The 144,179-nt window shown below is 36.2% G+C and overlaps 2 protein-coding genes and 2 pseudogenes across 2 annotated transcripts; all 4 read right to left on the reverse strand.

Moving 5' to 3' along the window:
* Nucleotides 1–11,536: 11,536 nt before the first annotated feature.
* Slc30a9 (solute carrier family 30 member 9) lies at nucleotides 11,537–97,902 on the reverse strand. Its single transcript, XM_074042349.1, is given in 19 exon segments — nucleotides 11,537–14,831; nucleotides 17,900–18,013; nucleotides 20,399–20,528; nucleotides 31,268–31,433; nucleotides 33,068–33,175; nucleotides 33,582–33,653; nucleotides 34,801–34,840; nucleotides 37,549–37,684; nucleotides 39,954–40,009; nucleotides 46,464–46,566; nucleotides 48,358–48,425; nucleotides 51,771–51,829; nucleotides 64,359–64,441; nucleotides 65,014–65,106; nucleotides 68,932–69,031; nucleotides 71,118–71,177; nucleotides 88,172–88,339; nucleotides 97,647–97,740; nucleotides 97,743–97,902. Coding segments are annotated over 19 exon segments (1,788 nt in total). The 5' UTR covers nucleotides 97,836–97,902; the 3' UTR covers nucleotides 11,537–14,786.
* Nucleotides 52,692–52,843, reverse strand: LOC141411274 (U11 spliceosomal RNA; annotated as a pseudogene).
* A 5,375-nt stretch (nucleotides 97,903–103,277) lies between the features above and the next one.
* On the reverse strand, nucleotides 103,278–103,887 carry LOC141410982 (ubiquitin-conjugating enzyme E2 C pseudogene; annotated as a pseudogene).
* Nucleotides 103,888–112,102: 8,215 nt separating this feature from the next.
* Nucleotides 112,103–140,170, reverse strand: Tmem33 (transmembrane protein 33). Its single transcript, XM_020166752.2, has 8 exons — nucleotides 140,035–140,170; nucleotides 139,809–139,878; nucleotides 137,397–137,491; nucleotides 136,735–136,922; nucleotides 133,087–133,154; nucleotides 131,799–131,932; nucleotides 125,111–125,194; nucleotides 112,103–120,313 (listed from the first exon to the last, which is right to left on the reverse strand). Exons 2-8 carry the CDS (start codon nucleotides 139,851–139,853, stop codon nucleotides 120,184–120,186), a joined length of 744 nt encoding a protein of 247 aa, XP_020022341.1. The 5' UTR covers nucleotides 139,854–139,878; nucleotides 140,035–140,170; the 3' UTR covers nucleotides 112,103–120,183.
* Nucleotides 140,171–144,179: the final 4,009 nt, after the last annotated feature.

The following is a 144,179-nucleotide window of genomic DNA, read 5'->3' on the forward strand; positions in this document are numbered from 1 at the left end:
CTGGTAAATGGATGGAATTGGAGAACATCATTCTGAGTGAGGTTAGCCTGGCCCAAAAGACCAAAAATCGTATGTTCTCCCTCATATGCAGACATTATATCAAGGGCAAACACAACAAGGGGATTGGACTTTGAGCACATGATAAAAGCGAAAGCACACAAGGGAGGGGTGAGGATAGGTAAGACACCTAAATCTAGATAGCATTTGTTGCCCTCAAAGCAGAGAAACTAAAGCAGATACCTTAAAAGCAACTGAGGTTGCTTTTGCTTTAGGAAAAGGGGACCAGGAACTAGAGAAAAGGGTAGATCAAAAAGAATTAACCTAGAAGGTAACACCCATGCACAGGAAATCAATGTGAGTCAATGCCCTGTATAGCTATCCTTATCTCAACCAGCAAAAACCCTTGTTCCTTCCTATTATTGCTTATACTCTCTCTTCAACAAAATTAGAGATAAGGGCAAAAGAGTTTCTGCCAGGTAGCGAGGGGGTGGGGGGGTAGAGGGAGGGGGAGGGGGTGGTAAGGGAGGGGGTGGAGGAAGGGGGGAGGAATGAGCCAAACATTGTATGCACATATGAATAAAATAAAAATAAAAATAAAAAAGAATGGAAGAGGTGACTGGGTGCCAGGAGCTCATACCTATAGTCCTAGGTACTTGGGAGGCTGAGATTGGGAGGATTTTTGGCTCAAGGACAATCCAGGGAAACAGTCCATGAGACTCCATCTCCAAAGTTACCAGAGCAAAATGAACTGGAGGTGTGGCTCAAGTGATAAATCACCTGCTTTGCAAGTGCAAATTATGAGTTCAAATCCCAGTCCCACCAAAACAAATTAAAAAAGAGTGGAAGAGGGAAGTTTGGAAGATGGAGAAAGTAGGTCACAGGTCAAGGAATGAAGGCATTTTTCTGGAGGCTGGAAAAGGCAAGAAAAGGAACTCTTAACTATCACTTCAAAAAATAAGTGCCATTCTATTGACACCTGTGAAACCCAGTTAGACTTCTCACCTATAGAACTACAGGAGAATAATTGTTGATTTAAGCCACTAATTTTTGTAACTTTTCTTTTAAAGTGATGAGGTCTCACCGTATTGCCCAGGCTGGTCTTGAAATTCTGAGCTCAAGCTATCCTCTTGCCTCAGCCTCTTGAGTAGCTGGGACTACCAATATGTGCCACCATGCTTTGCTTTGATTCTAACTCTTTAAGTAGCCATAACAAACTAGCATGCAGGTGTTAGACTGATTGGCATTTTCCGCACAGTTCACATGGATTCCGCTTGTTTTTCTTGTCTGAATGTGCTTTTTTGGGGATCGTGTATATTGGTTCAAGTTCATTGCTCTTGTCTTTTGCAGTGCTAATCTGCCATTTGTTCCAGCCAGTGTAATTTTTTTGTTGTTTTAGATATGGTATCTTTTCTTTTTGCAGTATTGGGGCTTGAACGCTGGTCCTTGTGCGTGCTAGGCAGTTGATCCACATGAGCCACACCCCCAGCCCTTTTGGCTTTAGTAATTTTTTAGATAGGATCTCACTTTTTTGCCTTAGAGTATAATCCACCTACTTATACCTCCTGCATAGCTGGGTTTACAGGCATGGATTACCATGCCTGGCTTATTGTTTGAAATGTGGGGGTGGGGGGGAGTCTTACTTTTTTGCCTGGGCTGGCCTCAAACTGCAATCCTCCCAATCTCTACCTTGGTAATAGCTGGGATTATAGACATGTACCACCATGCCCAGCCTGGTATGTTTTATTTCTTGAAGTTCCATATGCACATTTATATATGTGTGTATATGTTTGTATTCACATCTGTCCTCATTATGTATACATTTTATGTTTAAGTTTTTAAAATGTATTAGCATATTATAGTAGTACAGAGATACACTGTGACATTTACAAAAGTCCTTACAGTGTATCTTAGATTTACCCATTTCCTCTTTCTGATTTATATTCTTGAGGAAATTTATACTTTAAAACACTTTAAAGTGTTTTAAGGTCAGCCGGTCTCTCTCTTATGCACTTGCCTCTATTGATTATTATTTCTCTTAGCTTATCTTTTCCTGCCAAGATTGATCATCAGATCTTTTGAATTTTGTTGTTGACTACTAGATTTGGTTGCATTCCTTTATACAGTGTTAGATTTTGTTCTGGTATGCAGTTACTTGCAATCAGTTTAATTCTTTTGAGACTTATGTTACATTAAGTAAAATCCAAAGAAGGTTTTACTCTCAGGCTAACTTAACCTATTAGTAGAGACCCTTCCAAGGACTCAACTAAAACATCCTGTGTGTTGTCATGTCTCTCCCTTCTTATTGGTAGGAAAATAAAAACTATTCCCAGCTTTGTGTGAACTCTGGAATTAGTTAGGTCTACTTATACCCACTTATCGTTGCCCCAGTTTTGAGGAGTTTCACCCCAGGCACTCACAGATCAGGACTCAAGCAATGATTTAAGGGAATCTCTTTATAAACATGTAGAGCTCCTTCTCTCTGTATCTCCTTTCTCTCTTATAACATTCCTGACAAATTCTGTCTTTCCTGAAATCCAGTGTCATCCCAGATCAGCATGGTCTGTAGTCTCTATTTGGGTTAGTTGCTTTTATCTGTGTGCAGCCTGGAAAAGGCTTCCAACAGTCAGCTGAGGCAGTAGTCAAGGCCACTTTTTTCTATGTCTTCTCTTCACGATCTTGCACTGTTTTCTGTATAAAGTCTGTAAACAGTTTTTCACATATTTTGTTTGGTTCTCTAGTTGTTTATCACAGAAGATAATTCCCATAGAAGTTCATCTTTCATGGACAGAAATGGAAGTATAAGGATTAAGACAGGGCTCTATGTTCAAATTCCAGTGCCACCACCAAAAAAAAAAAAAAAAAAGAATTAAGACAAGGCTGGCAGAGTGGCTCAAGTGGTAGCACACATTCCTAGCAAGTGTGAGGTCCTGAGTTCAAACCCCACACTCACACAGACACAAGAATTGAGACAATATATTTAAAATTTCCTACAAGAGAAGGCACGTAATAAGTGATTATATGGCTCAATGGATAATGTGGAATACCTTCAATATTGGTAACAACCACAAGCTAAGACTGTTCATACTAGGTACGCAACAGTACACTATTTTATGTGTTAACTTGTTTAACTCACACAAGATAACTGATGACATTATTTCCATTTACAAGATAAAAAAAAGCTACAGCACACCAATGTAAAACAAGTTGCCAAGCCCACACATATTGTAAGTAGTAGAGCAGAATTTGCAACCACGTATGCCTGCAAAACACTAGCTGTAGCAGCTCTAGGATGCTGCTTCTTCATATCGTTTACGGATTCTTACAAGCCAAGATGATAAAATGTTGAGACTGATTTCTTTAACACACTAAAATTTATCTTTTTTATTTATAAACTTTCTGGATTCAAATTTTTTTTGGGGGGTAGAACTGGAGTTTGAACTCAGGTCTTCACGCTTGCAAAGCAGGTGCTCTACTGCTTGAGCCATGCCTCCAGTCTATTTTGCTCTGGTTATTTTGGAGACGGGGTCTCGAGAACTATTTGCCTGAGCTGGCCTCGAACTGTGAATCTCCTGATCTCAGTCTCCCAAGTAGCTAGGATTACAGGTGTGAGCCACTGTTGCCCAGCTAGATTCAACTTTAATAAAATTGGACATGGACAATGGTTTCTGCTTTAGGATCTTAATGACCAGGTTGTATCACAAAGCAAGGTTGCCTGCTGGTTATAGTGAAAAGTCCCTTTCATCTACATGTCCATTGCAATGTGGACTCCTGGGGGCCAGGGCTACACCAGCTCCTGGAGAATTTATATCTTTAGGTGAGTATTAATCTTAAAAATAATACCTTGAAAGAACATCATGACTTTATTTTAGCAATGTTCATAGTTCAAAATGACCTTATTTTAGCAATGTTCATAGTTCAAAATGAACTGATGAGCCACACACATAAATCTTATTATAGCATTGCTAACATTTAACCCAGAATAATACCTGCTTACTCACCAGTCTTGGATCCAACTACTTTTGACTACTTTATGAAGCTATTCATCAACCTAGTTTAAAAAAAGATCCCAAGTACTGTAGGTAACTCTCCAGCAGGTATTCCAAACATCATAAAGTTGGCAGCATTGTTACAATAAGAATTTTTCAGCTGGGCACCACGGCACATGCTTATAATTCCAGCACTCAGGAGGTTGAGGAAGGACCATGAGTTTGAAGCGAGTCTGGACCACATACTGAGTTCCAGGTCATATGGGCTACATAATTTAAAAATGACATATTCCTAAGCTAGTTGATTAGATATTCAGACATCTGGAAATAATTTTAGTCCTTGGTATTCTAAGTGTGGTACAAGGGCCAGCAGCTTAGGAGTCACCAGAAAACTTGTTAGGAACATGGGATCCCTCTGTACCTACTGAGCCAGAAAATCTGCATTGAACAGGATTCCCAAGTGAGAAGCAAAGGTCTAGGTGATCTAGAAATGACAGCATGGATGACAGTGCCAATGAAATAACTAATAAAGGACATTCATTTCTGATAAAATAGTTATCATGGACCTCACTAAGGAAAAAGTCAATTTCAAAATTAAGTATTTCAGAACATAAATCAGAGGTTTATAGCAAAGTTTAGTTGGATCAGAGATAGGTCTCAAGAAATTAAGCAAATTGAAGATACTGCTAAGTCCTGAGGGATGGTCCTAATGCAACACTGGGCCTGTCTTCATGACAAAACAAGTCCCAGGGCTCAGAGAAGTGTTGGTAGTTGACACCCCAGGAGGAGCCTTGAAAGGCTGAGGCAGTGAGGGAGACCCATGGAACAAATTAAGCAGCTGCAATGTCTATTTCTTTTGGAGGGCCAAGCTTTTCCACTTTAGAATAAACCGAGAAATTCTCTATCTAAAACTATTCCATCACTGCCTGTGAAATTTTAAATTGCCTCAATCTGAGTTTAACAACCACCTTTCTTTTCACCTCTTACCAAATCATCTTAAAGTCACATCTAAAATTCAGTATGAGGAATTACAATAAAAATGGGTTTTAACGTTTCCTCAGATATATTTAATGTCTCTACGGAGAATGGATGAATCACAATTCAGAACTCCAGCAAGAAACAGTATGTTGAAACCACACTCAGGAGGAAACAAGTTAAATACACTGGCCCATCAGACACTGAATATACCACTTCCAAGGGGGCAGGAGACTCTTAGAGATGGCAATTCTTCAGATCCAGTAGAAGTATAGAAAAATGGATTTAAGCATATTACTCTTTTACATCTTGATTTCTGCTTTTAATGGCTTTTTTAGTGGAAACAATATAGGTGCTTTAACCATTATATCATCAATAACAAAAATATAATGAAGATATTAGTGCAAAAAAAAGTACAGCAAAGTGGAATTCACCTGATACTGAAGGCTAGAGACAATTTGTGCTACTGAACCCCAAGGGAAAGGGTGCTTGAGAATGGCAATGCATTGATACTCCATTAGAATGATTGTATTAGCCTGTCTTTGGGAGATAGGTTCTAAGACGTCCAGTGCATGCCTGAAATCTTACTAATATTTTGTGTTTCTCCCTATTCGGTCCTATGATAGGTTAATTTGTAAATTGAGGATAGAAAGAGGTAATAACAACTAATAATAAAATAACCATATGCTATGATAAATTTGCAAGCATCATCATTCTTGCACTTTCAGGCCATTACTAAGTAAAATCAAGTTGCTTGCACATAAGCATTACCATACTGCCACAGTTGATCTGATAACCAAGATGGCTACCAAGTAACAAATGGAAAGAGGGTACATATGTGGACAAAACAAAGATTCACATTGGGTGGGAAGGAGCAGAACAGGGATGTCATCATGAGATTTCATCATGCTACTCATAGTGACTCACTACTTAAAAACTACTAATTCTTTATTTCTGCAATTCTCCACTTTTTTTGGATCAAGAGTGATAGTAGGAAAACATGAAAAACAAAACCACAAATGAGTACTGCTATATGTTATCTTACAAGTATGCCATGGTTTATTAAACCATTCTCTTAAATGTCCTACTGAAGAAATTCAATGTATCTTATTAGGCTATTGTGTTAGTTTCTGTCACTGTGACAAAATACTTGAAACAATTTAAAGAGGAGGAAGAGTGGACTGGGGGCATGGTTCAAGTGTTAAAGGGCCTGCCTAGCCAAAAAGGAAGAAAAGTTTATTTGGGCTCATTGTTTTAATCCATGGTTGGTTGGCTTTTTCAGGGCTGTGGTGACAGATCATCATGGCAAAAGGGCATGGTGTAGTGAAGTGGTTCACCTCATAGCAGAGAATGACGAAGAGGGGCCAGGGACAAGATACATCCTTCAAAGGCACACCCCCAGTGACTACCTATTTTCCCTAACTAAGCTCCATCTCCTAATAGCCCATTCAGCTATGAGGAGGTCAGTGCCCTTATGATCCATTCACCTCTGGATAGCGCCACCACCTGGGAACCAAGCCTTTTTTTGGGGGGGTGGACAGAGGGGACACTTCATATCCAAAGTATAACAGCTGTGTTCCTAGACATGGAATGACTAGATCAGAGAATATGACTATTTTGCAGACTTCATATCTACTGCAAAAATACTCTCCAGGCTCCAGTTCACACGCCATCAGCACACATTAGTGTTTCTCACAAATCTAGTTTTGCTATGTGAAGTATTAATCCACTTAAATGGTAAATGATAAATGTATTATATTAAATTATAATCACTGATATGGGCCCTTTCTTGTGAACAACCAGTTAGACTGAGTGCCTCAGTAGGCTGTCGTCTTTGTAACTCCTTGAGACTAGCATCATGCATGAAACATTCTCTTTTTCAGCAGCTATTAAATGCCTAGTATGTGTGTTATTTCTGAAATTCCATCTCTTAGGGAGCTTACATTCTGGTAGAGATAAACAAAAGTAAAATTATAGCACACCAGGTAATAACTGCTGTGGTCAAAATAAAGATGGGTAAAAAGATTAGGGACCCAGAGGAGGGGATGGAGAGTTTGCCGCTTGGAAAGCCTCATTGAGAAGGTGTCAATTGAAGTGATATCTGAAGAGTAATGAAGCATGCTGTACAGGTAAGCAAAGAGAACGGCAAAGAGAACGGTACTGCAGGAAGTACAAAGGCAGTGACTTGAGGGCCTGATTAGGATGTATGAAAAGGAGAGAGGCCAGTGTTACTGGAAGTGAGAGAACCCGATGGAAACAGAAAGACACTGGAAAGATTCTCTTGGAGGATTTTGTAAGCCTTGTTGGTACTTTGCTATTCTGCATGAGTTGAGAAGCCACAGGAGGCTTCTGATAAACGACCTGGTTGTACGTATTTTCAAAAGATCATGATCTGCTGTGCTGAAAATAGAATCTGTGGGCTAGGATTTTGGTAGAAATCAGTTGAGAAGTTAAATAATTCAGGCAAACATTGATGATGACTTGACCTTAAGATAATAGACACGATGAGAAGCAGACTGTGGACACATTTTGGAGAAGAGCCAGTGAATTTTGCTAAGGTGTTGAATGTCCACTGCCATGAGAAACAGGGGAGTCAAACATGAATCCTAGGTTTGGGGCCAATGCAAATACCACATACTAAGACAGAAAGAGTTGGTGAGGAAATGGGAATGCTGCTTTGGGATATGTTGAATTTGCTGAATTAGTCATCCTCCAACTCTCATCCACATTTAGACTGCATTGGATTGCTTGTCTGTCTTACGGGTCTTTTTTTATTTTTTTCAGGAAATGTAGACTAAAAGAACAGCCCATGCTAGAATATGCCATTGTCATAGAACTGGAAAAGCAGCTACAGTAGAATTACACAATAGCTCTTAAAAAGTCAACTCAGAGATATGTAACACTTATGTTCACATTCTATTGGCCAAAATCTGCTCTGTGACTAAACCTACTGTTGATAAGGAATTATATTTTGTCCTCGGGGAATTAACTGTAAACCACTTGGCAAAAGAATGATTATTCACAGGGATGTATTTTTTCTTACGTAAAGTAAAAACAAATAACTGGGAACAATCACATAATCTAGCACATCACCCAGGTAGAGATGTCAGGAAGGCAGGTGGAGCTATGACTCCAAGATTCAAGATAGAGAATTCACTCAGCAAATGAATACAGACAAAACGCTAGAGCCTGGGACACTGCAATATTTGGAGGTAAGGAAAGTAAGAAGGAACCTGCAAGAGACTGAGAAGGAATGATCAGAGAAGTAGGTAGAGAATCCAGAAAGTAGATTTCTGGAGGCTAAATATTCACTATGTCAAATGCTGCCTATAGGTCATATAAGATGAAAACTTAAGACTGACCATTGTACTTAGAATTATGGAAGTCAGGGATACTGACAAAACCCAGATTGACATGGGCTTTAGAGAAAATGAGAGGAAAGAGGTAGCAAATTTAGGTAACTCTTTTGAGTTTTGCTGGAAAGGGGAGGGGAGAAATGGGAAAGTGAAGGGTGCGTGTATTTTTAGATTTGCTTTGAAGGATATTTTGTTCTTAGTTTGCTTTTTGGGGGGATGGTTCATTGTTTTAGTCTTAGAATTTCTCAGATGGGAGAAATAACTGCATGTTTATTAAGATCCAGGAATTCTGTGAAGATCTTAATACATTATTAAACTTAGTTAAGAAGCTTAAGTTAACCTGGAAAAGCAAACACAAATTAATTCTTTATGGACTCAAATTAGGACCCCAACATCTATACTAGAAATAACCTGGCCATCACTGGCCTATGACGGGATTAACAACTGCACATTTCTGATCCAGGCAGGCCTTATTTATCCCAAGGCCAGAGGCCACAGCCATGTGCTACCTTGGTTCTTGGATGAGGGGATGATCAGGATGGGACATTCAACACCCTTGGCGATCAGGAATAATTCAGCTTATCTGACTGATAAAATTGCCAACACCTTCCTCCTTCTACAAGGGTCCATCTGGCATCTGCTATATCATTCCTAGTCTAAAGTATGTGCTCAATACATGTGGACATATGCTGGGCACACCTATAATCCCAGCACTCAGGAAGCAGAGAGGGAGGGATATCTGTCAGTTCTAGGCAAGTCTGGGCTACTTAGTGAGACCCTCCCCACATTGACAAACACTGTTAATAAACACAGAAAAATGTAAGAAAAATGTGATTCCTTGGAAGTTCAAGTAGTGTTGATGTTAGACCAGCTATCACCCAATCCTTTAATGCATTTACTGACCTCAACCTGATCTACAAGTGCTCCAGGAGTGACCTGGACAATTTTTTTTAAACAGGACTTATTAAAAGACAATAGCATTCAGTAAAAAAGTGTTTCTTTAAATTGTGAGCTCCTCTACTACACTTAAAAATACAGATTTAGAAATAGTTGCCACACATTCAGGAATTTGTTTCTTACAGTAAACCTAAAATTCCTCCCTTTTTTTACCACCGTGGTCCACCAACCAAGTTTTCATCTTTGAAGCCTTTTGGTGATGAGTGATTTCATACTTTAGCCCTTTTCCAGGCTACCTAGTAAACCAACATGAACCCTGAGACAAAATCACAGTTTATCAAATTGGTTAAGAATTTTAAATGGCTCACAAGTACTTGTATCTTAATGTTCAGAATGTTGATTATGGATTATGAGAATTGAAGTAAAAAAAATACTTCACTTTTAAGATGACAAATTCACTTGATCAAAGTAACACTAATTAGTTGATAACCTTAAATTATGGCCCAAAAGCTAGTTATTTTCATCAATATATTTCTTAAGAGCTAAGCTATACTCTCCTGTTTCCAACAACAAAATCTAGGTACTTTTCTGTTGCACACTATAAAGATACCCTCAAATATTAAATAGATTAGGATTAATCTACCACATCAAAGCATTCCAAAAGAACTGCTATGGAAATATAAACGTGGCTAATGCAACTGAGGAACTGAATTTAGTTTTATTTAATGTAACCAAATAGCCCCAGGTTGCTAGTAGCTACAGCATTAATAAGGCTTAACACTATAATATACATCCTCTTGAAACTTTAGTAATATTCGGTAAACATAAAACTCTAGAAATTGGCCATGTATTTTTTAAATGTCAGGAAGGTTCAGTAATGTATATATTTTACTATCTTTGCCGAACAGGGTAAATATGTAATATATATATTAGACATGTACACGTGAATATATATCACATATGTATCAAATACCTGTAGAGAATATATCAAAAGCTTTGTAACATCAGTTGCCTCTGAGTAAGGAAAATGGGTGGCTAGGGGCTAGGGTTGGGAGAATGTTCCCTATAAATGTTAGAACATTCTTAATTCTGAATTGTGTGAATATTTCTCTACTCAAACACAAGTTTAAAATAATTCTTTAAATTTGGGGGCTGTGGTTTATGTAGTTCAGGTGGTAGAGTCCCTGCCTAGTATGTGCTACAGATACACTTTTTGGGTTAATGCTAATTTCCACATCTCTCCCAAATTTCTTTCCTCATGGTTCAGGATCAATGATTTGAACTAAATATTATCTTCTGCCTATGTTCTCTAAGACGCCCTGTAAATAATGCCTAAAAATAAATCACAGAAGTTACACAAATGCCTCGGCTTCCCTAACACCTTAATGTTCTCCTCCCACCACTCTGTTACAAGATTCCCAGGAACAGCTAAATTTTGGTTCAAATGCCTCACTAAGTGAGAGCGCACTATTCTGAATTCAAATACTGACTCTGCCCCTTACCTGCTGAGTGGTCTCAGACCCAAAGTACTGTGCTTCTCTTTCCTCATCTGCAAAAATGTAACAGTCCTACTTCACTGGCTCTCTGTGAGGGTTAAATGTGCTCATACATGAAACAGTAGCTGGCATAAGGAGCTCAAATGATTCTACTAATAACTACTATAATACAGATATGTTTTTACTTTTATATCTACTTTTAAAGTTCTGTATGTCCCTAAAGATACAAATCCTGCTTTTTGCCATACAAATTATAAATTGTAGTACTTCTAGGTTTTAAAAGAGGAACCCCCCAAAATACCAAATTATTTTGAATAATTACTTTGCTTTAGTTTTTCATGAAAATACAGTTGGAATCCGTATGGGATTAGTACAGAATTAAACCTGAATTGCAGTGGAGGCTGGCTATAGGTTGTAGTTTTTGGTGTTATTTAAATATATAAGCACATCTCAAAAGAAATAGCTTTGTGGGCTGAGGAGTGAAGGCCCTGTGTTCAAGTCTCAGCACCACAACACACACACACACACACCATACAACACACACACACACCATACAACACACACACCATACAACACACACACCATACAACACACACACACACACACACACAATGACCTAATTAAAATGTTAAGTAATCTAATTTCATCCAATTGTACAAAAATACATTGCTAAGGGCTAGAGGTTTTAGGTTTGTGTTTTACTAAACACATGATATTCTAACAATACATTAATAATTATGGTTTGGTTTTATAAAATCAGGAAAACCTTACAAACAAGCAACTGTATGAAAACCAAATTCTGTTAAAAAAAAAAAAAACACAGGCATGATTTTTAGGGTAAAATGTACCCTAACACAGTTTAGTTCTTAGTACATGAGGTAGAGAAAAATATATGCTCAACAAAACACTAATTTATCAGGGGGAATTCCAAATTAATAAGTGATTTGCTCTTATCTACATATGACATTTATTAAGGAAAAAAGCATCTTGAGGGACCAGGACCATCTTAATCTGTCAGTGAAATCAGACAGATGAAACAGTACAAGAGGAATGAAAACTGTCTTCTTCCACAAAACCAAGTCTAGGGATGCAAGTAAAAATGCAAATAGAAAGGCTGTCACAGCAGTCTTCACTGTAGATGCATTCCAAAGCTCCATCCTGAGGCAGGGGTGAGGGGTTTAGGGGAGACAATCTTCCAATCAACGTTTTACCTTCAATTCTTTGCTTCACTGACTTTGGATGGTTTGGCAAATTGGGGGTCATCACACTTAAAGGAAATGCTGCCACAGCTTGACAAGTGCAATCTAAGAAGATAATATAAACTCCAAATGCCTGTGAAGCTTTCTGTAGTAGTTCCCGTATTCTATCCCCAAAAGTTATCACATTTTAAATTTAAGCCTTTCTTTAGGTGGTATATTTTTAGCAAAAGCGTTATCCAAATTATAAGATAATTAAGGTAGCACCAAAAACCATATACCTAAAACCTCGAGTCTTGTTATTCTGGCGATTTGGGGTGGGTATGTAAGTGTACTGTGTAAAAGGATTAACTTGGTTTTAGAACATTTTGAATCAGGTTTTTCAGTCAGTTCCCAACACACAGGATCAGTACATATTTAAGAACCTGTCTTTTTCAGATAGGATGCTGTTGGCTACCATGACATTTCAGTTAAAAACAGGCCTAAAATTGTGCCACTCTCCATACTTCACTGATAGGTGATTGTAGATCCATGCTCAGCCAAAGCTGAAAATAGCTATGCCACACCTTTGACAGTTCCCAGATTTCAGCTTAGGATAAACAGAGGATAAATGTTAGGATAAATGTTCTGTCCAACATTACTTTTGTAATTATTCTCCAACAAAGAATACTTTCCATGAAAATACTGTAATTGATGTTTTAATGTTATACACCAGAACAAGATTTAAAGAAAAAAAAAGGAATGTGGAAAAAACAGGCATTATCTTAGTTTTAAAGAAAGAGGCCCAAATTCTCTGGTTTGAAAATTAGAATTTGACTCTTTCAAAAGAATCAAAATGGGGCTGGGCATGGTGAGGCATGTCTTTAATACCAGCAACACAGGAGGCAGAGATAGGAAGATCATGGTTCAAGGCCAAACTGGGCAAAAAGTTATTAAGACACTATCTTAAAAACAAGCCAGGTGTGGTTGCAACACATCTGTAATCTCAGCTACTTAGAAGGTGGACGTAGGAGGATCCATGGTCCAAGCAAGAACACGAGACCCTATCTGAAAAACAAGTTAAAAAAAAAAAAAAAAGGGCTAATCCTTAATATTTCTTTGGATTTTCTAATCTGATTTTGACTAAGGTCACACCATTCTTAAGTAATTGAAAACTTAAGTTACTGTCTTTTTGTCTATTTCCACCCTGTACTGATATTTTTAAGGTTTACATTAACTCAACATAAAGGAGTGCAATTTATCTAGAAATTTGAGTATTGCTGTCAAATCAGGAAATGTATTTACGTACTTATCTTTCTTTTTTGGTGATACTGAGGGTTAAATTCAGAGCCTCATGCTCCCTAGGCAGGCACTCTACCACTGAGCTACACTCCCAGCTCAATACTTTTTCTATCTTAAAAATAAAACTGGACTGTCATCTCAAAAGCACAAACAACAAACAAAAGAGAACATGGCCTGCAAAATGCTCTCTGTGCTTTAAAAAAAAACATAAATACTCGTAATTTTTCAGCAAATACATTCCTGGATCAAAAATTATCATAGCAAACCTTTTAATTATTTATTTTGTTTCCAGCATTACAATCTGCTATCAATTCAATCTCAGTAGGTTTTACCACACTGACCTCCATAGATAGGCAGCTCACATGTCAAGCACTCACCCAGAAGAGAAAGCAGCAGCCACCACTCTTGCAGAAATAGTGCGCACTGCCACCTGGACTTCCTAAAGTGCATATGAGTTTTGATGGAGAAAGCTGTAGTTTTCCACTAAATTTTCAATTACTGAATTGAATGTTTTTTCACCTTGATGCCTTATAGTCATTAGAAAGCTATTTACTTTATATAATATATAATGGCTAACATTATGCTAAATGCCCATTTGTAACTACAAGAAACTACTATGATATACAAAATCACAACCCCAGTTTCAGTGTAAGAGATTTACTTTTCTCTCTCAAAGCAAGAAATATCCCACAATTCAAATTTACATAAGTAGTGCCTGCTCTTAAATAAATTAAAAATAAAATGCTGTTCTTTACATAAGATTAAATATTCCTAGTCTATTTCACAGAATATTAAAAATGTTTATAAATGCATTAGTTCCCAGTAAATAAACATTATGGCACTGAAGCCAGTTTACAAAAAAAAAAAAAGAAATGAAAGGAAAAAGTCATCACACTGGCCAATGCAAAGTCTAGGGATATTTTATGCCTCCACACTAGAAAAATCAAGCCAAATAAGGAGGAAAAAAATGAAAAACTAAGAAGTTTCAAAAAGTGGCAAATCCTCTGACCCAGAAGACAGTAGAAAGAGGTCCTCATTCAATTCAGTAACTAAGCCATTTCTGGAATGAACATTTGTGGATATGAGGTTAGGATAGTGCAACTCTGTGATCAGGACAAAATCAGTAAACAGGCATAAATAATTTCCACACTGGATAAGAAAAGACAGACTTCAAAGCACACTGACAAAAATCACATACCAAGAGTTAGCCTGAATATTTAAGATTGGCAGATTCCGATGGAGTGAAATCAGTAGACAAAAAAACTAAAAGTTATAATCCTATGGATGCCACGTATATTTACCCATATGAAGAAAGGAATCATGATTGCAAGGTACAGTATATACTTGCTAAAATGAGAAATTGTGAAAAATTTAAGTAACCAAAATGTTCCCTATTAAAGCATTAAAAACATGATTAGAAGAGTTTGGCTTCTGTGGCCTGTTCAATTGCTCTTTACATAAAATATTTCCTCCATCTTGAAAAAAAAATGGCTTCTAGATGGTGCTGACTCCTCTTCAGTGTGGGAAGAAATGAGCTTTAAGAAGTGGCTCAACAAACTTGTCTCCACGGCCCCACCAAGATGATTCATTCTATCACGTTTATAGTATCTCCAAATCTACATGCCGAACTTCTGGATTTCGTTTCTGGAAAGAAAAATGCACATATTATTCATAGCAAAACAAAATCTTTTGATCACTAGAGTCACTGAAAAGTTTGGTCAAACTACTTTACTGTTGCACAAGAGTAAGAAACATTTGCTTAAGAAAAAAGTCAATAAGTAAATAGACACACTATAATATAGACAGTACAGTTAGTAGTCCCACCTCTCTGAGTTTGCTCATGCGTTCATTAATACAAAAATGCTTTAAGGATCTAATACACACCAAGCATTGCAAAGTATTGGAAAAAAACTTCTTCATGATGAAAAGCAAATCACTGAAAAACAGTAATATTCAGAAATAATAAATTCCTAAACCTTATTTGATATATTTTAATAATTTTTATAGTATTGGGACAGGCACTATGCTAGAAAGTTATGATTGTTAAATAAGACTGTTCTCAACCCTAAGGGACTCAGTTAGACATAGAGATAAGTAGAACAATATTCACTTATGATTTTAAGTAGTATAGCTAATAATAGTAACAGTTAACATTTATTGGGTACATGTGTGTAGATTAAGTACTACACTAAAGAGCTTTATGTACATGTGTATGCATTTTAAACTCTTGCTCATACAATCAAGAAAGATGTCACTGAGGATGCGATATGTAAGCCAGGTCTGAACATAGTGAGTCTTCCAGATAAGGGAAGAAGAGTGCCTAGACAAAAAAAGCAGCATGAGCAAAGGCAGAAAGTCTAGAAAGTAGGCACTAGCACTATGAAACAGTTAAGCACAGAAGTAGCAATAAATGCAGGGTGAGAAATAAGGCTAGAAAAACAGACAGCAATCAGCTAAAAATCTCACATGCTAGTTTAAGGAACTTCGTGAACAACAAGCAGTATTTGCCCTCAACAGACTTATGCTTAATGAGAAGACACAGGTTAATAAATAAGCAATTACAATACTGCCACTACAGAGCAAATAAAGGTTTAGGGTTTCTTTTCTCTATGGGCATACAAAGGAAGGATACGGAACTCAATTTGAGGGCAATTAAAAATTCAACTTAACATGGGAGAGGGGAAATACAGGAGAATGATGGAGGGGGTGAATTCAACTATGATATTATAGGAACTTCTGTAAATGTCCTAATGTATCCCCAGTACAACAGTAATTTAAAAAACAAAAAATAAATAAATCTTATATATAATTACATTGTTATATATATAACATAACATTATGAGGATAGAGGATTAAAAGGACTGTGGAAAAGACCAAATCTACACCTAGTTTTCAATCAGGAGAAACAGTGTAAGATTACAGAAATATGGCATGTAAATAAAAAAGAAATACTGCAAGTATTAAAAATGGTTATCTCTGGGACACAGACTTAAGGAATGAGCAGAATGAAGCAAGTGATACTTATTTTTGTTACAAGCTTTTCAGTTGGTTGTACAAACTTTGAACATTTCCTATGATGACATAAAAGTAATGGTAGGTAATATGTTGGCACTTTTGCACAATTTAAGGTAAATGGAACAAAACAAAGTAGTAAAATGCATCTCAATCTTTGAGTATACTTTTAAAAATACTGTGACAAAATGGGAATGCTTCCTATCAAAGTATGGAATCACAAGGAAAGCACTTCTGTGACTGCTTGACTGTAAGCGGAATAAACTGCTTTTAAAAAAAAATCAGAAGGCCATTTAAAAGATCTGCATAACTCAGTGAACCATTATTTTCCAAAATGCCAATTTACGATGCTATAGAATTATACATGGATAAAGGATCCATGTAGAGTACAAAGATAGACTAATGGATTTTAATATAACAATGCACAGTAGAGACTTAAATCTTACCCAAAGAAAGGTCTGGCCTTTGCCCTCTGTTACTGGGAGGTGAGTTTCTAGGCCCTTAAAACATCCTGCTTAAGGGTATCCTTGTTTATCTGGAGGTGTTGGCCACCAAAAGGGCTAAAAGAAAGACTTATGATGTGGGCTTTTAGTCATATGGTATTTGCTCTATCCCTGGAGGGGCTAAAGATAAAAGGTCAGGCACTCAGGCAGTAAACCCCGGAGCTCCAGTGAAATCTGTGGACATCAAGTCTTAGATGAGTTTCCCTGGTTGGCAATATTCCATACTGTCGCATTTCATTGCCAGGAAAGAAATCCTGTCCACAAACACACAGGTAGGGGACAGCTGAAGCTCCGAGTTTGAAGCTTTCTTGGACTCTACCCTATGTGCTTCTTTCCTTGGTTGATTTTAATCTGTATCTTTTATCCTTCCCCTTCAATATACTGTAGCTATGGGAACGGAGCTGAGTGGTGGAGAACTTGTCTAGTGTGTTCAAGGCTCTAGGCTGACCGCACCAAGAGAAGAGAGAGGGGAGATGGGAGAGGGTAAAGGAAGGAAGGAGGGAGAGGAGAGTAGGAAGACATAACCATAAGAATGACATCATTCAATTAAGTCTGCAAGTCCTTCCCTTTTGTCTTTCTCTAGAAATTTTCAAAAGACTTCTTATTTAAAAGCAAAACACCATTGACTATTTTAGAAACTAAGCAGGCAGAATAGTGGTTAAAAACACAGAATCTGGCCTGGGCCTAGTGGCTCATGCCTATAATCTCAGGTAGTCTGCAGGCAGAGATCAGGAGGATCAAAGTTCAAGGTCATCACAGGCAAAAAGTCAGGGAGACCCCAACTCAACCAGTAAAGCTGGATATGGTGGTACATACCTGTCATCCCAGTTATGTAGGAAGCATAAATAGTAGGATTGTTGCCCAGGCCAGGGCTGGAGACACGACTTAAGAGATAGAGGGCTTGCTTAGCAAGCTTCAGACCCCAGTACCACCACCCCAACACCCCCACCGCCACCCCCACACACACCCATACACACACAGAGAACTGAACAGCAAGTTCAAATCACAACCCCCTAACTCATTGGGTAAATTGTCTAACTTCTTTAACCCAAAACATTTTTTGTCTTTAAATACCTACACATTATGGGTTTACTAAGACTACACAGTATGCATGTGATACACTTAGTACAGTCCTTGATGCAGAAGTACTCAAAAAATACTTGTTATCACTACATTAATTTTTACAAACATACTTACTTTCAGTTCCTTCTCAAGTCTATCCACTTCAGCTCCTAAAGTATCAATAATATTTTCTCCATGTTTAAGCATAAAGGTCTCTAGTTCTTCAGGAGTTTTCACTTCTTGAATTTCCTATAAAGAAAATAAAAGCAGGAAAACATTTAAAGAAAAAAAAAGCCATATTGGTACATCAACAATTCTCTCTATAACACTATAAGGTTTAATGAAAAAATTTCTCAAAAAAGAGAAAAACAAACATTTAAGCCACAGGCAATGGACTGCCTATTTCCAAAACAATTCAGTTCAAGAAAACTCAGTATAATGCTGTATAAAGGTAGCACCACAAAATTAGGGACAAAAGAATATTCATGAAATGGTGTTGGGACAATTAACTTCCTATAAGGAAATAAATATTAAATCTTTACTGTGGTCAATTAAATAAACAATTTCATGTAAAAAAAGACCTATGGGTTAAAAAAACACAACACATTTAAGAAGAAAAAAATGAAACATTTTGTGATAATGGGATAGGATTTTTTGAAACAAGACAAAAAGCAGAGGAAAAGAGTACACACTTGACATTAAGAACCATAATAAATCTTCATACAATAAACTAAGGAAAGGAAGCATACATGTATGGGAGTACCTTCATGGCATTATTTCTAATAGTTTAACATTAAAAGCAATATAAATGTTCATCAACTGGTGGCAGAATACATAAACTGAGCACACTCATAGGAAGGAATACTATATAACAAATAATAGTAAATTATCCAGAGCTATATAAACTAATAAAAATGAATCTCAAAACTACACTGTTATGCAAATTATACACAGATGAGCAAAGTATAAAATCATTTATGACGATTTTAAACATTCAAAATGTTACATATTATTCTAAAAATGCTGATAAGTATAAAAATCTAAATAAAGAGATAGGTATCAAATTCAGCCTAATAGCTAATTCTAAGGATGGAGGAAGAAGAATGGGATTTAGAAAGAAAATGGGAGGCTTGAACTATTGTTTTGTAATGATTTCTTTCTTTGGGGGAGGGGGCTGTGGGAATTGAACTCAGAGCCTTAAACTTGCAAGGCAAATGCTCTACTACTTGAGTCACAGCACACCCCAACCCTGACCTCTTTGCTTTCTTAGTTTGTTTTTCAGATAGGGTCTTGTGCTAACTTTGACCAAAAAAATCTCTGAAATCTGAAACATTTCTGACTCCTAGAATTTCATATAAAATATACTCAACCCATACAGCAAAATGTTAAGGTCTGACAAAGGCAAGGGTAGTATCTGTAGTTCATTATGTTGTTACCTTCTATAAATTCTCTTTACCTACAGTATTCCCCCCTTATCTGTGGGGAAGCCCTCTAAGAACTTAGTAAATTCCAGAAATCACAGACCATAGAGCCCTATATACATAAACGTACATAGCAATGATAAAGTTTAATTTATAAATTAGACACAGTAAGAGATTAATAGCAATAATTGGTAATAAAACAGAAAGATTATAAAATATACTGTCATAAAAGTTACATGTGGGCTGGTGGCATGGCTCAAGTGGCACAGTGCCTGCTTAGCAAGTGCAAAGCTCTGAGTTCAAAAATAAAAAGTTACATGAAATTAGGTGGTTCCCCCCACACCCTCAACCATCACAGGGTTGTAGGATATATAGCACAGATAAGCTGGACAAAGGGATGATTCCCATCCCTGGGGGACTCACAAGATTTCATTACACTGCTCAGAATGGCGATTGAAAGCGTATAAATAATTTATTTCTGGAATGTTCTTTTGTTGTTGTTGTTGTTGTAGTACTTGGGTTTTAACTCAGGGTCTCATACTAACTAGGCAAGCACTCTATAACTTGAGCCATTCCACCAGCCCTGTTTTGTGTTGGGTATTTTCAAGATAGGGTCTTGTGAACAATATATTTGCCTAGGACTCTTTTGAAAGTGATCCTCCTGATCTCTGCCTCCTGAGTAGCTAGAATTACAGGTGTGAGCCATCAGCACCCAGCTGGAATCTTCTTTACTAGTTTTGGACTGAGGCTGACCTTGGTAACTGACACCACTGAAAGTAAAGCAATAAGGGGAGAGGGGCAGAGGACACTGCTGTATTCTTAATGAAAAAAAGCACAGATTCTGGATTCAGAGAGATCTAAATTCATATCTAATGTTATATGTATGAGGAAGAAACTTTAGCCAACTTAATCAATCTCACTGTGCCTTAATTTGCCTGTATCTTAGAATGAAAATGTGATCTTTTTATCTTACAGGGTTGTTTAGATAAAATAAATACAATGCCTGACATATAAAAAGCATTAAAAACTTAGTAAATTTGTTTTTCTTTCTCCTCCAACACAATCTATGGTAAATAAAAGGTTCTCTGTCAAATTTTGGGATCTAGGAAGTTGATAGCTGAAGTGACTTTAAGACCTATAGAGAAAGATTTTACTTAAAAGTAATTTTCCTAACCACTGGCTACAGAAGGAAATGATAAATATAAAAACTTACTTGCAGCATTTGGTCAAAATCTTGTTTTTCCAAATATGATCTTGTAACAACTCGTCCATCAAAATCAACTTCTGCCTTAAATCTTACTTTGCCTAATCCCAGATCTGTGGCTTTAACATCATGAATTGCTCTGCAATCAATAACAATGCATACAAGTTATATGCACATACATACAAATACATTTCTAATGCACAGTGTCTAGAACCCCCACTAATGATAAATATGGACTACAATGGCTTTGGAATAGTCAACAGTAAGTGTCTAAGGTTCACCATCCATGTAGGTTTTTGTGCATAATGCCATACAAAGGTGCAAACTTAACTAATATTTGATGGTAGTTTACATACCTGAGTTATAAAGCCTGGGAAGTTTTTAAAAATCAACTCTACATTGTTTCTCTTCAAGTCATATAAAACTTTCGTCTTTTAAAAATCAACTCTAAACTGCTTTTCTAAAATGATATCATGCTATCTCAAACCTTTGTCCCCATATATCCACTTGCCAATTTCATAAATACCATTTACCAAAAGAAATTTGTTGATAATAATGCTTCAGAAGATACACAGCATTTTGTTTTTGTTTTTTTGCAGTACTTAGGATTGAACTCAGGATCTCCTGCATAGTAGAAAAGCACTGTGCCACTGAGTTACACCCAATAACCTGTATATTCACTAGCTTCTAAAATCTTCATCCAACTCTGTGAAATACTTAGAACAGAGTCACTAATAGCACATAAGATTGATCAGACAACTAATTAGCTAAGAAATCTATAAAATGCTTAGTGTAAAACCAACTTTAAGGCGGGCATTTAATGAACAGCTTTCATAAAATAAGTAAGATGGCATCTTTGTTTTACAGATGATAAAACAGTTCCAGAGGAGCCTTAAGTGACTTGCACAAGGTAATTCACCTGGTGAAGATCAGATCAGAACCCCCCCACACCCCAGCTCTTCAGACACAAAAGCCTGGGAGTCTGATTCAACACTCTGCCTCCCAGAGAGCAAAGTAGATACTCATGTTTTCATCCCTCCTATCCTAACCCTCAAGAATCAAATCTTCCCTAAAAAATGGCTAAGAAATTCTCCTTTCAATGATGATCACTAAAACCTCTTCTCCTCACAGGATATATAAGAAATAACACAAGAGATTCCAAGATGGCGGCTAGAGGGAGGAAGCAGAAAGCGAGCCTCCTATAGTGAAATCTTGGAGAGACGCTGGAGACACACTTTGCAGGCATAATCACTGAGAAAAGGCATAACTTTGACCCCTCCACATCTCCAGCCGGCGCAGAGAATCTCCACTTCACGTTAAACGGAGAACTGAGGAGGCCCCCGGGGCCGCCAGTGGCCAGCGCCCAGATGGCTTGGGAAGACGCGGACCAGGTGAGCTTCGCGGTACCGCGGTTCCCCACAGACAAGCCTGGGCCAGAGCAGCATAGCCCCCTGGACAGACTGACCTCCACCCGGGGAAAAAAGAAAAACTGGGTAATAAGCAATAAGAGCAATAAAGACACGTGGGAAAGAGGGTGGGGCGCCCTGAGCACTGAAGATTGGGGGAAGGGAATCCTTCCCGGGACTGTAAATAAACAAGCCAGGCAGGAGAGCCTCTGGCAGGAGCGGGGCCCGCCCCCAGCAACCAGGAGCAGGGAAGTTTGTGAGAGTGGCAGAGGGAGGAAAACTCCACAGGAGAGGAGGGAAGACGCACCTCCTGCAGGAACTGTAAATAAACACGCAGGCCTGAGAATGCGGGTGCAGTGTCACCTTTCCTAGTGCTTGGAAAGGGGAAAGCTTGTAGCAGAGGCTTCCGCACAGGAGAACAAGCAAATCCCAAAACAAATAGAAGGAGAGAAATAATAAAAATAAGAGCTGAAATCAACGAAATAGAAACCAAAAAAACCATACAAAGAGTTAATGAAACAAAAAGTTGGTTCTTTGAAAAAATAAACAAGATCGATAGACCACTGGCAAATCTGACTAAAATGAGGAGAGAAAAAACCCAAATTAGTAGAATTAGGAATGCAAAAGGGGAGATAACAACAAACACCATGGAAGTCCAGGAAATCATCAGAGACTACTTTGAGAACCTATATTCAAATGAATTTGAAAATCTTAAAGAAATGGACAGATTTCTAGATACATATGATCATCCAAAACTGAACCAAGAGGAAATTAATCACCTGAATAGATCTATAACACAAAATGAAATTGAAGCAGCAATCAAGAGTCTCCCCAAAAAGAAAAGTCCAGGACCTGATGGATTCTCTGCTGAATTCTATCAGACCTTTAAAGAAGAACTGATACCAACCCTCCTTAAACTGTTCCATGAAATAGAAAGGGAAGGAAAACTGCCAAACACATTTTATGAAGCCACTATTACACTTATCCCAAAACCAGGCAAAGACACCTCCAAAAAGGAGAACTATAGGCCAATCTCCTTAATGAACATTTATGCAAAAATCCTCAATAAAATAATGGCAAACTGAATTCAACAACACATCAAAAAGATCATTCACCATGACCAAGTAGGCTTCATCCCAGGGATGCAGGGGTGGTTCAACATACGAAAATCAATAAACGTAATAAACCACATTAACAGAAGCAAAGACAAAAACCACTTGATCATCTCAATAGATGCAGAAAAAGTCTTTGATAAGATCCAACACCATTTCATGATAAAAGCTCTAAGAAAACTAGGAATAGAAGGAAAGTACCTCAACATTATAAAAGCTATACATGACAAACCTACAGCCAGCATTATACTTAACGGAGAAAAACTGAAACCATTCCCTCTAAAATCAGGAACCAGACAAGGATGCCCACTATCCCCACTCCTATTCAACATAGTACTGGAATTCCTAGCCAGAGCAATTAGGCAAGAAGAAGGAATAAAAGGAATACAAATAGGTAAAGAAACTGTCAACATATCCCTATTTGCAGACGACATGATCCTATACCTTAAAGACCCAAAAAACTCTACTCAGAAGCTTCTAGACATCATCAATAGTTATAGCAAGGTAGCAGGATATAAAATCAACATAGAAAAATCATTAGCATTTCTATACACTAACAATGAGCAAACTGAAAAAGAATGTATGAAAACAATTCCATTTTCAATAGCCTCAAACAAAATCAAATACCTAGGTGTAAACCTAACAAAAGATGTGAAAGACCTCTACAAGGAGAACTATACACTTCTGAAGAAAGAGATTGAGGAAGACTATAGAAAGTGGAGAGATCTCCCATGCTCATGGATTGGTAGAATCAACATAGTAAAAATGCTGATACTCCCAAAATTAATCTACATGTTTAATGCAATTCCCATCAAAATTCCAATGACATTCATTAAAGAGAATGAAAAATCTACCGTGAACTTTATATGGAAACACAAGAGGCCACAAATAGCCAAGGCAATACTCAGTCAACAGAACAATGCTGGAGGTATCACAATACCTGACTTCAAACTATATTACAAAGCAATAACAATAAAAACAGCATGGTACTGGCACAAAAACAGACATGAAGACTAGTGGAACAGAATAGAGGACCCACATATGAAGCCACACAACTATAACCAACTTGTCTTTGACAAAGGAGCTAAAACTATACGATGGAGAAATAGCAGCCTCTTCAACAAAAACTGCTGGGAAAACTGGTTAGCAGTCTGCAAAAAACTTAAACTAGATCCATGTATATCACCCTATACCAAGATTAACTCAAAATGGATCAAGGATCTTAATATTAGACCACAAACTCTAAAGTTGATACAGGAAAGAGTAGGAAATACTCTGGAGTTAGTAGGTATAGGTAAGAACTTTCTCAACGAAACCCCAGCAGCACAGCAACTAAGAGATAGCATAGATAAATGGGACCTCATAAAGCTAAAAAGCTTCTGTACATCAAAAGAAATGGTCTCTAAACTGAAGAGAACACCCACAGAGTGGGAGAAAATATTTGCCAGCTATACATCAGACAAAGAACTGATAACCAGAATATATAGGGAACATAAAGAACTAAATTCTCCCAAAACTAATGAACCAATAAAGAAATGGGCAAGTGAACTAAACAGAACTTTCTCAATGAAAGAAATTCAAATGGCCAAAAAACACATGAAAAAATGCTCACCATCTCTAGCAATAAAGGAAATGCAAATTAAAACCACACTAAGATTCCACCTCACCCCTGTTAGAATAGCCATCATTAGCAACACCACCATCAACAGGTGTTGGCAAGGATGCAGGGAAAAAGGAACCCTCTTACACTGCTGGTGGGAATGTAAACTAGTACAACCACTCTGGAAAAAAATTTGGAGGCTACTTAAAAAGCTAGACATTGATCTACCATTTGATCCAGCAATACCACTCTTGGGGATATACCCAAAAGACTGTGGCACAGGTTATTCCAGAGGCACCTGCACACCCATGTTTATTTCAGCACTATTTACAATAGCCAAGTTATGGAAACAGCCAAGATGCCCCACCACCGACAAAGGGATTAAGAAAATGTGGTATCTATACACAATGGAATTTTATGCAGCCATGAAGAAGAACGAAATGTTATCATTCGCTGGTAAATGGATGGAATTGGAGAACATCATTCTGAGTGAGGTTAGCCTGGCCCAAAAGACCAAAAATCGTATGTTCTCCCTCATATGTGGACATCAGATCAAGGGCAAGCACAACAAGGGGATTGGACTTTGAGCACATGATAAAAGCGAGAGCACACAAGGGAGGGGTGAGGATAGGTAAGACACCTAAAAAATTAGCTAGCATTTGTTGCCCTTAACGCAGAGAAACTAAAGCAGATACCTTAAAAGCAACTGAGGCCAATAGGAAAAGGGGACCAGGAACTAGAGAAAAGGTGAGATCAAAAAGAATTAACCTAGAAGGTAACACACACGCACAAGAAATTAATGTGAGTCAACTCCCTGTATAGCTATCCTTATCTCAACCAGCAAAAACCCTTGTTCCTTCCTATTATTGCTTATACTCTCTGTACAACAAAATTAGAAATAAGGGCAAAATAGTTTCTGCTGGGTATTGGGGGGGGAGAGGGAGGGGGCGGAGTGGGTGGTAAGGGAGGGGGTGGGGGCAGGGGGGAGAAATGGGCGAAGCCTTGTATGCACATATGAATAATAAAATAAAATAAAAAAAAGAAATAACACAACAATCTGAATCCTAAGAACAGAGATCTGCTGGACAAACAAGTTTATAGTGAAACTCCAAGTGCTATTAAAACAACTGACCCTAATTTATGCAAGCTACTAAGTCCAAAATTCTTTATCTACATAGTAAGCTGTACTTATCAACTGATGAACTAAGAATGGTTGAATACAAAATTATAATGCTCAAGTTAAAAATAAAACTTCATTTGATTGGGAAGAAGTTATATAATTTATCCTTTTGCTGTTGTTGGTTTTTGTTTTTTTGAGACATGGTCTCACTATGTAGCCCAGACTGACCTTAACTTGTGATCTTCTTGCCCACACCTCCCGAGTGCTGGATTTATAGGCATGTGCATCATGCCTGGCTAATTTATTCATTTTTTAAAGTATATAACTTCTGTCCTCACAAAGTATTAACATATTTCATTATTTGGCTGATACTTAAGTAGCAGATGATTAACATATTCCCATATACTTTTTCTTTGTGTTTTTTTTTTTTTTGGTGGAACTGGGTTTGAACTCAGGTCTTCACACTTGTAAAGCAGATGCTCTACCACTTGAGCCATGCCTCCAGTACATTTTGCTCTGGTTATTTTGGAGATGGGGTTTCCCAAACTATTTGCCCAAGTTGGCCCCAAACTGCAATACTTGCAATCTCAATCTCCCAAATAGTTAAGATTACAAGCATGAGCTATTGGCACCCAGCCCTATTGCTCTTATAGATAGCTAACCTGCAGACAGGAACCTATTTGAGACATCTAAGATGCTCCCTATGATCAATCCTTGCTCTATCCTGTGTGATCCCCTCTCTTTGAATGTGAGCTATACCAAGTGACTTGCTTCTAATTCACAGCATATGACAAAGTGATGAGATGTCATTTCCAATATCAGATGACTAAGCTGTGACTTTTTTTTTCCTGTTCACATTGCCTAGTGTCTTGTCAGATTGCACACTTTGATGAAACAAGTTGCCATGCTGAACAGGCCCATGTGGCAAGGAACATACTCCTGCAAACAATCATATGAATAAACTTAGAAACAGCTCCTTTCCCAAAACACGACTCAGCCAACACCTGACTAGAGCCTGTGAGAAAGCCTGAAGCAGAGAACCCACGTAAGCAGTGCCTGGATTCCTAACTCAAAGAAACTGTTAGGTAACAAATGCTGTCTAACCCACTAAGTTTTGGGTTAAACTGCAACACAGCAACAGGTAACTAATAAAGTGTTTTAAAAACTGCATGAAATAAATGACTTAAAATTTATTTTCCTAGTAATTTAATCCACAGATACTCATTCTGGCAGAAAATTACAGATTTTCCAGTCTTTCAGCTTGTAGCACTTTCAAAGACTTTATTGTAAATAACATATGCAAAATTATACACATGTACATACCAAACAACAGGGCACCAAAAAACAAGAAACAAAACCTGACAGAAACGAAAGGAGAAACAAGTAATTTAATAGTAATAGCCAAAGGCTTCAATATCCTACATCTAATAAATGGCTAGACAAGGCAAAAAGACCAATAGGAATACCGAAGTCTTGGGATACTATAGACCAACTAAACCAATAAACATATGTAGACCAGTCCATACCAACAGCAAAATATATTTTCTCTTTCAGTATATGTGGACTATCATTCAAGGCAGACTATATGCTAAGCCATAAATTAAACCACAATAAATTTAAAGGGACAGAAATAATAGGTATATTTTCTGACCATGATGTCATGAAATAAGAAGTCAATAATACAAAGAGATTTTAGAAACTCACAAATACTTAGAAATTAAATAACATTCCTAAATAGCAAAAGAAAAGCAAATGTAAAAACCCCAAAGGGAAAGAAGTGTATTGGAAAGGTAGCTACATTCCCATGTTGATTGCAGCATTATGTATTCACAATAGTTGATACATGTAATAAACATAGGTATCCACCAACTGATGAATGGACAAAGAAAATGTGGTATATAAAAACAAGGGAGTATTATTTAGTCATGAGAAAGAATGAAATCTTCACTTGTGGCAACATGAGTGAGTCTGGAGGACATTATGTTAAGTAAGAGTGAAGTAATGAAAAACAAACACTATATTTTTTTCACTTATATATGGAGGCTTAAAAAACTGATCTCAGAAGTAGAATAGAGGGAGGATGGTAAATTGATACAGGTACAGTAGGATAGGAAAAGTAACTTCTAATATTTTACAGCACAGTAGGGCATCAAGTGTCAATAGACAATAACTAGCTGTATATTTCAAAATGTTCCCAATCAGAAGAAATAAATGTTTGAGATGATGGGCAAAAAGTTGAGAGACTCCATCTCAACCAATAAAAAGCTAAGTGTGGCGGTGCTCATCTGACATCTCAGCCATGCAGGAAGTGTAAATAGGAGGATCATGGTCTAGGCTGGCTTGGACATAAATGCAAGACCCTATCCAAAAAATAACTAAAAGCAAAAAAGACTGGGGAATGGCTCAAGTGATATAGTTCCTCTCTAGAAAGTACAAGGCCCTAAAATCAACCCCCCCAGAAACTCCCCCACCAAAAAAAAAGAAAAAAGAAAATGCCTTGAGATAAATGAAAATGATGCAACACACCAAAATTTCTGGGACACAGAGAAAACGGTGCTTAAAGGAAAAGATGATATCTATAAATGTCTGTATTAAAAAAAGAATGAACATATCAAATTGAAAACCTACCATTTTTTTTTCTTTTATTATTCATATGTGCATACAAGGCTTGGTTCATTTATCCCCCCTGCCCCCACCCCCTCCCTTACCACCCCCTCCGCCCCCTCCCTCTCCCCCCCCACCCCCTCAATACCCAGCAGAAACTATTTTTCCCTTATTTCTAATTTTGTTGTAGAGAGAGTATAAGCAATAATAGGAAGGAACAAGGGTTTTTGCTGGTTGAGATAAGGATAGCTACCATCTTAAGACAATGGAAAAAGAAAAGCAAACTAAGCCTAAAACAAACAGAAAGGAATAAAGATTAAAGCAAATAGATTACCAAAGAAAATCAATGACACCAAAAGCTGGTTCTTTGAAAACTAAACCAAGAAGTTTTTAGCATTTTTAAATGGCCAAGAAAAAAGAAACAGACTCAAATTAATATAATCAGAATTAAAAGGAGACATTACTACAACCCTAAGAAACAAAAGGATCTCAAACAAATATTAAGAATAGTTGTAACCAAAAAAATTGGTAATTTAGAAACAATGATCAAGTTTCTAGAAAGATAAAAACTACCACAATTGGCTCAATAAGAATAGTCTGGGGCTGTGTCTGCAGCTCAGTGGGAGGAGGCTTGCCTAGTGTGTGCAAGGTCCTGGCTGTGATCCTAACCCTCCCAACTCCCTTCTCCCCCCAAAAATACCCAATATGAACAGGTCCATAAGAAGTGATGGCAATAGTAATCAAAAAGCTATTCATATAGAAAAGCCTATGCTGAGATGGCTTCACCACTAAATTATGCCAAGCATTTACAGAAGAAATTAGTATCAATTCTTCACACTCATCCAAAAACTTCAGAAAAGGAAGTACAACTTCCCAATTCATTCTATCAGGCCAGTATTGGAAAGAATAGTCATGCGGCTTATCTCACATTAAATCACTAAGTATAACACTGACTTTAATAATGCCTGACTTCTGTACTTGGTAGGCTAAAGCAGGAGGATCGTGAGTTCAAGGTCAGCCTGGACTACACAGTAAGACCCTGTTTCAAAAAAAAAAAAAAATTAAGAATGCTTGACTTTTAATTTTGATCCAACTAATTACTTTGCAAGATCAAACATATTGAGTGTAGAATATAAATCCAGTAATCAAAATGTCTTACTGATTCCAGTATTCTTATCATTTAAGAGATTAATTTAAGGGTTTCAATTATAACACAGAAGAAAACTACTGCTATGATTTGACTCCCCAAAATTGGTGAGGCTAACTTCCTCACTGCAAAAGTGCTGAGAAGTGGGGCACAGTGGGAGGTGTTTGGCTCTTGGGGATGGAGCCTTCCTGGAAGTTAGTCAGTTCTTGCTCTTGTAGGACTTCAATGGTTTCTTGAAGAACTGATTTTTAGAAAGCAAGGTTATTCCTCTTATTTTGTCTCTTCTACATTTGACTGCTGGCCCTCCTACTTTCCACAATGAATTGAAACAACATGAATCCCCTCATCAGATGTGGCCACTTAATTGTGAACATCCCTTCCTTCAGAACTGTGAGCTAAATAAACTTTTTTAAAAATTAATTACCCAGTCTAGAGTATCCTGTTACAGCAACAGAAAAGAATAAGACTAAAACAGAAAAGAGTAAATACCTTCTTATTTCAAAGTCTGAAAAAGTAGTACATATATGCATTAGTTTTTCATTGCTGTGTCCAAGTATCTGAGATAACAACTTTAGAGACTTAAGGTTTATTTTGGCTCATGGTTTTAGGGTCCTATCCAAGATCAGCTGGATTCACTGCTTTGGGCCTGACAGGAGAAAGAATATCATGGAAGTGTGACCAAGTGAGGGGAAGCAGCCAGGAAGCCAAAATACCCTTTTAGGACATACACCCCCACTGACCTACTTCCTCCACCTAAGTCTCCCCTCATTCCTAACAGCCCACTTCGCTATGAACTCAACAGCGCATTAATCCATTGATGAAGTCAGTGCCCTCATGATCCAACCACCTCTGAATAACACCATCATCTGGGGACACAACCTTTAATACATGAACCTTTTGGGGGCACTTCATATCCAAGCCATCTAAATAAATATATAGTAGAAAAGTAAGGCTATTTTGTACAGTGCTGGGGACTGAACCCAAAAACCTCATGCATTCTAGACAAGAGCTTTGTCACTGAGCTATACTCCAATTCTGAAAATTAAGATATTTAAAAGTTTATTTTTCCAGTTCTTTATGAAACCACATTCATGCTAAATTTCACTAAAAAACACTATTAGAGCTCTTCTTCTGATTATCTTCTTAGTCTTCAATTCTTTAGTTTTACACAATTTAAAAGAAAGGGATGATAGTATAGCTATACTCCAATTCTGAAAATTAAGATATTTAAGGTTTATTTTTCCAGTTCATTATGAAACCACACTGCTGCTAAATTTCACTAAAAAACACTATTAGAACTCTTCTTCTGATTATCTTCTTAGTTTTCAATTCTTTAGTTTTACACAATTTAAAAGAAAGGGATGATAGTATAGCTCGGTGGTAAAACATTTCCTTAATGTGTTAGGCCCTGGGTTTGACAATCAGAACTTAAAAAAAAAAAAAAAAAAAAAAAGATGAAAAGTATATGGGAAAAAATAAGCCAAGTCTATTTTCAAAAGATACATAAATTACGTTCACTTCGTGATCATTTCCCCATGAAATGTGTTTCACATTTAACATATTCAATTTGCAAATGTAGTACAAGTAAAAGACAAATATAAGGGTTCGATAAAAATAATGGTTCTATGTTAAGAAGCCAACTATACTGCAAACTTCTGTTCTCATTAGATCATCTGACTATGCCTTATTCTATAAGTTACACAAAACTTAAAAGGTAATCCATAAGGAGTTTCCTAAATGTACTTGCTTTCTTATAAGGTAGTAAGTCTGAAAAGTAATAGATTAAGAATTTCCAATGGCTAGGAATCCAAAACTTCCTCTGCAAGTATTTACAAACCAAGCATGTCTGCTTTCACAAGCCTGAAGAGCATCAGTGGAATAAAGCTGACCTTACTGATGGGTCATTCTCCAGGAGCTCAGTAAGCCGTTGTACTTGTTCTGGTTGGATGGATCGTCCCAAGAGTGCTTCTGTGTTAGTGTAGATGAGGAATGCTGAGACCACACCTAATAAGGTGCCCACACCCAAAGAACCCAGGCTATCATACAATGGATTTCCTAAATAAAGCAAATAAGCCATCAGTAAATTAACATTTTTAAATATTTCAATGATTTAGAGAACAATCAGGACTAATAAATCAAGAGACTTGAAATTCATTCTTAATTCCTTTAATTACCTCCTTTAATGAGTCCAAATAGTTTTATGATAGTACAAAATGGAGATGAGTAAACTTGCTTCGTATTGCCTAAGACTGTTATGTGACTTAATTAAGATCCATTTCTCATATCTGGTCATTACATAAGTAAGGATTCAGAGCATTTTCAGATTAGAAACACTACATACACATTAATAATATGATGCAAAGCAGGATCTTTTAGATATATCAGTTCCACTTTTGTCATTGACATTATTCTTAACTTTTTTGTTTTTTTGAGACAGAGACTCACTATGTGGCTTAGGCTGGCCTTGAACTTGAAATTCTCCTGCAGTAGCATTCTGAGTGCTGGGATTACAGGCATGGACCATCATATGCCCAGCTATATTTAACGCTTTCCATGCTTCATAAAATGTGTATTTATTTTACTAAAAACTTTGACTTATGAACTAGTTTTATTTACATACAGTCAAAATATAACACTAAAAAGTAAACTCACTTATTTCAACTAAGTGACCTATCTATAAATCATAATCCACTACAAGATTTGTAATTATGCAATTCAAACTTGAATACTGCTATTTAGAAATCCAAATGTAAAGAATTATTTACAAGAGTCCAAAACTGTAAAGTAAACCAGAAAAGTAATCAATATACTTTCAGACTTATTTCAAACTACAGTGAAAATCAGAGAAGTCTGCGTTAGTCTTAAAACGCATAGTCAATATGACAAAGAACTATTCATATTTCAGACTATTTAAAGAAATATTGCAGAACCTAAAATTATCTTAAGTATACAAGGATAAATGGGGAAGAATGATGGAAGTTCCATTGCAAGAGAATTCCAACCTCATAAAATTGAGTCTTTTTATATCAAACAGTTCATGTTTTAGAAAACAAAATGGGTATTATCTATATTCTATCAGTCCTCAAAAGAGTTAAGTAGCTACCAAAATGAAGATGGAACCAACTTAAAAGACAGTTTAAAAAAATGTGACGGTAACAGCAGTCATTATTGTCACTAAGAGCAGAAAAAGACAAATCAACAAAAGCCACATTTTATTTAGAACTTTATTTAATAAACCTATTTAGAACGTTTGTTAAAGTTCTCTCATATTATTTTAATAAACCCATGAAGTTTGTAGGATAAATATTATCCCTACTATATGTAAAGATCTTAAAGTTCAGAGCTATAGCTAGAAAGGTTTTATAAAATATTATAGAAATCTATTAATTTTTTTCCTTACTTCTTCTAATCTAGAGAAAATTCTTTTCTTTTTTTTTAGTGGTACTGGGGTTTGAACTCAGGGCTTCATGACTGTAGGCAGGTACTGTAACACTTTAGCCACACCTCTAATCCTTACAGAAATTTCTAATTCAGAGAAGTAAGAACACTTTTAGTGACCATGTATCTTACAAGAATACTTAGTAGGTATAATTAATACTTAAAATAGTTAATGATCTAAGACAAAATTTCTCATATATTAGAGAATTATGTAATACAAATAAAGCACCTGTAATTTAAGAAATAATTACCTGTTAGAGAAGTAAGGCCCATGCAAGTGGCTGCTATGACCACTCCCAACACTGCGGCAGTATCCTCTAATAATATGACATTTGTACTAGGGTCACGACTTTCCATTACTTAATCATTGGGGAGAGAAAGAAGAAACTTTCTGAAAACTTGATACTATCAAAAGATATTTTAATAACTACGAAATAAAATCAAACTATAAATTAAGATAAAATATACAGCAGATCATAATTCTTAAAAAACTATTCAATATAAACATAATTTTTTGGACTAAATGTCAGCAAATTGCTTTCTCAACTTATATAGGCATATACAGAAATCAGTAGTTTACTTAAGTCAAATCCAAGTAAAGTATTCACATTCTCAAATTGCACTACATTTCTCTTGTTTTAAAGGACTGATTTGTTTGTTAGACCCACATGGAAAGATACTAAGATATACTACAAAGCAACAGTACTAGATCATTTTAAGCAAATGAAAGAGGGGAAATTAGTATCTGGCACCTAAAATACATACCATACTTATAAAATGACAATCCTTTGGCCTGAGCACTCCTACGAAGTTCATTTATGGCAACAAGAAGTGTTGCTGAAAGAAAAGTATCGTGTCAGCAAGGAAAAAACTTCATGCCTCCAAACTTTAAAGGTGGCATCTCAAAAGATAGATAAATATGCTTAAATTGTCAAGGTTGGCAAAAAGGAAAAGTTCTATATTAATTGTCGTTAACAATATTCCAAATAATCATTATAATAAAATAAATTCTGTATTTGTAATCCATAATCATTAAATATAACTATAATTAACAGTCTTAATTTACTGAATAGCCACTATCTGGCAGGTACTTCAGAAAACACAACCACTTTTTATCCTCCCAACCTCTCAGGCAGTTGGTGTTATCATCATCTTACAGTCTCTCAAAGATGAAGGTTTCCATAAATATGTACAATTACAATCTATCAGTTAAAATTTATATAATTAAAAGAAATAGATGAAGGGAGTACTGTTCACATAAAATGGGAATGTTTCAGGGGTATACAGAATATGAATACCACAATGAATTAGGCCACTTCATACTAACGTTAGCAGTTCTGTCATAATATTACTAGAGCTGATTATTTCAAAAATTCTGAAGTATTCTTATTGCAAAAAAAAGACAGGCTTCTTCAGAAAATGAGCTTTTAAAAACCTCAATGTAGTTATGTTTTTATGCTCTATTCCAATATTCTTAGCATTATGTGATTCTTAAGAATGAAACATGCTTTCTCCTTGCCCTCTTTCATTTCAATAACTACCATAGTACATATCAAAGTACATTATCATACATTACATATTATAATAGTACATTATCAAAGACTTTCCTCCTTAAATGTAAAGAAAGCTAGGATTCCTATGCCACAGTTTGCTTGCTTCCTTTCCTTCCTGCCTTCTCTTCCTTTCCCTTTCCCCGTCCCTCCCCTCCTTTTTTTTTTAGACTTCCTTCCTCCCTTTTCTTTCTTTATTCTTTTTTTCACTGTCTCCCCCGCTCTGATTTTCTGCGACCCTCGCTCTGTAGCTCAGGCTAGCCTTGAACTCATGATCCTCCTTGCCCCAGCCTCTTGAGTGCTGGTATTACAGACATGTACTACCATTCCTGCCTGCTCCACAATTTTAACAGAATTTATCATACTATAATTAATGCATTGCTGAATACACAGCACTAAACTGAGAATAAAGTAATACTTTGTGAAATACATACCTCCTTCAGATACTAGTGATCCTGCTAAAATACAATATGCCTAGAAAATAAATATTAAAGCATAAATGAAGTGTTTTTACTAAAGAATCATAATTGCTCATGCATAAAGTTGGTAATACCTAAAACAGAAAGGACCTAAGTCCAAGTTCAAGCTAGATAAACTGTAAACAACTCAAATTAAGACAATGAACTACAAACATATTATTTGGAACCTGGAGCTGTAGATACCAGGGGGTGGGTGGGTGGGGGTGTGTGGGTGTGTGTGTGGGTGTGTCAGAGAGAGAGACAGAAACAGAGACAGAGAGACAAAGAGAATATATCACCACTTCCTTACAGTCCCAGACCACTATTCAATTAAATAAAGATGCCAGAATAGCAAAAGAAGGGCTGGGATGTAGCTCACTGGTAGTATTTGCCTAGTATTCGTGAGGCCCTGGGTTCAATCCCTGTACAAAAAACAAAAACAAAGACACACACACAAAAAATGGCAAAAGAAGCTCTAGTCCAAGATATACAAAAAGGGTTAAGCTAGTGACTGAAATTTTCTTAAATTTTTTGTTCAAACTAGGTAATAAAGTCTTTAGAGACAGGGTCTCACTACATAGTCCAGGCTGTCCTAGAACTTGAGATCGTCCTGCCTCAGCCTCCCTAGGGCTGGGATTATAGGAATGCCCTACCACTCCCAGCTCATTACTTAAATTTTTTTAAAAGAAATTCACACAAACATTTATAAAAATTTTAACATACCTTTCTGTTACCACAGGCTTTCCTGAAACAAGAGGTTTGAAATTTTTCAAACACTCTTGTAATTCTTTTAAAGAAACAGATCTTCCAAGGCTAAGTGATTTGACTGAGTACATAAAAATGACAGCAGAATAAGATCTAGAATGCAGGCTTTCTAGCCTCAGTTCAAGCCTTTTCCCACAGAATCTTATAGCTAACCTAAACCATAAATAACATAGTAGCTAAACTCCCAAACTCTTTTTAATTCTTCTACCTCCTTTCTGATTTAATAAAGTTATCACCCAAGAAAAGGAAAAAGCAGAGATCAGAACAACAAAGACTCCAAAATAATATTTAATCAACATAAATTGGGTCTAGTGAAACCATACTCCATTACTAAATGGCATAGAGCTATTAGAAGCTTTAAAACTTAGATGAAAATGTAACTAATTAATCTCTAACTTCAGAGGCTGCTGTCTCTGGAAAGTGATGTACAAATCAGATGAATGCTAGGACAGTAAAGTACTTTATAATATGGCTAAACCTTTTCAGAATGGAGGAAATATGTATTTGAAATGATTTATGGTAAGAAACTGTCCAATAAAGTCTGCAGGATACTAGCCAATAAAATGTAAAAAAGGGCTGGTACAGGCCTCTAAGCGCAGAACTTGGGAGGATGAGGCAGAAGTACTGTAAGTTCAAGGTCATTTGGGTTACATGGTAAGGCTCTGTCTAAAAACTAAATACATAAAAATAAAACAGAATTAAAAATAACCCTAATTTAATAGGCTTATAATTACTAAACTTTTATGGTTTAGCAGGATGCTAAAATGAGACTGATTCTTTCCCATTCTATGACCCAAAACAGGAAAAAAAAAAAGTTACATGTACCTCCACATTCCTAAATGAAGTGCTGCCCCATCTGTTAAAGCTTTACAAAGAAGGCAGACCATACTAGACCACACTCTAGCACTGTATCCACTAGGACATTTAAGAAGAGGTGGAGGTTAAGGAGGCCAAAAGCAAACATTTCTTTGATGAATCCTGCCGAGATTGCCCAGGAGTTTGGAGATCACTGTATCTGATGCACACCTGAATGATAAATCTGCAGACAAGGCTACTGATAATGTTTGTATTGGCAGAATAGATGATTGTGTTTGGGGGAAAAAAAAAACCTTGCACCTTGTGTGAAAAGACTTCTAACACATAGGCCCCAGACACAAAGCCTTAAATAGAACTCTTTAGGAAAGAGATCAAATGCCCAAGAAGCAACTTGGGCAAATGCAGGGCAACTTCAAATATGTCTAGAACTATACCATAAGATGCAGAAGCTGACAGGGGTTGCTACATGACCAGTTTGTGCTTCTCAAAGAAGCTAGTCAGAGCAGCTAAGCAAGAACAGTCCATGAAAGGAAAAGACATTTTTAAACATCTACAAAGGCCAGAAGAAACCAATGTAAGATAACACAGTGTATTTGTAGAATTTTCTTGCTATCCCAACCTTGGACACTGCCTACAAGGTAGAAGAGAAAGTTAGAAGTCTTAGCCAGAGGCAAAGCAGAAGGTAAACCATCCTCCCCTCTTCCCATTCCCCCAGTGCATGCTTCCTACCTCAAGAAAGCATCAGATAAGAAAAGGACATGCTTTAACTTTAAATGCTGTTCTAACTTAGACTAGTAACATGGGCCTGGACATTTTAATTACTGAAATGAGATTAATCTTGGAAATAAAAATGAGCAAGTCTTTTTGATCTTCAGCATTAACTGAAGATTTTAATAAAGGAGGTCAGGCATAAAAATTGTACCTATAGAGATCCTCCTGTTCATTATGACCAAATTTTATGGACTTAGAGGTCATGTCCAGTCATATTCTAAGTAACACAACTACAAATACATAACACTGTATTACACAGTCAAAAAGGCTTGTTATTCCTGTTGTTTAATACCAACGTGACAAAGGCATTGTACTGTGCTCAATCACTATGACAATTCCTTCAAAACTGAGGATCAAAACAGGGAGGATCACCCATAGAAGGGATTCCATTGGTTGAGGATGAAGCAATCCCATGACTCCATGGTACCAAGACAGTCCTGCACCCATCATGAAAATACCAACACCACTAATTAGTGAAGAAATATAGCGCATATTTGAAAATCCATACCTGAAAGAATAAAAAAAGATAAAAGTTTACAAAATAAAAAGTTACTTTTGAGTTACAGTTAATAGGTTAATTAAAAAGAAAACAAAACAACTTAGACTATGAAAATATTATAGCCTTATATTTAAATAAAATGTAAGTGTCAAGCTCAAATATAAAGCAATACATAAAGTGGAAAAATCTGTAAGATATTTGAAAGTACATAAAACTAAAGCAAATACTTAATTCAGATTATTTTCTAATCCTTTTTTGGATAGCCTATTTTGATTTAGTAGAGCTACTTAACTATTATGTTTCACAGATGTTGGTAAAATTAATCTTTGTAAAAAATACATTAAGATGTTTAATGAACAGAATAACACTTAAATTCTTTTGTACTGCAGTTTCTAATTGAATATTTTGGTTTTGTGGTGCAGTCAATCTATGATTTATATTACCTATAATTTGATGCTCAATAGTAAATAGTTTTAACACATATAATTTATTGCTGGCTCTGGGTAGTTTAGCACACAGCAACTGTCAATTATTACTAAAACCAAGAACTTCTGCTTTCTAGGGTAATTTTTAAAATTCTCAGTTTTCTTCCCAAGCAACTTCGGTAAAAATGTACCAATACAATATTATTAAGGGAACTCAAAAATATCATAAGCCATAGGAGAAAAAAAAAATCACTTATTCATAAAAATAATCCCTGGGAAATTCACTCCCCAACCCTACTGTACCCTTCGGGCACATGCAAATTCAAACAAGAATTCTTAATTGAAACTGTTCTTTGAATTATTTTTTTTGCAAAGATATATTTTTGTCATAAAGAATTCCCTGTTTATAGATGTGACAATGTTTCATCAGTTTGACTTAGAAAAATTTACTTTTTCCTAAAATATTCCCCAAAGTAATATGACATTTATTTAAGTCAAAGTAAATTAACATCTAAATTAAATAGTATTATGTTTTTGTTCTCACGGCATTTGCAGGTTCTTACTGAAAATTTTTACTATGTAGATCTGCATTAATCCAATATGCTAAGCCACTAGCCACATGTAGCTATTTATATTTAAATTAAAAGTAAGGCCTGGCGCCAGTGGCTCACATGTGTAATCCTAGCTACTCAGGAGAAGGAGCTCAGGAGGATACCAGTTCAAAGCCAGCCCAGGCAAATAGTTCACAAGACTCTATCTCAAAAATCCATCACAAAAAAAGGACTGGTAGAATGGCTCAAGGTATAGTCCCTGAGTTCAAACCCAAGATACTCAAAAAAAGTAAATACAGTATAAAATTTACTCAGTTACGTTAGTCACATTTCCAGTGTTAGTAGTCAGTGATTACCATATTGGACAGATATAAAATAATTCCATTATTGCAGAAAATTCTATTGGGTTATAGTAAACAAAAAACCTAAACTTTAAAAATTTACCCTCTGATTTAAAGTCTTTTGTATATAAAACTGGGCAGGAAAAAAAATTTTTTTCCCCTGGAGACAATAAAACAATGATGTATGACTAGAGAATTAGCTGTTCTCTATAAAAGCTTATTGATAATTATAGGCTATTCAGAGTGTGTTATATATAACAGGAGTGCCTGCTTGGCAAGTAAGGAAAGGTATTTAGACAGTATACAGATGGACACCTTCATAGAAATGAAAGTACATGTTTTGGGCCTTAGCATTGATGAAATTGTATTAATGAAGCTAGTTAAAATGATGCATGTGGAATTCAAACATTTTACATGGTTGTTAGTAGATGCAACAAAAATAAATATCTCTCAAATAATTGATGTGATTCAAAATAATATATTCTAAAACTATAGTCATTTTATAAGTGTGAAACTTTGAGTTATTAACAGAGTATGTCTCAACCACGATAAAAAGATTAAAGTAAGTTAAATATGTATTTAATAGAAGTTATTACCAACATTTTAGAGTGGGTTGCCTATCTTTATAAATCTGAAGTCTGTGTTTAGTTGAACCAAAAACAACCAGAACTCTAAGCTCAGAATATTTGCTTTGTTATTAATTATCAAATATGGAGAAGATAAGATCTCCATGCTATGTTACAAAGCATAAAAATAATTTAAACTGCATTTTCAAAGTACACCTTTAATTTACTTTGACACAGTGGTGAGTCCTGCATTTTAGATACTACAGTGGAAGAAATGATCAAATCTTTCACAAACTGCAGATATATAAACTGCAGGAGATTTTTGCAATTCAGTTGCTTTTATTTCACTGATGTCACCAAAACTAATGGAAACAAAATAAAGGCAATATCCTTACGGATGAGTAGGATCTGGTGTCTGAACAGACTTACTGATGCCCAATGCTAGTAAACCCTATGGAGAAGAAGGAAAAAGAATAAATAATCACTAGCAAAATTGACAATGACTACACCAATTTGGAGGGTACCAGGTTACAATAGTAAACACTGAACACAAGCATGTCCAATGGCCCAGCAATTCTGGTTCACAGTACTTAGAAAAAATAAAGATAAACCCAAAGGGGTTCAAAACAAAACTATTTATAAAGATGAAAACCAAAAAGCCATCTAAAAATCCACGAGCTGGGAAAGAGAAAACAAATGATAAGCTATAAATTACTTCTGCAGACTTTAAAAGGAGGAGGTTGGGATAGAGCCTTCTGTATTGACATGGGAAATGCTCCTAAACTGTCATTAAGTGGAACAGGAGGAGAAAAAACAAGTTAGGAATAGTATGTACAGAACATAAAAAAAAAAAAGCTTAAGTTCTGTAGTTTTTATAAAGTACCTATCACATAAAGCACAGGAAGTGGTCTGAAAGAACACATTTAACTATGTTTATAACTCTCAGGAAAGTTGTTTAATTAGGGTAGTCTGGAGTATGTGATTGTTTTATAATAATGTACAGTCAGTACAAACAAAAAGTAGAGTCTAACCAGTACCAATGACGTATTGACCCACACCCTTCTAACACACATCAATATATGTAGGGCAGTGACTGGGGAGTAGGAGGAAATAAAGATGAAGAAGTTGTTCTAACATTTTATTTCTTTGCTGGGGGTATAGCTCAGTGGTAGAGTACTTGCCTAGCATTCACAAAGACCTGGGTTTTATCCCTAGAATTTTCCTCCCTATTTCCCTCCACAAAAAAGATTTTGTTTCTTAAAAAAAAAAAAATCTAAAATAAATATAGCAAATTACTAAAATGTGTTTAATCCTATTTGCCAGATTTCCAGACTTTCCTCCCCTTCCTCCCTTCTCACTTGCCTTCATCTTTTCTTCCTTTAGCTTCTAAGTTTTATCTTTTGTTAAAGAGTTATTCACTGGAATCTCTTAATATTAGTATGCTTGTTTCCAGTAAGGCCTTTCTTTTCTAATTTGATGTGAATTTAGAAATCTAGCCAGGTGTAGCAGCTCACTTCTGTAATTCCAGGTACTTGGGAAAGACTGGGAGGATCATGTAACAGGCAAAAAGTTAGTGAGACCCCACTTCAACAAAATAAGCCAGGTATGGTAGCAGGCACCTATCATTCCAGTTATGAGAGAGGGCTTAAGTAGAAGGATGGCAGTAGTAATGCCAGCTCTGGCAAAAAACAAAACCCTATCTGAAAAACAACCTACAAGTAAAAAGGGCTAGAGGAGCAGCTCAAGTGATAGAATACTTTTTTTGTTAAGTTCAAGGCCCTGAGGAAAAGCTGCAGTACTGCCAAAAATAAAAGCTATCCCAGCTGCTTGGGATGTGGAGTTAGGGGAATCATGGCTTGAGGGCTGGCAGCCCAGGTGAAAAAGTTAGTGAGACCTTATCTGAAAGAGTGGCTCACGCCTGATCCTAGTTACTTGAGAGGTTGAGATCTGGAGGATCAAGGTTTGAGGCCAGACAAGACATATCTGCAAAATAACCAGATCAGGGCTGGCGGACTGGCTCAAGTGGTAGATTGCCTACCTCGCAAGTGTGAGGTCCTGAGTTCACACTACCTAATAAGAATACAAGGTCTCTGAATGAATTCTCAATGGTATGAAATAATCAAAGAGGTAATGATTCTAGATAACCAAATTCTTCACAGATGAGGTTTCCTTGTAAATTATAAGACATTTAAATTTTTCTAGCAAAATATGTAAAGAATAAACCACCCTGAGAATGGTTAAAATGAAATATACTGGATTTTTATGTACTCATATTAGAAATTCTACACCAAATACACAGAATATTAGGAGTTTTTGCTACTGGATTTAAATCACAAATACACGGAGCATGACTTTTCAATAAATTAAGCTAAGAGTACATCAAAAGGAACATATAACTATCTTAAACCTGTACATTAGAAGTCATTAATTCACATTATGCTTAAATATGTGTGCATATATGTGTATTTATAATCTTTAGGAAATATTCAGTGAGTATTCAATTACTTTAAAAAGTCTTACTATTCAGTTTGACGTGCAATAAAGTCTGGAATACCCATCAATTATTTTACAAGTTGAATATGTAGCATATTTATTAGTTCTTATAAAAATCGGACATCACAGCTTATCTTAATCTTGTTCTCTCTCAGAGGTAGGGTAGCACAACAGTTGTATTCATATGCTTCCTGTTCTGCACATTTATAAAACATACACACATGCATAAATAACCAATAGTTTCCGACACAGTGAGCACTAATATATTGTGGCTAAGAAGTACTACCAATGCTGCACACTCCACAATCAACCGTCCATTTTCTGGCACTTCTTCAGTACCATACTATCACAGGGCTGCCTACTGCTGCCTTGGCAGATCTTTCTAGTTGTTTTACGTGTATATGACCTGCTTACAAGTCTTTGTCTAAAAATTGCTACACTGCAAACACAGGGGCTCAACAATTCATGAGTAAATATTAACTGATATGCTGTATATCACTTAACAGAAAAGTTTTCTCAAGTAAACTGTCAGAGAAATTATGAAATTAAATTAACATTAGAAACACAGGTCTAATTTCAAAGTTGGTTGTGCTATCATCTCTCAAGAATAAAAAATATTATGGCATAAAATGTTATAATGAATTAAAAATTTTTTAATGTTATTATAGATCTCAAAAGAAACAGTTTTCAAAAGAACATGAGAAATTAATTTCCATCTATTCAGTGAGGCTCAGTAAAAATCTTTTTCATCAAAGCCTTTTTGAAAACTTTATTTTATGGGACTTTTCTAATGTAGGTGGATCGAACAATTCGAAAAACCTGAGAGATCATTTCAATAAACTCATCTATCACTAAGCTTCAATAACTATAAATACATGACCAAATCTGTCTTATCTATGTCACATAGACTCCCTCACAGACATTTTGAAGTAAATTCCAAGTATCATACCATTTCATTTTTACATATTTTGGATGACTACACCTTCAGAAAATAAATGCATAAGGTAATTATCATACTTTTAAAGAATAAAACTAGAAAAAGTAATTTATAATTTTGAGTTATATCAAATATCTACTCACTAATGACATTTTCATGTACGAAAATTGTTTTGAGATAAAATTCATACAATGAATGCAGAAATTTTGAATGTTATGATTCTGTGTTTTAATAAATGCACACAGCTCTGTAACATATTCCTATCAAAATTGAACCTTACTGGGCCTATAATCCTAGCTACTTATGAGGCAGAAATCAGTAGGCTCACAGTTCAAAACTAGCCTGGGCAAATAGTTCAAGTGACCCTATCTCAAAACAGAAACCTAACATAAAAAAAGGGCTGGTGGAGTGGCTCAAGTGACAGAGCACCTGTGTCTAGTAAGCATGAGGCCCTGAGTTTGAACCCCAGTACTGCCCAAAAAAAAAAAGGCAGAATTTTTCCATCACCAGAAAGTTCTTCTGTGCCTCTTTTCAATCTTCCCCTACATCAGAAGCAACCGTTTTTCTGACTTCTGAAATCAAAGTTTAAAGTTAAATTCTACCACATGTTCTTTTGTGTTCATCTTTTCAGTACACATATATGTATTTATATGCATGTATGTTACTAATTGGATAAGTAGTTCATTCCTTTTGATTGCCATGTTCGTGTTCATTCCATTACATGACTGGACCACAATTTGTTTTTCCACTCTGCTGTTCATGGTCACTGGGTTGATTCTAGTTTTTTGGCCATTGTAAGTAAAGTTGCTAAGAACGTTTTCATACAAGTCTTTTATGGACATTTCACTCATTTCTCCTGAGTAAATACTTAGGAGTAGAATTGCTGGGACACAGGATAGGTGACATGTCTACAGGAGACTGCCAATCATCTGCAGGAGTATACTATTTTACCCTCTACCAGCAATGTCTGAAAGATCTGACAGCTCTGTTTCTACACCAACATTTTATTGTCAGGCTTTCTAATTTTATTCATGACAGTGTATGTATAAAAGTGTCCTGTTGTGGTTTTAATATATATTTCCTGATGAATAATGGTGTTAACACTCTTTTCACATATCCATTAATGTATATTTATTTGTGAAATAATTGTTTGAATATTTAGCTTAAAAAAAAAATTAGAAGGGCTGGAGGTGTGGCTTAAGTTGTAGAGTATCTGCTTAGCAAGCCCAAGCCCAAGTTCAAACCCTAGTACTGCAAACAAACAAACAAAATGGAAAAAAAAAAAAAATTGATAAAAGTTCTCTTGACACTGAGGAGTCCTTCATTTTTTCCAGTCTTTTCTTCATGTGGTTTTCATATGGCTATTTTTTGTTGTTACAAATTCAAAATTGATTGTTCCCTTTGCAGTGTATAACATGCTAGTAACTCTATACTGTGAATTTTTCTTATCAGACATATTTTTCAACTCTAAAGGCTCCATTTAGTACCTTTTTCTTACCTTCTTATGGAGGTAATTTCCCTTTAATCCAAAAACATAGCTGTAATAACTGTTTACTCTCTGCTATTTATATCATCTGTCCTTTGAGTTTGTTTTATAGAGTGATTTTTCCCCTTGTTATGAGTCAAATTTTCCTGCTTTTTGGATTTCTAGTCATATTTTTATTGGATATTAAACACTGTGTATGTTATACTAAGAGTTTGAATTTTGTTATCTTTTTTTAAAGAGAGTAGGATTTTATTGTGGCAAGTAATTAAACTACTTGCAGATCAGCTCGATCCATACCTTCAAGTTCCGGATAATTTAGCTCTAAAACTTGAATATATTCCAGCACTGGAGCTCCCTGATTGTTCTCTGCCCAGATTAATGCTCACACCTTATACACATGTAGCTTAACATCCGGCAAAGACTCAGCTCAACGAAATGCCTGTGTAGACTTACACAGACTTCTGCCTATGTACACAGATTTCCGTCCTCTGTGGAACTCCACCTTAATTTTTAGCCACTTCAGAAATTGTTAGCAATAGTGGCAAATGCTTGTTTGCATTCTTTCCTTACTTTTGATAATAAGTTAGCTGAGATCTCAGGTTTAATTTTTAATTAATATAACTCTTATTCCTTATCATTCTATTATTATTTTAAACTTTGTCCTAAATATTCTCTTTTTTCCTTCCCTTCCTCTCTCCCCTCCCCTTTCCTTCTTTTATTGAAGTGCTGGGAGCAAATTCAGGTGTTCCCACATACAAGGCAAGCACTCTGCCACTGAGCTACAGCACCAGCCTTAAATATATATATATATATATATATGTATATATATATATATACACATATATGTATATATATATATACACATATATATACACACACACATATATATACACACACATATATATACACACACACATATATATATATACACATATATATATATACACACACATATATATATATACATATATATATATATACACATATATATATACACATACACACACATATATATATGTATATATATTTTTATCTTTCATTGTAAATTTTTCCAAATCTGTTCCAACATAACTGAAGTGTAAATAGTAAACACTGAAAAGCTTGAAAATGTGAAATGATAAGTAAAAAGTTTTATAGCATTATTTTAAAAGTCCTGGGTATTTCATATTCACAATTTGGGACAAAGAGAGTTTAAAAGATATTTTAATTCTTAAAAAACATCTTTTCATTTGCAAAGTAAAGCAATTCAAGCCACTAGTCTAATGTGAAAGCATTTTAAACCACTGCATATCACTATTTTATATCTTTATTCAAAAACCTTAAATTTATTCATTCTAACAGTCATTAAGACCACATTAAGCCAAGTTTCTACTTAATGCAAGAGTCTCTTCTACAAGAGCCTGTAACCAAACACTTAGTAACTGATAATCTTATACATTAACATTCCATTAGAAGTCCTTAAATCAAAACAACCTACTATAAAACACTATTATATTTCTGTGTACAGCTGTCCCTCAGTATCATTGGGGATTAGCTCTATGGCCACTGGAGGATATTAACATTCTTGGATGTTCAAGTTCCTTATATAAAATAACAGTATTTCATATACTCTACAAAACCCTTATACATCTTAAATCATCTCTGCATTACTTCTCGTGCCTAATACAATGTAAATGCTATACAAAATTGCTAAACTGTATTGTTTAAGGAATAATGACAAGGAAAAAATCTGTATATGTCAATACAGACATAATTTTTTCTGATTTTTTTTTTTAATTCACGGTAGGTTGAAGCTAAGGGTGTGGAACCCATGGATGCATAACCCAGAGTACAGAAAGTCAAATGTACTTCATTTCTCAAAAGTAAAACAATTTACTTTTTTTCCAAAAGCCAACAATTGGAATCATTTTTTAATAGATGAACTTTTAGACAAAAGCCTCAAAACATTACTTTAATAACAACAACAAAATAAAACCCTCTTCTCCTCACCTGATTACAAGTATCAGATAATGAGTGTATAGCTTCTGAGAACATACTTGCTGAACCGGTGTAAATCCAAGCAAGAAATTTAAAGAAGCAGTTTAAACCATTGCTGGAGAGAAAGGGGACAATTTAGCATTGATTTGAATTAAAATTTTCCACCAAAAACTTATTCTATATTCCACCTTGTTAAAAAAGTAAACTAAAAACAACTTACTGTTCAGTTAAAATTTTCTTTTTCTTTTTTTTTTTTGTGGTGCTACTATGGTTTGAACTCAGGGCCTCACTCTTTCTAGGCAGGTGTTCTACCAATTGAACCACTCCACCAACACTTTTTTTGTGTTGAGTATTTTCAAGATAGGATCCCGTGAACCACGATCCTCCTGACCTCACCTCTAGAGTAGCTAGGATTACAGGCGTAAACCACCAGGGCCCTACTTTGTTCAAGTAAAATTTTGAAAAAGCATAAGATTATGTACTCAAATGAGGCAGTACTACATGTTGAAGTTTTTTTCTTCCTCACACTCTACAGGCTATTTCCCCAGATAATCTTAACTATTTCTATGGCTTTAATTATCAACTGTAAACTAAAAATCTGTGGCTGTTAATCTCTAACCTACATCTCTCTCCTGAACCTCAGACCAAAATATATTAAAAATAATATTTACTAAGTACATATTATATATCAGGTACTATGCTAACCAGTTTACATATATCATATACAGTCTTCCAACACGAAAAACTGCAAATACTACTCCCATTTTCCTGGTAAAAAGAACTAATCCTGTAGGCCATCTCCACCTGGGTTCCCTATAGATACCTCCAACTCAAAAATAAGCTCATTTTTTCACTCTCACTCTGCCCTCTTTCCGATATTCCTCTCAGTGAATAAATGGTGCAGTATTTACAACTGTTCCATGTCAGAAACTTGGAAACCATTCTTGTCGACTTCTAAGTACTACTTCCTGAACCTGTCCAAGTCTCTCCATCTGCTCCACTTACTATTCTCATTAGGATATCATCCTCCTCCCCTGTCTATATTATTATAAATGCCTTCCTCTAGTTAATGCCTCACCAATCCTTCAAGAATGTTTTGTATCTTTGTATTTCCCTATCCTATTGAAGTGTCTGATGCATATTTTTAAGAAATAGGCCAAGTGCTGGTGGCTCATGCCTGTAATCCTAGCTATTTGAGAAGCAGAGTTCAGGAGGATTGCTGTTCAAAGCCAGCCCCAGGCAAATAGTTCAAGAGAATCTCTCTTGAAAAATATCCAACACAAAACAGGGATGGAGTGGCTCAAGTGGCAGAGTGCCTGCCTAGCAAATGTGAGGCTCTGAGTTCAAACTCCAGCGCAAAAAAAAAAAAAGAAAAGAAAAAGAAATAGAAGTCCTGGTGAATTAATAGAATTAATGCTATTGTAAGTCTAAAATAGGTTAATCAGAAAAATGAATAATAAAAGATCAACAAAATAAGAATCAAGATGACAGAGCATTTCAAAAGACATCAACTACATTCTTCTATGGTAAATAGGAGAAAAATAACAAACACAAATATATTCTTCAGTAGCTATAATCTAGGTTGGTTTGTTTACTCTAAAAATAACCTTGGCCAATCTAACCTAAAAAAACAAAAGAGTTCTACAGATTCCAATGAAAGTAAGAGAGGTTGTCAGTTAGCATCTTAAATGGTTATTAACCACATCAAAAATACACAGTGCACAAGCATGAGTATCTACATGGACTCATACTCCTCCCCATCGCTTCACTGACAGCTCTACAGTTACTCAACTTCCTCGTACAACAATGTAAGCCTCTAACTCTGCAGGCAGCTACCAAATAATGAATTTGTATACTTAAGGATATATACATTAAAAGGAATATGCATCTATTTTTTAATACTTACATGCAAATGGCAACCATCACCACTTTTCCTGGTCCCTTAAAGAACACTGATGCTGTTCCAGAGCGTGGCTGTGAAAAAAAAAAAAAATTCCAAAAACTTTCAGAGAAGCACTGTAACTGGTGACTTGGACACACCAGAATATTTCTCCTCTACTAAAACCTCTAAACTAGGCCTATTTATTTAATTCTTTTTCTCCAAAATTGCCTCTCTAAAAAAGCAGGCAGATAGGAGTTGCAAATCCATCTGGGTACTTTTCCAAAATCTTAATTGCTTATTTTATTTCCTTGTAATTGATGTCCTGCCTGCTTCCAGAAAGGATCTGCGTTGGCTACATAGGAACTAATAAAGTGAAAAAAAAATTGGGAACTGAAATTTATACACTCTAAAATGAGCAATATCTGAAATTTTAAGAAAGGAACAGCCAAAGCTATCAAGTTTGCTACTCTATCTCCTGTCAGTTCTCTCAAGACAAAATCCCTCAAGTGAAAATAGTGTGTTTAATTCCAGAACAGAAAGGGCATAAAACAAGTCAGGAAACATTCAGGAAAAATATCTTCTTGAGAAAATTTCTTTTGCTGTTCCTTGAATATATACTTTCTGGGGTTTTTTTCCCTCATACTTTTTCCTCCCCCTGGTATGCTATCACCTTCCACTGCAATCTAAGTTTTACCCATTCTCTTCCATGTCACTCACAAGCTACTCTAATAAAGGCTATAGAAAAGGGGAGGACATGTTGCATTAATTGATCAGAAATAATAACAAGGCAACAAGGAAATCTAGCAAGATAATCAAAATCCAAAAAATAAAAAGATCACAGGAAGTCAAGAGCCACAACCCTCTTGGGAAACAGCCTGTAAAACCTATCCATAAATTCCATAATAAAAGCAGCTGGAGAACTGCACTTTTTTTTTTTTAATAGATCAGGATAGCAAAATGTTGACAATAATTAAAGGAGGATATCCAGTATTCATCTTGGTATATATCTAAAAAAATTGCAATTAACAAATTTCTTTTGTATTGGGACAAGTATAGAAAATTATGACAGATATCAGAGAGGACTACCAGAAAGAGCAGCATAAATTACTCAAAGCACACTGGTTTACTTCAAGGAGATACTATTATTATAGAGATAAAATATATTAAGAGAAAATAAAGGTACTTCTACTGTTCTAAAGAACTATGCTAAGAAAGTCACAGAATTAGAATCCTAAGGGAAGCAACAAGAAAACATTACATATTTGAGAGAAAATGTATTAAATGGACAATGAGAAATTAGATTATCAGACAGGGAGCCTCTGTAATGCTGTTGGCAGACCCAGGACATTGTGATATTTTATCTCTCACTACTGGAGATCCTGTGAGACAAAGAACAAAATAGAGAAAGAAAAGTGTCTGGGTCAGAGATTAAAAAAAAAAAAAAAAAAAAAAAAGTAATTAGGCATTTAATTGCAGCAAACAGGATCACCCTTATATGTACTGGAGAAAGAAAGCCACCACCTTCTGTGAAAGAGCAAGCTTTTTAAAAGGATAGGACAATAGTAGAGGGAAATAAAATGCAAGTTTTATCCAATTGCCACACAAACAAAATGGAAAAGTGAGAGAGAAAGAACCTATTTAAAACCTTGAATATTCAAAAGCTGAGGAGTAGTCAGTCTTCAAAAAGCCTCAGATTTCAGAAATCAGCAGCTAGTACTGAAACATTTAGTGAGGATGACTGTCCCTGTGAGATGGATAAAGAGCTGTGTCTCTTCCCAGGAGGGAGATGTCACTGGCCTAAGTTATTCCACAGCATGAGGTAGCAACAGTGGCCCTTACAGCACAGGAGTGGTAACTCTGGCTCACAAGACATCTGAAGGCTCTATCACCTTCAGTCCACACCTTCATTGCAGCACTGGGTGACAGAAAGACAGGGCTCAAGGGGAAACAGAAATTAAGACGTCTTGAATTTAATAAATGCGATGTAAAATCACAGAAAAATGAGATTTAACTAGAGTTGTCATCATTACCGAATTTTAAATTTTGTGAAAAGGAAGCAGTGTCTCCAATCCAATGCCACCAAGAGACAAGACAACTGACACAGATAGCCTTTCCCCCTAGATCTGGCATTAAGTTTTTTTTTTTTTTTTGCTCGGCAGGCACTGTACCACTTGAGCCACTCTACCAGCCCTGGCATTAGTTTCTTGATAGCAGAGCCCTCCCAGCCAAGTTTCAATGGAAAGTCAACTCTAGCGATAGACTGCTTAGCATCCTGGAGGTGTTGATAACTTTGTTAAGAGTCATTTCAGTGCAATGGTGGGATGAAAGCCCAGTTGGACTGGGTTCAGGGTAGAAGAGGTGGGATAATGAAGGTAAATTTTCTATTTTTGTCCCAATATTAATCCTTTCTAAGAGGGAGAAAAATATATTATTTTAGCACATGTATCTGTAAAACTCAGTAAAGCTGGTAATGAAAAAATGAGGCACTTTAATCAAATTATACGTATGTTCCTTCATTATGAAGGGATTAGGTCCTGATAAAACCCACCGCAAATTAAAATATTATAAACTGAAAATGTATTTACTACATCTAACCTTCCAAACATTGTAAGCTTAGCCCAACCAACCGTGAATGTATTCAGAATACTTAGATTAGCCTTCAGTTGAACAAAATCATCTAACACACAGTCTGTTTTATAACGAAGTGTTGAATATCTCATATATTTTACTGAATACTGTACTGAAAGTGAAAAACAGCATGGTCATAAGGGTATGCTTCCACACCATCAAAAAAGTCAATAACTGCAAACTGAACCATTAGGTGTACGTCTGTACATCTAATTTCCTATGTAGTGCTAGGCAAGATCAAAAGCTGAGGAGTGAGGAGTGAAGAGTGAGACTGTAGGAAGTTTGGGAAAAGAGGAAAAGGTATGCTCTCTAGTTATTTTACCCAGTGAAAGAATGACTGTATTGTGGAAACTTAGCAAGACTGTCAAATAATATTGAGTATCCACAGCCTTTGTAGAGTCAAATGATAAGGAACAATCAAACCAGCTGTGTAATTTTCTCTTCCAAGGGCTGAGCTTCTGGGGCAAAAAAAAGGAGAGCTGGCAGAACATTTAACCAGAGTTAGGAGAAAGAGTGAGAACAAAGGACATTAAAGCTATATTTGAGGGACATAAACTCTTGCTAAAACCTAAGAAAATAAAGTCTTTTGTCTATATCTGCATGATTAGGAAGCCTAGGAAACTTATATCCCAATTCTGTTTTTTAACTTCAAGAAAACCAAACAGAAACAAATAGACAATAATTCCATTAATTACAATGTGCTCAAAATCTTGAATGACTACCACAAACATGACAGAATTTCACAATGGATTGATACTAGGATTTTGTTGTGTAAACTTAAACACATATTATTAGAAAGATAGCCTTACCTTGGTGTTTCCCAAGAAGTCTCTATATTCTTTTAATATCTTTTGGTTTCTAAACAGCCCTATAGGAATTAGAAAATAAATTTAGGTCATACGTATTACTGATACATATCATTGACAGACAGTTTAGATGAACAAAACTACTTTTTTTGGTGGGGGGAGGGATGGGGACAGGACACTGGAGTTTCAACTCAGGGTCTTGTGCTTGCCATTTGAGACATGCCCCCAGGCCTTTTTTACTTTGGTTAGTTTCAGGATAGAGTCAAGTTTTTTACCCAGGGCCAGCATCAGACTGCAATCCTCCTACCTATACCTCCCACATAGCTGGAATTACAGACACGATACATCCTGCCCAGTTAATTTGTTGAGATGGTGTCTCACTAACTTTGTACCTGGTCTGGGCCTTGAACCATAATTCTCCTAATCTCCACCACCCAGGTAGCTGGGATTATAGGTACCTGCCACTGGCTCCTAGCATTAATTACTCTTTCAAAACCACAAAAACAAATAATGAAAACATTAAAACAGCACTGGCAAACATTTTTTTGTAAAGGGCTAGACAGCAAATAGTTTATGCAATGAAGGCCAAGAGGCAATATAAAGGAAGATACTTAGATAATAAGAGAAAACAAATATCCATAAATATTTCTGATGAAATTTAAAATATAATAAAAACATGTGAGTATAATTCTTTGTAACTCAAGGCCTGCTACTAAGCTGGGGGATACAGGGGCTTGAGATAATATTCACTTCACTGGAGCTCAAAGTTAATATGTCTTTCATTTCCTCAAAATCAAAACTGATTACAACTGGCATTTGTTAATGATGAGATTTTACATCTTTCATATTTGACTATCCCTTCTCTTATAGATAGGTACTACCAAATACCAGGAATTAGTATTCTAGTGAGTGTCTAGTACTCTCATGAGTGTAAGATTTTATTTAACTTTTTTTAACACACAATCACCAACTGTCCAACTACCAAAAACTTAAGCTTCCAAAATCTCTTGATATAGATTCTGCATGAAGAGCCAGGAGTTGTTCTACATGAGCCACTCAGGACAGAAATCCTTTTTAGAGCATATGGCTTTAAATGAATATATTCTTTACATTAAAAGCATTTGTAGAAATTTATTAAACTCTTCTTTGGTATATGCCCTTTAACAAGTCATAATACAACATGTGAATAATTTCTAATTAAAGGTTTGTGGATGCTCCTCAATGCACAATTCAACAGGTTGTGAAATATGGGAATTTTCTCTGCACTTTTAACTAGGTCTGAAAAACACTTCTGGAACTACAGGCTGGGCTTAGAAAATGGAACTACTGCAGAATTCTTCTGTTTTTAACAATGTAGGAAGGGCATAAATCACAATGGCCTTACTTGTGGTTCAAACGATGAATCAGAATAAGCTTTACATTTAAGTACTATTTTGCCTTACAATTTTACACTGAATGCATTAAGATAAACCCAGTTCGAAGCACCATTTAATTTTCAAAACCACTCAGTATTTGATAACAGTGACTGATCAGGGTTTCTTATTTAGAAAAAAATCCAATCTTGGATATTTAAATTTTGAACTAAAAACTGCAATTAATCTGTTAAGCCATTGGAATGCTTTGTAGTAGGTAAGTCAGAATAAGTGGTTTCTATTTCTGACAAAAACTTCACAGAATAGTAAAAATTGTTAAGCCTACAAGACTGAATAGTTCACTGTTGACCCTCCTGATTCACTAACAAATGACAGATTCAGGTTCTGACTAATGACAACTATATTATGCAAAGTATCTACTGATAAGTCTTGAAACATCTTTACCTTTGCACAACCTTGTAAATCTATCCAACTAAGGCCTTTTCTGTTCCACACAGAAAAATATTTTTACCAATATCAGCTATGCACATTTTAGCAGACTCTACTGAATTGGTATTTTCGTATCTTCTTTGAAAATAATGACAGCCTGTGGTCCCCATAGTAAGTCTTCAGTTGTACTGACTTAGCACTGACTCCTCAAGCAATAAGGACTAAGTAGTATCTGTGTGTCTGCCAACTCATCAGGAGCCACAGAAACTTATCAAAATCACTTACTTGCCTTGTCTTTAGCTGACTATTGATGTCATTGGTAATGTCCTCAACTCTTCAACAAACTGGTGTTATTTAAAAACTGTTAGTCCTGACCATATTTCTTCAACTGGCCTAATTAAACATGATTTAATTAACTCCCATTATAAAACAGCTTTCTTGGCAAACAAATGAGCCACTAAGAGACTGAAACTTGTTGCAGCCTCCATTTTTTTACTTTTGGGAAGAAATTATACCATGATGGTATTCCATTTAAGATATTTAATATTTATGTGAGTTGGGATTACTGTAATGAGTGATCAGTTTTACATATATTGCATTATTTTAAGTCAGCTTTAGTCTCATTGCATAGTAAATGCAGTGCTTTGCCATCTAATTAAAAACAAAATACTGAGGCTAGCTCAGGGCATAAGTTAGCAAAACCTTATCTCAACTAAGATACCATGTATGATAGTTAACTTCTTTATCCCCAGCTACACAGAAGGCATAGGTAGAATGATTATAGTCTGAGGCCAGTCCTAGGACAAAATGATAAACCCTATCTGAAAAATAACTAAAACAAAAGGACTGGAGAAATGGTTTAAGTGGTAGAGTGTCTGCCTAGTGAGCATGAGTCCAAACATCAGTTTCACCAAAAGAATTAAAATAAATTAAAAAACCCATGCTCAGCTGTGACTTATATGATACTACTCTTCTAATTGACAAGGTAGGTATGCACTATTTAAAAAAATTAGAACTGTGTTACTACATTTTGTGTGCACTGAGCAAGAGTATAGACAGGAGCACCACACACAGCCTCTCACTCAGCAAAGTGAGAGTGGAGCTACTCACTCTGCTGATGGTAGTACAAAGGCAGCAACAGACAATATGTAAACAAATGTTTATACGTGCATTCTGAAATTTAAAGTTCATTAATTTTCATGTGTCATGAAATACTCTTTAGTTTTTTGTCAGTTATTAAAAATCTAAAATTCCTTACATGTAGATTATCCAAGATAGGCAGCAGACAAGATTTGCTCAATAGACCATAATTTTCTAGTGCTGCTGGCTAATGAAGACAGATTCCACAGCATCAACAAAAGTTTAGGAAGAGTCAAAGACATAGATTTTTATAAGCTATTCAGAAAGCCTCCTCTTATAAAATTGATTAATCTAATATTTAAAACTATAAACTAAACCCCACAGGATTGGTAAGTACTTTCAGAATTAGACTTGACAAAAATGAGTAACATTTGGACACTGACTCTAATATAGAAAACCAAAAGATCCTTTATGTCCTCTTTAGTAAAAGGAACTTAAACCAAAAATAGTTCCTCATTCACCATAAACAGTTGGCTTCATCCCAGGGATGCAGGGATGGTTCAATATACACAAATCATTAAGTGTAATACAGCATATGAACAGAAGCAAAAACAAAAACCACCTGATCATCTCAAAAATGCAAAAAAAAAAAAACCCTCGATAAAATTCAACACCATTTTGTGATAAAAGCTGTGATAAAACTAGGAATAGAAGGAATGTATCTCAACATAATAAAGGCTATATATGACAAACCTATAGCCAACATCACACTTAATGGGGAAAAACTGAAACCATTTTCCCTAAAGTCAGGAATGAGACCATGGTGCCCACTCTTTCCACTCCTATTCAACATAGTCTTGGAATTCCTAGCCAGAGCAGTAAGGCATGAAGGAGAAATAAAAGGAATAAAGTTGAATTATCCCTATTCGCAGATGACATGATCTCATAACTAAAAGACCTAAAAAAAAAAAAAAAAAAAAAAAACTCCTCTAGACACCATAAACAGCTACAGCAAGGTGGCAGGATACAAAATCAGTTTACAAAAATCAGTACCATTCTACACACCAACAATGAGCAGATTGAGAACAAATATAGGAAGACAATTCCATTTACAATAGCCTCAAAAAAAGTCAAATATCTAGGAGTAAACTTAACAAAGGATGTGAATGACCTCTATAAGGAGAACTACAAACCACTGAAGGAAGAGATCGAGGAAGATTACAGAAGGTGGAAAGATCTCCCATGCTCATGGATTGGTAGAATCAACATAGTAAAAATGGCTATACTACCAAAAACAATCTAAATGTTCAATGCAATTCCCATCAAAATCCCAATGACATTCATCACAGAGATTGAAAAATCAACTGTAAAGTTCATTTGGAAATGCAAAAGACTGCAAACAGCCAAGGCTATTTAAGCAAAAAGAGCAATGCTGTAGGTATCACAATACCTGTCTTCAAACTATACAACAGAGCCAAGCAATAAAAACAGCATGGTACTGGCACAAAAACATATATGAAAATCAGAATATATGAAGAACAGAACAGAGGTCCTAGATATGAATCCACATAGCTACAATGACCCAATTTTTCACAAAGATGCCAAAAACATACAATGGAGAAAAGACAGCCTCTTCAACAAATGCTGCTGGGAAAACTGGTATCTGCCTGCAGAAAACTGAAAGTAGATCCATGTTTGTCACCCTGTACAAGTATCAACTCAAAGTGGATTAAGGACCTTAATATCAGGCCTGAAACCTTGAAGCAAGTACAGGAAAAAGCAGGGAATTGTCTGAAAGCAATAGGCATAGTCAAGGACTTCCTCAGAGGAAGAACTCAAGCAGCTCAACAACTAAGAGAAAGATTGGACAAATGGGATTACAAGAAATTAAATAGCTTCTGCACAACAAAAGAAATGGTCTCTACATTGAAAAGGTCACCTACAGAATGGGAGAAAACCTTTGATATACATCAGACAAGGGACTGATAACCACAGTATACCAGGAGCTCAAAAAACTAAACTCCCCCAATGACCCAATAAAGAAACTGGCAACTGAACTGAAAAGAACTTTCTCAAAGGAAGAAGTACAAATGGCCAAAAAACACAAGAAAAAATGCTCACCATCCTTGGCCATAAAGGAAATGCAAATCAAAACCACACTAAGATTCTACCTCACTCCCTATTAGAATAGTCAAGAACACTAACAACAACAAATATTGGTGAGGATGTGGGGAAAGAGGAACCCTCATACACTGTTGGTAGGAATGTAAGCAAGTATAATCACTATTGAAAACAATATGAAGGCTCCTTAAAAAATTAGAAATAGGTCTGCCATACAACTCAGGAATATCACTCCTTAGTGATATACCCCCAGGAATGTGACTCAGGTTAAAACAGAGGCACCTGTACACCCATGTTTATTGCAGCACTACTCACAACAGCCAAGTTATGGAAACAGCCAACATGCCCCACTACTGACAAATGGATTAAGAAAATGTGGTATTTATACACAATGAATTTTACTCAGCCACAAAGAAGAATGGAGAACATCATTTTAAGTGAAATTAGCCAGGCTCAGAAAGCCAAAAGCCTCATGTTCTCCCTCATATGTGGTCTGTAGACCTAAAACAAATGCAGCACTATTTTGGGACATGGGTCACGTTAAGCAGAGGCTGTGCAAGGAAGGAACAGGGCAAGGGAAGGAAACCAAAAATCTTGAATGAGGTTGATGTGCTCACTGTACAGGAATGAAGATAGAAAGTTAACTTGTCTGGTGCCACCAGGGGATGTGGAATAGGGAGGAGTGAAGAGGACTGGAAGAGGTGAATCAATTGGAGCTGTAATATACATATGCATGGGAACACACAAAAAATCTCTCTGTGTAAGCTATCTTTATCACACTAGCAAAATGTCATGTTTCTCCTTTTAACTATTATGATTTTTTTACACAATCAGAGAACAGGAGGGCAGAACAAGTTGTGTGGGGGAGGCAGGGGTGGGGAGAGGGGGAGGTGGCAGTGACAGGGGTGGGAGGATGAATATGGTGTAAACAATGTATACAGATGTATGTAAATGCAAAAATGATACCTGTTGAAACTGTTCCAGAAATGGGGGGTTGGGGGGGAAGAACAGTGGAGGGGAGGAATTCAAGTATGATATATTTGATACACTGTAAGAAAATTTGTAAATGCTGTAATGCACCCACATCCAGCACAACAATAAGAAAAAAAGAATAGACGGGCATTTATTTTATGTTAGAAGAACTAAAATGGCAGAATATGGTGAAGGAACCATAAGACAAGGTCAAAGGAAGAAATATGTATCACTAAAATTAGACAATTAAGAAAACAGTAAGAGTGCCTGCTTTGCAAGCATGAAGCCCTGAATTCAAGTTCCACCAAAAAAGTTTGAAAAAAGAAAACAAAAGTTAAAGGTTTTTAACTTCTCAAACTCTAATTAAGTCCAACACTTAGTAAAATTAATGTCACTAAGGAATATGAACACAAGAAAAGAAAATGAAAAAGGGAATCACAACAATGAGGTTCTTCTGATAAACCCAAGGAAGCTCTGTCACATCCATTAATCAGCCAATAGGTTCAAAATAAAGTAAACCTGACTGAGAAAGAGGTGAAGGTGAATTCTGCCACATTACTATGTAAGCTCCCCAGAGTATACAACTGCTGCGGAAATACTCGAATTCCCCAGTGTAATGTGCCCTATTAAAATAAGATTTGATCATACTGTACATTAGCACCTATATTACCTAAGAAGAAGCCCATTAACTGAAATGTAGCAAAAGTTCTGATGCTACCTGATCCCAAAAATGTATTTCTTCCACTAAAAAATATTTCACTTCTGTGAATTTAAAGTGAAGTTCCCCTCTTCCCTCCCAGTACTGGAGGTTGAACTCAGGGCCTTATGCTTTCCTTGCTACTCAAGCACTCTACCACTTGAGTCACTCCATCAACTCTTTTGTTCCTGTGTGTGCTGGCTATTTTTAAGATGGGGTAATGCTTTTTGGTCAGGATAACCTCAAACCATGGTCCTTCTGATATGTGCCTCCTGAATAGTTAGGATTATAGATGTGAGCCACTGACGTCTAACTCTCATATTTTTTTATTAGCATACATTAATTGTATGAAGGTATTTCAATAAAAGCAGAAAACACATTTTGATCAGATTCACCCCCCACTATTCTTTCCTAGTCCCCTCACTCTCTCCTTTTTAAAAAAAGTTATAAGTGGATTTCATTAAGCTATAGTCATAGTATTTATCTGTGGATAAAGATAGTCAACAACTATTTACTTCTTCTGATAGGACAAAACTCTCAGATACTAGGACTGACTGACTCCATCATACTTTTCAAAATGCCAAACTTGAAAGACTGGGATATTGGAAGGAAATCTACACAGATTCAATACATAGTTAAGTGAATATACATATTCCAGACCACAAGGATCTCAAATATGTTCCTACTGACTAGATTGGCTGGAAATAGACAATGTTTTCAACTTTGTCAAGAAAAGTAATCAGCAGCAGGTCACTTGCTTTCTTTGAGAGAATAAAGCTCTTAGGAATATCTTAGACCTTCAACTAATGGGCAACCGAGAGGATTATTAAGACTGACAAGTTACTGTAAGCAGTGGGTAACTTTCCTGAAACAGTTCAGCCATCACCATCACATGAACTAAGACAAACACCCTGACCTTTCAGAGCAATCTACTGAAATATTTACATTTCTAGGACTAGTGTCAGAGTAATCCACTAAGGTCAAGGTAAGTGAGGGATAAACAAGAAACATGTTGGTAACTATAAAGCCAGGTGATAAGTACTTGAAGGGTTATTACACTTTTCTCTGTACTACTGAAAGTTTGAAATCTCCCCACTAAAAAGGGGGTTAGACGAAACAAAAATTGAAGAAAATGCTGGAACAATTTAGGATATATAGAAACGAAGTGTTAAAATCCACCAAAACACACTAAAATTAATTTTTAAAAACACATGATCAAATGAACAAAAAATATAAAAAGTATTACAGAACAAGTAGGAAAAACCAGCAATCATACTAAAAGATAATCAACCTCCGTAGTAATCAGAGAAATTCAAAATTTAAAAAGTACTATCTGTTGCTGATCAAATACACAAAAACTTGGAACATTACTATATCCAGCATTGGAAGGGGTATAAAGAAATACCTACCCTCATATACTGTCAGAGTAGATATAAATTGTTACCATATTCCCTTTGGAGAGTAATTCTTTAGGACCTACCAAATTTTAAAATGTAGAAATTTGACCCGAAATTTCTACCATTAACACTCTTTCCTACATAAATATTCACAATAATCTCATGTTAAAAAGAAGAAAAAGGGAGGAGATCCAAGATGGCGACTAGAGGGAGGCAGTAGCTAGCATGTGTTCCTTAAAATAAAAATCTTGCCGAGATGCTGGAGACACACCTGGCAGGAAAAACCACCAAGAAGAGGCAAAACGCCGACACCTCCGCACCTCCAGCCGACACATAGCTTCCCTGAGCCACGATATACAGAGAAAACAGAAGGGCTCCTAACCTGGTTGGGAGACTGCATACCAACAGGTGAGCAAATAAGCAGCACGGGGTACACCTACAGCCACCCCTGGGATAAATCAGCATAGCCCCCTGGACAGACTGACCCCTGCCCCACAAAAAAAACAAAACAACAAAAAAAAAAAACTGAATAATTAACAACTGAAAAAAGACATGTAGCAAAGAAGGCTGGGTGCCCTGAGCTCCAGAGAGTAGGAGAGGGACAGTTCCCCAGGCTGTAATAAACTAGTCTGTAAATAAACAAGTCTTCGGGAGAAGGCGGGGTTAGCGGCCCCACCCAGAGACCTTGGAGAGGGGAAGGCTTCCAACATTGGTTGACCTGTGGCAAGCTCTGCTAGAGAATGGGGGATGGGCACTTCCCCATGTGAACTCTAAATAAACAAGGCCTGCAACTGTAAGTAGGAGAAAAAAGAAGGGGTAGGCATCCAGGCGAATTCTAAATAAACAAAGCCGGCTGGATTAGGTGAGTGTGACTGCTCAGCCCTGCAAACTGCAATAAATAAAGCCTGCAGCTACAGTCAGCTGACAGTAAGTGGCAGGTGAGCCACAGCCTCAAGCAGACCAGTTAGAGGCTCACAAAGCTGTCTCCAGACCCAACCACCAGACAAGACAACCACACTACTACCGATTAAATACCAACACCAGGACTGGATGCTGAAGGAGCAACACCACAACTGCTAAGACTAAAAATGAACTGAGAAAGAATACATGAAAACAATTCCATTTAAAATAGCATCAAAAAAAAAAAAAAATCAAATACCTAGGAGTAAACTTAACAAAGGATGTGAATGACCTCTACAAGAAAAACTATAAACCCCTGAAGAAAGAGATTGAGGAAAACTATAGAAAGTGGAGAGATCTCCCATGCTCATGGATTGGTAGAATCAACATAGTAAAAATGTCTATACTCCCTAAAGTAATCTACATGTTTAATGCAATTCCCATGAAAATCCCAATGTCATTCATCAAAGAGATTGAAAAATCTACCCTAAAATTCATTTGGAAACACAGGAGGCCACGAATAGCCAAGGCAATACTCAGCAAAAAGAACAATGCTGGAGGTATCACAATACCTGACTTCAAACTATATCACAAAGCAAAAGCAATAAAAACAGCATGGTACTGGCACAAAAACAGACATGAAGACCAGTGGAACAGAACAGAGGACCCAGAAATGAATCCACACAACTATACCCACCTTATTTTTGACAAAGGCCCTAAAAATATAAAATGGAAAAAAGATAGCCTCTTGAACAAAAACTGTGGGGAAAACTGATTAGCAGTCTGCAAAAAACTGAAACTAGGTCCATGTTTATCACCCTGCACTAGTATTAACTCAAAATGGATCAAGGACTTAATATCAGACCCCAAACTCTAAAGTTGGTACAGGAAAGAGTAGAAAACACTTTGGAAGCAACAGGTATAGGTAAGGACTTCCTCAATAGAACCCCTGCAGCTCAGCAACTAAGAGAAAGTATAGACAAATGGGATTTCATAAAACTAAAAAGCTTCTGTTCTAAACTGAAGAGACCACCCACAGAGCAGGAGAAAATATTTGCCAGCTACACATCAGACAAAGGACTGATAACCAGAATATACAGGGAACTCCAAAAACTAAACTCCCCCAAAATTAATGAACCAATAAAGAAATGGGCAAGTGAACTAAACAGAACTTTCTCAAAAGAAGAAATTCAAATGGCCAAAAAACACATGAAAAAATGCTCACCATCTCTAGCAATAAAGGAAATGCAAATCAAAACCACACTCAGATTCCACCTCACCCCTGTTAGAATAGCCATCATTAGAAACACCACCAACAACAGGTGTTGGCAAGGATATGGGGAAAAAGGAACCCTTATACACTGCTGGTAGGAATGCAAACTAGTACAACCACTCTGGAAAAAAAATTTGGAGGCTTCTTAAAAATCTAAACATTGATCTACCATTTGATCCAGCAATACCACTCTTGGGGATATACCCAAAACAGTGCGATACAGGTTACTCCAGAGGAACCTGCACACCCATGTTTATTGCAACACTATTCACAATAGCCAAGTTATGGAAACAGCCAAGATGACCCACTACTGATGAATGGATTAAGAAAATGTGGTATCTATACACAATGGAATTTTATGCAGCCATGAAGAAGAATGAAATCTTATCATTTGCAAGTAAATGGATGGAACTGGAGAATATCATCCTGAGTGAGGTTAGCCAGGCCCAGAAGACCAAAAATTGTATGTTCTCCCTCATATGTAGACTTTAGATTAAGGGTAAACACAACAAGGGGATTGGACTTTGATCACATGATTAAGCGAGAACACACAAGGGTGGTATGAAGATAGATAAGAAACCCAAAAAACAAGAAAGCATTTGATGTCCCCAATGCAAAGGAACTAATGCAGAAACTTTAAAGCAACAGAGGCCAATAGGAGAAGGGGACCAGGAACTAGAGAAAAGGCTAGTTCAAGAAGAATCAATTTAGAATGTAACACATATGTACAGGAAAGCAATGTGAGAAATTTCCCTGTATAGCTATCCTTATCTCAACTAGCAAAAACCCTTGGTCCTCCTTACTAATGTTTATACTCTCTCTTCAACAACATTAGAGATAAGGGCAAAAGAGTCTCTGCTTGGAAGTTGGGGAAGGAGAGGGAGAGGGAGAGGGAGGGGAAGGGGGGAGGGGCAGAGGAAAGGGTGGGGGCAGGGGGAAGGGAGGGGGCAGGGAGAAAGGGGGAGAAATGACCCAAACATGATATGCACATATGCATAAAAGAAATTTAAACAAAATTGTAAAAAAAAAAAGAAGAAGAAAAAGTATGAGGATATCCATTAATGTGTTCTTTGTAATAGTTAACAACTGCGAACATAAATTTTACTACATCTGTACAATGGAATACCATTCAGCTTTTAAAATGAGGTACAGGTAGATTTCTATATACAGGTAGGAAAAATTGTTATGATTACAATAGTATTTATAAAGAGCAAGATACACAAACGTACTCATAGTATCATTCCATTTATATTTAGGTGAAAAGAATGTGCTTCTAAGTTTAAAAGTGCACTGGAAATATTCTGAAAGGATATACACCAAACTGAACAGTTACCTCTATGAAAAAAAAAAAAAGAGTATTACAGAAAATGAAAGGAGACTTTTTATTTATTGTATTTGTTCTGTTGTGTTTGGAAACAGGGTCACACTATGTAGCCAGGCTGACATAGAATTTGCTAAATTATGTAGGTCAAACTCATGATCCTTCTGCCTCAGACTCCTGAGTGCTGGAATTACATGTATGTGTGACAACTCCCAACTCTGTATGTCTGTGTTTTTAAAATTATAAATATGCATGACACTTTTGTCACTAATACACTTACATAATTCAAATAATTTCTAAAACATATTTTACATTATCCTAGATGTAAACTCCACAACTAGGTTAAGTTCCCCGAGAGACTTATTTTCATCCATATTTCAATCACCAAGGACCACTGCTTCTTCACAGAATTTTGATAAATATCCACAGAATGAATTCAGGTGGCAGTTGAATTAGTACACTTTCCTGTAAGAAAGAAGTCACTGCCTATTCTATCACTATTCTAATGACTACAATCATTAAATGAGATTATAAATTTTAACAGTTATGTCTTACCAAACCTTACTGTGGCTTTTCTCTTCTATTATCATTCTTTAAAGGCTCCATGATAGGAGCTGGGCAATGACACCAGCCTGAAATCCCAGCAATCAAAAGGCAGAGGCAGGAGGATAGACAGTTCAAGGTCAGCATAAGCTAGGTAGAGAGACCCTGCCTCAAAAAAGAAAAACAAAGGGCTGGGGAGGTAGATAGATAGTAAAGCAATTGCCTAGCAGGAGCAAGGCCCTGAGTTTAATCCGTAGCACTGCAAGGAAAAAAAAAAAAAAGAAGAAAGAAAGAAAGAAAATTAAAGTTATCAAGGAAAGAAGCAAGCAAACAAAATAGATCCTGTTTTTAATTAAATCCCCAAATGAAAACTGGTATTTGCTGGAACCAACAGAGTCTAACCATGGGGTATGCAAGCAGCAGAGAATACAGTTATCTATTACATGTTACTTTGAAATTCACTCAGCTTTAAGGTGAATACTTACGTTCTCTGTATTCTATTTCTGCTTCCTTCCGTAGTTTTTTCTCTCTGGCCAGAGCTTCGGAGCTTCCCCAAACTTCCAAAGATCTGTTCATATACACATGGTCACCACCAATGAACAATTTTAATGACTTTATTATATTTAAATGATATAAATGAACTATTTGAGAATCTTACAACAAAGCATAAGGTCCTTTCAGAAGGTACAAAGGAACTTTTCTAAATTAAATCTAAACAATAAGAGTAAACTCAACAGCAAATTCTCTTAAAAATTATGAAATATATTGTTACCTATACATACTAGTACAGATAAACAAACTTGCAAATACAAAAGTATTCTGTTTCTTTAAAAAGGTCATTTTCAAGATTCTGAATCTGTTGAAAAATGTGTTTTGTTATTTTTAATGGGACTGAGGTTTGAACTCAGGGCTTCACCCTTACAAAGCAGGTACTCCACTGCTTGTGCCACACCTCTTGTACATTTTGCTCTGATTATTTTGGAGATAGGGGTCTCACAAACTATTTTCCCAGGCTGGCCTCAAACTTCAATCCTCCAGACCTCAGCTTCCCAGGTAGCTAAGATTATAGGCGTGAGCCATCAGCACCTAGCAAATAATGTGTTCTTATTAATCCTAGATTTGGCTTGCACTTGAACTTACTTTGCCTCCACATCTGATCTCAAGTATACAGTAAAGGACTCTGTATCTTCATGGGGACTTCGCCGTCTAATTTTTCGAAGTTGTTCTAGGTCACTGCAGAAAGAAGCATGTTGAATTTATTCAAAGGGCATATAGTTTACAGATTAAAAAGACTGCTAAGGGTAGATAAAAACAACTACATTAATCTTATCTTAAAATAATTTATTTGTACAACTCTTAAAGATCAGTTTAAAGATGACAGTTTTTAACACAAAAAGAATGGTCTGGAGACAGTAAAAAAATTATTTTTGATGCTGAATACAGACGCCAAAATAGTATGCAGAGATTCAATTCACTCATTGGTGCTGTGTTTTCTCGGCTACGGTCATACCACTGCTACCTTAAATGCATGAAAAAAAGTCAAAAGTAGAAACAATATTTAGAGTATCACCCTTCTCTTTAAGAGTTTAAACTAAAAATATACACATAAAGATATTTGTTTATATTTAAGTATTAAATGGTAATATCCATTCAAAGGTATCAAGTCATAAAGGTTATATGTCAATTACATGCTATTTACTTATTTTCCTTTCTCTTAAATTCTGAAAGGGTTATATATCTATCAAGTCATTGCTAAATAAATATTTTATATATTTTTTATTGTGCTGGGTGGAGGTACATTGTGGGATTTACAAAAGTTCTTACAATGTATCAAATATATCCTACTTTAATTCACTCCCCTCCATCATTCAACTTTATCATCATTCAACTTTATCCACCTCTCTCCCCATTACTGGAGTAGTTTCAAAAAGTATCATTTTTCTATTTACATACATGGGTACACAGTACACCATATTTACCCTCCTACACCCTTTCTCTGACACCTCTCCCCTCCCACTGGTACTAATATCCCCCCACATCCCACCCCTAGGGCAGGACCTGTCTCACCCTCCTGTTCTCCGATTTTGTAGAGGAACAAAAGAAAAAACTTGACATTTTTTGTTTAAGGGAGTTTCCTTGTGACATTTCCATGTATATATCTATTTTAACCTGAATTGGTTCATCTCTATTTTTCTTCATTCTACATTAGTACCTTTCTTATAGTGGTTTCAACTGGTTTTAAAATTCTACTTCATTCTTCTATAGAGAGTACATCAACCATATTCACTTTCTTAATTTCCTTCTTTTATTCTCCCTCTCTCATATGATTTCCCTTTAGTGTAACCTGTTTTTCATAATTGCTGTATTTATATAAGGTCTATATTCCACATATGAAAGAAAATAGGCAGGCTTTGGCTTTCTATGCCTGGTAAATTCACTTAAGACGATGTTTTCCAGCTCCATCCATTTACTTGCAAATGACAAAATTTCTTTCTTCTTTGTGGCTGAATAAAATTCCACTGTATATACATTTTCTTAATCCATTCATGAGTAGTGGGGCATCTTGGCTGTTTCCACAGCTTAGCTATTGTGACTAATGCTGCAATAAACATGGGTGTGCAGGTGCCTTTGTTGTAACCTGACTCACATTCCTTTGGGTGTATCCCTAGGAAAGGTATTGCTGGGTCATATGGCAGTTCTGTTTTTAGATTTTTGAGGAGCTTCCATACTTTTTTCCATAGTGGTTGTACCAATTTACATTCCTACCAGCAGTGTATAAGGATTCCTTTTTCCCCAACATCCTCACCAACATTTGTTGTTTGTGTTCTTGATGATTGTCATTCTTACAGAAGTAAGGTGGTTTTGATTTGCATTTCCCTTTATGGCCAGGGATGGTGAGCATTTTTTCATGTATTTTTTGGCCATTTGAACTTCTTCCTTTGGAAAGACTCTGTTCAGTTCATTTTCTCATCTCTTCATTGAGACATTGATTTTGGGGGAATTTAGTTTTTTGAGTTCCCTGTATATTCTGGTTATCAGTTCCTTGTCTGATGTATAGCTAAGAAAGATTTTTCTCCCATTCTATGGGCAGCCCCTTCAACTTAGAAACCATTTCCTTTGTTGTGCAGAAGCTTTTTAATTTCATGTAGTCCAATTTGTCAAACCTTTCCCATAGTTGCTGAGACATATGAGTTCTATTTAGGAATCATTGCCTATACCTCTTAGTTCCAGTGTATTCCCTGTTCTTTTCTGTACTAGCTTCAAAGCTTCAGGTCTTAATATTAAGGTCCTTAATCCACTTTGTGTTGATACTTGTACAGAGTGAAAGACATGGATCTAGTTTCAGTTTTCTGCAGGCAGATATCCAGTATTCCCAGCAAATATTTTACATTTAATCATTTGTCTTCCTAGAGAAATTTTATAACAGCAATGAAAAGACCTATAAAGTCAGTGACTATGGAATGTCCTTAAATTCTAGAAATTAAACTCAAATTTTTAAAAAATCAACAACATTACAAGTTAGTAAAAACCTTGAGCTGTATATCAAAAGATACATATTCTAATTCACTCTCTAATTCTCTAAACAAGCTGGTCAAGTCACTTAATATTTTGTGTTATACTTCCTGGCCTTTAATATGGAGATAGCAATATCTGATCCACTTAATTTACAAAACTTGAGAACCAAATGAAATACTCTGTGGAAAATAGAACAGTTTTACACCAATGTCATAACAGTTGTTTTGTTGTAAAACTTATTGTAGAAATACTTTTTCTTGCTATTCACCATAGCAGATTTGACCATGACAGAAGGAAAAAAGAATAGATGATCTACTTTCTCTAACTGGCCCACAAAGAGGGAGAAAAGTTTAAGTCTGTGACAAATATACTTTTAATAAATATTTATGACTATAAGAAAAGTATACAAAAGATAAAGAAAAATTTATACTTAACAAACCACAGTTGGGAGTTTGAACATAAATGTAACTCTCTAAATTAAGTGTTCAAAACTGCTAGCTAAAAAAAAAAAAAAAAACACTTTAAAATGTCAACTATACAAACAATAATATTAATAATTCTTCCGTACACTACTACTATAACAACAAAACTCCTAAAATTCTGTGTGACATCTGTGTAGGAACAAGACACAATGAAACGCAATGAAAACTGTTGAACAATAACAGGGTAGGGAGAAAAGGGTAAAGAGTAGAGGGGGATCCCATTTGTCAATCTTTCTCTTAATTGCTGAGCTATCTGAGTTCTATTGAGGAAGTCATTGCCTATGTCTATTGGTTTCAGTGTATTCCTGTTCTTTCCTGCACTAGCTTCAAAGTTTCAGGTCTTATATGAGTTGATACTTGTACAGGGTAAAAGACATGCATCTATTTTCATGTCTAGAGAGCTAGACTGATTAAATTATAATACATTTCAGGTAAAATGCCAAGGCAAAACCCCACTAAACAATGAACAGACCCTTAAACAGCATTATGTTAAGGGGAGGGTAAATAAAGAGGGTAAAGGAAGGTGAATATGGTTGATGTATTTTCTATTCATGTATGAATATGGAACATTGAAACCTGTCAACGTCATTTTAGGAAGGAGAGCGGAGGCAGAGGGAGAATAATGGAGGGGATAAACCAAACTGGGGTATAATATACGTATGTATGAAAATGTTCCAACAAAATACCCTGTACAACTATCATATACTAATAAAAATCCTTTTAAAAGACAGAGAAACCTTGTCAAGGAAAAATATATATATAAATACTGGAAACTTTAATTTAAATTAAAAAAAAAGATTCTTGTGTGATACCAAGGTTTTGAAGAACTTGCTTTTATATATTTAAAAAGCTAAGAAAAATTGGAATTACTGGGGCAAAATTCAGTTTAGTAAGCTATCAATATTAACATTTTTGACTGAATAAAAATATTTCTTCAATTTAAGAAGGAGCCAGTGAAAATTTTTCTACATATGAATGGTAGCAGGCAACACATTCCAAGAAATAAATGGCTAGATTATCTACACAGAGTACACTACTACATTTTAAAAAATTACTGTACCTGGGTTTAAGGCAGAACTCATTCATTGCTCTTACTCCAGTGATGAAATTATTCTTAGTATACTTTGATCCATATTCCCTTTTCTTAAGGACAGCTTTGACTAAACCAAAAACATAGGAAAACATATAAATATATATATATAGAAAGTCTTATTTCAAGATGAATGTGTTAATACTTAAGTGGGTTCACTAATCAATTTCATAGAAAATTGATCTTCTTCCTGATGCACTAAATGGCATAAGGAAAAAAAACCAAAACCTTTTCAAGTATAGAACAGGATGGAATCAAATTTATAGTCACTTAGCTTAGTTTATCCATAACTGATGCTAAAATACCAGCCTTCTGTCTAATGGACAACTTACATAGGTATTACTGCTCTGTCTGAATCACTAAAAGTTTAAAGTTCCTTAGGGTCTAACTGAAAAAGTTTTAATAAAGAATTACAAGCTAGTTCAATGTTTATCAAACTGTGGCATAAAGCCAGCATTTTTTAAAAGGACAAAATAAAAAGTAATCAAAGAATATTGAATTTAATTAAGGTAAGTACTTTTGTGAGATTTTTTAGTAAGTTATGTATGGTAATCTTCTAGGTCATTAAAGTAGTACTTTCTTGTGGACTGAAATAAAAAAGTTTAGTCACTGGACTATTTCAAATAATGTTACAAAACTAAAGTAAACTGAGAAATAATTTTATCAATCAAAAATTACAGCAGGGCAAATCACAAATACAAATTAAAATTACAATACAGGTAAATACTGCCTTCTACTAAATTATTTTCTTATTCTCTAGTATTGAACTGTCCATAAAAAGTAAAAACTGCCAGAGACACCAAAAAACAAGATAACAGTGTTAAAATTAGTGTTAAAAATTGCACCGCACTGTTCTATGTTAATAATTATGGAGGAAGACTCTTGATAAAGATAAATAACTGAACTATCTGAAGAGCCAAGAACAAAACAACAAAAAGTCATGCTTTGTGTTTCAAATTATCACCTATTCACTTCATTTTCTATGCTGCTATCTGCTAATTCCTAGTTTACTGTTCTACTTCCAAGTTGAAAGACTACAATTAAACCTAAAATTATCCATCACTTCAGTGGCAAAAAACACTCCTACAGTAACACATTAACTATTAAAATTAAATGTGCAAATACAATTTATTAAGAATATCTTAAAAATAAAATTCAACATAAAAATCAAAATCTTATCTGAAAAAAGTCCATTATAAAATGGACTTCAGATTTCTTTCTGAATAAATTTCAGGCCTAAAAACTGCCTTATCCCAGTAACCCAAAACCAACAGTCTAAAAAAATTTCTTTAAATTTTTTCAAAAGAAATTTCTAAAAATTCCTATTGGTCTGTTTGTCCTGGTCCAGATTTTTTATGATGATGATGACTGCTAACCCAATATGGATTGTTTTTTTCCTTTGGGGGTATAGCAGAGATAGGATCTTGTTCCCTATGTAGCCCAGGCTGCCCTAGAACTTGAGATGCTCCTGCTTCAGCTTCCCGAATGCTGAGATTACAGATGTGTACCACCACACCCAGACTGAAACTGATTGTTCTTAACTGTAACTGTCTGCTATGTGTAATCTTCAAAGTTACCCTAGAAATGAGGTGTACTTTTCTCTAATCCTATAGGGGAGGAAACTAGGACTCAGAAGTCAAATAAATTGCCCAAGGTTTACTGCTAGTAAACTCAAGAACTACAAACTGAACCCAGTTTTAAGTCTGACACCAAAGCCACAGTGCTTCTGGTCACATTGAGCTAATACCTCCATGAAACAGTGACTATGGAGATAGGAACCATAGTCTACTACATAAAACAACTACCAACAGAAATTCCTCCAGTACTCAATTACTCCTAGAAAAGTCAGACAGGAATGGCCAAACTCTACCTTGCTTTGAACAAGCTGTAGCTGAAGGTTTAGGCCTCTTGTTCTTTAATCAAAGGATAAAGCAATTGGTGATTTTGCTTTTGTAGGCTTTTAAACTATTTGTGACCAAAATGAAAAACTTAAGTATAAAAAAAAAAAAATAAATTCTTATGGTCAATCTATTTAATCAAAAGCAAAATAGAACCATACCCATTCAATATAACTTTTATAAGAGGTCCACATAAACAATATATATAGTACATACACACACATGCTAGTATATAAAAAGAGGATAAAATTTATTTACCTCTTACATGTAGAGGATCTTGCTTAAGTGGAGCTCTGAGTTCTGCACCTATATTTTCTGCTGAAAGTTTATTAAAACAAGTTTACATTACAAACATGCTTTCATACAAACCTATAATTTAATATCAGCCAACATAATCTAGCAATATATAAAAATGACAATATATCACAGACCATTTTGGACCTATACTAAGAATGCAGGAGAACTTAAACAGTACAAAAACTATTTATTCCCCTCCTTAACAGATTAAGGAAAAAAACCACAGAATCACTTCAGGAACTAAAGAGTAGATATTTAATAAAATTCAATAACCATGCAAATGTAAAACCCTTAAAACTCTGGCAAAAATACATTTCATTAAAGGGTAACAACAACAAACATTGTATCATTTAAAAAATGAAAACAGTATATAGTTCTTCCACTTAAAACTTCTAGAGACATTATTCAATGAAGAAAAGATGACTATTAAGTTGTATTGAGACAACTGTACAATCTTCCATTCGCCAAAAAAATAGAAATTCCTGATAAATTACTTATTTAAATATCATTGCATTTATACACCTCATAGTAGACAACATAGAATATAATTATGGTAAAGATATTTTTTTCCTTTTCATTCTTTTTTGAGACAGGGACTCACTATGTATCTCAGACTACCTTCAAACTCACTCACTATCCTTCTGCCTCAACCTCTGGAGCGCAGGGATTACACCTATGTGCCACCATCCCCAGAAAGATTTCTTAAAATACAAACAAACACAAAGAAAAGTGGATAAATTCTGCTAAATTAAAATTCAGAACATCTGACCACCAAAGGGTCCAATAAAAACAAAGAAGACAGGAAAAATATCTGAAACATGGAAAAGATATTTCCAATGAAAAAATAAACAAAGGACTAGACAAGAATATTTAAATCCCTCCAAATCGATTAAAAAAAAGACAAAAAAAATAAGAACTTGCATAGTCAAGGAAATACAAATAACCCATAAATACTTGAAAATTATATTAATAATGATTCATTGTTAATAGAATCCAAATGAAACTACAGAATGCCACTTTACAACCACAGATTAAGAAAAATGAAAATATGACTAACATTGGCAAAGATACAGAGCAATGGAAATGCATACATGCTGGTGGAAATTTAAACAGGCACAATTACATTAGTTAAAAAAAACCAAAAAGCAAAAAACAAAAAAACCTGACATTAAAGAAAATAGTTGGGATAAGAGGCTTTTTTTCCTAGATGGCGGATTGCTGGTAGACTTCAGAACACAAAGCTCCCATAGGCCTGAAAAGTAACCTTAGGTTTGTGGCAGCAAGGATAGGTGGTCTGGCTAATTTGCTAAGAAAAAGGTCACCAGTACATAGGCACACCATATCTACAACGACCAAACTCTAAAGCCTTTTAAGGAACAAACCTGCCCCAGGTACACAGGCTCCACCAGCAACATGCCATGCCACAGGGTGCAATTTTTCTTTTCGTTCTCTTTTTTTTTTTTTTTGTAACTGAACTAGGGCAACCTCCAATCCACAAAAGACCATTTGAAGTGTTAAAAGTTGACATACAGGGCTATGAGCCCTCCAAGAACCTGTGGGCTATGGAGAAAGGGAACCAATCACTGCCCACCAACCTGAGTCCCTATGATAGCAGAGAGAGGTGCCTACAATCCATTCAGGTGAGCTTACTGCTTTCAGTCCTGGACGATACCGCATAGTCCAGTTCAGCTTGCAGGCATCTGGTTGCACCCCTCCAGGAGAAACTGAATGAAATCTCCAGCCCTGCCTGATGGGGCAGAGGTGCCATGACTCCCGGCTCAGCCTGTGCACTTCTCTATACAAAAAGAAAGAAAGAACGGGTGCAGGCTAGACAAGCCTGAGCCCAGTCTGTGGGAAATAATAACTCATTTGACCACCTCTGAGAAGCCTAGTACCAAGCTGAAACTGATTACCTTCATAGAGAAAAGCTTTTCACCAAATAGCCTGAGCTACAGCTCCCACACTTGCCCAGTGGGAAAAGCTGCCTATGTCTTTCTTCTCGGCTTCCCTCTCAACCACCTCACAGAACCCACCTAGCCAACCAAGCTGAACCTGACTGCACCCCCCAAGAGGAGCCTGTGGCTAAACAGCCTGAGTGGAGTCCCCCAAACCAGCCTAGGGGGAAGAGGGCACCACAGATTGCCACTCAAATCTATTTCTAAGGAGGGGAAGGGACCCAGAGCAACTCCCTGTCCAAAGGGATACACACAGGCTTGCAGGGTGGGGAAGGGACAACACCTGGAGTGGACACATGAGAACTGCAGACTAAAACCTGAGGACAAGAAATTAGAGGGGACCATCCAGTGTACTCATTCAGCACAGAAGGAACACACTCCTCTCCATAACAAGGAAGAAATTCAGCCTTATAAAAAAAATGGCAATCTATTTTGAAGTTTCAATTTATCTGACATTCTTTTATTCCAATTTTTTCTTCTTCCCCCACTCTCCCTATAGCTTCTTTACAAAATCAATCAACAAGGGGTTTATTTTACCACATTCTTGTATTACTCACATCCTTTCTATCCTTCTGTAATCCCTGACAATAGCACTCCTCCACAAAGACTGAACTTCACCTCTACACATATTCGGGTCTTATTAGCCTGTAGCACCCCCCGCCAACACACACACACACACACTGCTTCTGCCCCTCTCCCATTCTCCTCCTTTCTTATTTCATCTAACATTCCCATTATTTTTACTAAGTTTTAATCTTTATGCCAACAGCTTTTATTTCCTTAACACCTCTCTGCTTCTAGACAACACAGATAAGGGTTTTATATTTCCCATAATAACTGGCTTGGCAATGAATTTATGAATTTGTTGTTGCAAAATTATATCCCCAGATCAGTCAAAAGAAACTATACAACAACTTAGCCAACAACCAATCTGGCCAGAACATAGAAATTAAGTCAAGGAAAAGATTTCAGATGACTAAAACTCACAACCAACTAATCGACAACACATGAGCACATCTCAAAATAGAAGTATGGGAAATAGAAGAAAGCAGGGGAATATGACTCCTCAAAAGGCCAACAATCAAACAATAGAGTATCTGATGGATAGTGTAGGGGATGAAACCTTAGTTTCTAAGTTCAAAGGAATGATAAGAATATTCAAGGAATTTAAAAGGGACATACAAAAACAAGTCAATGAATTCCAAGAGAATACAGATAAAAAGCTCAAGAAGGTACAGAAACAACTAAACAAACTCAAAGAGGATATAAACAAAGCACTGGAATGAAATCAAGAATGATACAAAAAAAAGAGAAATGAAATAAAACAATACAAGAAGTGAAGAGGAGCTTAATAAAGATATAGAAACTCAGAAAAGGTGGTTGGGTGGGGGAACCCTGGAACTAAAAGCTGTTTAAGACAAATAAAATATACCCTTGAGGGCCAGCGGAGTGGCTCAAGTGATAGAGAGCCTACCTAGCAAGCATAAGTCCCTAAGTTCAAACCCAAGTTCTGCCCCTTCTCCCCACAAAAATACATTTGAAAATCACTCTAGCAGATTAGAATATGTGGAAGACAGAATTTCAGGGCCTGAAGACAAAAGAGATATGATGGGAAAAAAAACAGATGAATACATAGAGAAAGTATGAAGAATTATAAAGAAATAGGCAAGACCTTTCATGACTTTATTAAAAGACCAAACCTATAAATCATGGGCACTGAAGAAGTGCAAGTTTTGTTATAGGAAACATAACAAAATAATAACAGAAAACTTCCCAAATCTCAAGAAAGAGATGCCCATCCAGGTAGAGGAGGGCTCTAGGACACCAAATAGACTTGACCAAAACAGAACTTCTCCATGGTATAATGGTTGAAACATTAAAGACAGAGAACAAGGAAAGAACATTGAAGGCTATAAGGGAGAAGGGTCGGACAACATACAAAGGTAAACCCAGCAAAATAACAGAATATTTCTCAACAGAAACCATAAAGGCAAGAAGGACATTATTCATAAATGAAGAGGAAATAAAAAACCTTTCATGATAAACAGAAACTAAAACTATGTATGACCATTAAACCAGCACTCCACAAGATACTCGAAGGAATCTGACACATAGAAGAAATAAACATAGCCACAAAAGGATGAGAATAATTAAATTTAAGGAGATGAGCAGAGAAGCAATTGTAAAGTAGCAAAGAATCAATTGCAACATACACACCAGAAGCAATAAAACAGCAAGGATTATCACATATCTCTCAATATTAACACAGAATATTAATGGTCACAACTTGCCTATCCAAAGACATAGATTAGCAAGCTGGAATAAAAAGGAAGAGTCAACAATTTATTGTTTACAAGAAACCCATCTCACTGACAGAAAAAAATACTGGCTTAGGACGAAAGGATGGAAAAAGATTTTCTAAGCAAATGGCCCCCAAAAACAGGCAGGAGTGGCTATAGCTATATCAGATAAAGTAGACTTCAGAAGGCCACTTCATAGTAATAAAAGGAACAATACATCAAGAGGAAATAACAATTGTTAACTTTTATATGACCAATGTCAGTACACCCAACTTCATTAAACACTACTGGACTTTAAAACACAAATAGACCCCAAAATAATGATACTGGCAGATTTTAATATGCCACCGTCAACAACAGATAGGTCATCCAGACAAAACAAGGAAACTTCAGAAATAAATGACACCTTAGACCAAATGGATGTAACAGACACATACAGAGCACTTCATCCAACAGCAGCACGACACACATTCTTCTCAGCAGCCCACAGAACTTTCTCCAAAACAGATCATATTTTAGGACACAAAGCAAGTCTTAACAAATATAATAAAACTGAGATAACTCTCTGCATCCTATCTGGCAACAATGGAATAAAACTAAAACTCAACAACAAAAGTAGAAAATACTCAAACACCTGGAGAATGATAATACACTACTATACAACCAGTAGGTCCATCGAAAACATAAGGGAGGAAATCAAAAAGTTCCTGGAATCTAATGAAAATGAAAACACAACCTACCAGAATCTATGGGATACAGAGGAAAGTTTATAGCTGTCAGTGCCTACATTAAAAACACTGATAGACCTCAGTGTTCCTAGAAAACTGACCTAGAATAAATCAAATCCCTAGAAAAACAAGAACAAGTTAAACCCAATGCCACCAGAAGGAGAGATAATAAAAGGGCCAAAATCATCAAAATTAGAGACCAAAAACCCCACAAAAAAGCTGGATTCTCTGAAAAGATAAATAAGATTCATAAGCTCTTAGTGAATCTGAGTAAAATGAAGACTCTAATAAAATTAGAAATGAAAAAAGGGGACATCACCACAAATGCCAACAAAACCATATGATCATTAGGGAATACTTTGAAAAACTGTATCCAAATAAATTGGAATATCTAGAACAAATGTATAAATTTCTAGACACACATGACCAACCAGAATTAAACAAAGAGGACATAAATCAACTAAATAGATCTATAACAATTAGTGACGTTAAAGCAGCACTAAAGGGCCTCCCTAAAAAGAAACGCACAGAACCTGACAGATTCACTGCTGAATTTTACCAGACCTTAAAAGAACTAATACCAACACTCCTCAAACCAGTCTATGAAATAGATAAAGGAAGGAACACTACTACACTCATTCTATGACGCTAGTATTACGCTATTTCTCAAACTGGACAAAGACACGACAAAAAAAAAAAAGAGAGAGAGAGAAAGAATTATAGTCCAATCTTTTTAATGAACTTGGATGCAAAAAATCTTAATAAAATACTGACAAACTGAATTCAACAACACACCAAAAAGATCATACACCATGATCAGGTTAGTTTCACTCCACAGATGCAGAGATGGTTCATCATATGCAAATCAATAAATATAATTCAGCATACAAGCAGAAGCAAGGACAAAATCCACATACTCATCAATAGATGCAGAAAAGGCTCTTGACAAAATACAACATTCTTTCTTGATAAAAGTTCTGATAGAACTAGGAATCGAATGAATGTACCTCAACATAATAGAGGCTATATACAATAAACCTATAGCCAACATCATACTCAATGCGGAAAAAAACTTTCCCCTAAAGTCAGGAACAAGACAAGGGTATCCACTCTCTCCACTCTTATACAACATAGTTTTGGAATTCCTAGCCAGAGCAATTAAGACAGGAAGAAAAAAATAAAATGAATTCAAATAGGAAAAGCAGAAGTGAAATTATCCTTATTTGTAGATGACATGATCTTATACCTGAAAGACCTGAAAAACTCTACCAAAAAACTCCTACACATCATAAACACTTTCAGTAAAGTAGCAAGATACAAAATCAATATACAAAAATCAGTAGCTTTCATATGTACCAACAATGAACAGACTGAGAAAGAATTTAGGAAAACAACCTCAATAGCCTCAATGAAAAATACTCAGGAATAAACTTAACAAAAGAAGTGAAAGACCTCCACAAAAACTATATACCACTGAAAAGGACATCAGAAGATAGAACAATAACCTATGTTCATGGATTGATGGAAGTGATGTTGTGAAAATGGCTATACTACCAAGAGCAATCTAGATGTTCAATACAACTCCACCTAAATTCCAATAACATTCCTCACAGGGATTGAAAAATCAACCCAAAAGTTCACATGTGGCATTTATACACAATGAAATTTTATTCAGCCACAAAAAAACCCTAAAATTGTTATTTGTAGGTAAATGTATGGAACTGGAGAACATGAATCAAGTTAGACAAATTCAGAAAGCCAAAGGCCACATGTTTTCTCTCATACAGACACAATACAAATACAAGCAATATTATATACACACAGAAATACACATGGAGCATGTATGCAACAGTGCGACTGGTAGAGGAGACCAAGGGAGGAGGAAAAGAAGGAAAGAAAGATGGTGAATAATAATGAAATATATCACATCTGTGCAGAAACAAGACACAAGGAAACATACTGAAAACTGTTGAGTAACACAGGATGGGGGGAAAGGGTGAGAAATGTATAAATGTCACAATGGAACTCCCTGTATAACCATCATAACCAAGCAAAAATGTTTAAAAATGAAGGACATGAAGGTAAAGTAAGTCCTTTCTGGTGTTTGCTACCAGTGAGAAGGGTGAGGGCATAAGGAAAGGGTGAAGAAAAGTGCATATGGTGGAAGTACTATGTATTAATGTATGAAAATGGAACAAGAAGGCCTGTGGAAACTATTCTAAGAAGTGGGGAAAGGGGATAAAGGAGAAAGTAGTAGTTCCCGAGAAAGAGTGGGGATGAAGGCAACAGGCTGAGGAGAGAAGGGAGATAAGAGTACTACTGATCTTTCATAAGAAGCCGGAGAGGAGAAAGGAATCAAAAAAAGTTGATTGTATTTCATACAGGTGGGAATGATACAAAAAGAGGAAAAATTTTTGGTATAACAGACCGAGATAATTGGGAGAGCAATGTGCTTATCAGGTAGATAGCAGAGGATCCAGAATATAAGGGAAGTCTCTGAAAACATAGTAAAATTAACTGTTTATACTAATTTACAACATGGGTGAATTTAAATGATATGGAACACAGTTAAATTTGACCACTTGACTGTGGTACATTTGGACTTTACTATCTTATTGTCTGTTTTTCAGTGTACTATCCTTGTTTTTTTGCATTTATTTTTATTTCACCTTTTCTGCCATCTGTTAGATTGAATCAACTTTCCATATCCTCCTCCCACTCTATTCCCCAACTGCTGGTTTGGAATTTACAAGATTGTATTTCTACTGCTAACACACATACTCTCCTATAAGTTTTTCTAACCAACTACTATCTCTATCTTCATCTGGAACAAAAATAAAGCTTTTAACAACTGAAAACTTCTTTTATCTTACTACTCTTGATTGCAGTTTTAGAATTAAATATTAAGTGAGTGGGTTTTGGGGGGCAGCACTGGAGTTTGAACTCAGGGCCCTACACCTGCTAAGCAGACACTCTAGCACTTGAGCCACTCTGCCAGCCTTAAAAGTGTTTTTTATTTCTATTATCAATATGTAAATTTACCAACACATTTTATCCATTTTTTGTTCCTCACTGTCTTTTATATCTCATCCCATCTTTTCCATATGAGTTTACTCTCTAGCTTATAGAAATATATATATATATATATTTTTTTTGTGACACTGGGATTTGAACTCAGGGCTTTGTGCTTGGAAAACGGATGCTCTACTGCTTGAGGCACACCTCCAGTCTACTTTGCTCTAGTTATTTTGGAGATGGGGGTCTCATGAACTATTTGGCCGGGCTGGCCTCAAATTGTGATTCTCCCAATCTCAGCCTCTTAAGTAGCTAGGATTATAGGCAATAGTATTCTTTTTTAATGTTGGTAGGCTGGCTACTAAGTGACATTAATCTATACATGTGTGATAATGTCTATTTTTCCTTCTTTAGAGTAATTTAGATCAACATAAAACTCTAGGCATTTTTTGTTCCTCTATGTCATGTATATTATTCCAATTACTTTCCCTTGTTTCTGCATATGGTTGCACCTCTAGCTGCCACTGCCTGCTTATAGACCTAGAGCCCAGATGCATCTGTTCCTTTCCATAGATACAGAATGGACAGCTTTTTAATTCAGCTATATTTTCAATGTTATTTTATTTATTTTGTGGTACTGGGGATTGAACTCAGGGTCTACACCATGAGCCACTCCACCAGCTCTTTTTTGTGATGGGTTTTTTCAAGACAGGCTCTCGAGAACTACTTGCCCTGGCTGGCTTCAAACCACGATCTCTGCCTCCTGAGTAGTTAGGATTACAGGCGTGAACTACTGGTGCCCAGTTTCTTTCTTTTTTTTTTTTTAAATATCTTACCTATCACTCCACTGAGTGAGTAGAACGAATGGGTATGCTAAGCATATATTCATGATGTCATCTTGATCAGAAGTTGTGCCTATCTATTGACTTACCGTCTTTAAAATCTTTTATGAAGGAATTAAATGCCAGCAGACTAAGCACTAACAAAGGCAAAACTCTTTGAAATAAAAGCGAAAAACCACACGTAATTTTTTTTGGGTAATGATGGGGATTGAACATAGGGCCTTGCACATGCTAAGCAAGTGCACCACTGAGAATCTATTGCTGGGTTGGATATGATGGTACGCACCTGAGGAGGCAGAGGCAAGAAGATGTGAGTTTGATGGCAGCCTGGGCTACGTGATGAGACCATTTTCAAAAAAATAAATCATCTTACCAATTTTCAAAATTTTACACTGGGAAACAGAGAGCAGGGCAGAGAATGGTGAAGGGAAACGGTAGAATAAGTTTTTAATGTTCACTGCCTAAGCAACTGAAACCTACAGAAAGAGCCCCTTTCAACAATGATCAACCAAATCACATAAAATGACTTGCTCTAAAATGGAAACTTCTGAATATTCTCATTACAAACTGTTCAGGTGTTACTAAATATATCGTGTTATGAAGCACAAACAAGGTTTGCAAATGGCTCGAATGTGTGAGTACTTATTTGGTACACTATCACTATCTTAATGAATTCATACTACATTGCTGGAGTAGAATCTTTATAATTTCAATAAATGATCAGATATTCTATCCATGAATATCTCTAGACATTTGTTTTAAGTGCAAATGCGGGCTGTTTGCCACACATCTGCCATCAAAAGCAAAATTAAAGCTAATTTTACTAAAATTTAAAACATCTGAATGCTCCTTAAAAATTTAAGGATGCCTTAGCAAGGCTCTGCTTCTTAATGAGCTATTCCTGACTTTGTCATGTGATTTGAATTATTCAAAAGTCAATCTCAAACCCGTAAGTATACAAATTTTCTTTCAATCAAACAATTTACTGGGTATCTGTCTGATGGCTAACAAGGTCTAATTTGGTCTAAGCAAATCTTAAAACATGGATCCCAAAATAAAACTGTAAATAAACAATGTATTTCTAATGTAAGAAAATTAAACTAACACTTATTCCAGTCAGCACAGAAAAAAATCCGGTTATAGAAGTCAATTTTAAATTTTGTATAATGAAACCGACATTCAATTTTTGGCTGAGTCAATATTTACCTGTGAAGAGCACTGTAACAAATATGGCCCCTAATTGTATTATTTCATCTGTTTCTTCTTCCTTTATTGTATTCTAATAAACATGCTTAATTATGGAACTTAGGGACTCATTACACTCTCCATTTTTTCCTCCGATATTATCCAACTGTCAATCAGTGTTTATCCCAGCATTTCTCCATCATCACAAGAGAAAGAGAAGCAATTGGCTAACAGTACACAGTCAAGCCCAAAGAAAGAATGAGGCTTAGGAAAAAGAATGAAAAACAGACACCACTGACATGAATAAGGTTTCTCCCCCAGCAGCACAGCAACTAAGAGATAGCATACATAAATGGGACCTCATAAAGCTAAAAAGCTTCTGTTCATCAAAAGAAATGGTCTCTAAACTGAAGAGAACATCCACAGAGTGGGAGAAAATATTTGCCAACTATACATCAGACAAAGGACTGATAACCAGAATATACAGGGAACTTAAAAAACTAAATTCTCCCAAAACTAATGAACCAATAAAGAAATGGGCAAGTGAACTAAACAGAACTTTCTCAAAAGAAGAAATTCAAATGGCCAAAAAACACATGAAATACTGCTCACCATCTCTAGCAATAAAGGAAATGCAAATTAAAACCACACTAAGATTCCACCTCACCCCTGTTAGAATAGCCATCAATAGCAACACCACCATCAACAGGTGTTGGCAAGGATTTAGGGAAAAAGGAACCCTCTTACACTGTTGGTGGGGATGTAGACTAGTACAACCACTCTGGAGAAAAATTTGGAGGCTACTTAAAAAGCTAGACATCAATCTACCATTTGATCCAGCAATACCACTCTTGGGGATATACCCAAAAGACTGTGACACAGGTTACTCCAGAGGCACCTGCACACCCATGTTTATTGCAGCACTATTCATAATAGCCAAGTTATGGAAACAGCCAAGATGCCCCACCACTGACGAATGGATCAAGAAAACGTGGTATCTATACACAATGGAATTTTATGCAGCCATGAAGAAAAACGAAATGTTATCATTTGCTGGTAAATGGATGGAATTGGAGAACATCATTCTGAGTGAGGTTAGCCTGGCCCAAAAGACCAAAAATCGTATGTTCTCCCTCATATGTGGACATTAGATCAAGGGCAAACACAACAATGGGATTAGACTATGAGCACATGATAAAAGCGAGAGCATACAAGGGAGGGGTGAGGATAGGTAAGACACCTAAAAAATTAGCTAGCATTTGTTGCCCTCAACACAGAGAAACTAAGGCAGATACCTTAAATGCAACTGAGCCCAAGAGGAAAAGGGGAACAGGTACCAGAGAAAAGGTTAGATCAAAAAGAATTAACCTAGAAGGTAACACCCATGCACAGGAAATCAATGTGAGTCAGTACCCTGTATAGCTATCCTTATCTCAACCAGCAAAAACCCTTGTCCCTTCCTGTTATTGCTTATACTCTCTCTACAACAAAATTAGAAATAAGAGCAAAATAGTTTCTGCTGGGTATTGAGGGGGTGGGGGGGAGAGGGAGGGGGTGGAGTGGGTGGTAAGGGAGGGGGTGGGGGCAGGGGGGAGAAATGAACCAAGCCTTGTATGCACATATGAATAATAAAAGAAAAAGAAAAAGAAAAAAAAATGAATAAGCTTTCTCAAGGAATCAAAATCTTCTCTTCTAAGAGACATCCAATGAAAGGAAAGCTAGCTTTAGAACGTTTATTATTCTTCAAGCACTCTCATTTGATGCTATTTATTCCTTGGTTTTTCAACAGTCACTCCTTCTCAAGTCTCCTTGGCAGTCTCAGCCTGTCCCTTACTGAGTTGGGGGATTGTGTACGAGAAAGTCTTATCTCCTCACTCTAGTCTGCTTCACACTGTGTCAGACACATCCATGGCGTTAGTTACAGCCTGAGTGAGGCAAAAAGCTCCTAAGTCTTTATCTCCAGGTTGGAACTCTGCACACTCACTCATTTACAAATGTTTACCAAACATTTGTAAGGCACTGAGGTTTCTGTTGTCATGAGGTATGCAACAAGCGGAACATGAACAAATAAATAAAATACTGAAAGTATCAATCAGGACTGTTACATAAGCAGAGAATTACATTAGAGAAATACTAAAGACTGACTGAAGGACTACTTTAGATTGAGTAATTTTTAAAAAATTTTTTTGATTGACTTTTAAAAATGCCCTGCTGTGCAGGAAGTAGAGATGGAGGGAGGGGATCTTGTTTAGAGGACAGGCTGGGCAAAAGTTAGTGAGGCCCTATCTCAATAAACAAGTTGGGTGCAGTAGTTCACAGCTTTAATCCAGGAGAGGTAAGAGGATTGTGGTTCAATGCTGGCCATGGGCCAAAAGCATGCCACAACCTGAAAGTAGTAGTTCTACAAACTAAAGCAGAAAGGGCTGAAGATATGGCTCAAGTGGTACAGCACCCGCCTAACATATGCGGAAACACAAAGCCCTGAATTCAAACCCCAATACTGAAAACAAAACAAAACAAAAACTCTGTACAGCTATGACATTTAAACCAGAATGTGAATAACCAGAAGATGGATCTGCCATGTGAAGAGGGGCACCTGGGAAACAGAAACTGGTGCAAAGACCCTTTAAGAACAAGAAAACTTGACCAGAAGACTGGTTTGATTGAAGAATGATGAGCAAGTAAGAGAGCAGTAGCAGAGAACAGAGCTAAATATGGAGCCCAGAAAAGCAAGGGAAGACTTTGAGAGCCAGGACAATGAATTTTTCTTTCTTTCTAGCAGTCTAGACTTTGTTCTATGGACAACTGGAAGCCAAGGAAGTGACATGTCTACTTTTAAAAAGACCACACTGGCTACATGGAAAATGGATTACAGAAGGACAAGAGTGGAAGCAGAGATCCCATGGAGATATCCAGCATGATATCTAACAGTAGTATAAATAATGCAGAGACTAGAAGATTCACTGGATGCCCAACCACCTACTGGGCACTGCATCTGTTAAAATTTCCCAAAACAAGTTACTATCATCTCATTAAAACATGCCCTCACTCTAATATCTGTAATTTTTTAAATCATCTACACAACTGCCAGATCCAGTGATCACACAATATCCTTCACCTGACTCTCCCCTTCATCCTCTAAATTTAATCACCAAGTCCTAATTACTCAGTCCCTTTATATAGATCCCTTGATTTCATCTAATCCTTTAAAAAAAAAAAGCAGTTAATTAGCATAGCTAAACCCTCATTTTATTACTGGTTTCAGAGTTCCTTTTTGTACTCTGTCTGTCCTTTTGCAATTAGTGATCTTTCTACATCTGATCAAGTACTTTCCGTACTTAAAACACTGCAATATATTCACAACCTACAAAACAAAGTCCAAACTCCTAAACAAGAGTCTGATTTGACTAGTGCTTCCATTTTATCACTTGTACTTTTAATGCTACTATCCCCACCACCAGGTCCTCTACTCATTAATCCAGACAATTTTATCTCCTTTCTTCACCGTTCATCACACCAATACCTACTTTTCTTACATATCCCTAGTTAGATATCATCTTATGGAAATCTTTCTTAACCACTCAAGACTCAGGTGTCCCTCCTATGATGAATTTCCTCTTACCACAGTACTTACCATAGAATTTTTTTTGCTTCATTTTCTGTCTTAGTAATAAAGTGAATATAAACTCAGAGTATTCTCATTTGCTGTCATAAAAAATGTGCTCAATAAATAGTTCTTGGATAAATTAATGAATAAACCAAAAAATAAAGAACTTCTTTTAATGCTACATGACAAACTAGATACCTTAAGAAGAAAAAAACTATTTAAATGCATCCGTAATCTAACAACAACAAAAAATGATCTGAAGACAATAACAAGTGAAATTAGGACTTTTATGTAATAAATGAGCAGACCAAAGCCAGCATTTCTCCTCATTTGTTTCTGTTGAAGCTTATATTCTTTGAGCGTCTACCTCCACATATATAAGGGCTGTAGAACACCCTATTCAAGACAAGGTATCTAACAGAAGACACCCAGATAAAAAGCCACATACATACTACACTAAAAACAAAACGCACAGAAGGAAACAGTAAGGAAGCACACCTGTCTCTACTCTAATGTTAAATAATGGGGAAAGAAAAAAATTTTCCCTGAAAAAATCCTAAGGACAAGTCAACCTTAACATAAGTGTGCGGTCTGAATTCAGACCAATGTCACTGAAAAAATGTAAAGTAGTGGGTGTGGAGGATGTATGTAGCTCACAACAGAGCACTGGCCTAGCATGTACAAGGCTTTTGCTCCAGCCCAGTCAAAAAAAAAAGAAACACCTTTAGGTGCTTTATCCTCTAGGCTTGGTGTCAAAAGCATCTTTAACACAGATAAATCAAATGGTTTGAAGACACAAAAACTGCATGGAAAATGAACAACTCACAGTCATAAAACATAGATACGGCATTATTAATAATGCTAGCACGTGGAAGGCCTGAAAAAAAGATTTAACATTTCTACTTGGAGTTTCAGAAAAAAGATAATACAGAAATGGGAAGAAATAATATCTGAAGAGATGATGACAAAGAATTATAGAACTACAGGAAATATAATCCTCAGATCCAGGAAGCCCAACAAATCTTAAGTAGGATAAATATAAAGAAATGCATATCTCATTACTTTGTAGTAATACTGCCATTCACATTAAAAAAAAAACTTTCAAAGTAAAGTTAATCAAATTTTAAAAAGCAGTCAAATAGAAAAAAAATTAATAACACGATTTCTAACTTTGCAACAAGAGTAGAAGCCAAAAATCACTGCAATAACATCTTAATGTGCCTTTACCATAAAATACTCTTAACCTAACTTCACCTAAAGGAACTTCTAAAAAGTTCATGTCAGACAGAAAGATCGGAAAAATTTTTTTTTTGGGGGGGGGGTTGTTTGTTCATTTTTGGCAGTACTCGGGTTTGAACTCAGGGCCTCATGCTTCCTAAGCAGGCGCTCACTTGAGCCACTCCACCAGCTGGGGACTAGGGTTTGAACTCAGGGCTTTGCACTTACAAAGCAAGTGCTCTAACACTTGAGCCAGATCTCCAGCCATTTTGCTCTGGTTATTTTGGAGATGAGGTCTCGAGAACTATTTGCCTGGGCTGGCCTCAAGCTGCGGTCCTCCCAATCTCAGCCTCCCAAGTAGCCAGGATTACAGATGTGAGTCACCAGCACACGGATGAGAGAAATTCTTTTTAAAAGCTTAACAAAGATTTTGGAAGAACCAAAACAATTAACAATGTATATTTTATAGAACGGAAAGAGTAAATAGTCACAAAATATCAGCCAACAAACAGCATGTAAATTGGGAGGTGGTGATCAGAATTAGAACATTCTAAATTCTTTGTATTTTTCAGAAGGAACTTAAACCTATTATCTTTACAGTACAAACAGAGGATATACAACTTCCACACAAACGTGAAGTTATATACTCTATTTTAATAATAGATTTTGGGGGTGGTACTGGGGTTTGAACACAGGGCCTTGTACTTGCTAGGTAAGCACTCTACCACTTGAGCAATGCATCTAGCCCTTTTGTTGTAGGATATTTTTCAGATAGGGTCTCACATATTTTACCCCAGATACCCTTGCGACCACAAGGGTATCCTATATAGCTGGGATTATATGTGCTCTACCACATCAGGCTTAATTATTAATTTTTTGCCTGAGCTGCCCTCAAACCATGATCATCCCTGATCTTCACCTCTTGAATAGCTATACTAATAGATATTTATTTAAAAGCAGTATATAGATCAATACAGCAAAATTAAAAATTGAAATTGACATATATACACATTGTCACTAGCAATAAAAAATATACATTATTCTCAAACACAAGGGCCACTTAGAAAAATCTACCAAATGATAAGCTAAAATATTAGGCTCCAATTTCATGACTTAATCATACAGACTACATTTTACCACAATACAATTAAGTTTAATAACAGAAAGATAACTAGAAAAATTCCATACATCTGGAAACCTAAAATACTATTTTAACAACTGAAGTCAAAGAAGAATCATAATAGAAATTAGAACACATTTAGAACTACAAAAATAAAAATACTTCATATCAAAACTTGTAATAGGTTATAACTTAAATGTCTACTTCAAAAAAGGCTCAATATTATGAGCAAGGTATTTAATAGCTAATCAAAAAATGAAAGGATAAACACAAAGGAGAAAGGAAGCTATAACTAAAGAGTAGAAATTAAAATAGGAAATAAAACACCATACAATGGCTCTAAGTAAAAATATTAACAATTGAAAAATAATAAAAGACAAAGTTCTAACAAGGTTCATCTTTTAAAAATAAAGCAAACATCATTAGGAATAAAAATAGGGTATAACCACATATGTAAGCAAGAGTAAACAAAGAATACTATGAACTCTATACCAATAAATAAAAATTTTTGTTTAAGGGCAGACACAGTGGCTTATATCTGTAATCCCAGCTACTTGGGAGGCAGAGGTCAGAAGATTACAGTTTGAGGCCAACCTAGGCAAAAAGTTAGCAAAACCCTATCTCAACCAATAAACGGGGCATAGTGGTATGTACCTGCCATCCCAGCTCCTTGGGAACATAAATAGAAACATCAAGGTCCAGGTCTGCCCTGGGCAAAAAACACATGACCCTATCTGAAAAATAAAGAAAGCAAAAAGGGTTGGGAGAGTGGCTCAAGTAGTAGAGCACCTGCCTAGCAAGCCAGAGGCCCTGAGTTCAAACTCTAGTACCACCAGAAGATTTTTTTTTTAAAGTAGATAAATTCCTAGAAAAAAATAGAACCAAAACTGAATTTTAAAAAATAGAAAAATTAAAGTAATTAAATCAGCAGTTTAATAGCTCCCATAAAGAAAAGATCAACCCAGATAGTTTTACAAGGAACAAACAATTTTGCACAAACTATTCCAATATACAGGAAAAAAAGATTTAAGAAAATTTACATTACCTGTTTCATCAAATGATGGTACTTTTTCAACTCTAGGAGTTTGTGATCCCTGTCCTTCTTTCTGAACATTTGTAGAGTACAACTTTACTTGACTCAGTGCACAAATACATGGGCGTGTATATGGAACCATGTATGCAAAGTTTCCAAATGTCACTAAATTCTGCCATCCTAAAAGAAAAAAAGTTAATTTCAAACCAACTCCGAGAAGCACAATTAACAGGCCACCTTCTCCACTGGAGGTATCTCCTTAGTTATACAGGGATCACATGTTGTAAATTAAAAACAGACAATATTTTAATTTTTCTCTAATTTATAAATTTTGAAACTTTAAAATATATAAAATCAAATAAAACATTCATATTCAGCTATTCTGAAAGATGTCTAGTACATATTATTCTTTATTTTGCATATTAGCTGCATGCTTTTAAAAAGCTGGCATAATGTATTTTCAGAATGGAGGACTCTGGGTGGATGAAGGTCAAGGGGGGTCCTTACTCAAAATTATCTAGTGTCCTCTTTCTACTATTTGGGAGATTCCCTCATTTCACAATCAATAAATGAATTATATTAATCAGTCATTCATACTGTCACTGATTTTTAATCAGATAATTCGGTCAACATTTGGTGAGATGCCCCAGTATATGGAAATTTTAATTGGGAGAAGAACAGGAGACTAATTAAGAAGCAGCTGCATCAGGGGTGACTATAGGCTTTAGAGGACTAAAACACAGAGGGAAAATATATTCCACAACTGTATTGATGTAACAGAAAAGTACCCTCCTCTTCCTCTTTTATTTTTTACTATGAGTATTAGAATTCTTTTTGAAAGAACTAAAAAACTATCTAGATACACTTATATTTTCTAAAGTTTTATATGAAATAATAAAACCATATCATGGATAATTCTTTTTTGGATGCCAACTTATTCTTTCATTTACTTGAGAAATTGTCAAACGCTCAGTAAGTTTTTGGTCATTTGCATCTATTTCTTAAAGACTGAGTAAATAAAATATAACAATGGAAGATTCCTGCATATTAAGACATGACTTACTAGCAAAATTAACTGGTAAAGCAAGGGCTAAAGCTGAGTCTCATCAAAAAAAATTAACGCTCTGGAAACACATTTCCTTCACTATGACCACTGGTTGTTCTCACTTGTCAGCCCTATTCAAAATATCTTTTGTAATTACCACTTAACAAGGACAATTTGACACTTTTAAAATTTTTATTTTAAAGAAAAGAGACTTATTTTGGCTCACAGTTCTGGAAGTACACAGTGCAAACAACATGGTGCTGGCTCTTGCAAGGGGCCCCTAGGAGGAGTGTGTATCTCTCTCTCTCTCTCTGGCCTTTCTTCCTCTCCTTATAAAGTTCCCAGGATTCAATCTCTGGAGTGCTACCCTAATGACCTAATTTAATCACCTCCCAGAGGCCCCACCTCTACACACCATAGTAGGTTTGAGTTTTCACCCTCTTTCTACCATTACATGTGACTTCTGCATGGGGAGGGCAGTAAGAGCAGAAACAAGAAATGCTTAGTAAATCAGAAGGTGAGCCCTGCCCCTCTCCCTAAGAAAGATGGGTGTAAATGCTCCCTATGCCTCTGAACCACAGTGCCACCACTGTTTTTCATCCACTGATGAAATACTTTTATAGAGTTTGTGCTAGGATGTTTAAATAGTGATTAGAGTCTAAAAATCCTTCCTCATGACTGCAGGTATTGCTCAAGCTATAGAGCACCTGCCTAGCAATTTTCAAACCCCAGCAAGACAGACACAGACACACACACACACACACACACACACACACACACACACACAAATCCTTCAGAAGATGACTTGTTTCTGTGACTTAATGCTAGACCTTCTTTCAAGGTTATCATTGGTTTTTAAAACATTTTACTGAAGTTCAAACATAAGCAAAGGCAGAAAAAACAGTACTCACTTGCCTACCTACAAAAATTATCAACTATAGTCAATCTTGTCTCATATTTACCTGCACCAACACCTTTATACCACCAAATTTGAACCAAATCTCAAACATAAAATTTCATTCATAAATATTTCAGTATATATGTCTAAGAACTTTTTAAACAAAACCAGAACACCATTTCAAGTAAAAAAAAAGTCCTTAACATCAAATACCAAAAATCCTCAATTTCAAATGTACACTTGTTAAAATTTTTTTCCAGTTTCTATGTGAACAAATCCAAGCACCACACACTGTGACTGAGATCTGTTTTAAATCTCTTTTAAGCTACAGAACAGTTTTTTAAACTGCACTTTTAAATTCTGAAGAAACCAGGTTGTTAATATTACAAATTTTTGTACGGTAGTTTCCTACTCTGAATTTTGCTGATTGAATTCCCATGGTGTTGTTTAACCTACTGTTCTTAATGTTTTCTAAATCAATGGATGTAAAGGCTTCATCTAAATTCAGGTTCACAAGAGTGCCACCTCTTAAGTAGTGATGAGGTCTTTTACCAAGAGCCACACTAATGTGTACAGACCTCGCCTAACATGCCCAAGGCCTGGGTTCCACCCCCAGTATTACAAAAACAAAACAACTACCAAAAAAGTCACAATATCTGATTGTTTGTTTGTAAGAGTAGTCTTTACTTTTGCTCAATGCCTATGCCTAGAACCATTTACTCACTAGTTAGTTACAAAATGGTGATATTCTAACTTTATTACTTCTTCATTCATTACTCAGAATACCTTTACAAAGAGAAAATCCCCTCATATATTTGGTTATCTTAGTAGCATAGCTTATGTACAAGTCAGGCTAAATGTTTAATGCTTTCTTTTTAGTTACCAATTCTCAAAATAGTAAGTTTATTACCATACTGCAGTGGTGACACAGTTTAGATAGTGCATCATTACAATTTCATAGTTAAACATTGTTTGATATATTTTAATCCATTTTAACCATTATCCTGAGTAATGCTTAAAGTGTCCTATTTTTGGCCAGCAGGGGTCTCTTCAAATTCTTCTGACACCATCCTAGTAATAGCTGTTTTGAAATGTCCTTAATTTTTACCTCAGTAGAATTTCAGGTATCACCAACTTTAAAAGTATACATTTATCATTAATACAAAACTAAAAGCTATTTCTAGTCTAAAAGTTACATAGAACCACATGTGACTTAATAAAGCAAATATAATACTGACATCATAGTGGTAGAAACACATCCATCTGTAGAATGAATTGCTGAGGTCATTATTTCTAACTGACAGAAAAATAGTAAAAAAAAAACAGTAGGAGGGAGAGGGCATAAGGAAAGGGTGAAGGAGGGTGAATATGGTGGAAGCATTTTGTATTCATGTATGAAAACAGAACAATGAAAGCTGCTTAAACTGTTCTAAGAAGAGGGAGAGGGATAAAGGAAAAAGATGGAAGGGGTGAATCTAAGATATACTGTAAGCACTTAAGTAAATATCATAATGTACCCCTATACAATTATAATATGCTAATAATAATAAATAAACCTGATTTAACAAAAAAACTCACTTGTAAACTATATTTTATTAAAAAAAGAAGAAAAACAGTTAAAAAAAATAGGACCCAATATTAATAACCTTTCTTCATGCTGACATCTAAAATAAGCTACATACAGGATTTTAGTTTGACACATACTGTTCTACAGACCTGAGCAAAGACATTCTTATTGCTATATATGTGGGCTGTTCTTCATCAAGATTGCAGAGTTATTGGTATCTTATGAGTCTAGTCCTAACAATCATAGGTCTAGTCATGGCAAATCTCTTTTAGTTTACTGTTACCTCCTCTGCAGCTCCTAATGACCATTGCTACTGACACCATTTGTCCTCTCCTCTCAATCTGATGTGTCAACTACCACTGAACTTTGGTTTTCAGAAAAAAAATGTGGCCTCATGTGTCCTTATTCAGACTTTAAAAAACAACAAAAAGAAAATCCTTTTCTCACATGCAAACTGTATATGTTGCTTTGGCAAGAACAACTGAAAACAAACCAAAAGATATCTTATGGTTTGAGTTAATTTCTGACTAATTGCAGGGGCAGAATCAAGTTTGTAGCCTACATCTTGCAGGTATAGATCTTCTTACCTAAGAGGCTATTTCAATAGTTTTTTTTTTTTCTAAAAACTAATTGTCACACTTACTTTCAAAGAGTTACTAAGTATGAATTTAAAATGCATAACAATATAGACTGTGAAGACTATTCTTCATAGTATTATCACTGGGAAAAAAACAGAAGCAACTTAAATGTTCCATAACGGAAGAATGATTATGACAGGTTCCTACACTTTCATTCTGTATTTATTAAAAACTTTTAATAAGAAGGAATAACATCCTGGTGCATGAAAAAAGCAGGAGACTAATGTAGTATGGTTTCAGCTATTTAAAATCTGGTGAAACATCTGCATTATAAATAATTTTTATTTCATACCTTCTACTTTTTTGTATTTTAAAAATATCCGAAATAAGAGGAAACTAAAAATATATCCATTGCTAAATTATCTGGGACTTAATCAATGTCTTATTAACTCATTGTCACAACCTGTAACATTCTGTGTAGTAGCAATACACTGGATATCCCCAGGTTACTTTTACACTTTCAGCTAGCCAAAATTGCAAGAAAATCTAGGAAGTAGAAGTTTGACCTACACAGAAAAGCGTGGCCTAGAAGACTGGCTAATGTGATTTTTCTCAAGACCAGAGTAAGGAACAGGTCATCTTTTTTTGAGGGGCATACTTGGAGTTTGAACTCAAGGCCTCACACTTAGGTAGGCAGGTGCTCTATCACTTGAGCCATACCACCAGCCCAGGTTATCCTTTTTTTGAGTAAGGAAACAATTGGAGATGTTGACAACTTCCTGTACTGCATCTTGACATACGTCTCTATAGTCATGCTTAACTACTTTGGACATTTGCTTAGAAAAAGTAAAAACAGCATGCAATCCCAGCACTCAGGAGGCTGAGGCAGGAGGATGCTGAGTTTGGTGCCAGCATGTACTACACAATTCAATTTGTGACAGCCTGGGTGATACAGCAAGAGAAAGGGAGGGAGGGAGGAAGGGAGGGAAGAGAAAAAGTAAAAGTGACGAAAACATTTCACATATTAAGGATTTACCAAGTACCATTGTGCTAAAAGGTTTATATAATATCAAGTTTACATTCCAAAACATATCTTAAATCCATCTATTTCTCTCCATCTCCATTGCTAACCAGGGTGGTCCTAATACAACTTTGCTTGCCTCGATTATTAGTTATCTCCCCCAATCTATCCTCCACACAGCAATCACAGTGTATTTTTAAAACAATACTTTTTTTATTTTTTTAATCTGGAAAGCTCTAACAGCTCTCAAACTTCATTTCATCCCACCAAACCTTTCCACAGCCCCAGCAGGTTTCCTTATGCGGAAGACTAGCACTTGTGGTTCCTCTTCACTCTGGGCAGATTGCTCTTTCCCCTAGATCTTCACCTGGCTTACTTATTTTCATCTGTCTTGCCTTAGCTCAGTCATTACCCCCCACCACTACGGAAAAGCTGTGTTCCAGGCCAGCGCATCTGGAAATGCCCCCTCCTGGCTACACTTCTAGCCCATCACTCTGGCTTTTCTCGTTCACGACATTTTAGATATGTTTTCTTATTTTGGATATCTACTCAATAAAGGTGAAAACCACATCTGTCATGTTCAGTACTATACTACTGGCCAGGATAATGCCTGGCATCACTTTGTTGAATGATCCTCATTCACAAAACCCCTACCTATTATAGCTAGCTTCACTTTATAGTTAAGTACAAGAAATTCTAACATTAACTTGGTCTACATAGAATCAGCCTATTCTATTCTAACTTAACTATTTTCAGTTATTTAAAGAGGATAGAAGGAAGGGACCTCTGCTGGGAATAAAAGTTAAAGTCTCAGCCTAGTTTCCTTATGGTAATAAATACCAGCAGATTAGAGTAAGTGTAATATACAAAGGTTTCATTCCTCTTTCTTTAAAAATTATACTTTTATTAATCTCAGATTTAAGCAAAACCATGTATCTATTAATTTGGTATGTAGTATTTGAAGAAGCATCTTCCAATCTCAAATTTGTATCAAATGAGGCAAAGTATAAATACGTTAACAAAGTAAACATGTGCTTCACGTAAGGCCAAAGGAACTTTTTAAAAAAAAGATATATTTACTACAGAAACTATTTTTTATTATTTAGAAGTTTATGTTTATAGTAGATCATTTGGAAAACACAAAAATATTTTTAATGTCGCAGTATATAGTTTATTGTATTTTCTCCACTTTTACCTAATAATACATCAGCAGTATTTTTCCATGTCACTATTCTTCTAAATTATGATTTAAAAAACAATGGTTGCAAGTATCATCAGTCTGTAAGTCCACCATAATATACTTCAGTTTTTAACTCTTAACTATAAATAAGCTACAATTTTTTAATGTAATGTGTACTTCTGTACACATTTTAATACGTATCTGATTATTAATTCAAAATAAATACTTTTACGTGGAATTGTTCGTTAAAAAGCATAAGCCTTTTAAATTTCTTTTTACACAAAGAATAAGAAGAGTTTATTTTGGAGAAAAGAAAGTACAGTAGCGATACCAGCACTTCCCTGCATCTCCACAAGACTTAAGCAAAACAACAGTTTAACCTATATTATTTATGTTCCTTTCTTTTTAGTCTTTACTCTTTTTGTCCCTTTCATTATTGTTGTTATTGGCGGTGTAGTGAGTGTTTATAGGTCTTTGTACTAGTTGTGTATCTGGTTTGTTTTTGCGTTGATGTGGTTAACTGCAGTTTATAACTTGAGTGGCTGCGGGAATTGAGCCCTCAAGAGAAGGCTACTGATTAAGAAGACCCTCATATAAAGTAGGAGAGATCTATGCCAACAGATGCATAAATAACACAGAAACACAAGAAATATGTAAAAGAAGACAACATGACTCCTTCAAAAGAATATCTAACCTCCTAGAATGCTGTTAACTACATGCTCCCCATCAGCAGTATGAGCTCCTGTTTTCCTGCACCTTTAATATGGGGCACAATTACTATGAAAATTTTAGCCAATACAAGATAGGCAGTGAGTAGTAAAAATCCTTTAAACATACATATCTATGCTATTCAGTTAATATGGAACATTTCTGCATTTCTATTGGCACCAGAACTTCTTCATGAACTCATTCATTTTAATTGCCCATTTTTCTACTGGAATGTGCACTGGTTTATTAAAATTCTTTATAAGTTAGGGATACTAACTCTATAGCTACACTATCTAATAGTCACTATACACTGAGTGCAGTTAGTTCACTTATATACTGAGTGCTGTAAGTGTAAAACATACCCTGGAGTTTTTGGGGGGTGTGGGAGGGCACGGCACTGGGGTTTGAACTCCAGGGGCCTCATGATTGCTAGGCAGGTGCTCTAGGGCTTAAGCCACTTTGTTTGCCCTGTTTTGTGTTGGGCATTTTCAAGACAGGGTCTGGCTTTGAACCACGATCCTCCTGATCTCTCCTGAGTAGTGAGGATTACATGAGCCACCAGAACCCAGCCTATACAATGGATTTTGAAGACTTAATAAAAAAAAAAAAAAAAAGCACAGTAATTTTTATGATTGCATGCTGAAATATTTTTAATGTTGGGTAAAAGGTATTAAAATTTATTTCATCTAATTTCACCTTTACCAGAAAACTCAAAATTACATGAGGCTCCTGTTTCTTTTGGACAGCTCCTCTTGGATACTGTTTTCATTTTGTTGACTTTACAGGTGTTTCTCATCTGTAAGTACCCAATCAGTGGACCTTGTTTCCCTCAAGATTTCCTCCTCTCTTTATTCTTTAGAACCTTTCCCAGACACACAGGCATTTCAGAAGCCTAAACTTTACTTCTTCTCAAAGGAAAACATTTCGGATTTTTTTCTCAAAAGCTCTTCATTAGTCTTTTATATTACATGCATGCAACTTAAATAGTATTTTTTAAATGGCTTTTAAATTTCACTATAATTATGGCTGCCCTTTGAAACAGTGTTTCAGTACTATTGAAACTAAATTCCCACAAACAAGGTTATTTTTTAAATCTAGCGTTTTATAAATGTGAAAATACATTTAAAATTTTTGTAGTAATAAACATTCCAAAGAACTTTGCAAAGTCATTCTGACTGGTGAGATAGGTAATTACTGTCATGATTTCACAGGCAGATGAGACAAAAAGCCTACAATTTTCAACATGATGGCAGCTATAGGGATTAGGGATTACAAATTACACTATTTCAACTCCTTTACCAACACCTACAGGGCATTTTAGACTAAATCTGACAGCCACTATATGTAATTTCAGTGCAAAATACCAAAACTGCTTTGTCAATAAAAGCAATTATGTTAGAAACTTTAATTGGGAATTTTGGAGTTCGGATTCAGTCTGCTCATAAGACAATCAGAGATAGGAAAAACCAACAGTGATGCTACAATAAATTCTTTTGAAATTTTTAAAGCCAGTTCTTACATTTATCGCAAATTAAAGCTACGAATATATCCTTCTTTGCATAGCACAGGAGCTTACTAAGGCTTACACTACTTAAAAATGTCCATGACTGCAACTTCCGACTTCTATTGTCAAGTCACAAATATGCCACAAGCTTTCGAAACGTGAATTTCAGAAAAATGCTTCTGTAAATACTCTTTGCAATTCCCAAGAATCTGGTGGATTAGATTAAGGGTGGATTTAGTCCTCTCTTCTCCCTCAGGGTTCCCATCACTTCTCGGTGTCAAACTATGGCAAAAAGGAAGGTGAACAGGAATGGAAAGTACATATTCAATGGCATTTTGGAACTTCTCGAACAACGTAAATTTGAGTCAGAAAAGAATGCTGACGGAGAGACAAGAAAATTCTCACAAACCACCCTTTTGTCTGGGTCATAGTTCCAGTAGACACTTTTTCACCACAAAGATGGTTCAACAGAACTTAGAAGTTAGGTCCTACGGTCTGAAACTGGGGTTATTCAATGACTGTGAGATAACCTCTTACTTCTTAAGATCTGTAATGTTACATGTCCACACTTCTCTTTTAGGAAATTTAAGGAAACGAGTCGGGAGAACGAGAAAAGCAGCAGCGCAAGAGTATCTCAGACCAAAGTGCTAAATTAAAGTGAGTACGTGAGCTCCAAAGACCCTGAAACTGCGGAATCCGCCATTTCTACCAGGTCCCCGCGAGACGCACGTAACGCTTTGTTTGGCCCAGAGCTGGGGGCTTCTGAGGTGCGACCCCGCGGCGGGGTCAGTGCTGGGACGGCAGGCGGAGGCAGGCTCAGGACCTCGCAGGGCAAGCGGACTGGTCTGGGAGAACGGAGGCCAGAAAGGCAGACTGGCACTGGGGAAGGACAAGCTGGCGAACTGCCTAAGGCCAGACGCCGATCGCCCAGCCCTGCCAGGCCCTTTCGGCTTTCGCAGACCCCGCCGCCCGCGCCGGACACTCACCCAGGCGGTCGCTGGAGCTGCGGCCGGCCGCCCTGCAGCGTAGATGGAGCCGGCACAGGGAGGACCAGCTACATCTGTGGGCCGCAGTAGCGGCGGCGGCCAGGCCCGGTAACATCCTGGCGGGGCAGAGGCCCCCACTCGGACACCACCTCCACCCTCCGCGCCGCCACCCGCACCAACTGACTCCATAGACTGGACACCAGCTAATAGCGACGTCCGCGCCGCCGCAGGCGGCCTCAACGACCCGGAAATCGAGGCGTCATTTAGCAACACCCGCCGCGGAGTCAGCGGAAGTGACGTAGTGCACTAAGCGCCAATCGCGAGGCCTTTCCAGCGCAGACCCCGCCTGCATGGGGAGGGCGTGGCTACCGATGGAGTTAAGGTGACTACAATAACTTGTGTACTTTTCGCTTCTGTATTTTTGAGCCTGCCTGGGAATTATCTCCCAAATTGTTTGCATCTTAGCAGCCGAAGTGACAGCCTTTGATGCCGCTGCCTACTTCTTTCTGCTTCCTGGGCTCGAAGCCTGAGCCATGGTGTTGGAAATGGGAAGAGGACCCGAGACCATCCCAAGCCGAGACTAACACGTCCACTGTACTCCCCTGTAACACCATCGTGTGTTCGGTACCGGGAAGGCAAGTACACCCTTCGGAATCACTTAACTTGCCTTGCTAATTTTCGAACCTCACATTCTCGGCTGTAATGTAATAAAATTAGCGCTATTGTATTTCTTGATACGTGGGGGTGAACGAAGGTATAACGATTGCGAAACAGTGTAGTCCCCGGGAGAAAGAAGCCCAGCAGTATTGACTTCGGGGTTCACTTCACCTCTAAAAAGCTCATTCAGGTTAAGACCTTCTTTGGCCACCCTAATTGGCATGATTCTTCTTCACCTCGTTGCCGCGTATACTTTTCTTCAAAACGCTTATCGCTACTTGAAATTACCTATGTATTTGTCATTTTGTTTACCGTCTTCCAGAATAGAAAATAAACATCATGATGCTGGAATCCATGCTATACCCAAGAGGCTAAAACAATGCCTAGCACGAATCAATTACTTGAATGAAATGCAAAGTCCATCTGAGTCGCTAAACTGTATTATTACAAAATAACTTTTTCAAGGAGAAGTTAATAGTTCTTAGTTTTTGTTTTGTTTTGGTTGGTTTTTTATTGTTTTGGTGGGACTGGGATTTGAACAATTATGTTCCTAGTTTTAAGAGCATCAACACATTCTTATACTGATTGACATAAATATAATTAGATGAGTGAAGTGAAAAAAAAATCACAATGGTAAGCAAATTTAACAAATTCATCTTGGTATCAAATATGTAAAGGCTTAACTCTAATTTTACGGTAAATGTATGTAAAGTATCCATTAACCTTTGTTCAATACGACTTTTCTTTTAAATATTTTCTTTCTTTTTTCATTTTCGTTTTCGTTTTCTTTTTCTTTTTTTTTTTTGCGGTATTGGGGTTTGAATTCAGAGCCTCATGCTTGCTAGGCAGGCACTCTTATCACTTGGGCCTCTAAAACTACACGTTGTGCTAGGTTGTTAAAATAATTTTAATAACAGCTATGTAATGTGTAGAACATAATGATGGTGCATACCAAATTTTCACTGTGGGTTATTTTTTTACTCTCCTTTTTCTTAATATAGCTGGGGTGTAAGTTGATTTAGAGACTTAATTTTTATTAACCTTCAGTAGCCTCAATTTACCAAATAAGTTTGAGGAATAAAATGGATCATGTTATTTTGTTTAACCTTCCATAATGCTGTATCTCATAATAAAGTTTCAACCAACTTGGATCAAAATACTTATGCAGTTGTCTTGGTGTTTACACCTAGACATCATCATGTACTTATCCTATCAGATAGTCTTTAAGATTTCCCCAAGTGGTGAATATTAAAAGTAATGTCAGTTTAAGAGTTCCTTATGGGAATTTTCTTTGACTCTGAATTCTTTTGAGAAGCCCCATTGTTAGTAAGATATTTAGTTTTATGTTCCGGTTGATACTCATTCAGAAGCTGCTTATATGTACTAAACAGGTAAGAGTTGTTTTTCTATTGGAGGAGACAGAAGTTTTAAATGTACAGATAATTTTAAATAGTGGTAGTAGCAGTTGTAATAATATTGTTCATTTACTGACTTCCTGCCCTCTGTGTGCATTGTCCCATTCACAACACCTGAACAAGTTCTAGATGAAGAAACTAAAGCACAGATATCTTGCTCTTAAGCATCATTCCTTACTTTGTAACTCAGTGGGTACTGTTCTTTGGAAGAAACTTTGAATCTTTCAAAAGAATTGAATGACACTGTGATCTCTCATTGTTCTCTGGGATGTAGGTCAAGAGTGAGCATTTCCCCAAACATCATTTTTTGTTAACTTGATTTTTAGATTGTCTGAGTTTCATAATGATTCCTGATATAAATAGGTGCCTAAATATAGGGAACTGTTAGGTCAGATAAATGAAAACAGAAATAGGAGTCATTTGATGATTCCCATACACTGTAACTCCTGCAAATTTTCCATTTACTCTAAAGTCCAACATTTTTCAGAAAACTTGCTTCTAAAATTGAGGCAACTATTCCTTGATTTCATCCTGTCTGTAGCTTTGGGGAAATGATGATTCTGATCACAAGACAATCTTAGCTGGTTCTTTGGAAAACTGACTTAGATAATCCATGACAAAATAAAGTGAGTGTCTTTATCTTGACTGAGGCCTACCAAGAATATAAGTTTAATTTTGAATGCAGATATATTTGTTGGCATCATGTTTATCCTGGAGGATTGGAGGACAAGGGAGTTTACCTGCCTGAACACTTTAAAAAGAAATGGCCTACACTTGGATAAAAAAGAGAATCATCTGACCACATCAAGGTGTCAGTCACCATACTATACAATCAGAGTCAGAAGTAAAATGGATACACACAGACACATTTTTCATGTGGCTTCAAACCACGTTGCTAATTCTCATCTCCATTTTTTAGAGAAATTGATTTTTCTCCATTCATTCAGCAAGAATGTGATAGAACATGGAATTAGATGCTTGAATGAGTGTTGTGAGGAAAGGAAATGTCATAGGGTGGCATGTTCTTATGGTTTTCACCCCAACATTATTGGATGAAATTGGTTTTTGTCACACTTATTATGTGAAATAAACATCTAGTGCTCCAGTACTAGTAAATGTAGGTTCACTCTGCCATTTCCAAGAAATAGGAGGGTGACTGCTGCAATGGTGACCGTATTCTTGGGTCCTAGCATTTTATTCAACTCTTCCTAGCTTCTACATTAATACTCCCTTCTGCAGTACATCCAGTAGGGTGGGGTGAATATAATCATAGGTATAAAACACACATTTATGTATGTGTGCATAACACACACACACACATACACACATACATACACTCTCTCTCTCTTTCCTGAAAGGTCTGTGATTACATTTGGGAAATGAAGTTACTAACTAGGAGAGACTGAACTGCTGGATTACATTATCCTTGAGAGAAATAAGCTGGGGATGGAGCATAGAGATTTGGTTTTTCTAGAGAGGGCAGCATTTGTCACTTCCCTCCCCGAAGACACAGATAGACACCAAGAGAAATTCTTATTAAGTTTTTTTAATTTTAACTTTTTATTGAAATATGAACAAAAGACGTAAGTCAGAGGTATACACCTCTAAGAGTTTCTACTAGTGAACAATACTATGAAATCAGTACCCAGTATTGCTAGCTTCCCAGAAGTCTCTCTTTTAGTCGCTTTCTCCTATCCTGAAAGTGTGTCATCAGTCCTGCTTCTAACAACACAGATTACTTTGACTTATTTGGGGAATTTATATGCATCAATTGTATAGTACATACTCTTTCTTTGGCTTCTTTTTCTCAACATTTGTGTTTTGGAGTTTCATCTGTATTGTTTTCTTTCTCATTGCTAGATAGGATTCCACTGTGTGAATATCCCACAATTTATCCATTCTACTGTTGATGAGCATATGGATCATTTGTAGCTATTAACAAATAACAAATTATATTGGACACATGTATGTACTTCTAATGGATATATTCCTAAGACCAAAATCCTTGGGTCACAGGGTATACACACACCCAACTTTAGCAGTTACTAGCTGTTTTTCCAAAGTGCTTGTACCAATACACATGCCCAGCAACAATATTTGAAAGTTCTGTTTGCTCAGAACTGCACTATCATTTGTTACTTTTTAATTTTAATCATTTTGGTGAGTATGGAGTGGTGTGGAATTGTGATTTTAATTTGCATTTCTTTCACAACAAATGAAGTTGAATATATTTTCATAAACGTATTGGTCCTTTGAATCTCCCCTTCATACTCTATTCAAAACTCCTTTCTTTTAGGTGTCTGTGTTTTTCTTACTGATTTGTATGAACTTTTTGTATATTCTAGAAACAAGTTCTTAGTTGGATATATGAGTTAAAAAATATCTTTTCTTCCTCTGGATAGTCTTGATGAAAGTAAGACCTTACTGTTAAATTATCAGTTTATTTCATCAGTGGTTAATATTTTTTTGGTTCTATTTAGCACATTTGTACCTATTATATAAAACTAGTAAAGACTTGGAGTATCTTCAAGAAGAGAAGACTAGAGCAGGGGGCATGGCTCAATCAGTACAACGTGAAGCTCTGAGTTCAAACCCTGGTAACACAAAAAAAAATATTATGGACTGTTCAAGTGGCTCAAGTGGTAGTGCACCTCCCTAGCAAGCATAAGGCCCTAAGTTCAAACCCTAATACTTCCAGAAAAAGAAAGAAAGAAAACTGATATCCCCATCCATCATTTGGATGTTTGCTCAGCCATTAAGCTTGCTAACATGCCCTTCTGCTGTGAATTTGGAGGGATCTTTTGAGCACTGGGAAGAGATGGGACCACAGAGAATCCCTGTGACGTGTGGACTATGGATCCTGCCTAATCCTGCAGAGCTCAGAGTTAATCACAGAAAGCAAATGAAATCTGGGCCTATAGTCTTGCTCTGGAACATAGCACAAAGCAAGAAGTATGTATGTATCAGAAGAATACAGTATCCACCCCTGCCAACTGGGAGACAGCCTACAAATACAAGTCAAGTAAGGGCTACTTAAGTATGATGGGCTGTTTCAGGTTGAGTTTATTATCAGTGGGGCCTGTTGGGATCCCCATACCTCCTCACTGACAGTGAGCTAGATAGCCACAATGATCTGTAGAGAAGGAACAGCAAACTTGCCACAGTCAGGCACTCAGGTGTTGCCTATTTTCCTTCTTGAGCCTCCTGCCCCACCATTAGAAGAACAGGCAGGTGGAACACAGATGTAGTTTGACTGGAGAGTAGTGAGGTTTTGACCTAAATAGGAGATTCTTTTAAATAACTAGATTTCAATACCTGGAATGAAAGTTTTAGTAACTAAGAAAGCAATACCCAGAAGCACTGAAGTTTGAAAAGTACTAAATGTTAAACTAAAAGGCTTTCATACTTGTGCCTCTTGCGTATAGCTTCTCAAACTGGTTGCATATCTTTGTTTTGCTTAATATATGTGAACATCTTTAGACAGGTATTGTTTTTCTGCATCTTTTCATCCTTAGTGTCTACTGTATATTATAGCATGAGGCATAGGGTACGTGTGAATGGAAAAAGGAATGAAAATTCTAAGAACTACATAACTCCACAAACCATCTTAGGAAAAAATAAAGACAACCCAGGAGAGGCTGGACCATCCGGGTCAGGACTCTTGGCTGGAGACCTGCTTCAAGTACGTTTCTTGGAGGTACTTCTTAACAGCTGTGGGGTTTTTCCAGAGCTCGGCAGCATGTGTGTTCAAAGGACTATCGATATTGGGTTCTCCTTGCAGGCTCTGGATGGAGCGCAGCATGGTCCTGACATCATATAGGGCAGACCACCTGACCTTGAGGATGGCCAAGCAGATGTTACCTGAGTGTCCACATTGGGGTGGTAGAGGGTGTGAGCAACTTCACTGTGGATGCATTGTATACGGACCAGCTGCTCCGTGGATAGTCCCTGCCCAGCTGAAAAGGTTGTCTGATTCAGGGAAGGCAGAGATTCCTTTGCCACCAGACATCATGAGCGTCATCAGCTCCTGCTGTAGCCTCGTGCCCACAGGACCCCGGGGGGCGCCCTCCCCCCTCCCGCTCAGCTCGGCTCCTTTACCTGCAGCAGCGATGCTGGCGGCGGCTGGGTCGCAGTTTTGGGAAGCCATCGGGGCAGCAGGAACTGCCTCTTAATTTTTTTTTTTTTTTTTTTTTGAGAAATCATCTTACCCTATGCTCAGGCTGGCCTCAAACTTGCTGTGTAGCCTAGACTGGCTTCAAACTCAAAATCCTCCTGCCTCAGCCTCCCAAAGTGGTGAGATTGCTGGTGTGTGCCACTATGCCCAGCTCCTGTGTAAATATATGAACTTTGACCTGTATTCCTAAAAATGCCCACTGGGCATCTAAGATCCTTTTCTTCTCTTTCAGGAATCACCTTGCTCTGTCCCAAGCATTCTATGTCCCCTCCTACTTCTGCATGGATACCCTTACAACCCTCACGCCTTCCCAGCCTGCCTGCCCCAGCTCAAGGCCCATATTCCCGGTCCTCCTCTACATGTTGCCTTTGCAGCAGTGCTTCTCAACCAGGGGCAACTCTTTGGTTATGGTAACTGGACTCTACCGTCATCTAGGGGGTGGACTCCAGAGAGACTGCTAAATATCTTATAATGCACAGGGCAACCTCTCACAACAGAGAACTGTATCCCACAAAATGTCCAAGAACAATGAAGTATTGTGCTTTAAAGGCATTGCTCACCAGCTTCCACCAAAGGTATTGTGTGAATTCCCAAATCCTCACACGTCTTATTACTGACAATTTTTTCCACCCACTTTTGTCCGTGTCTGAAGTCATGAAGCCCGTACTCCAGCATCAGTATTGGGAATCAGGAAGAAAGGAACAGGGAGCAATATTCCTCATCTTTTTACATCAGCTATCTATACAGGTGGAATTAGGAAGGTGAAAAAATAAACAGGGATAGATTCATAGTCTGTTCTGTTCTTAGCCTCTTACAAAGCAATCTTCTAAATATTTCAACAGCATGGGCACACTCATTAGTTTCTTTGTGCCTACCAATTTTACTACACTTTTTCCTAATACCTCCAGTACTTCTTTTCTTATCTTTGGGTACTTTCTGGAAATACTTCTGTCTGATGTCAATCAACAGATTTTTGTGAAATGTTAATTATTTGCTCTTTCTAAAGAATTCTAGGTCTTTACATTTTTGAAGTGAAAATAATAGTAAAATTTATTAGGAAAAAAATTTAGTATAATAGGATAAGAGTGGGGAGAAATGGGGGAAAAAAAGAAACATTTCCTGCTCCCCATGTGGGAAATGTGAGTTAAGACTCCCAGGTCTTTACTTTTTGTAGCCATTTGTTTTGAAGACAGGTTGAACTGAGTTAATTCTTGTATTAATTTAGCTAAGCCCTATCTACTTTTAGACACAAGCACCAGTAGAGAAATTGAAATAGGAAGAAAATCTTGTCCCTGCTATATTTTCTGGTCAGAAAGAAGCAGACCTTACAGAAGGCAGTCCAAAACATGGTTTATATAAGGCTGAAAATATGTCCTTGAAGGCTGAGACCTAACTCTACCAGTGAAACCATAAATAAGCCAGACCACGGCTTTGGGTTAGTTACAATAAGGAACAAATAATTGAAATATTTCATATTCACAACAGACGTAAACTGAAGAGCCATGAGACTTTCCAAAGAAATGAGATAAATAGAAGAATCAAATAGAAAAGAACTAAACCAAAAAAAAATTTTTTTTTTAATTAGGAGCAATTGCCTTTTTAGATTAAAATTTTTTTAAATGTCAAAAGAATTATTTAAACCCACATGCCTGTGACAAATGAATTGCAATCAGAGGCCAGAGTACAAAAGACAATTATTTATTAACTTGGCCTTGTAGCATCTGCTACATGTAATTTCAGCAAGTGAATTGTGAAGTAATGACAGTGAATTATAAACTTGAATATCTAATAATTTAACAGTAATTCTTGCTTTCTACTTGCAAAAAAGAAAAGAAAAACAAAAAGAAAGGACAAAGATTACAGAAAAAAATGCTAACCTGATGTCAAGGCTATTCATAGAGTTTAACATGCCACTTGTACTGGCTTCTCACTGAGCTAGCTGCTGAATGTTATGAGAAACTCTGAGGTGACAGTCCAGTATTTTATACACCCTTGCTGCTTTTTTCTGACACTCGGCTCACACCCTTATTCCTTTTCCATGAATTAGCATTCAGTTGCTTGCTCATCCTACCACCAGCCAAGGACTTCCATTCCATAATGGAAACCATACTCCAGGCAGTGAGCTTATAGGTTTGGGCTACTATAGAAAGTCAAATGAAAATATGCAACTGGTAAATCTTAGAAGCAGGGTCAGGAATGAAGAAAAATAAATTTGAAAGCAGACAAACTGGGCATGGTAGCATGCACTTGTAGTCCCAACTATTGGGGAATGGATGGAGGCTGAAGCAGGAGGATCACTTGAGCCCAGAAGCCGGAGGCCAGACTGAGCAATGTAGCAATAGCTCATTTCTAAGGAAAGGGAAAGGGGAAAAGGGAAAAGAAGTGCTTGTAGACTATATCATGGGTTCTAGCAGGAGAAACCACTGAAGGGTTGTGTGCAGAGGAGACATGTTCTGGTGTATGTTTCAACAGAATCATTGTGGTTGCTACATCACAAACTAACTGGGGAAGGTGGGGGGGGTAGGTGGAGTAAAAGAAAAAAATGGAGTTGGGAAGCTATTATAATAATGTAGCTGAGAGATGAAGGTGGTTTGGTCCATATAATTTAAGTGGGTAAAGAGAAGTAGTCTGGTTGTGAATATATTTGGAAGGTATAACTGACATAGTTTTTTGACAGATTAGTTTTGAGACATTTTGATGACTTAATGCTTCTGACAACTGGATTAGCATGTGTGGTTTAATGTATTTTCAATTAGTAGTGATATAAACCCTCTTACATTGATAGAGAGTTCAAGTTCACACTATCTGATGCATGTAATAAAATATATCATCACTATGCCAAATCATTTTAAAATATTTTATCATTTAAAAAATATTTTCAGTGCCTACTATGTACAAGTCATGGTAATCTGACAACTCCAAACATTTTATATAGCACTGGAGTTTACAAATTAAGGTTAGATGAGGCGCTAATTGCGCCCTACGCCAATAGGACTGGTGGCCTTAAGGGGAGAAAGCAAATCTCTCTCTCCATGCACAGCATCGAGGAAGGCCACGTGAGCACATTCTGAGATGGTAGCTGCCTGCAAACCCTAAGAAGAGACCTCAGAATGAAATTTACCTGGCTGGCCTCTTCATCTTAGACTTCCCAGGCTGCAGAACTGGGGAAAGATAGACTTCTGTATTTGAAGCTACCCAGTCTGTGGGATTTTGTTATGGCAGCCCAGGCTGTCTAACACACAGCATTATGGAAGGGAAAGATGGTTTAATCTACAGCAAAGTCCTAATGTTGGCCAAGTAAACACGCACACAATACCAAGAGTGTTCAATCACAGTTTCCCTTTTAGGACATAGAGTCAAAACCAGAGTCCAAAATCAAGTGAGACAAGTCAGTGTTTTAGCTATCTCTCCAGCTTGTCCCCAAGTTCCACTCAGGACCATGAAGTCTTAGTTATGGGCTCTGGGAAGCAGCATGTAGTGGCACCATGGTCATTAGAGAATCTAATGATCCCTTTCTTATATGATGTGCTGTAAGGATAAAATGTATACCAGATTCAAAGACTTAGATAGAATGAAATACAAAAGTTTATATATTAATTGCTACTGAAATATTTTGAATATATTGGATTAAGTAAAACAGTTAAATTTCACTTTTTTAAAAAACTGTTTTTAGCTGTTTTTGACGGTACTGGGGTTTGAATTCAGGATGTTGTGCTTGCTAGGCAGGCATTCTATGACTTGAGCCAAGCTGCCAACCATTTTGGTTTATTAAGTCAGGGTCTTGCTCTGTAGCCCAGGTTGGCCTCAAGCTCACTATGTAGCCCAGACTACTCTCAAACTCACGATCCTCCTGCCTCAACCAACCAAACATTGGAATTACAGGTACACAACACACCTGGTTGTTTTTGGTTTTTTGTTTGGTTTAGTTTTTTGTGTGGCTGAAGCCAGGACTTTTGTTTGATAAGCACACTCTTTACCACCAAGTTACATCCCCAGCCCCTTTTTATTGTTTTCAATGTGGCCACTAGAAAAATTTAAATTACTTGTATGGCTGACATTAGTATCTTGCATTGTATTTCTACTGGACAATGCTGCTACAAACCCACATACAGTCTCTGGATCCTTTTGAAGTACTTCTTTAAAGTGCCAGCTCCATTTCTCCTTGGGTGTTGCCTCCAAGGAAAGTAATCTTTCTCTGCTCCAACTGACTCTAATACTGATAGCAGGCTCATTTCAGAACTTGTGTGCATGATGCAGGGAGAGCAAGTTTTTATGAGGGGATCTGGCCCCTAACTAAAATATCTCATGCAACTAGATCTCTTCTCATTGCACTGGTATTTTTTTCTCCTACATTACCTTAGGGTTCTTTTGTTTTTGTTTTGTTTTCCAGTAGTGAGGTTTGAACTCAGGGCTTCACACTTGTGAGGTTGGTTGAGCTATTCCTCCAGCCCTTTTTGCTCTAACCAGAGATAGGGTTAGAGACAGGGTCTTGCTTTTTATACTTCCCACCATAGCTGTGCCACTACACTCAGCTTGTTTCTGTTGAGATGGAGTCTTGCAAACTTTTTTGCCTGGGCTTGCCTAGAACTGCAGTCCTTCCAATTTCATCACATGTAGCTGGAATGTTAGGCACTTGGCACTGGGTCCAGCTGTTGGTTGAGATGGGGGTCTCATGAACTTTTTGCTCATGATTGGCCTTACACTGTGATCCTCCTGAACTCAGCCTCCCAAGTAGCTGGATTATAAGCATGAGCAACTGGTGTCTGGTTTATTTTAAGTAACATTAAACACACACACACACACACACACACACACACACACACACACACACCCTCTAAAATTAACCTTTGTAGATTCAACATTCTAGAAAATAGAGGGGACTGGCAAGAAAACTGCACACCACCATACATACTTTAATGATTTGGGTTCTATATCACTCTGTTTCCAAAAGGTAACAACAGATTTTGAAAATGGTTAAATGTGTTACCCAAGGTCACAGAACTATATAGTTACTACTAAAACCTGGGTTCTGACCCTTATTTGATGTTCTTAGCATTATATCACAATATCATGTACATAACCTCCAAAATTCAAGCTTTCTCTGACAATTCAGAAATTTACAACCCATGGAGTAGGAGGCAAAATAGTGGTGGCCATCATTACAAATATTGATTTTTCTGATTGGCATATGAGTACACAGGAAATTGTTACTCAATTTATTCAATGAAGCCATTCATACAGTTGTTCTAAATTACAGGTGATAATAATGATGACAGCCAAAATGTATATGCAAAGAACTATGCTAAACCCTAGAGCCCATTTTATCATGTCATAAAATAATGAGGTATGTCACTGTGCCATTTTACAGAGGAGAGACAGGCCTCACAGCTAACAAGTGACTGGAACCAGGTCTTTCTGACCACAGAGCCCTAGAGATTGGCCAGATTATATTGCCTTCCAATGATAAGCTCTTACCTGTACTTCTTCCTAAGGGCTTCACTTAGGATATGAATCAAGCCACTCTGGATTTCTAGCATATTCCCTAAAGAAGGCAGAATTATAATTCTGGGCCATACTCTGCACACTACAGACAAATTTGAGCTTTGAGTATTTCATAAACTATTTTTGCATAGTTCTTAAATTGGAATAGTTTAGAGAGTATTTTTGAAAGGGTTTTTACTCATTTGCTGATTTTGAAGATGTACTTCTGGAAAATTCTTATAAAGGGGATCAGATTTTGCTCAGTAATAGGACTTTTAGTTTGTGCCTCTTGCACAAGTCCTGGAATTGTGAGGTGACAAAAATTCAACTATTGACATAAGCCTTTGTACTTTAATGAGAGGAAAACTTTTTCCCTCTTTTTTTTTTTTTTCAGTACTTGGGTTTGAACTCAGGACCTCATGCTTGCAAGGGAGGCATTCTACCACTTGAGCCACTCTGCCAGCCCTTTTTTGTGACGGGTATTTTCAAGATAAGGTACCATGCGAACTATTTGCCTGGGCTGGCTTCAAGCACGATCCTCCTGATCTTTGCTTCGTGAGAGCTAGGATTATTGGTGTGTGCCACTAGCACCCAGCACCCCCTCCACAAAAAAATTCTCTTAAGTAGATCCAGTTTTGTTTAACTTTTTTGGTGCTGGGGATTGACCCCTGGGTCTTGCAAGTCCTCATCATGTGTTCTCTCCCATCCCTCTTTCATTTTTCACAGGAAAAGTGTTGATCCCAGTATATCAATAATAAATAAGTAAAAAGGTGTTGACTTAAAACCAGGTCCCAAATATAACAAACACAGACTCATCAAGTATGACCTTGAGAGCAGTTCCAGGAGTCCCAGAATCTCTGAAGGTAGAAGCATAATGCAGATTTTGTTTGTACAGATCCTTCCATGTACAAATACTTTCACACACACTACTTCACACAGTCCTCTCAATGATTCTCTACTGGCCAGTCTACAAATGAGCAGTGAAGCCCAGGGAAACTAAACCAATGTCCACATATCAGAACCACTATTTGTGGACTTCCTGACATTATTTCTGATGAGATATATATATATAACTCTTTAACAATGTTTTAACATTTGAATTGCTAATTCAGGTCCAGTGTGTGATTGCCAATGTTTAATAAAAACAGGAGGGCCAGAGGCCTGGGGATCAAACTCAGAATCTCCTGCGTGCTGAGCACTTACCCTCCACTGAGCTATAGCCCTAAAATTTGAATGTCTTTATGTTAACCATGTGCTGTGCAGCTCAGTTCTAACTTTCTACTAATAGTCCTGAAACGCCATGGCCATGTCACCTTTTTTTTAATGTATGACATTATTGAGTTTATTTTCCTTGGCTAATGGGAAATACCTAGTTGAAAACTTAGTCCTCTGTTTAAGAGCCTTGATCAGCATCCAACAGTAGTAAGTAAATGAATAAAATGTAAGAGTGTAAGACATTCACAAGAGTGCAAAAGCAGAGGCATCTCCTAAGCCCTGAACTATATATTCTAATTTTAAAAGAACTAGTCATGTGAATACCCAAATTATGATGGTATCCCAAACAACATCCATAGGCTGTTTGTTTTCTGCACCTGTTACTTAGCACATAAAAAATGTGCATCCATTCAGTGAATATGGTCTCTATGAAAGATTGTACTCCTGAATAGTTTTTCCTCATACTAAGTTCTGCTGACGTGTCTGTGGAATTTTGGTTTCTTGGTCTTGAACTGAGACCAAACAGTCCCTGTACTAGACACATAATGAAAAAACTTAATAGTTCATTTAGGTACCTTGAAATCTGATCATTATTAATCAAATTGTAACAATCTAAAAACTAAATTAGGGCCAGGCATGGTGGCTCACGCCTGTGATCCCAACTACTTGTAAGGCATAGACAGGAGATGGTCTGAGGCCAGTGCAGGCAAAGCTTTAGATCCTGTCTCAAAAGATATGCCTCTAATCCCAGCTGTGTACCAGTAAACCCAGCTATGCAGGAGGCCAGGCCTAGGGAAAAGCACAAGACCCTATCTGAAAAATAACTGAAGCACAAAGGGATGGGGGCATGGTTCAAGTGGTAAAGCACCTGCCTAGCAAGTATAAGGTCCTGAGTTCAAGCCCCAGTACTGCCAAAATTAAATACATTAAAAACTATAGAATTAAGAGGCTAAAACAAGTAAAGATGCTCCCCGCCCCCTTTTTTAACACTGATTAGGTGATCTGTTATAAAAATCAACTGGAAATAAAATCCAGTCAAGTCATGTGTCTTTTTTTCCCTATTTTTTTATTACATGCAAAGTAGAGAGTACTAGAATTATTCTTCAGGGCTGGTGGAGTGGCTCAAGTGGTAAAGTGCCTCCCTAGCATGTGTGAAGCCCTGAGTTCACAAGCCAGTGCCACCAAACACACACACATATAATATATTCTTCAGAAAATTTACCACTCGCAGTCTGTTAATAATTAAAATAAGATTCTAATGTTTTAAAATTTGAGAATGTGGTAACTACTAGTATGTTGAAAATACACTGCTTCAAGGTTATATGTGTATGTAAATGTCAAAGCACTGACTTTGTGACTGAAAACATATCAGTCCTATATATTATACAGCTAATACAGCTACCACAGAACTACTTTAGAGCAAGGATAATGACTTATATATAAAACACGAGAGTTGTAGTAAACATCTTTAGAGATCCTGACTTGGCTGCAATAGTAATAGACAAAGTTAAATGTTTATTTTGAAAAATATTTTTATTCACAGCAATATAGTCACATAGCTAAAAATATACAAGAGCTCAAATGGAAGTATTTTCCTAAAAACTGTTCCAGTATTTAAGAAATGCTTCTTTTGCTTTCATTTTGAAATGAGGATTATCCGCAATAAAGGGAAATACAAAGTTCATGTAAAAACAATCCATTAATACAAAGTAAGTGCAAATAGTACAGTAACCCCCAAAGGGGAGTCTAGCCTTCTGGGTAAAAAGATAATTTCTAAATACTTCAAAAGATGGACTACAATAAATGGTATGTTAGTTTCTAAATGGAACTGCTAAACATGAACCTAATAACTCATGAGTATCAGGAACCATTATTTCAGATCAGAAAAGCCCAAGTCTACGACTATATCTTTTGAGTTAATGATAACAAAGACTTATCTATTTTATGCTGGCTCATTGCCAGTTTTAATTTATCTTGAGGCTCCCAAGTGACTTAAATGAAATGGTCTATTAATATTAGAATTCTATATAATGGTTGTAGATCTTTAAATTTGAAGAATTTAAAGAAAAACTACAAATTTCTGGAGTTTTGTTATTTTTTAAAGAACATAAATCTAAAAAAAATTGGTAATAAATTCAACGAAATCCTACAATCTGATTACTTGGAAATATATTATGTAAAGACCATTTAATGAGGACAATGTTTCTAATATCAAAACCTTGACTTATTGGCAGAGCAGCAAATTACCCACTCCTTTGGTTGACAGCACTCTTTTCCTTTGCAGGGCCCTGTTCTGTTTCTGGCAAGATTGCCAACCAATCCTCTGTTGTTTTCAAGTAAAAAATAGTTGGATACACTCTGTCCTTTAAGAGGGAGTGAATTAAAGTAGAAAAACTCTTTATTTTCTCAAGAGCGTGGAGCTGTTGGTTTCTGTCTTCCTCTGCAGGTGATAACATAGGGAAAGAAGTCCTCCCCTTACTGAAATACACTAGCATTTGAGTTATGTCAGGGCATTACTAGCCAATCACTTCTAGTCATCCAACCTAAAAGGCCTATGTTAATTATTTATTAATTTTTATATTGATCTTTAAAAAGACCCTTCTCATTTTAGAGATACATAATGAAAATTTTACTAGTATAAAATAAACTAGAAGGGAAAAAGTAAATGAGGATGAGAATAGCAAAGGACTGGCTACAGAAGAGTTGTCCTCTTCTATTTTTATGTATGTTCAAAATGTCGTAAGATAAACACTTAAAAAAGAGTTGTCCTCTTCTATTTTTATGTATGTTCAAAATGTCGTAAGATAAACACTTAAAAAAAAAAAGAGTTGTCCTCTTCTATTTTTATGTATGTTCAAAATGTCGTAAGATAAACTAGAAGGGAAAAAGTAAATGAGGATGAGAATAGCAAAGGACTGGCTACAGAAGAGTTGTCCTCTTCTATTTTTATGTATGTTCAAAATGTCGTAAGATAAACACTTAAAAAGGCCTTTACTGACATATCACTCACTCTCAAAGATCTCACTCCACCACTTCCTTGCTCAGTCTCTCCATTCAATCAAGGAATGAGTTATCTTTCCCCTCTCAAAGCTCAGAAGTTTTCCCTATGATAAAGGAAAGCACAAATCAACAGTGTTTATGTCCATAAGGCCCTACACCATAAAATCTTCAGGAAATCAATTTTCCTAAAGTGTGTGTGTATGTTGCTAAAAATCAAATCCAGGCCCTCATGCATTTTACATACCCAACAACACATTCTACCTCTGGTCTTCACCCATAGCACCCTGCTACTACTATTACCATTTTTCTGGAATATGTAGAAAACTCAGTTTTTTCACCTATCAGAACTGCTTTTATATAAGTGATTTCTGTAATGCCTTTTAGAATATAATCTCCATGTAGACAAGGATTTGTCTAATTTGCTTGTACAGTGTATTACTTATGCTGCCATTAAATTGACACAGAAAAGATCTGCCCATTCTAAACACCTAGAAGGGAAATAAATATGATCCTCTATTTTATCATGTGTTGACTGATGACTTTGGATATACTGTATATTGTGAGTCATTTTAGGGTTATAAATAACTCATTCATTAAGTTATTAATTTCACTAGACCAAAAAAAAGTACAGAAGCAAGCAGCTGAGACATCCAATTCTTTTTTCCCAGTTTCACCTTCCAATTACATTTTTCTAATTTCATATTAGACTTCCAACATCACAGCATTTCTATTAGTTGTAATGGGCTGAGGACAACAGAAGTGTTCAAATTCACCTTATTCTAACAAGGCAATTAGGCTCAAAAGAAAGCTGAATTCTAACTGTAAATGTACTTTTTCAATATAACATTTTAAACCTACTTAAATCCAGAGATTTTTTATTATACAATTTGATTTTTACATCAGTAAAATCTTAGAAATAACAATATAGATAAAGGAACAACAATTTAATTTGTATTGAAATAAATAATAGACATAGAAAGCACATACAGTGAAAAAGGGTCACAATAAATTATAAGTGGAGACATTACTTTGCTCAATCACCACCGAAAGCCCTTGATACTTCCAATTTCACACCATCAAATCTATCATTCTTGCTGATTTAAGCAGAACACAAAACAAGTATGGATCTCAGGGCTTACTTTCACAGGTACCAGCATGGATAATTTACTACAGTGATCCAATTTGGAAATCAGTAGGGACCAGTAAATCGCTGCATAAAAGAAAGAGCGAATGAGGTCCTTTTTCCTTAGTGTCAGCAGGCTATGATTATTATGTTTATTAGATTTTCTCCAAAGGACTTCACATTTTCTCAAATATGCAGGAGAACTGTATTTCCCCTTTGAGCCCTACATTAGCATTATGTGCTTTGGTCTTGAATACAGGGGAATGATGAGTTTTTCAATTTATTTTATAAATTTATAGAGTCTGGATAGTATTGGCCTGAAGAGTCTAACTCCCCAACCTATACAATATTAGATATTAAAAAATGGACTCAAAAGAAGTTAGTAAGAATTGCTGACACACTGTATATACAAATTTTTAGTTCAATATGTCCCATTAAATAGAGCACCAGAAGTAATGCATTTATAAATCAAGCAGTGTTTTGACTCTCTAATCTCTGAAACCCTTTTACATTTGTTTTAATATATACATGTTATAAATGTTACCTGCCCAAGATTTTGCTCTTTTGATCTCAACTTATAAATACATGTAGGCAATAGCTAATGTCAAAGTGTTCTATCTTTCCAAAGAAAAATAACAAAAGTTTGGAATTAAGTTATCGTGAACCAAGAAATCAAAGATTAGTTTCAAAGTGTAAGCTCATCAAAAAACTACCTTTAGAAGGTTATGAAAGAGAAAGTGAAATGATTCTTGGGTCCTTTCTCCTAGAATATAAGGTAATTGTTAGACTCTAAGCAAAGATTATCTGTAATTTTTCCTTATCATTTTCAAAGAAAAGAATCTGCTCTAGATTTTAAAAATTCTGTACTTATCACAGCAACTCAAACTCTATGCAGGTCAGTTTTCCTACATGTAAGGCCCAAGCAGGGAAGGACTGCATCCCATACAGTTTCCTTGTAAATAACCCACCTTAGAATATAAACATCTCCTAGATTAATTCATCACCAAGAAACCTCCCAAACTTTTAAAAGCTCCTTTCTTCTGTCATTAAGGATACTCGACCCTTAATAACTGTCTACCCAGAATATAAGAGGAATGCTCATTAAAAAAATCTCTGGAAATAACTCCTGGATTTTTAAAGGTATGCCTTTAGTATACTATCTGTTGAGCTATACTATCATACAGCAGCTGTGAACTTCTCCTAATGCTACAGAATTTCAGTGAGATATTAAGAAAAATCAGTTGGCTCTATAACCCACACTTAATTTTCAAATCTAGATAAAATACATGACATAATATCTAAAAATTTCAAAATGTCTTTATATTACTATGAAAAGTCTCAATTTTAAGAGGTCAAACTGGCTCTATCTACTGTACCTACAAAATGATGGAAAAACTTTTAAGTACCATTTCTCTACACATCTGAAAATGAAGGAAAAAGAATTAGGATTGATGTGTTTAAGTAATTTAGGCACTGAGAATGAAAAGAAAAAAAAAACCAAAAGACCATAATCTGTATGGCACTCTCAATTGTGGCCTATTTTACTGTTTTCCTAGATTGTGGTACTGGGCCTACACCTTGATCCACTCCACCACCCTTTTTGAATTAGGTATTTTTGAGATAGGGTCTCACAAGCTTATTTGCCTAGGCTGGCTATGAACCAAAATCCTCCTGATCTCTGCCTTCTAAGTAGCTAGGATTACAGACACCTATAACCCTCACTCGAGCGACCAGCGCCCAGCTCAGTATTTTTTTAATGTACTCATAGACTGGGAGTGTAGCACAGGGCTCTGGACTCAATCCCCAGGGCCAAGAAAGAAAAAACTACTCATAATAAATATTTATTGTTTAATATTGAATTAATATATATTGAAAAAAAAGGGTAATGGATTTCAGATCCTTAGTTTTATGGTCAACTCAGCACTTCCAATACAGTTTGGAAAAATGAGGGGCTACCTAAGGAAAGAATGACACCTACTGATTACAAAAATAACTTTCCAGGGCTGCTTTCTCCCTTGAGGTTTTCACTTCTGAGTATCAAAATGGGGTGACAGCTTTGAGGCTAACAGATTCTAAGGAGACCTAAGCATGTAAGGACCAGGAAGGGGGCCATAGAGTAACTGTATTAATCAAAACAAACTCCTTAGCATTAGTTAAAGGACTTTACCACAATTCCTCAAAATTAATTTCACTTGTTCTCATCTGAGACGTTTTAAAAAACTCAATCTCAGTTCTACTTGTCTTATTACATATATGTAATTTTTCTTTCAGGATCATATTCATGTCCTAAACTTATAAAACAGTAATCTGAGATTTTTATCCTGACCTTTAGGGAAAAAGTACTGATAGCTTTATAATTCTTATTTAATAGAACCCATTAACCTTTCAGAACTTTTGGTTTAATATTAGCTTGCATTGATGTTCTCTGTAGGGACATTCTTAAATATCCAAACTTAATCTTTAAAAAGTTAGTTTTCCAAGAGCATCTATCTACCTTTGTGAATTTTATTCCAAGAAAATATAAATACAGATTGTACTTAAGAAATTTCTCTTTGGACTGATGTTAAATATAGTTTAAATTACTGAGCAATCATGTATACAAAAGGAATATAGACTACTTACTAGAATAAAGTAGGTTTTTACAATGCTTCCACCTGTCCAAGAGGGTGTAATAAGCAAGGATACTACACCACTTCCTAAAGAATTAGATACTCTGGATGAGGCACAGTGCTCAAACCTATAATCCTAACTACTCAGGAGTCAGATGGGAGGATTGTGGTTTGAGACCAGTCTGGCCAAAAACAATGGCTGGACTCTGGTGGCATGTGCCTGTCATCCTAACTACACAGGGAAGCACAAATAGGAGGACTGAGGTCCAGGCCAGTCCAAACATAAAATAAGACCCTACCTCAAAAATAACTAACACAAAAAGGGCTGGCAGAGTGGCTCAAGTGGTAGAATGCCTGCTTAGCAAGCACAAAGCCCCTGAGTTTAACGCCCAGTATTGCCAGAAAAAAAAAAAAAAATATTCTGGATGTTAAATCAACTTTTAAACCTGCAAGAAAAAGTAAATTCGGTTATGCAGTAAGAATTCACTTCTCCTACCTCATTTATTCTATATGCTATTAAATTTTCTTAATTCTGATAAGTGTATATGTAACACTACAATTCCAGTTGCCAAATCAGCTGCTTGTATCTATAATGCAGAATTTCTAACTACAATTTCATTCAAACTAAACATTTAGTAATGCTGGATGTTTAAAGGTAAAATTTATTTTTTCATGAATTCATCAAAGTGTATTTACATATTAAGTCTTCCTTTAAGGAAATCTGTACTTCCATCAAACATGAGTATTTCAGACATTATAATCCTGCTATGTGATTAAAAAGCCTCAATTTAAATCAAACTATTTGAAATTATAGTAGTTTTAAACTTAAAATTATTTTTGTTAAAACCATCATGGATTATTTTCTCTAGGGAAATCTTTGTGACCAACAGTAATTTTATAAAAAAGAAGAAAAACTCAAAACAGAGAGACACTTAGAGACCTTTAAACATGAAAAGACAATGGAAAAACTGGTGAAATCCAAATGTATTTTGTACTTTAGTTAATCCAAGATTAATTGCTTACTTTGGATACATATTCCACCAATTATGAAAGACTTCAACATAAGAGAAGGTGAGTAAAGGGTATACAGGAAATCTCAATACTATTTTTGAAACTCTTCTAAAAGTTTAAAAGTATCTCAAGATAAAAAAAAAAACAGTAGGAAAAAAAACCATGAAACTAAACAGGTGCCTTCAGCTGCCAAAATTTCTTGATATAATTCAAGACAATATTTTAAAACATCATTAGGAATCGGTATGTTTACTTAACATTACAGTCACTTTATTGCTCTAGAAAGTTATTTTTTAGAACCATCAAGTTACATATATATTGATAAAGAGGCTAGTCACACATACATTAAAAAATCAACTGTGTATTATGAGGTTGCTTTTCCAACATAGTGGATAAATATTATAAAAATACAAAAATAGCTGGTTACAATTAAGCTATCAAGTAGAATTTTTCTGGTAATCTATCCTAAGAATATCACTTTTCTATAGATTAGGGATTTGAACAAAGAGAAAACTAATGGTACTTATCAGTTACTAATGAATGTATTTGAGAAATCCAAATTACATGCAGACAGAAGAAAATTGGTTACAGAAATTATTACATTACTCTGCACTAAAATTGTGCAATGTTTTAAACATTTCCAATCATGCAACAGTACTAAGAATCAGAACAAATTTTATAAAGGAGTTGACAGGAGCTCAATGAACAGGATTTAATGTATTATACAACCTAAATCAGAGTTGCATAATACATCTAATTCCCCCAAATTCAACTATGCATTATGAGACTGAAATGCACACAATTCCCCCATGACTACTCCCAGTCCGGTTCCCAATCATCTTACCTATAAACCTTTCCATTTAACCTTTTAAATAAAATATGATGGGTAAGTATGTAATCTACTGGATACTCTTCATTATCATTTCAGAACAAACTCAAATATAATCATATGCTCAATCTTCTATTATACTTCTTAAAGACATGGGAACTGCTGCAATTGTCTAAGAAAATTCAAGCCTAAGAAACCAAGAAAACTGGAGTCAAGAATCTGAACTAGGTAATTCTACAAACTATAACACTTATAACCTATCTGTCCACATTTGTAAAAGGATTTCCTATTTGAGACAAAGTTACTCAATGGGTCTCTGGGAGGAAAGCTGTGTCACTCCTACTTTCTGACATAAAATGGTTATGTGACCCCAAATATCATCTAACTCACTAACAGGCCTTTTAAAAAACATTCAGAGCCATGGAAGTATTTATAGAAATAAAATCTCAGAAAGTCACAGCATAAGTTACATACAGAATTCCTCCTATAATGGTTCATCCAAAATAAATCTCTCTTAGCAGACAGAGCAGCACAAAATCAGTAACAACTTGAAATGAAATTACAGTGGGAAGTGCTTTTGTTAAAATCATCAACCAAAATTACCCAATGGCAAAAGAATACTGTGTCAAAATACATTGAATTCACTTATGTTATTACCATAATGAACTCATGCCAAATATAAACTCAGGTTACTAATCAGGTTGAAACAAATTTCAGAACTCTTTTTAAAAGAAATAAATGTACTTCATGATATAGGCACAGCAGCATCTAAAAAATTTTAGTACATTTATCACTAGATACAAACTTAGCCATTAACAGTACAGCACAGAAAAATTTTCTTAGAAACTTCTTAAAAGGCTTGATTTAACATGCTGGGAAAATGATTATTTTTTCATTGAGATGCATTTATGGAAATTGCATTGAGGTCAGTTTAACACCTGGAATTTGTGACACCCCCCCCCAGGAGAAGTACCAGCTGCTAATAATGCTTAGATTATATACACAGCTTAACTAGATGTTAAACTACGCAACTGTTGGTGCCAGTCTGCTTATGAAAGCAATGCTCTGGAGACAAAGTCTTCTCACGAACAGTGGGCAGGCAGGTTTCATTATTATGTGTTCAACAACAATCCTCAGCTCATTAAACAAGTTCCTGCAAGATAAAAACAGTTTTCTTTCAGAAACACAAGAAAAACACAATACAGTGCTACCAAATGCTGAGGCAGAAAATCACCAATAAAGAATTTAAAGTAAAAGATTAACCTAGAACACATTGCAGGAAATACACATAAAGTACACCCCCCAAAAGGCAGACTGCTTGTACCCTGTAGACCCAGCACTTAGAAGCTGCAACAAGAGATTCTGGGCAATAGCAAGGACCCTATCTCAAAACCAACCAAACACCAAACACACACACAATGACAACTTAAAATCAACACCTGTGTCTTGTGGGTGGAAAAGTTCAAGTAACAAAAACCATTCTTTAAAATGGCTGTCCCTGAGGATTGTGATTAGGGATGATTTAATTTTTTTCTTTAAAGTAGTTTCTTAATTTTCATGTTTAACTTAGACAAATTCAACTCCTTTAAAAGACAACAAGAAAGTTGTCTAATGTATCATGTGGGCAATTCACAGACTATTTCTTTAAATGACTATCTGTAAATTCCTCATCTGTAAATTACAAGCATATACTTTACAGAATTGTAGCAAAGCTTAAATGAGACAACACAGAAAATGTTAATGAATATAACTTCCCTGTTGGATATTCTACTGATCAAACTGGCTTTTTGCCTTTAGACTAAAGTCCATCCAAAACCCTACAAAATCCAGTCTCAATCCAGTTTTCTGCTTCATCTCCTGCCACAACTTCTATAACTTAGCTGTGCTGCATGTTTGTGCCCCAAACACAAAGTGGGCTTTGCTTTTACCCTACCCGTGCTTGTTGCCTACAGAGTACTCTTTTTTTTTAATTTCTTTTATTCATATGTGCATACAATGTTTTCGTCATTTCTCCTCCCTTTCCCTCTGCCCCCTTCCCTCTCCCCCCAGCCCCCTCACTACCAGGCAGAAACTATTTTGCCCTTATCTCTAATTTTGTTGAAGAGAGAATATAAGCAATAATAGGAAGGACCAAGGGTTTCTGGTAGTTGAGATAAGGATAGCTATACAGGGAGTTTACTCGCATTGCTTTCCTGTACATATGTGTTACATTCTAAATTAATTCTTCTCAAACTAACCTTTTCTCTAGTTCCTCGTCCCCTTCTCCTATTGGCCTCTGTCGCTTTAAAGTTTCTGCATTAGTTTCTACAGAGTACTCTTTATTACATACTGTACACATACCATGTATATATTTGGCTAGTACACAAAATTATAACTTCTAAGTGATTTTAAGGATCATCAAGGGTAATTATGACTAGTCTTAATTTTCACTTTATATGCTAGTTTATCCTGCATAAAGATGCAATTCCTGTTCTACCCCCTTCCATATCCTCTGTTACTTCTATTGCCACACTTTAAAAAGTATTAATAAGCTCTCGCATCAGAATACAATTTGGAAAAATGCACATATATCCAGAAAAACCTACCCTTCCTATATTGTCTACCTTTCATGACAGCACCATTACTCACCATCTCTTGGGTTACCAGGCCAAAAACCTGGAAGTGGAGGTCTTCTCAAACTTGATCCCATCTTCTCACTAGCTTTTTAATTTGTTCCCTTTTCAACTGGATTAGTTCAGGCTCTGGGCTACTCTAACAGTCTCCAAATTGGTCTCATTTTCTCCTGTTGATACTGTATAATCTATCTTCTACCATATTTCTAAATCAGGTCACATCACAGGGATTTCCAATCCCATCTCCATACTACAAATTTCAAAGGCTCTCCCCTACCTCAATATAAAACCCAAACACTTTCATGATTCTTTTACCATCTATCTTTCTGAACACAGATCTTTATACTTCTTGAGTTCAAGTAACATGTAACTACTAGTATGCTGGGTGCTTTCAGGAACCCTCATGCCAGAACTCAAGACTCATTCTGGAACTGGTATTTTTTCTTTTTGGTGGTACTGGGGTTTGAACTCAGAGCTTTAACACTTAAGCCACACCACCAACCCCCAGATTCATTCTTTAAAAGATTTAGGCTTATATTCCCACCTCCTCAGTGAATTCTCATTTCTCTCCTATTCTTTATGCTTTCACAGCACCTTCATCATTACACTGACTTAGGTGTCTAATTTACCCAGCAGTAAGTTCCTCAAAAGCAGATTTAAGTGTATGAAACCTGTTATCATCATATGCACTTTTCAAATGAGTCAGTAAATGAATAAAGCACTCTGAAAATAGTCTATTAAAAAATATATATTCTAGTCAAACCCCCTTAGGATACAGACTCAGCCTAATGAAGTCAATGGCTTGTTGGAGGTCACAACGCCAGTTCTTTTGTTCCTGGCTTTATCAGGGGCAAAGATCAAGTCACAGAGTTCCTTTAGAGAAGTGCTGTCAGGACAGCTCTTAATGATGAAAATGGTGTGTACTTGTGCTATCCAATAAAGCAGTCACCAGCAATGCATGGCTTTTAAGCACCTAAACTGTAACTTAGTGAGACTAGAGAAATTGAGTTTTAAATTTTATGAATTTCAATTAATTGTAAATACTGAAATGTGGCTAATGTCTGCTATGTTAGTGCAGCTGTAAACAATCTATTCCAGACATTTACAAAAGACTGATACCACCAATTTGAGAATATGACAGGTGAAAGTGGTACAACTGTCAATATAGAGTCTTAAAACCCTTAATAAAAAGACTATTCCCCCATTACCTTTCCATTGTTTTGATTAAAATGTGTGTTTATAGGAGACTAGCATATATTTGTGTTATCTTGATCCACTGCTATCTTTTCATTTTCAGTCTACTGAAAAATTCTAAATTTTTAGATATATTAATAAGACTTTGGGGCATATGGGAACATGTATAAGCACAGAAAAGCAAATCTGTTGCTGAAAAAAAATCTATGTCAGGGGAAAAAAATCTATGTCAGGGCAGAGAGCCAGAAGATAATATCTGAAATGAGTACATGGGCAAGAAAGAAAACAGAAAAAGACTCCTGGAATTAAGTAAAAATGAAGGCTTATTTACAACAAGGGACTCTTATTAAAAGCCTATGTCTAAAATAAGTACACGCTATAAAAAAAATTATAAAAAGACACTGTCTAAAACAACAATTGCCACCCAAAGGAAAATCAGATTGCAGAATAAGGAAAATAAAGTATTTTTTAAGAACATAATAACATCTAAGTCCTTTTTTTTTTAAGAGACAAGGTCTCACTATATTGCCCAGGCTGGCTCTGAACTCCTGGGTTCATATAACCCACCTGCCTTACCAGCCTCCACAGTACTTGGGATTACAGGCCCACACCATACCACCTACTGTACATCATTTCACTACCAGGAGGAGATTTTCTCCTCTACCAATGAAGAAATTCAAATTCAAATAATTTGCCTACAGTCACACACCTGGTAAATGATGGGCCAGCATTCAAATTCAGTTCTTTTTAGTGTATTTGTGATAATATTAGAGATCATCCTAATATACTGATTGGACTTCCAGCTGAATTCTACCATATTATCTTAAATGTGAATATAAAAATGTTACCATTACCGTGGTTTTTTCTATATGTATGTACCTATGATAAAGTTTAATTCATGAAGTGGACATTATACAACATTGATATGCTGGACAAAGGGATGATTCACATCTGAGGTGGAAGGGAAAAGGATAGTGCAAGATTTCACCACCCTATTCAGAGATGCGTGCAATTTAAAACTTAGGAATTATTTACTTACTTATTATTTGGAATACTGGGGGTTGAATCCAGGGGACTTGCACATTCTAGGCAAATGCTCTACTACTTGAGTCAAGTCTCCAGCCCTTTTGTTTGCATTTTGCTTTGAGACAGGGTCTAGCTAACTTTGACAGGACTAGCCTAGAACTTGAAATACACCTGCCTCTTGCCTCCTGAGTAGCTGAGATTACAAGCATGCATCACCACAACTGGCTTATTTCTAGTGTTTTGAGACAAGGCCTCACTATATATAGAGCGCATGCTGGTCTGGAACTTGCAATCCTCCTGAGTGCTGGGAACTATCTCAGCCTCCCAAGCACTGGGATTATAGACGTGCATAGCCTAAACCTCACTATGAATTATTTACTTATGGAATTTTCCACTTAATATTTTTCAACCATGTATAATAGGAATCATAAGAAGCTAAAGTGTGGATAAGTGGAAACTACTGTATACTGACTTGTGAATATCTTAACGACTGTTTCCTCTTTTTATTATTTGACATGTTTTTTTCTTTCAACTAGGAAAGTTCTTTGAGAATGAGACTTATGTCTTACACATCTTTCAATTCCCTTGAGCATTAGCAGCATATTAAAGGTGATCAAGATAAGTCCAGTCTCAATTTCTAAAAAGAAATACAGATGGTCCCCAACTTAGAATGGTTTGGCTTACAGATTTCTGTTTACTTGATTGCATTAAGTAGAATGCATACTTTGAATTTTCATCTTTTCTGAGGCTAGCAATATGCTGTTATGATACTCTTATCATGATGCTGTGCTGCAACAGAAAGCTGAAGCTCCCAATAGACCATTATATCATGAGGCTGACCCATATTCTAGGGACTGTAGCTGTATTAAATGCATTTCCATGAGGATACTTTTAGCTTACAATGAGTTTATCAGGATGTAACCTATTCATAAGATGAGGAGCAGTGTACAGGTACACTTAACCCCACCTAGTTCTAAGGTTTAGAACTTAAAATTTACAAAAGTACTTCTTCCTTCTAAATTCTAAATAATTACTGAGTAATGTCTAAGATTTACAAATACTATATTTTGACAATTCACTAAACAAACAGAACGGATTTAAATTAATCACCAACTTACCGGCAATATGGATTTCTTCTAGAAGAATACCGAAGAGTTAGAAATCTGTAATATATAAAAGGCTGGAGCAAACTTCCTTGGCCACTGAAATAAACACAAGGGTGGTAAGTATACATCACCATAAGTTCTTCTAAAAATTTAAAGGCAGTTCAAATGGAGAATAAGTGTGTCTCCATGCATCAAATAGTTGGTAATATCTGTAATACCCAAAGTCCAGTTATTCTATAAAAGGAAATAAAAGAATGTAGATGATTGGTAAAGAGTAACATGTTATTGTTTAAACTTTTATAAACGTATTCATATATGTAGTAATTCTGAAATTTTAAACTACTAAATAAGCCAAAAAAGGTTACATGAATGTTTCCATAATTAGCGCAATTGATGAAATTATGTTTTAAAACTTAATAAATATTCAAATGAAAGGTAGCTTATTTTATAGTTAGCCAAATTATACTGACTCAGTACTAAACTTAACATAACCTATACTAGTGTACATAGTTAAAAAGCACACTTACAATCCAAAAATAGGTCACCTTATATAAACTTATGAAACTCCAAGTCTGAAATTCTTTCCTAGAAAAAAACTGTCTGGATCAAGGTATTCACAGAAATAGCTAAAAATAAAACACGACGAGGCTAGAGTGGTAGATCACTTGCCTAGCATGCACAAGACCCTGAGGTCAATTCTTACCACCACAAGAAAAAAAGAAAGAAAATACACAGCAATACCTTGAAGGAGACAGTGAGGCAGTTGGGTTAGGTAACTGTATTATGCTTATTTATGCAACTGCTTAAATCTTAGTTACAAAATTATATACCAACCTTGAAAGAAACAAAATATAAAACTACACATATTATTAGAACTATATTTTAAAACTTATTTTGGAGGAATTATATTTAGACACTAAATGTTTTTTCTGGAGTGGTTTTGTTTGTTTTTTAGGTTTCTGAGGTTGGGTCTTGCTATATAGCCCAAGCTGGACTTGAACTCAGTATCCTCCTGTATCAGTCTCCCAAATGCTGGAATTATAGGTGTGGACCACCACTCCTGGCCTAAATATGATTTCTTATGTTAATTCTTTTAGCCTTTCTTCTAAGTATTGTTATATTACTTTCATAACAAAAATAATTTACATGATTACACACATCACTAAATTGTTACATTCTTTTAACTTTTTAAATTTGAAACATATACATAATACAGAAGACACAAATAGAAAATGTTCACTGAAAAACAAGTTTCCCATCGTCCAAGGTAGTTCTTTCTTAAAGTTATAGTGCATCTCTAATATATCCTTCCAGAAATTTATGTATACAATTGTATATAATGACTAACACTAACACAGAGCTCATCTTACAATAATTCACTGAATGTCTACCAACTCTAAGAGGGAGTTAGTATTACCATTGCCACGAAATTGACACAGAAACATGTATGTGCTTGCACACACCCAAAAATATAAATGGAGAATACCCCATACTGTTGTTAACTTCATTATACACCTTGGGGAATGCCATGATAACACATAAATTACCTCATTCTTTTTTACAGCTTTAAGTACTCCTCCATGTTATGCTTGTACCATTATATAACATGCTCTCTACTAATGAATATTTAAGATGGCTCTAGTCTACAATTAGAAATAGAGCCATAGGTAGGGATGTACTCAGTGGTAGAGTATGTGCCTAGCATGCACAAGGCCCCCAGTTCAATCCCCTCAAAAGAAGAAAAAAAATCCTACAATGATCATCCCTTTATCTGTCTTTGAGCACATGTGCATATATATATAAAATGAACTCACAGTCTATAGAATCATTTTTAAATGATTTTAACATTTAAGTTTAAAATATTATTGCTTACAATATAACTTGATAAAGACTTTTATCACTACTGGACTGTTTCTACCATGAAGGATAGCACATAAAGAATAGTAATGACTCATGACTGTTTTTAATTTTATACTTTGAATTACATTCAAGTTACATACTAAAAGCATCAGTAGCTTTTCCTATTAGATATGGAGCTCCGGGAATGTAGGTCAGTGGTATAGCGTTTGCCTAGCATGCATGAAGCCCTAAGTTTATCCCCAAAGCAAAAACAGAAATGATTTTATAAACTGATTTTACTTCTTTATACAACAATATATACATGTACAAGAATGTCATAATTAAATACACTTCTTTGTACAATATATGCTAATAAAAAACTAAAAATAAAGTAAAAATTACAAAACACTAATAAGTACACACAGAAACACAAAACCTCCCATGCTCATGGATAAAAATAATTAACACTGTTAATATGCCCATACTACCCAAAGCAACTTACAAATACAATGCCATACTCATCAAAATACCAATGACACTATTCATAGAAATAGAAAAAAAAGTCATAAAATTCAAATGGGATTCTCAAAAATACTCTGAAAGTTTCTGAATAGCCAAAATAATCTTGAGCAAAAACAACAAAGCTGGAGGTGTAACAGTACCTGATCTCAAGATATACTAAAGGGCTACAGTAACTAAGACACTGTAATACTGGCATAAAATCCAACACACACACCAATGGAACAAAAAAAGATCCTAGAAATAAATCCACACATCCACAGACAACTAATTTTTTTACAAAGATGCCAAAACACATTGGAGAAAGGAAAACCTCTTCAATAAATGGTGCTGGGGCAACTGGCTATCTATATGCAGAAAAATGAAACTAGATCTCAACACATGCTAAAATCAACTCAAAATGGAAAAAAGACCTAAATGTAATATCTGAAATTGTGAAACTACTAGAAGAAAACAGGGGAAACAATTCAAGACACTGGCATGAACAATTATTTTTTTTTTATCAGAACCCAAAAGCACAGGCAACAAAAGCAAAAATAGACAAATGGGAGTATATCAAACTAAAGCTTCTGCACAGCAAAGAAAACAATAGTGAAGAAATGACCTACAACCTGGAAGAAAATATCTGCAAACTATTTATCTGACAAGGGATTAAAAACCAGAACAAGGCACTCAATTTTTTTTTAAAAAAAAGAAAAACAAATGACTAAAAAGTGTATGAAAAAAATGCTCAATATCATTAACCATCACAAAATGCCAACTGAAATTGCAATGAGATTCCTTCTCACCATCAGAATGGTTATTATGAGAAAAGCAAGAAATAACAAATGCTGGTAAGCATGCAAAGGGAACTTACATACAGCTGGTAGCAGTGAAAATTAGGATAGCCATTATGGAGAACAGCATGGAGAGTCTTCAAAAAAATTAAAAATACAATTACCCTATTATTTAGCTGTCCCACTTCTGGGTATACATCCAAATAAAGGAAATCAACACATCAAAGAGATGACTGCCCTCCATGTTTATTGCATCACTATTCACAGTAGCCAAGATATGAAATCAACTGAGGTATATCCATCAGGAGATGAATGGATAAAGAAAATGAGGTATATATACTTACGTATATATACACAATGGAATATTATTTAACCACTAAAAAGAATGAAATACTATCACTGCAGCAAAAATGGAGCTGGAAGATATTATGTTAAATGATACTTAAATCAAAGAAGAGAGTAGAATAATGATTACTAGAAGTTAGAAAGGGTAGGGAGGGAAGGGAGGGGTTATAGGGAAGTTGGTTAACAAGCAACTTACTTAGAGGAGTAAGTTCTAGTGAAAATAAAACTTCTCATCTCCTTTATAATAACATGAAAATTCAAGTGATGTTAAGTTTAAAATTGATTAAGTATTTAAATAAATGTTTAAGGAGCACAACTGAGTTAATATCCTAATGAAGTCAAACTTGGTGTGTGTTTCAACAAAAAAATCTACTCTAGTTCTAAAATGAGGATTTTGTCTCTCAGTATTTTAATTATTTTAATTTTTTTTTTTCAGTGCTGGGGAGTAAATCCAGGACCTTGCACATGCTAGGCAAGCACTCTAGCACTAAGCTATATCCCCAGTACCTTAAGCAGATTTAAGAGGAATATAATGAACTATATTGCTTATTACAAAGAACTTGGGAGCTTTTTTTTTGCCTGGAACTGGGGATTGAACCCAGAGCCTTGAACATGATAGGCAAACACTTAGCCACTGAGCTACATCCCCAGCTACACAGAACTTGGATGTTTCAAAATGTGGACATCAACAATATCCACATAAAAACCTAGTTTTGGCATTTACCATTTTTATCTTCAGCTAGTTATAAGAAACAAACAGCGGAAATGGGTATGCTCCAAGTAAGTATTAGATGAACCCCAAGAAACCAAAGACGGCACAAAAAAGCAAGGAGACAAAAAGTTCCTTTTAATAAATAGTGTTCAGGCAGACGAAGTGCTCAGAAGGTGTTTTGAGGTCTGGAATTCAACCCCCAGAACCCACCCTCACCAAAAAAAAATTAAGTGTTTAAATGTTTGGTCAGGATCACAAAAGAGGAGAAGAAAATTAAGACCTTTTAAGTCATGGGAAAAATACTGCGATTTTTATCTTGTCCATTTTTTCCTTTGCCCTCTTCTTTTATGAGCCTTCACCTTTTAGGATAAGACTTTTACTAAACCTTAAGATGAAACTTTTAAGAGTTGAGCAATTCACAAATACAGCTGCATCAAATCTTATACTCAGCATTCATGGAATGCTGCAGACAGAAAAAGTTTAGACCTTTTTGTTTTTTTTCCTTGTGGTACTAAGGATTGAACCCAGGGCCTCATACATGCTAGGTAATAATACTTTTTAAATGAGGAAACTTAAGGCTCAGATGCAAAATTTATGGTCAAATTAACTAGAATGGAGGTCCACAGGCACCCAAAGAGAAACCGTTCATTTACATTATTCTAGAACTTTATTTAAAGTACATTATCAGGAGGTGGGGGCAGGGGGCAGGGGGGAGAAATGACCCAAGCCTTGTATGCACATATGAATAATAAAACAATTAAAAAAAAATAAAGTACATTATCCACCTAGGACCCCAAAACTTAAGCAGCACATGGCAATCTTAAAGAGTTCTTAAAAGCAAGCATTACTTCAAAGAATGAAAGTGATGGATTTATAAGGAAATCTATAAAAACTCTGAAGACTACTAAAGAAAGGAGTAAATGTCAGTTATATAAAAACCTCATTAGTTAACCAAGTCAATGAACATCAAAAATTATAAAATGTAATTTTATGACTGGTAAGTTTATTAAAAATTGAAAAATTGGGCTGGCAGAATGGCTTCAGTGGTACAGTGCCTGCCTAGCAAGCATTGAGACCTTGAGTTCAAATCCCAGTACCACCAAAAAAAAAAAATTAACAAAATTATGCAAAACAAATATATAGATTTCTTTTTTTTTTAGTCAGAGTCTCAAACTAGCCTCTCAAGGGATGGATTGCTGGCCTTGTCACCACGCCCAGAAAGTATGCATACATTTTAAAGGACATTTTGGCATGGTACATTAAACACAAAATGCACCAGCTTACATGCAGCAAAATCAACTCTTAATATTGATATTAAAGAAAACACCAGCACACAAGCAGGTAAAAAGAGTTTACTGCATCAATATTTGCAAAATGAAAAATTTGGAAACAAATGTCCATCATCAGAATGGGCAACAAAATGTAGCACATCAATCTGATGAAATACTACATGACCATTAAATGAAATAAACACTTAACTGCACATGCCAATACAAACAAATCACAAAAGTAATCATGTAAGTGGAACAAAGCAAGGTGCAGACAAGTGATGCATTATGACATCTGATGTAAAATAAAAACTTAAATACAACTCTATACTCACAATAATACATATTTTCTACAGATTGATATATTTTTAAAAGATTACATGCATGTACACATATCAAACTCCTTATCTCTGGAAAGAAGAGAACAGAATTCCAACTAGGATTCCTAACCAAATGATATTTTAGCCTTTATCTACAGTGTCCTATTCTTCATAAAACTAAAAAGCTATCGTCCAGGTTAAAAATGTACACTGTTAAAACTTAAATGTAGGGCTGGTAGAATGGCTCAAGTGGTAGAACGCCTGCCTAGCAAGTGCTGAAGGCCTAAGTTCAACCATAAAACCACAGAAAAATAAACAAATAAAATAAAACTTAATGGTAGTATACCATTAAGTCCCAGCACTTGAAACTGAGACAGGAGGATAATGAGTTCAAGGTCAGCCTGGACTACATACTGACAACTTTTCTCAAAAAAATAAGTAAATAAATAACTTGATTGCAAGATTATCAATAAGACAGCAGTACTATTTTAGTGTTCTAACATTCAAAAGGGAAGTTCTTTGTTCATGCATTATTTCCATACCTGGGATACAAACAAAGTAAGCAGGTGATGGTAGGTAACTGTTACTGCATGACCTCAATTTTAAAGATTTTCTCTCGTCTAAGAAAAATCACCTCAAAAATGGCAAGAATAGACTAGACTTCACAACGACTGTTTTGAAAGTGGTTATTTTGAAATTAATTTTCAAAATCTTAAATGATTTATCACAAGGACTACAAATAAGACAAATTCCTAGTTTTACTAAGGTTCATTGTCTCTACTAAAGTGATTGCTAAGGTCCACCTAGTTCTACCTGTCAATACCTACTTTAACAGATTCAAGCAAGATGAAATCTGAGTTAATATCTTAAGGTTCACTTAGTTATCAATCTTTCAAAACATATACACATCTTTATTCTTACCTGAAAAGCATAAAAACTGTAGCAGGCATCAAGAAAATTTCATTACAAGCAATGAATTTCAGGATATTTTGTTGATTAGCGCTTAATTTATCCAAGACAGATCTCAATAGAGGTAAACTATTTGATCCCTTTGCCTGAAACAAAAATAAACAAACATTAGAAATAATGCAGCACCTCCGACAACTCAATTAGTCGCCCCTCTAGGACATCTCTCAGATAATAAGAAAGGATGCTTAAGCCCCTTATCCTATCCTATACTGTAAATCCTACCTAGATTGATTAAAATTCCTAATACAATGTAAATTCTGTATAGTACTTACACTGTATTGATTAGGGAATAACAAGAAAAGTTCGATACACACAAAATTTTGTTTTGGAACTATTTTTATCCATAGTTGGTTAAATCCACAAAAGTGGAACCTAGGGATACCAATAGCTGACTATATTTTCTAGTAGGTAAGAAGCATAGGTAATGTAGCCAAAAACTAATTATTTGAAGATGATTATACAAGTTTACAAACTAAGGGCAAATGTTAGTGTGCTTTCCTATTTTGTTTTGTGTAATTGAAGACAATCAAAGACACATTAATGAAAGTACTTTACATTCTTAGCTGCTTTATTTTTCCTGACAATCTTTAAATTATTTCACCAAAAATAGTGGTTACTTCTCTCCAGTCATAACAAAATCTGACTGACTATCCAGTAATGGTTAAAATATCTGTGACTCCTCAGCTAGCTAATTGTTAGAAATTATGGAGTCCTAATTGCTGCTGTGACCAAAGAATTACAAGAATAAAGGCCAACACAACGCAGAAATTTGGTATTTTAATTCAAATCTACCTGTCACACTTAAGGTAGGATTAATGTTCCAACCCAACAATTAAAAAAAAAAAAAAACTTCAGGAAAGCAGTTCTAAATGTTAGTATAAAAGATAGTACACTGCATTTATCTGGTATGTTAGAATTATATACTGACAGAATAAGAGAGCTCTGACAACTCAAACTTAAAGATACAAGGTGTTTCAAAAATCAACATCGATTTCAAATTTCAGGAATCCCTCTGGGAACCTGAATGTAATTTTAAGTGTAATCCTTTACGTACAAGATATACTAGTTTGAGACACTTCAGTAATAAACACTTCCAAACTCAAAACTTTCAAGTTACGAAATAATAATTTAACAAGTCTGTAAGGGATGGAGGAACTTTTGTGAGAAAATGTCCTAGAACTCAAATTCATGTCAACTATCTACAATCCAAAAGTCAAAGAAATAGCATAGTTTTACTTACATCAAGAACCTTTTTCGTGTATGTGGCAGCATGAAGCAAAGAAAATAACAAGACAGGGAAAATACTCACTGAAGAAAACAATTAAGGAAAACATTTAAAAGTCATCAAGTACTTTGCAAAACGGGTTATGTTAATATACAGATCTGAAACACCTACAAAGTGAATTCAGTGAAATCACTTTTGTTTCACTGATATTTTGTCACTTATAAAGAAGAAAGTAAACTATTTCACTCTCTAAACTCACTGTTCTTATGAAGAAAATAGTCAAGTTTTTTCTTTTATTTCTACTGATTAATTAAAACTAAACATTTGCTAAATTAAACTAAAACACAAGCTACCTCAAGGGATTGAATACTGCTTTTCAGTGCACAGTGGCTACCCTGCCCTTCAGAGAAAATCTTCTACAGTGCTTTCACAGGACTCAACCACTGAGAAGAGTTAAACTAGAAAGCTGTTATAATTATGTTCTCAATCTGTGAAAATAAAAAAGACAGTATATGTTAGGGTTTATATATAATCTGTTGAAGGTTCTCATCAGTTTAATTACAGACATAAACAGAGAATCCTTATATTTGATATGTAAGTCCAACAGCTTGGCTTTATACCATGGATAAATACAGAATTTTTGTTCAACCTTTTAAAAAATGAAAACTGCTCAAAAGACCCTAAGCTCCACCCTATTTTCTCCCAGATTGATAACAAAAAAGTTTGTCAAGTATTTCCACAAAATGACAGACTCAAGTCAATCATGAATGGCAAAAACAATGGCCCTAAAAGTATCAGCACTTTCTAAGAAATTTTCTATACTTTTATTTTTCTATACTAGGTGAAGGCTTGGCAAGGGTGGGAAATGTTGACTACTAAGTATCAAGCTCATTATAACTGTAACTCATTTAGCACCCAAAAGTTCCTAATTTTCAGTAGGGAAGCACCTATGCCCAAGTATTAGAAAAATCTTAAATCTAATGATGCAGTTCTCCAAATCAATGTCCTAACAAATTCTTTCCCGGCATTCACAAGAATTAAGATGCCAATTTCCTAAGTAGAAATCTGTCTGTCTGTCTGTCTCTCTCTCTCTCTCTCTCTCTCTCTCTCTCTCTCTCTCTCTCTCACACACACACACACACACACACACACACACACACACACAGAGTTTTAAGCTTTTAAATGAACGACAGACTCCTTTAAAACTGATGAAAACTATAATTCTCTCTTCTTTAAGACCACTGTAAAACTCTACTGTGGCTTAAATAATTCAATTTAAACTGTGACACACATTCAGACCTGAAGACTGATTCAGTAACAGAAGCAGTGTCAAGCAGCAAAAACAGTACCCTGAACTGGGAATCAAGATGTTGATTCCTGTCTTGTCACAAACCTCATTTTCCTAAGCCAAATTTCATCCTCTGTCAACTGGCTATGCATAAATCAATACTAGATATTTCTAATGAGTCTTTCATCTCTAATATTCTACAGTTCACAAATCGTGAATAAGAGATTCATAATCTTTGCTTTCAATATCATTTTAAACTATTTAGAAAAAGGGTGAAAAGTCTACAATTTTAACCCTAAGTACCTATCATTAATAGAGCAAGAACAATTATCACCTTTGTACAAACAAAGATCAGGATACTTTTGTAATATTACGTTAGACCACCTTTATTGATCACGATATATTCAACTTCCTTAAGAATCAATTATTATTTGTCAATTACCAGTTTGTTATTCCCTCTGCTCACTGTATTCCTATTCCCAAGAATTTAAGGAACATGAAATTCTTAGTGTTCAACGTTGCCATAATTTGGGTTAGCAAATAACCAACTACACAAAGAAGGCAGAAAGACTGTCATCAGTCACGAGTCTCATCCGGTACAACATCGGGATTCAATCAATAAAACTTAGTAAGTACCTGATCTGTGCTAGGCAGTGCTCCTGAGTTCAATTTGCTCTGTATTAATTATCTGGAGTACATTTTCTTTTATTTCTATTACTCCCTCCAAAGAAATCTTCTAACAGGCATAACCAAGAACTCTATATGTCTTCCTTTATTTCAGAAAAGAGTTCTTAAAAATTTTATGTATACATACTACACTTTGAACTCAGGACTTTAAGCTTTGCACTTGCAAAGCAAGTGTTCTACTGCTTGAGCCATACTTCCAGTCCATTTTGCTCTGATTATGGGGTCTGGAAGGACCATTTGCCTGGACTGGCATTGAACCTCAATCCTCATGATCTCAGTCTCCCGAGTAGCTCGGGGATTACAGGTGTGAACTACCAGCACCAGCAAAAATAAGAATTTTAATACTGGTAACAAAGCACCTCAACGAACAGGACTAACAAAAGCTAGTCAATCCAATGATTTGTCAAGCAAACACCTACAGTTATACTACAACAATCACTGAGTTTTACCTACAAACAAATACAAATTATGATGGAATATTATAGACCCATACACCAAAATATGAAAAACTCTAACCTTATTTTCCAAACCACTTTTATTATCTTGGCAAAAGCAAGACCTTTAAACAGAATCTCTAAGTGAAATTACAGGCTTTCTTAACAGGAAACTAACAAATATTGAAACTATCCTTTTTTTTTTTGGATGGTACTAAGGTTTGAAGTCCTCTACTGCTTGAGCCACACCTCCAGCTTAAAACTACATTTTTAAATATTGTCCATAACAACGACACAGCATACAATAAGGGCCATATCTATAATCCCAGCTATTCAGGAGGCAGAGAGCAGGAGGACTGAGGTTCAAGGCCAGCCTGGGCAAAAAAATAGCAGGACCCCACGTCAACAAATAAACCAAGCATGGCATACATGCTTCTCATTCCAGCTATAAGAAAGGCATAGGCAGAAGGGTGGAAGTCCAAGGCCAGACCCAGGTAAAAGCAGGAGGCCCTATCTGAAAAATGACTAAAGCAAAATAGGGCTAGGTGCGTGGCTCAAGTGGCAGAGCGCTTGCCTGCCTAGCAAGCAAGGCCCTGAGTTCAAACCCCAGTGCCACCAAAACTACCTAAAAAATAAAATAAAAATGTATTAACTTAGTGCTTCCTAAACACACTGAATTGTACAGCTTTTCTTTTAATAACCATTTCAAAATGTGAAAACAAATAGAAATTCCAAATGAGTTACTTTTCATTACATAGATTATTCATATATGTCATCAATTTCAACTTTACCTACAACAAATATTTTCTTTTTCTTTTATTTATTAAGTTATTTCTGGGTTAATTTTCTCTAGCTCACTGGAAATTAGGAAAGGGCTGAGAATTGTTTTTTTTAAAGCAAGACATTTGGACACTTTACCAAAGACATTTTAAGTATTAAAAATTTAAGTTCTACGTAAGTTTATGCTTTAAATCTAAATATCCACTAATAGAAAAGCTTACAAGAACCAAGAATGCTGATAGACAAAGTTTAAATTTCCAAAATAGCTCTTCAATGTTTGATTTAAAATTTTTAAGCCAGAAAATTCTTAACACTAAACATTTTCATACAAATGAAGTGCCAAAAACAAAAGAAATCAAAGCTTCACGGACCATTTTCATTACTGAATCCTTCCTATTGCACACACACACACACACAAAAAACTACTACCTTTAGTTGGTAATTTCCTTGCCCAAAAAAAGTAGAAAAGGATACTTGTAACAGGGTAGGAATTGACAAAGATGAGTGAATACAACAGGTAGTGGCAGCTGTCCTCTAACAAAGCCTGGGCCAGGAATGCTCTGCTTAACTGGAAGTGTGGTAATCTTTGATGCAGCCGCAGAGCACTGGTAAGAGCATTTGCCAGCAAAGCACGTTGGTAAAAGCTTGCTGCTTCATGCAACCTGCAAGTGATCAGAGAAGTTATCATGAGACACAAACAACTACCATGTCTCTTCCTCCTTTGTGAATTGCATCATAATTGCACAACACCTAAATCATTTAATTGTGAATAGAAAAAAAAATTACTTGAACCTATTCTACCTTCTTGGAAGTATCACTTCATATATATATATATATATATGCCCAACTGAGTTCTTCCTGTCAAGTTAAAAAAGTTAAAAAATGCAAAAAATCATCAAAAACTCACCTCATCCCCACACACCCAATTTTTCCTCATTTTCAATGTGCTGTTAGTTTCACAAATCACAAGGTACAATACATTCCTCCAACTGACATTACTAGATTATTTTGACTAAAGGTAGGATTTGTTATTTTGACCCAAATCCATTACAGTTAAACAATTCTTAAACCTAAAAGGCATTTCACAAATACTGACTGAACTGACTATAAAAGTCAAAAATATAAATAATACATACCCAAGAAGAGGCAGAACAAACAAAGCAGAGCAGTAAACTGTGAACAAGCGAGAAAGCCACATTGCTGTGTCCAATTTATTCGTCATCATGAATTGCTACATTTAAAAAGAAAAATACTGTGGTAAACTAAGTCTGCAAACTACATTAAGCACATAGTAGTAGTTTTCTTCTCAAACTAGTTTAACAATCTTATAAAACTTTTTAATATCATTATGTGAAAACTCTTACATCAATTAACTCTTTCACACATATGCTCAATGGAGAGTCCAAACACCCTACAGTTTTGATGTGGAAGGAACAGGAAGTACTTAAATAAATAGAAATAAGCAGAAAAATACCAGTTAACATTTCAGAAAACAAAAAAACTAGTTAAGAAAAAAAAAAATCTGAACAGAAAATTAACTACAATTATCTCTTCCTTCAACACTGGTAATACAGGCTTCATCTATTAAAAAATAAAAAGCATTAAAGAACTAATTGCTCTCAAGAGAACCATAACATCTATTCTTAGAAAAATCTCAAATCTAAATAGGCAGGTCTCAGAGCAGAGTAAGAAGGCACTACACAAACTCAAGTTTGGATTAAATATACCTTTTAAAGGAGAAAGATAAACCATGGTAATAGTTACTGTTGGACTCATTAGTCTGTGGATAATCTGTCTATGTATACAAGGGCCTAGCAGAACTGTGGCACTCAAAGTACACCTGTCAGGTATTAAATGGTAACTGCTGCTCTAATTATGTGACTCTCCCTCTAAGTTTTAACCTGGTATCAGAGGCACTAGATTAAACTTTCACATACCACTCCTCCATTTTTTCTCAGTCTGTCTTTTCCTTGGCTGCTTTTTGCCCCCCAATATATATATGCCACTACCACTAAAGCAAGAACTTAAAATCTGTCTTATCATTAAAGCTGTACCTTCTAAGTAACTTCTAAAGAAGATTTTATATTTTTCAACCAAAAGTCATAAATAACGTTAACATCCAGATACAATGCAAATATATGCTGAGTAAAAAGTTTCACAAACAATACTTATCCTTTCTACATGTGTTGAATTTTGGTATTTATTTTTTTAAAAAATAGTTGGTGCTTTCACTAAAGTGATTTCAAAAGTCACTAATGGGTCTACCTAAAGTTTTAATACATTACTTTTTTTTGTGGGGTGGCGGCACACTCACTAGGCAGACAATCTACCATATAAGCCATTTCACCAGCTCTTTTTTGTGTTGTATACTTTCAAGATAAGGTCTCACAAACTATTTGCCAGGGCTGAGATCCTCCTGATACTTTGTGTCCTCAGTAGCTAGGATTATCGGTGTGACCCACCAGTGTCCGGCTAAAACAGCAGTTCTTGACTTTTGAAAACTACCAATGTTCTTGTAAGACCAAAAAGGGAGGAGGAGAGCAGAGGAACTCTTATGGATTAAAAGAGATATGACTAGTAAATGTAATGCATGTTTTTTGGCTGAATCCCTAGGAGAAAGCACCTTTAACGGACAATTAAGGAAATTTGAACATGAACTGTGTATTAGGTAATAACATGTATCAATGTTAAATTTCCCAAATGTGATAACTGTACTGTAGTCATGTGGAAAAATCCAGAAGTATTTGTGGGTTAACAATATTAACAAATGGATCAGCAAAAGTTTTTTTTAGAAAGTGTGTATATAGAGATGTTGCTTTTTTTTTTTTGATGGGTCTGGGGTTTGAACCCAGGGCTTTGCTCTTGCAAAGCAGGTACTGTACAGCTTGAGTCACACCTCCAGGACATTTTGCTCTGGTTATTTTAGAGATGTGGTCTATTTCCACAGGCTGGCCTTGAATCGCAATCCTCCGGATCTCAGCCTCCCAGGCGTGAGCCACTGACGCCAAACTAAAAAAAAATTTTTTAAGAAAAAAAACACCCAATTCACAAACTCACAGAGTTTAAAAACTGGAGGACAATAATCCTTAGGGTACAAATAGCTAGAAAGCTGTTAAAAAATTTACAAAAACGTAATGGTATTTGTCTTCATAATGAAGTAAGGACAAAGTGAAGGGGGAAAAACCCGCTTTCTCTCCCTTTGCGTAATTTCTGTATAAAGTAGGTACAAAGGTTCACGGTCTACAACCTCAAATGGTATCTTCAATCTGGGGCCAAGGACAATCCAAGTGTAGGAGGAGGCAAAAAGGCCCCATGGCATGACACACAGTTCAGGGCCACCTACTCCAGGCCAGCCCGTCGCCGTTTTGGGAACCAGCTAAAACAGCTCCGGCTGTGTCTTCCCTGAGGTCCCCCGGCCCCGCTCCCATTCGCTGACCCCAGGCCACCCGCCCCGAGCTCCCGGCACGCCTCGGGACCCTGCGCCGCTTCCTGTTCCTTCCTAACTCCAGCCGACCAAACCGGGCGACCCTGCCCGCTAGCGCACTTACCACAGCGCCCGCCCCTTGGGGGCCGTTTGGGGTTGTATCAGCCATGGGAGACACACACGCGCCGGGGACGCTGCAATTGCGAAGGGAGAAAGGACAAAACGTCAGAGCTGGAGCCACGACGCGGGTAACCGGCTTCCCAGCCCCGCGCCACAAGCTCGCCGCGCCCTGTCGGCACTCCGCGCCGGGAGAGGAACGGCTTCCCCAGCACCTCCGCCGCCAAGAATACCTTTCCCCACGGCCGAGATCAAAGCGGGCTTTCCAGAAAGACCCGAGCAGAGGGCGGAGCTTCGGAGCTAGGCCCTGAAGGGCCGACCAGCGCCGCCGGCTCCCAGTATTGCCGAGACGGAAGTGATCTTTTCATTTCCGGCGGAAGAGGCGGGATGATGAGAAAAATGGAAGCTGTGCCCAGAGCAAGACGGGAAATGTAGTTTTCGCCCTTCTTTTCGGCTCCACCTGTCCTGGCCAATTGGCTCCGAGAGGACCGAAAAGCAATTTATGCCTCATGTCTAGCACACAGATGATCCTCCCTGTTGGTGTCCAAACCAAAAAATCTCTCTACTGCCTAATGTAGAGGCTTCAGATAACAGTTTTGGATCTCTCCCTCAAAGAGCTCACTAAACTCAGAGGTTCACCTTCGAAAATTAATTATTTCAACAAGTATTAATGAGGCCTGCTATAAGACAGGCTTCATGCTTGACACGGGGGATTAAGAGATGAATGTGACACAGGCTGTGGAGAGACATACAAGTAAGCCGAAATCACATCACAAACTTGTACAATATATGGGCAAAGGCTGAGTTAATCACAGGAAGAATCAGAAAAGTTCTGGGGAACTTTCTGGGAAAGGTAATTCTGACCCTAAATCTTGAAGGAAAAGAAGAAGTTTGGTGAAAGAGGAAAAGAATTTGAGACAGAGGAACAGATAGTGCACGAAGTAACAGAACAATCAAGGACAAGAGTTCAGTATGAGAGTATGAGCAGAATTGGGAGGGGGGGAGTAATGAAAGATTAGGAACAAAAAGGCAGCAAGGATGTGCTAAGGGAAGGAGCTGAACTTGACCCCAAGATTCAGAGAGCCAATTTTAATCAGATGTGCGATATTGTCAGAATTAAGAGAAATCACTCTGGTGACAGGGTAGAGGATGATCAAAGAGGAAGCTAGGAGATTAGTTAGGCCATTGCATACATCTAGCAGAGAAGTGATGTGATTCTGTAATGGGCAGTGCTGTGGGGAAGAGAAAAGGAAAGATGACTTAGAGGTGACTTCTAAGATTTGGTGACTGACTAGGTGATATAGGTGTGGTGAAAAGGAAAAATCATCTGCTGAGACCTAGAGAAGAGATACAGAGAAAAATGAGTAAGAGTAGTGGGTTAAGAGTCAAACATGAAGGGAGTGAAGAGAGGGTGTTGACTCGAGACCTATAGAACAGCTGGTACCCACTGGAAAACCATGATCTTCTCATGCTCCTCCTCTCCCAGATGTGTGGTTAAACTCCAGTATCCATGGCCAGTCCAGGTGCTAGTTAGCTGTAGCCCAGAAATCAAATGTGCTCTCTTGAAATGGTGTAAACTTCTCTTTTTTAAGGCCACTGTCCAAGTTCAGGCCCTCAGAATCACCAGCACGGATTATATATCCTCCTAGCTGAGCTAAAATGCCACCTCCTCTACACTCCTCAAGTATCACTCCATATTTTATAGCACTTACCACTTCATAATATTTCTTATAACTGTCCACTTGCCTCTGTGTGTGTGTGTGTGTGTGTGTGTGTGTGTGTGTGTGTGTGTTCACTAAGGCTGCCATAACAAAATACCACAGACTGGGTAGCTTAAACAACACAACTTTTTTTCTCACAGTTCTACAAGCTGGGAAGTTCAAGATACATCAAGGTACTTTCACTTCCAGGCCTCTTCCCTTGACTTGAAGGCAGCTGCCATTTTTCAGTGTGCTCAGCATACAGGGTAAAGTGAAGGGTTGTGTTTAATATCTCATAAGGCCACTAGTCTATGACCTTATGACCTCATTTAATCTTATTTACTTGCTAAAGACTGTATCTCCAAATTCGGTCATATCAAGGGTTAGGGTTTCAATGTAAGAATTGGTGATGGCGGGGACACAATTCAGTTCATAGCAATATGTGTAATGTGTGTGTTACTGACTTAAAGGGTCCTGTTATTATAAAAAATTAAAGTATAAAATGATCCTTTCTATAAATTCCACATAGCCATTAATTCTCACAGAATACATTTTTTAAAAAACTTTTGCTGAACTTTTGCATCTGTAAGCAATATACTGTTTTTACAGTGCCTGGGGACTGAACCCAGGGCCTCACATATGCTAGGCAAGTGTTCTACTCTTGAGCTATACCTCCAGTCCTCAACTTAGTAAGTTATTGAATTGTTGAAATAATTTCAATAGAATAAAATAAGTTGTTCTATCTTATTCTTTGGTTTTGGTTGGAGGGGGCACTTCTTAATCTTCAAAGCCAGCAATGGTTCATCTTTCTCCTTTTTTTTTTTTTGAGTACTGAGGTTTGAACTGAGGGCCTTGTGCTTGCTCTACCACTACCACTTGAACCATATGCCCAGCCACTTTTGCTTTTGTTCTTCTTCAGATGGGGTCTTGTGTTTTTTGCCTGTGTTGGCCTCAGACCATGATCCTCCTACCTACACCTCCTGCATAGCTAGGATTACAGATGTGAACCACCACACCCAGCTTCTTCATTGAGATATCGTCTCACTAACTTTTTGCCCAGGCTGCATTCAAACCGCTATTCTCCTATCTCTGCCTCCAAAGTATCTAGATTTACAGTGTGATCCACTGGTGCCCAGCCTAATGTTGCGTCTTTCTAACCATTCTTCCATAATCACAGCCCCTCTGGTTCTTTTATGCCCCTCTCCTTCACTTGTACAAACTTTTATGATTACATTGGGCTTGCCTGGATAATTCAGGATACTCTTTACAGTAAAATCAGACAATTAGCAATATTAGCTCCCTAATTTCCCTTTGCCATGTAACCTAACATATTCATGGGTTCTGAGGCTAGGATGTGGGCATGTTGGGATTGGGGGGGCATTATCTACTGTATTTGTAGACATACAAACAAATTCTGCTTGATGGATGATTCTGCTGAATTTTCTACCTACCTGCTCCTGTATTAAAAAAAACCAAAAAAACAGTTTTGCTTCTATGAACAGAGTCCTAAGCCAGAGGCTTAACTCTGGGGGTTCCAGCATGTCAGTGCCTGGCCATTGCTCCAAAGAAGGCAAATGGAAGTAATAATAAAAAGGCAGGAAGGGATTTTAATCAACATAGCCATGTTGGGAAGATAGAAGGTAAGCATTTCAGCCCATCTTTGGGGTACTTATATGAACTTCAGGTTTAGATAGAGGAGGAATTAGGGCTCGTTATTCTAGCATACATTCTAGAAAAATTTTACCATCTTCATCAGATAGGTGATGGGTAATTGTCACCCTTTCTTCAACCATTGCCCACAAATAGTGTTTTACAAGATTAAATGAAAAATTTTAAGCATTTCTGTATGAAAGTGTAAGGTGTCTGGTTAGTCTTCAAAAAGCCATTGGCTCTGTGTGTGTGTAGCAATTACCCTGACTGTGTTTATTCTCTTTTACCTCAAACAGCTCAGGTCACCTCACTCTGACAGAATAATTTACTATAAATTTTACCCTACCTATTGAAACACAACCATCCACCACATGAAAATTTCCAGTAAGGGTGGAACCAACAGGAATGAATTTAACCCTCACGTGTTACCAATCCCAAATCCTTTTAACTTGTTACTTTATCATGGAAGATTGGAACAGAACGTATGTATCACAAAACCATGCCATCTAGCTGTGCTTAATTGTAACACAATCTCTATAAAGTAAAACTGTGAGTGAATAATAATAGGAAGAATATAAGTAAGATATAATGGGAATTTTAGGCTTGTTGAAAGCCTGAAAGGTTAATTTGAAGACTAAATAATATTTTAACGTATTTTTGCTATTGTCTTGCAGGACTGGGGTTTGAACTCAAGGCTTTGTACTTGCAAAGCAGGCACTCTACCACTTGAGCCACACCTCTGTCGCATATTTTTACTTTTGATCAAAGTCCAAAGGAATTATTTTTATACTTATTTCTTTATATTCTACATAGTTTCTCTTTGCTAGTGAGGAAAATTATTTTTAATGTATTTATTTATTTATTGGCAATAGTGGGGTTTGAACTCACCGCCTTGTGCTTGCTAGGCAGCATTGCTTTACCACTTGAACCATGACCTCAATTTTATTTCTATTTTTAAGTAATAGATATGTTACATTTTAATACTTTCATTATGAAAACATAATCATACATTAGAAAATTTGGAAATT

Source organism: Castor canadensis, chromosome 9, assembly GCF_047511655.1.
Source record: "Castor canadensis chromosome 9, mCasCan1.hap1v2, whole genome shotgun sequence".
Classification (NCBI taxonomy): Eukaryota; Metazoa; Chordata; class Mammalia; order Rodentia; family Castoridae; genus Castor; species Castor canadensis.

Bases quoted from the DNA above. Each gene is read 5' to 3' on its own strand.
- Tmem33 (XM_020166752.2), bottom strand. From the start codon at position 139,853: ATGGCTGATACAACCCCAAACGGCCCCCAAGGGGCGGGCGCTGTG. The intron at 125,195-131,798 runs GTAAGAATAAAG...TGTTTATTTCAG, and splicing joins ACAGTTTTTATGCTTTTCAG to TGGCCAAGGAAGTTTGCTCC. The intron at 120,314-125,110 runs GTAAGTTGGTGA...TTTATCTTGCAG, and splicing joins AGAAGAAATCCATATTGCCG to GAACTTGTTTAATGAGCTGA.